The 144,179-nt window shown below is 46.1% G+C and overlaps 1 protein-coding gene across 1 annotated transcript; it reads left to right on the top strand.

Annotated features, from left to right (window-relative positions):
- Positions 1-35,903: 35,903 nt before the first annotated feature.
- On the top strand, positions 35,904-106,570 carry MICALL2 (MICAL like 2). The gene is made up of 18 exons (XM_075318102.1): positions 35,904-36,041; positions 41,172-41,325; positions 63,362-63,410; positions 65,295-65,436; positions 74,467-74,621; positions 74,807-74,928; positions 75,033-76,064; positions 77,440-77,714; positions 77,901-77,994; positions 79,243-79,403; positions 84,393-84,569; positions 88,751-88,806; positions 90,752-90,875; positions 93,575-93,665; positions 94,250-94,323; positions 96,148-96,262; positions 101,437-101,486; positions 105,718-106,570. Exons 2-18 carry the CDS (start codon positions 41,183-41,185, stop codon positions 105,816-105,818), a joined length of 2,961 nt encoding a protein of 986 aa, XP_075174217.1. The 5' UTR covers positions 35,904-36,041; positions 41,172-41,182; the 3' UTR covers positions 105,819-106,570.
- Positions 106,571-144,179: the final 37,609 nt, after the last annotated feature.

Raw genomic sequence — 144,179 nt, 5'->3', positions numbered from 1 at the left:
TTTGACCTCAAAAGAAACAAACTCCCACCTTGCGATGAAACGCAGGAGGCCTAGACCAAGAAGAGGCTCCCCCTAACTGTATGGGTTCATCCAAAACCACGGGAGAACTCTCACCCCCAGTGAGACCTATAGAAAAAGAGGCCAACACAGGTTTAACACTGAGGCATCTATCAATCCGGCTAGCTAAAGCCATAGCGGCCTCTAAAGAGTCAGGCGCTTCGTACATAGACATGGCTATTGTTAAGCTTTCAGACAGGCCCTGATAAAAATGGCTTCTGGTCATTCCATCTAGTGTCTGTGGCTCATTTGAACAAAATTCCTCTGTTGACCAACCTCCAGCCGAAGCTTACGTAGCTTGGACTCAGCAAGGAAGACTCGGTCCGCGTCATCATAAATAAGATCCAGGGCCACAAAAAAAAATCATCTACTGACTGAAAGGACTGTGAATCGGTTGGAAGGAGGAAGGCCCAGGACTGGGGATCTCCTTGAAGGAGTGAGACAACAATCCCCACCAGCTGTTCCTCACTCCCGGAAGAGTAAGGGTGAAGCTTGAAATACAGTTTATAAGCTTCTCTTTAAACCACAAATGTATCCCTCCCTCCAGAAAACCCATCCAGGAGGGCCACCTTGGCTTCTAGTTAAGTCCAGCTGTGAGTCAAGACCAGCAGAACCGCAATCTGCTGTAGCTGCTGCACAACCTGTGACCACAACTCTGTCTCCCGGCGAGCGGCACAACAAAGAAGGAACACCAAGGTGGCAATACAATGGAAGGGAGAGGGGTTATCTCCTGACACTCACCTGAGGCTGATCCTTGCACTCCCCAGCATCCCTAGATGGGTCCATTACATTGTGTGCCATCACATTCCTAGGTCCTCGCTGGCCCTGAACTCGTCCTGACTAGTGAATGCCAGTGAGATGCTAGTCTCACCCCTACAATAAGACATCACAAGGAAGGTAAGAGAAACAGGTGGGGAAAGACAAAAGAAATTACCATCCACAGCTTCTATGGCAGGAACTTCGCAGCTGCAATAGAAGAGACACCTCAGCTTCTCCAGAGACAGGCTCCTTCAAAAGTGGACAGCATTTGTCCCAAATGCGTCTTTAAGCAGTCTGTGATAGCAGTGCTACCCAGTACCAATGCACACACCCAATCCTTCATGTACTGTGTCGGGGTGCAAGAAACAAGTGTTAGAAGGTCCTGGACTGAATCAAGTAATGTTTTTTCTTTTTGCCTTTTTGGGATTCATTTGAGGTAAGATGGACTAAGGGACATGGGAATAAAGTGGAGTAAGGAGCACAGGCCAAGAATTTGTACTAGATTTTTAGATTTCCATTTAGACTACTATATAAAATGAATAAAGGAGTGTTCCACATTTTTCTGCTTTGTCCCTGGTGGGCGGAATAACATGATCCACCCTTACACTAAATGTCCATCCTTATATTCTGTACTGACCTATTTCTTTGTATACTTTTAGATCAATCAATGCATTGTTTTTCTGATATAAAACTCAGAATCCTCAATATTGGCATGAATTTAGTGTACCCCTCCTGTAGAAACATGTTCTTGCTGCCCCCATTTCTCCAACAATTAAAACTGCTGTTGGGGCACATATCCATCTAATAAGTCTTGGAACTTCCCTGTTTTTTATCCACTTTTTTCGTTTTGATGGTTTCTGTTCATCAGCATTCTGCCAGTACTATAGGTGCTGATATATCCTTTCCTTAACCTTCCAGCATTTTGCCTGCAATTGTGTAATGGCTTGAATGACGTTAACTGAAAGTCCACTTCTCTTGTATGTCTGTAGACATTTGATAGACATGGGAGCAGAGGGACAAAATCCACCCCGATTGCTGTAATCCATCTCAGCGCCTCTGCTTCTACCTATTAATTACACTTGACAACAGGCAATGGACAAAATGTTAGAAAGAAGGGAGATACTTGTTGGTCAGCTCTCAAGTGATTTTTCATGTGTAAGACAACGTTATTTTTAAATTTGGTCCCAATTAAGTGTTGACTTTCTGCCTGGTTGCAGCCACCACTAGTGGGTGCTAGATAGTTTACTGCATTCTCATCATACATTGAATGCAATAATAAATGTATGCAGTACATATCTAAACTCCCCCTGGTGATGACCACAGGCCTACAGAAGATTTCACATGAAATCTGGGATAATGGAACATGGGGTGGGTTTCCTTAAAGAGAATTTGTCAGCAGATTGTTGCTACCTCATCTGAGAGCAGCATGATGTAGACAAAGAGATCCTGAATCCAACGATGCATCACTTAATTACTGGCTACAGCCGTTCTGACACTATCAGAATTTTTAGATTAAAGGTACCGTCACACTAAGCGACGCTCCAGAGATCCCACCAGCGATCTGACCTGTCAGGGATCGCTGGAGCGTCGCTACATGGTCGCTGGTGAGCTGTGAAACAGGCAGATCTCCACAGCGATCAGAGACCAGCCACCAGTGACCCGTGTAACGACGCTGTGCTTCGTAACCATGGTACACATCAGGTTACTAAGCAAAGCGCTTTGCTTATAGTTACCCGATGTGCACCTTGGCTACGTGTGCAGGGAGCAGGGAGCCGGCTTCTAGAAGCTGCGGACACTGGTAACCAAGGTACATATTGGGTAACCAAGCAAAGCACTTTGCTTGGTTAACCGATGTGTACCTTGGTTACCAGCGTCCGCAGAAGCCGGCTCCCTGCTCCCTGTACATTCAGATCGTTGCTCTCTCGCTGTCAAACACAGCGATGTGTGCTTCACAGCGGAAGAGCAACGACCAAAAAATGGTCCAGGACATTCAGCAACGACCGGTGACCTCACAGCAGGGGCCAGGTCGTTGCTGGATGTCACACACAGCGACATCGCTAGCAAGATCGCTGTTGCGTCACAAAAACCATGACTCAGCAGCGATGTCGCTTAGTGAGACGTGGCCTTTAGCCATGTAGCAGAGCTGAGAAAGATGTCCCTGTCCACTCCAGGCTCCTTATAGAGATTGTACATTGATAGTGAGGTGCCAATCACAGGAGAGGGCGTGCCGGACTGCCGTGCACATGACATTGTAGTCCGGATAATAAGTTCTGCTGCTTAAACAAACCCAGCAAATAAACAACAGATAGGACCTTAACAAGACAGGCATCCCTATTCTCTGTGTTAACCTTTGCAGCATGCTGTTTTCAACTTACATAGCAAAAACCTGCTGATAAATTCCCTTAAATGCTACAAATAAAGGTCAAAACAAGAAAGGACTTATTTGTATTTTTAACAAAAAGAAAACTACTATATTTCCTGTTCAGTTTGCACCTGTTTATATTGGAAAAGTAGGATGTGCCATCAGTATTTTTCTTAGATTACAGGGTCATGCCTTCTGATTGAGCACTCCTGCTCTTCAGCCTTAGACTAATTTAATTCTTCATTTGCAGGTTCCTGTCCGCCCATAAATTGTAGTTTTTGTTTAACCCAAAGAGAGGTTTTTGCTTGATAGGGACCCAATGAAAAGAGGTTGCCTTGCCGTAGGCTGTTGGGCTGACATAAAACTGGCCATTTTTGTGTGCTAAGTATCTCAATTTTTACATGCTTTGACATAGCAGTAAAGCATGTCTATATTCCCATATTCATTGTTCCACATATCTTAGCACTACAGAGTACAACTGTCTCCTTTTTATTACTATGTTTCATGTTCACTTTGCACCTGTTCCCATTAGTAAGGTAGTGCCATCAGTCTTTTTTCTTAGGTTACAGGGTCATGCCTTCTGATTGAGCACTCCTGCTCTTCAGCCTTAGGCTATTTTAATTCTTCATTTGCAGGTTCCCGTCTGCCCATAAATTGGAGGGTTTTTTAACCCAAAAAGAGGCATTAGTTTGATAAGGTCCCAATGAAAAGAGGTTGCCTTGCTGGTGGCTGTTGGGCTCACATAAAACTGGCCATTTTTGTGTGCCAAGTATCTCAGTTTTTACATGTTTTTCATAGCAATAATGCATGTCTATACTCCCATACTCATTGTTCCACATATCTTAGCACTATAGAGTGCAACTGTTACTATGTTTCATGTTCAGTTTGCACCTGTTCACATTAGAAAGATAGGATGTGCCATCAGTCTTTTGTATTTTTGCTATAGGTTCTTTTGTTTATCTAATCCTGCTTGGAAATGCGTCTTTCAAATGTTTTCCTAATAGTATGGGAATATCTGTGCAGGGAGGTCTCCAAGGGGCACCAGGTTAGCCCTTTACTTTGCCAGACCGGCAGTGGCACCCATTTACGTTCCTAAACCTTTATTTTGGTTCTGATGGATTTAACCACATCATTCCCTGAAAAAAACTAAAAAACCCTATATTTTAAAAAACAATCACTGATGCACGCAGCTTTTAAGTTAGCAAAGCTCACCAAGAAGATAGGTTTTCTAACATTTCAATATATACCTCCAACTAATCCCCTTCACTGCGGTATTCATGGGGTACAATCTCTGGCTTTGCAAAGTTGCGTTTCACTTGGAAGATTTTAATGAAATCCCCTTGCTTTTCCTTGCTTCCTTGCTCCCGAGAGATATCTCCCCTCTCTAGGAATACAGTTTCTTTATTTTTTTTTTCCCTCATACTCAATTATTTTTAGCAAATATAATCCAACCCAATTTTTTTTTTCGCGGCACACATCTTTAAATCATGCCCTTTTTTACCAAAGGCTAATGCTTCAGCTAATGAAACCTGAAGATTATAACACAGAACTGTTGGAACTCTCAGCAACAATTAAGAATTTAATTAAAATACAATAAGATAGTTATTGCAGGGTAATTAAGATGGAATAATTGATAAATGTCCTATTAGCATTTAATAATTACAAATAGAACTGATAACATAAAAGTTATGAAGGAAAAATGACTCTTATATTCTACAGAAAATCATTTAAAAACTAAGCTACAATAATAGATTCCCAAGAAGGTTTATAAATGCCCTTCAATGACTTGTCTGTGAGTGTATGTACTAAATAAGTGCCATGTGCTGCTAAGCTCCAGAATCACCGCAAGGACAGTTCATTATTCCACATGGACGCTGTTAACCTTGCCACTATGTCACCCCATCGGAATGTTTTGATCCTCAAAGTTTTGGTTTATTGTTTTAAGAAATCTTCAAGGGGGTAAATATGTCATGTGATTGCCAAAGACCACGTGGTGCATGAATGTATGGCGCAATGCGTAATCTACATTTAGCACTGCAGTTACATCTTTGGAGACAATAAATGTAACCCATACCTGCCAACTATTACGTAAGAGGCTCTTAGAAAAAAGGAGAGATCGACTGGACATTAAATAGGTTGCCATAAGACTAACTGGACCTTGAAAAGTTGGTAAGAGAACGACTAGTTCTTGGAAAGTTGGCAAAAGACTAACTGGAACTTGAAGAGATGGCAGGAGACCAACTGGACCTTGAAGAGTTGTTAATAGACCAACTGGACATTAAAGGGTTGGCAAGAGACAGACTGGACCTTGAAGAGTTGGCAAGATACTGTCTGGACCTTGAAGAGTTGGCAAGAGACTGACTGGACCTTGAAGAGTTGGGAAGAGACCAACAGGACCTTGAAGAATTTAAAAGAGACCGACTGGACCTTGAAGAGTAGGCAAGAGACAGACTAGTCCTTGAAAAGCTGGCAAAAGACCAACTGGAAATTGAAGAGTTGACAGGAGACCAACTGGATCTTGAAGTGTTGTTAGTAGACTGAATGGACCTTAAAGGGTTGGCAAGAGAGCTAGTGGACCTTGAAGAGTTAGCGAGAGACCGACAGGACCTTGAGAGTTGGGAAGAGACCGACAGGACATTGAATTTAAAAGAGACCGACTGGGCCTTGAAGAGATTGCAAAACACTGACTGAACAATGAAGAGTTGGCAAAAGACCAACTGAACCCTAAAGAATTGGCAAGAGTCTGACTGGACCCTGAAGATTTGGCAAGAGACCGAGTGGATCTTGAAGAGAAGGCAAGAGAACAACGGGATCTTGAACAGGTTGACAAGAGAGTGACTGGACCTTGAAAAGATGGCAAGACACCGAATGGACCATGAAGAGTTGGCAAGAGACCGACTGGACCCTGAAGAGTTGGCAAGCAACCGCGTGGATCCTGAAGAATAGGTAAGAGACCAACGGGACCTTGAATAGGTTGGCAAGAGAGCAACTGGACCTTGAAGAGTTGGCAAGAGACCAACTGGACCATGAAGATTTGCAAAGCGACTGACTGGACCTTGAGTGGTTGGAAAAACTCATGGAAGCACAAGTAACCTCCCGCAATAATTCTGAAACATTTCCTGTGTGTGGCACCAGGATGCTTAGTCACCAAAGAGCTATAGGTTCCAAATGCTCATTTACGGGGTGAAAAAATGTGCATGGCCTGTAAAACGAGGCTTGGTTATGGAAAAAAAATGTTTTTGCCACTTTACAGTACTGTACTGTGACTGGGATAGTCTAAAAATGCATCTACACTGCATGATTATCGTGAACTAGGAAGACACGTTTCACAATAATCGTGCAGTCTAAACAGGCTACAAATCACCTAATTAAGGAGAAAAATGCTTGTTCATCATAATTTTTTTGAATAAGGGATCATTGTTCTTGGCAGCATATCTCCCGATGTAAACAGGATGATGTGCTGCCGAGAACAATGGCAGGTTATGCACATTGAGCAATCTATTACTGACAGTTAAGTGCGTGTCTGAAGAGCTGTCAGCCTATGTAAGGATATTAAAAGATTTCCAACCGGCAATTGTTAAGCCCGTTTTTCCTTAATCTTGGCAGCCATATTCAACTTTGAGAAATGGTCACATTATATGCGAAGACACTATAGAACCCACACAATTATCAGAAAACAAGAAATCTCTGAAATAAGAGACTGGAGGGTACCCTCTGACTAATTTTTCAGTAGTCACAGTATTTATTGACCCTGATTTCTCTGGGGTTAAGGACCTATGCATTATCAGCAGTTAGAAATTAAAATAGGACATGTGGTGATGCCATAAGGTCCCAGCAGGTATCTGTAGATATGAGTCACCAGCCTGTAAGTGTGCATTCTATATACTCATATTAAGGAGGAGAGGAGAATGCAGTTGGAAGTAGGCAGCCTGGAAATGGCTATGTGCTATGCAAGACGGAGCAGGAACAAGCCAAGAGGAATTCGAGCCAGTTGCATGCTGAGGCAGATAGCGTCACCAACGAGACGGAAGAAGAGGTAGTCACAGTGCCACTACGTTACTGCCTTTTCAAGGCTCCTCTTCCATTACGTTCATCTCTCAGCCATCTGCTATACCTAACACTAATGTGCTGAGCTAACTTTTGAGACCTCCTGGTCTAAGCTGTGGTAAAGGTCAACTTGTTGGGCTGTTACTGAGGAGTAGGCTCTATGAGTCATTAAAGATTGTGAGAAGTCAGTTTGGTGATACCAGGGAGTAGAGGGACATTGGCCATAGAGCAAAGTAGGCAGGTTGGGTGGTCCTTTGCTTCCAAGGGGAGAGTATAGTGGAAGTTAAGGAGGCACTGTGTGTAGACAGTAGTCCGGGTGGCACTGGTGACTGTGATTCAAAGAAGATTGTTTACCCTGAGGTTTGTAGTGTGGCCTAATTGGTTCAGTCATGTTTTGTGATGAAATAGTACTGAACGATAAGAAGGGTTGGCTGAAGGAGGGCTCTACAATTGAAGCTAGGTGTGTGTAGGGTGTCCTGCCTCCTTGGTAAAAGAATGTGTTGTTGTATGTTATGCTCCAAATTCTTATAACTCAGTTTTGTTGAGGAATAAAGGAGAAAAAGTTTTGATGAGCTCACCCTTCTTACAGGTCTACGCACGAGTCTTGCCGTATCGCAAAGTCCATCAAGGAGTATGGTATATAAGAAAGGTCCAGTGCTGGTAACTTCAGAAAATTTAATGAGGTGCTTCAACACAGCCAAAAAACAACACAAACGAGTCACATAGCATACAAAAAAATAATGTCAAATGGGTTTCGGTGGTTAGACCTTATTCATTGACTCAATTGTGCTGAGTTACATTGGCCAAAATGAGTGAGTAACCGAGAAAGTTAACCGGGGCCAGGCCAGTGTTAGAGCCCTTTGGTGTGAAAGGCTGTTCAGAAGTTAGCAGTAACCAGTATAGACTGAGAGATAACTGTTGTTCAAGTTGGTACAAGACAAATTGGATCAGCACTTCCATAAAAATATCAGTCTTTATTCTTCACAATTTTAAAACCTCCAGGATAAACTTGAAAACAAGACATTCTTCGCTGACGCATTTCAGGCATCAGCTGCCCTTAAGGGTGCTTTACACGAGACGACGGATCATGCGATGCATCGTCGGGGTCATGGTTTTCGTGACACACATCCGGCATCATACACGACGTCGTCTCATGTGAAACCTCTGAGCGACGCAGAATCGCTCACAAATCGTGAGTCATGTACTCGTCGCTCAGTTTCATAATATCGTTTACCGGTTCTTCATCGTTCCCGTGGCAGCACACGTCGCTCCGTGTGACACCACGGGAGCAATGAACTCTGCTTACCTGCGTCCCACGGCTCCCGCCGGCAATGCGGAAGGAAGGAGGTGGGCGGGATGTTTATATCCCGCTCATCTCCGCCCCTCCGCTTCTATTGGCCGGCGGCTGTGTGACGTCGCTGTGACGCCGAATGTCCCTCCCCATTCAGGAAGTAGACGTTCGCCGCCCACAGCGAGGTCGCACAGCAGGTAAGTACGTGTGACGGGGGTTTCATGACTTTGTGCGACACGGGCAGCGATTTGCCCGTGACGCACAAACGACGGGGGCGGGTACGATCGATTGTGAAATCGCACAATCGGTCATCCCGTGTAAAGCAGGCTTTAGTCATAGAGGGTCACTTTATGACTAAGGGCAGCTGAAGAATGTCATGCTATTAAGTTTATCCTGGATGTTTTAAAATCGTGAAGAATATAGACTGATATTTTTATGGACTCCATGTCACAAACCGGGGATTCTGAAACTCCCTAAACTGAAGAATTACATGTTGACATTTTATAGGCCGTCCTATCATACTATAAGATGTTCCCCCTTGAAGACCCAAGTATTATTGTGATGTATAATGTGTACGAATGTGACATATGTTATTGGTGACGGATTGTATTTTGTCAACAGTTGGTAGAGATAGTTTATGTTTAGGACTAGAATAGAGTGGGAGGGGCTAAAGCGATGGGACAGAGACAGTTTCCTTCCAGGTTAGATAGGGCCCAGCATGCAGTAAGAGCAGACCTATGGTCTTTCTAGTGAGCAAAGCCACATGACTTGGGTGTTCCTGAAGTGAGAGGAGACTAACACAGTAGATAGCGTATTGAAGGACAGAGTGACCATCTGGAGATGGGTCTGGAACAGGACGCCAAGCAGAACGGCCCCGAGTTTATAACTCAGAGAGGTAACGGGCCAGGATGGAACAGAAAGTGAGACGAAGAGAACGCCTTGGGAGGGAGTTCGCAAAGCATCAGAAGTAGAGAAGCTAAGTCTGGCTTTATTGGCAAACTAACTCCTTTGAGAAGAGAAAAGACGCAGAACCGCAAGTTGAGAATAGAACTCTTAATAACTGGACTGTAATACTGAGTTGGGTTGTGGTGAACGTGGAAGCCATGACAGGTAGACTTGGAGAAGTACAGAGACTGTGTATAAAAATAATCAGTGCTGTAAAGGAAAGTTTGTGAAGCTATATACCCACTATAAACTGTATATTATGCCTACCAAGTTATCAATCAATAAAGAGTTTATTTTTGAGTGGTGGTCTCTCTTATTGACCTGTCCAACGTCTGATATTGGTCAGTCAAAGTTACCGACATCATGCGGCCGGCAAGGGGAAAGCGCCCACATAGGAACAAGTGCACACACCCAGTCAGGACCTCCACCTTCATGTAATGTGCTGGGCACTGGTGAACACAGACAAAAAAGGGCCCCTGGGCATGAACAATATATGGGCCCTTTGCCGCCCAATTCCACCTGCTTTGGAGACAGAAGTGAGCCCCCTTACCTCTTAGGCCTCTGTACAGCTGCACAGGTTGTATAAATGATATGTCCACCCCTGGTACTGGGGCATCGGAGACGAGTACCTTTCTCACGGCTACCGTCCCGCACCACGTTCCAATACAGCCATATCAGATCTCTTGCTTTGCACCAAGCAGGGGAAACATCCTAAAACATATGTCTGCAAATAGAGATACTGGTTTGGCTTTTATCCTAAGTCATGTGATTATGCTCGTTATATTGACTTTTAGGATTGCTACATCCAATCAATGACGCTAGAGTTCAAGTCTTCTTCTTCTCTGAAGAAGTAATTTGCAAGGTCTGCATAATGCACAGAACACAAGGGTCCGGGGACAGAACAGTTTATTGTAGTTTTCATACCACTTTTGGAAAAGGGCTCAGCCTACTACCCAACAAGGCTGGCTTCAGAGACGAGTACCTCATCCACGCCATGGGTACCTCGCCCATGCCTACCACCCCGTACCACATTACAATACAGCCAAAGATTTCTTGCTTTGCACCAAGGAGGCAAACCACCTTAAAACATATTTCTGCAAATTAGAGATTCTGATTTGGCTTTAATCCTAAGTCATCTGATGATGATCGTTATATTGACTTTTAGGATTGCTACATCCAATCGGTGGTGCTAGAGTTCAAGTCTTCTTCCTCTTTGAATAAGTCATTTGCAAGGTCTGCGTAATGCACAGAACACAAGGGTCCGGGGACAGAACAGTTTATTGTAGTTTTCATACCACTTTTGGAAAAGGGACCAGCTTATTACCCAGCAAGACTTATATGCAAGGAAGACCAGTGAATACAACCACTTTATACTTCCTATAGTCTGTATGTGAGGACGTCAAATCTTCCTATACACTATACAGTAGAAGTCATGACAATCATTGTGATCAAAAGTCACCTGGTGGAAGTAACGACACTAATTTCTTTAGTTTCACATGTATATTATGGGCTCGGCCCACAAAGGCGCTGGCTTCCAGGAATCCAATACACTGTTCCGTCTCATTAGTTATGCTGAGTGTGGATAGGGACCTGTTAATCAGTTTCTTGTAAGTTATACGGTAACTGTACCCCTGCGGTGAAATGTATACCGCCAACCGGGATGTATCATGATTCACATATACACTAATGAAAGGAGTGGGGGACATTGTCTCCAACAACGAAAAAAGATATGCTGTTGAAAGCACTAACCTCTCTTTTTTTTTTGCTCTGTAGGGTTCATAAATACATTTATACACTGTTGAGATCGCAGCTATAGCGGGTGCAGGGGTAGAGGCGCCATCCATGTCCTGGTGTCATAGCGGTACTAGTAAGAATCCAGGGGAAATATGGTTAGGAAAGAAGCAGGTATAGTGTTATTTATTTTACTCACTTATATAGTGCTGCGACAGTGGCATCCATTATGGAATAAGACAGTGTCTTTTGTATAGCGATTGTCACAATAGTCTCCTTGTTTTTGGAGACTAGTGGCAGCATGAAGATTGGAGCCCCTTATCTCTATCTGGGACTCTGCATTTAAATGTTGATTCATTTCCTTTGGTACAAAAGTAGTTAATGTCAGTTTTTCTTGTTTGCTGTAGTTGAGGTCATCTGCACCTGCTCTGTAGACACCCCCCCTTGTGTTTAGCTTTGCTGATTATACAAAGCTATTTTTATGAAAGCCGCCTTGGTGGAAGGAGCTGTTGTGGATTCTCCTAAAGTTGTATCCTCTCCATCCCTGTTTGTTTCTCCTACCCTCTTGTCTCTTTAGAACAGTGGAGGGTCTAGTGTACTTCACCTGCCTCTCATTAGTCAGGGCATGTATAGGGTTTTCGTAGGGACTCAGAGTGCTGCTCTGCAACAGTTACGGAGACTGTATAGGGACTTGCTAGGAGAGTAGGGACAGCTACATGTGAGGTTAGGAGGTGCCCACCTACCCTTTCACTTGTCCCAGGGCCCACCGTTGTTATTGTGTCCCTGGTGTTCCACCTTGTCTGTGGTGTTTTAGGTGTGCTTTTCGTTGTGCGTCAGACCTCGGTTGGTCTGAACAAGCTCGCCATGCGTGTTGTGGGACAGTGATTTGAGCACAATGGGTCTATGTTCAAGTTTCTAAGAAGATACATTTTCTGCATGCACTGACCTTCGAGATAACACAGTCTATATTTTCTCTTGAGAAGGAATGCAATGCTCATTATTTTTTATTTCTATATAGATAAGAGATGCACACACATACAACCTTCCATGGCAGTATGCCCACACTAATCAAATCTTTGTAATCATAACCTTTGTTATGCAGGCTTCACACGGTACAATCTATCGTGCGATTGCATGAGCGATCGTACTCGCCCCCGTCGTTTGTGCATCACGGGCAATTAGTTGCCCGTGGCGCACAAAGTCGTTAACCCCCTGTTACACGTACTTACCTCCCGGGCGACGTCGCTGTGGGCGGCGAACATCCTCTTCCTGAAGGGGGAGGGACGTTCGGCGTAACAGCAACTTCACACAGCGGCCGCCCAATAGAAGCGGAGGGGCGGAGATGAGCGGGACGTAAACATCCCTCCCAACTCCTTTCTTCCGCATTGTCGGCGGGACGCAGGTAAGCTGTGTTCATCGTTCCCAGGCTGTCACACGGAGCGATGTGTGCTGCCGCAGGAACGACGAACAACCTGACGGGCGATTTTTTAAAAGTGAGCGACGTGTCAGCGATGAACGAGAAGGTGAGTATTTCTGCTTGTTCAACGCTGTCACACGCTACGATATATCAGACGATGCCGGATGTGCATCACTACCGACGTGACCCCGATGACATATCGCCCGATATATCGTTTCGTGTGACGCCCGCATTAATCAAAGGTAGGAAATGTGACCTATTAAAATACTAGTTGAAATTAATATTTAATTAAATGGAAGAATGAAATACAACCAATCAGTAGTGAAATTCCAGGGGCCGAATACTTTCGCAAGGCACTATATATAAATCTTAAAGGTGCATCTACACATGCCAATTATCAGGAATTTTCCCAACTGATTGTGCAGTCAAAAAAGACTGGCAATCACTCGATAGGTGGTCGTACAGTGCTCGTGGTCAGTCTGTAAAGTGAACGGACTCTAACTTCCCCAGGACTATAAGCCCATGTTGATGATATCACTTGTCTGCTGTTTCCTAACATCGTCTCAGCTTCCTTTTACTCACTTGTCACAATACAATTGTGTCACTGCTATACAGGATATTAGCAATGTATGTCCTGTGGAGGCCGGTGACCCCTGGGATACTGTATTCAGTTCTCCTTATAGTTTATAGATAAATGTTCCTTACTAGTGATGAGCGGGCACTACCATGCTCAGGTGCTCAGTACTTGTAACTAGTGATGAGCGGGTGTGCCGCCCCCACGTCAGCAGCCGGGCTGCTCGGATCCGGATCTGCGGTTGCTCGAGGGGCGTCCGGATCCGGGGGTCGTGCCAGGATATTAGCAATTTATGTCCTGTGGAGGCCGGTGACCCCTGGGATACTGTATTCAGTTCTCCTTATAGTTTATAGATAAATGTTCCTTACTAGTGATGAGCGGGCACTACCATGCTCAGGTGCTCGGTACTCGTAACTAGTGATGAGCGGGCACTGCCATGCTCAGGTGCTCGGTACTCGTAACTAGTGATGAGCGGGCACTACCATGCTCAGGTGCTCGGTACTCGTAACTAGTGATGAGCGGGCACTACCATGCTCAGGTGCTCGGTACTCGTAACTAGTGATGAGCGGGCACTACCATGCTCAGGTGCTCGGTACTCGTAACTAGTGATGAGCGGGCACTACCATGCTCAGGTGCTCAGTACTTGTAACTAGTGATGAGCGGCTGTGCCGCCCCCACGTCAGCAGCCGGGCTGCTCGGATCCAGATCAGCGGTTGCTCGAGGGGCGTCCGGACCCGGGGGTCGTGCAGCCACTCAAATAAAGGGGGGATTTACAGGGGATAGTGTCTAAAGTTCGTGACGCCACCCGTAGTGTGTGGTAAGGTAAAGTACCACCACTGCAGCTGGAAGTACCCGGTGGCGATGGAGTGGGCAGCCAGGTGTTTAACCCCTCCACGGGTAAGGGGAATGCCCCGGAACTCGGTGATGGTGACGGGAGTGTGCCGTTGGGGAGATAAGGGTCACTTGCGTACTCACTCAGTCCATAAAGCTGACACCGGCAACTTAGTAAACCAAAGTTCTGGACACCGCTGCCGCTGAGGGGAGCACGTTTGGGTCCCGTTCCTGCTGGTGTTGCCTAATGATCTGTGACTTTTCCCTTGGTACCTTGTTCTCTTCTTAGTTGGCCCCTATAACTTGAAACTAGTCGGGTCTCGATCCCCAGTGTGGCTAACTGAGGGAGCTTGCTCTCAGGGTTCACGAATGGGATTTCTTGGACCGTTTTAGTGGAAAGTCATATCCCCCTCGTTGCGCTAGTACCCTGATTTTGGAGCGGGTGGAGAGCGGATCTTGAAGGCTCCGTTCTCGTCAGGTGAATTGTCAGGTTGCCTGAAGCTACTCCCTGACCTAGGCTCCACGTACCCCGTCGTGCTCGGGTCCCAGTCCGGTGATGGTACAAGGCCGCTGGCTGTCCTCCACGACAATACCGTGCCCCTTGTCACGATCCCCTGCGATCGGGGGTCCAGCTCCTACTAGGCCCAAACCACCGTCTGCTACCTAGTAACTTCCAAGGAGCCCAGCTTCTGACCTCCTCTATCCTTCACTTCCAACACTACACTGGCCTACTCCTGACACTCCTGACCTCCCCTTACCAACCCCCCAAGTGGACGACCCTATTCCACTCAGGCCGTCCAGTGGTGTGTCTGGTGGGTGTGGTGCAGAGTGTTCCTAGGATTTTGATTAGCTGGTTTTCGCAACACCATTGGTTGGGGACCCTTAATCAAAGAGGAGGTGGATATTGCACAGAGTCGGCAGATTGCACAATACCCTGTGACGACCTGATGAGCATGGTAGTGTCCATATGACGCCCTGGCCTGAGTGCTCAGTACTCTTAACTAGTGATGAGTGGGCACTACCATGCTCGGGTGCTCGGTACTCATAACTAGTGATGAGCGGGCACTACCATGCTCGCGTACTTGGTGCTCATAATGAGCAGTTAATACTTGGACAGGGGGCGACTCAAGTACCCAAGTACTATATAATGCAAGTCAATGAGGGACTCAAGCATTTTTCCCGGAAAGTCTTCAATTGACTTCCTTCCATTATACTCGGTACTGAAATCTCAACCATCCGAGCATCCGACTCGTTACGAGTACCGAGCCCCCGAGCATGGTAGTGCTCGATCATCACTATTCCTTACTTTAAAGGGGGTTGTCTCTTAAAATGTATTGTTAATATGACGCCCTGGACTAGCCAGGTAGTCACAGTTAGCCCCATGCACTACACCATCCCCAAATAAGGTGACAGCAGCCAACCCATTCAAACCCTGGCCAACTCCCTCTGGGATTGATGTCCACACCATGGGGACGGAGCCTGGCGGTTGGCCACACCCCCCAGGAGTTTACATGCCCAGAGGCAGGAAAAGCAGTGCAGTTCGACAGAGATTGAGTTAGGGAGTGGAGGTGTCAAGTTTAAGAGCAGACCTGGTTCCAGGTCTGCTACTGTCTAACACCCGTGCCCTGGGTAGGCGCCTGGACACTTTGGCTAGAAGGCAGACGGTGGTGGCCGTCTATAGGAGCCGGGAAGACAGTCCTGGTGGAACCGTAGGTAGCCGGGACAGGGTAGTGGCCCGCCGGTACCGAACCGGGCAACCAGCTGGAAACTGGAGCACAAGAGGGGGTACTCAGACCCTGAAACGCGGTCCCGAATCTACCGGACCCCGTTAATTAACTGATTGAGGTCTGGACTTTAGGTCCTTTCCCACCCAAAGTCCCGATAGAAGGAAACAGCCCACCGATTCCGGATAACAGCCACCGCCAAGGGCAAAGAGATCCACCGGGCCAGCACCTGCGGGCAACGGGCTCTCCCGACGTACACGCCAGGGAGCGGGACTCCTGTCGCTGAAGCACTTACACTTCTGGAAGCACTACAAGACCCGTGGCTTGGAGCAGGCAGCTCAGCCCAGGCTCTCTACAGCTACTGGGGCTTCCAGGGTCTGCGGAGAGTGCAGGAAACACCTGCAGCCCATTCCACATTCCATCCAAGGGACTGGAAGGAACCCGACGAGAAAGCACACACAGTGGGAACACCGGCGGTGACCTCAGAATTATCCGGGATCGGCTGGAGCCCATCACAGCAGAAACCGGTACCCCCGGACAATCAAAGCATAGTGAGTAAAGATCTGGAACCGCAACTACCGTGTCAGTCCTTCTTTGCCGGCGCCCCGCGCTTCGGCGCCAACTGCCACTACTACCTCCATGATCCTCCCTGGGGCCTAGCTTCACCTGCGGGAAGCTGAACTATCCTAGCTGCGTCACTATCTGCCCCAGAGGACCGCGACCGCAGCGGCGGCTAACCCCTGGCCATACACCGCAGGTGGCGTCACGAGACAACTACTACTCCCAACATCCCCAATCCTCATCATCCTCATCTCATCCTCCATCCCTTCATGGACACCTCGGGGTCACGAAACCGGGCAGGGCCACCCGTGACATCCCCTGACCCTCACCGGCCCGGTGACGAGTATTCCCAAGATCCCGTGGGGTGCTCCACATGCAGGTCCAACCACTGGCAGCATGATCAGAGTCTGGCGGCACTATAGGGAGAGCTATGACTAGTCAGCTCTGCCTCCGGCCTCCACTCTGGGTGATTGACAGGTCACTCCTATGTCTGTACATTGAAAAAGAGACCTGTCAATCCACTGTAGCTTAGACAGCATGAATCTCTGACAGGTTACCTTTAATAGAACATTTAAAGCATCCCTGAACCTGAGATTCTCGGAAGGGTTAGTAGAGGTCTGTGCCTTTCTTCTCGGAGCAAGCATTAGCGTGGTATTGTCTTCACACATGACTGAATGAATTCCTTTTGTCAGATGCTTGAGATTCAGATGCATGAATGCAATTGTTCTCAAACAATTAGTGATTACTCAGATATTGTCAGCAGGGGGAGAAATGACAAGAAAGGGGGTGTATTTAGCCCTGGCGGTGAGATATTAACTGCAACTGATTATCACCAGGATTTTCCCACATAACCTAAAGCCAGTGCTATACATCAGGCTGATTCTATACATACCTTTAGTTGTCATCTAGTATATATAGGTTTTGAAACACAAGCAAGTAAAGTTTGTAAAATCAGCAGCTTTTGATTGGCAGCAACTGTGGATCAGCTGATAGCTCGGGTGGGTTTTCATACATTCATTTGATTCCCGCCCCCCTGCCTGTTCCTCCCCATATACAGTCAGGGCCAGAAATATTTGGACAGTGACACAAGTTTTGTTATTTTAGCTGTTTACAAAAACATGTTCAGAAATACAATTATATATATAATATGGGCTGAAAGTGCACACTCCCAGCTGCAATATGAGAGTTTTCACATCCAAATCGGAGAAAGGGTTTAGGAATCATAGCTCTGTAATGCATAGCCTCCTCTTTTTCAAGGGACCAAAAGTAATTGGATAAGGGACTCTAAGGGCTGCAATTAACTCTGAAGGCATCTCCCTCGTTAACCTGTAATCAATGAAGTAGTTAAAAGGTCTGGGGTTGATTACAGGTGTGTGGTTTTGCATTTGGAAGCTGTTGCTGGGACCAGACAACATGCGGTCTAAGGAACTCTCAATTGAGGTGAAGCAGAACATCCTGAGGCTGAAAAAAAAGAAAAAATCCATCAGAGAGATAGCAGACATGCTTGGAGTAGCAAAATCAACAGTCGGGTACATTCTGAGAAAAAAGGAATTGACTGGTGAGCTTGGGAACTCAAAAAGGCCTGGGCGTCCGCGGTGACAACAGTGGTGGATGAACGCCGCATACTTTCTTTGGTAACGAAGAACCCGTTCACAACATCAACTGAAGTCCAGAACACTCTCAGGGAAGTAGGTGTATCTGTCTCTAAGTCAACAGTAAAGAGAAGACTCCATGAAAGTAAATATAAAGGGTTCACATCTAGATGCAAACCATTCATCAATTCCAAAAATAGACAGGCCAGAGTTAAATTTGCTGAAAAACACCTCATGAAGCCAGCTCAGTTCTGGAAAAGTATTCTATGGACAGATGAGACCAAGATCAACCTGTACCAGAATGATGGGAAGAAAAAAGTTTGGAGAAGAAAGGGAACGGCACATGATCCAAGGCACACCACATCCTCTGTAAAACATGGTGGAGGCAACGTGATGGCATGGGCATGCATGGCTTTCAATGGCACTGGGTCACTTGTGTTTATTGATGACATAACAGCAGACAAGAGTAGCCGGATGAATTCTGAAGTGTACCGGGATATACTTTCAGCCCAGATTCAGCCAAATGCCGCAAAGTTGATCGGACGGCGCTTCATAGTACAGATGGACAATGACCCCAAGCATACAGCCAAAGCTACCCAGGAGTTCATGAGTGCAAAAAAGTGGAACATTCTGCAATGGCCAAGTCAATCACCAGATCTTAACCCAATTGAGCATGCATTTCACTTGCTCAAATCCAGACTTAAGACGGAAAGACCCACAAGCAAGCAAGACCTGAAGGCTGCGGCTGTAAAGGCCTGGCAAAGCATTAAGAAGGAGGAAACCCAGCGTTTGGTGATGTCCATGGGTTCCAGACTTAAGGCAGTGATTGCCTCCAAAGGATTCGCAACAAAATATTGAAAATAAAAATATTTTGTTTGGGTTTGGTTTATTTGTCCAATTACTTTTGACCTCCTAAAATGTGGAGTGTTTGTAAAGAAATGTGTACAATTCCTACAATTTCTATCAGATATTTTTGTTCAAACCTTCAAATTAAACGTTACAATCTGCACTTGAATTCTGTTGTAGAGGTTTCATTTCAAATCCAATGTGGTGGCATGCAGAGCCCAACTCGCGAAAATTGTGTCACTGTCCAAATATTTCTGGACCTAACTGTATGTTATTTATGCTAATTCTATTGTAGAATCATTTTACTAAGTGACTAGAAGGACCTGTGCTGATGTCATACCCATGTGACCAGAAGGGGCAGGGTCTCAGCCAACATAGCTGATACCAGGAAGCAACATTGTTACTTCTTCTTAATCCTCCTCTCACCTGGAATTTCAGACTCTTCTTTATAAACTGCTCCAGGTCTCTCATATTTGAAGTCGCTTTTTCCCAACAGCAATTTTAAGATCTCTCCCCAGGGGTCCATGGGATTTGGATCCAGACTCATTGCTGTGCCACTTCAGATCTCTCCAGTGCTTTGTTTCCATCCATTTCTGGAGGCTTCTTGAAGTTTGTTTGGAGTCATTCTCCTGCTGGAGGACCCATGACCTAGGACTATACCCAGCTTTCTGACACTGGGCACTACATGGCCCCCCAAAATCCTTTGATAATCGCACAGTCAATGCACACAGTGCCAGAGGCAGCAAAACAACCCCAAAACATCTCTGATCCTCCACCATATTTGACAGTAGGTGTTTTGTTCTTTTCTTTGTAGGTTTCAGTCTGTTGTGAGTAAACAGGTGTGCTTTACTAAAAAGTTCTATCTTGCTCTCATCTGTCCACAAGACGCTTTCCCAAAAGGATTTTGGCTTACGTACATTTTGGCAAACTGCGTTTTAGCTTTCTTATATCTCGGTGTCAGCAGTGGATTCCTCCTGGGTCTCCTCCATAGTTATTTATTTCATTCAATAATGGACAGACAGTTTGCTCTGTCACTGATGCCCCTTGAGCCTGCAGGCCAGCTTACATTTCTTTGGAACTTGATTGGGGCTTATCCGCCAACCGAAATATCCTGCGTTGCAACCTTTCATCAATTTTTCTCTTCCGTCCACTTTCAGGGAGATTAGCTATAGTGCTATGGGTGGTAAACTTCTTGACTATGTTGTGCACCTTGGATGCCATGGACAAAGGAACATCAAGATCTCTGGAGATGGATTTGTAATCTTTAGATTGTTGATAGTTTCTAACAATTTTGGTTCTCAAGTCCTCAGACAGTTCCCTCTCTTCTTTCTGTTCGCCATGTTTAGTGTGGCACACACAGACACACAATGCAAAGATTGAGTCAACTTCTCCCCTTTTTATCTGGTTTTAGTTGTGATTTCCATATTGCCCACACCTGTTATTTGCCACAGGTGAGTTTGAATGAACACCACATGCTTGGAACAAAGTTGTTTACCCACAATTTTAGAAAGGTGTCAACAATTTTAGAGGTTTTGTATCTGACCACAGACCTATGGTTGCCTTCTTAATGCCCATGTGGTTAGTTTACCTTTCGTCATGATTGTTTTAAATGTTACCAGGATTCTATTATCTTATTATCAGATGGAAACCATTACTGGCTGATAAGTATATTACAATGTTACATCCAGGTAACATGCAGAACACGTCCCAAACAGGAGAATTCTTGTGCATCAGACTAGAGATCCCCCATGGAATATCCCTCTAATGTAAATAACTGACTAGAAGACTTTGTTAAGGGCTTCTTCCATGACGCTCGCCCCCCTGGGATAAAGAGACTAGAAGAATACTTCCCACAATGAAATGTATTCCTGTTTAGCAGCCGCTTGTATTTTATAAAATCCCACTTTACCATGTTATTAGAAGGAGCTCTAAGAAGGGTCTTATTCCCATAGGTGATAAATCCTTTAAAGTTACGATCTATGATAATTCAATTTTAATAAAATTGAGTTACTGTCTCTTTCCTCCTAGTAGGTAATGGACATAGCACTAATGTCGGCTTTGTGTGGCTCGCATTATTTGGGTTGCATTATTACATTTGGCAGCTGAGGGATTTGTAGTTTAGATGATCGAACATGGAAGGATTAAGTGGAAATTAGGTCTTTGTATGTCTGCTCATATCATGGAGATTCATCTGACTGATAGCTGGATGTGATATGCAGTATAAGGACAAAAGAATTAGGACACACGTCTTAATCAATGAATTCAGGTTTTTCAATCAGTCTCGTTGCTCCCGGTGAATAACATCCAGCCCCTCGCCATGCTGTCAGTCTTTCTTAATATTACTGACAGAATAGCTGGTGGTGAAGATCTCACTGATACCAGCGCAGTCCTGTAATAGGAGTCATCAGTGTAACAAGACCGTTCATGAAATTTCTTCCGTTCTAATTTTTCCCCCATCTCCTGTGAGTGATAGAATTGAGAAGTGGAAGGAACCTCAACAACTCCACCACGAAGTGGAGACCCCATAACGTTATAGAGCGGGGGGCCGAGTGTTGAGGAACTGAAGGAAGGCACAGACGCCGGGCCGTACGGGCTCTGTGTTCCTTCGCCAAGGAGCCCCCGTGTCTGTATATGACTTCAGGCAGGGGATGAGCCACTTAATGACCATGGAAAAGACACTGTAAAATGAATGAACATGGAAAAGACATTCTAAAATGAATGACCAGGGAAAAGACACTCTAAATTAAAATGACCATGGAAAAAGCACTCTATAAAATGACCATGGAAAAAACACTCTATAAAATGACCAGGGAACAGACACTCTAAAATTAATGACCATGGGAAAGACACTCTAAAATGAATGACCAGGGAAAAGGCACTCTAAAATAATTGCCAGGGGAAAAGACACTCTATAAAATGACCATGGAAAATACACTCTAAAATGAATGACCAGGGAAAACGCACTCTAAAATAATTGCCAGGGGAAAAGACACTCTATAAAATGACAATGGAAAAGACACTCTAAAATGAATGACCAGGGAAAAGACACTCTAAATTAAAATGACCAAGGAAAAGACACTCTAAAATTAAAATGACCATGGAAAAGACACTCTAAAATGAATGACCAGGGAAAAGACACTCTAAATTAAAATGATCATGGAAAAGACACTCTATAAAATGACCTTGGAAAAAACACTCTATAAAATGACCATGGAACAGACACTCTAAAATTAATGACCATGGAAAAGACACTCTAAAATGAATGACCAGGGAAAAGGTACTGAAAAATTAATTACCAGGGAAAAGACACTCTATAACATGACCATGGAAAATACACTCTAAAATTAATAACAATGGAAAAGGCACTCTAAAATTATTTACGAGGGAAAAGACACTCTATAAAATGACCATGGAAAAGACACTCTAAAATGAATGACCAGGGAAAAGGTACTCCAAATTTAATATGACCATGGAAAAGACACTCTAAAATTAATTACCATGGAAAAGACACTCCATAAAATGACCATGGAAAAGACACTCTAAAATGAATGACCATGGAAAAGACACTCTATAAAATGACCATGGAAAAGACACTCTAAAATGAATGACCATGGAAAAGACACTCTAAAATGAATGACCATGGAAAAGACACTCTAAAATGAATGACCATGGAAAAGACACTCTATAAAATGACCATGGAAAAGACACTCTAAAATAAATGACCAGGGAAAAGACACTCTAAAATAAATGACCAGGGAAAATACACTCTAAAATGAATGACCAGGGAAAAGACACTCTAAAAGCAAAATGACTAGGGAAAAAGACACTCTAAAATTGACCACGGAAAAAAACATCTAAAATTGACAGTTACTGGTTTCTTCAGGCCGGTGTCCATCACCCCGCTGAGGGTCCTCATTGTAGACGAAGTATTACAACACATGACACCTGAGTTATTTTGGCAAACCAAACTTGTACAGTTTATCTTCACACCGCTGTGAGAGACAAGGCCTCACTTCTGACGGTTCTGCTGTTTCTGTTAATGTGGGGTACTCTCTCTCGACCTCTCCCTGCTATCTTGGATATCGTCCTCAAGCTGCCGGGCCTCTGTCTTCATTCCCCCTCTTCCTTACACCATCGTCCACTTCTGGGCCCCGATGGCTGTCTAGTCATAAGATTTTCCTGAGCCTGCTGGGGTGAGCCATAGGATCCGGACCTTTAGAAGTTACCTCAGGGTTCCCTGACTGGCCCTTACATTGTAGTCATGTCTTCTCTTACTCAAACCCCATCCAAAACTGCCACCCCAATAGGGCCGCATCGCTAACCAGCCCACTTGCCACCTGTCACTCCCCCATTTGGCTCAACCCTAACATATCTAACATCTAACCTACTGCTGCTCCTGCCTGACCCCTAGATGGCACTTGCCGCTACACGGTCCCGGCTCTGCTACATCAGGGCCTACAGTTCGTTTGCAGCAATACATGTTATCATATACATTTTAATACTCAACAATATCTACAATATACGAAGAATAAAAAACATCTTTTACAGTTAGGAAAATGGCATAAACAGTATGGGGACGCAACCACCTCCTACAGAGCAGAGGACAGAAAAGTCATCAATGCTCCGCTGACTCCATAACTGCAGAGTCCAGACCTACAGGTGCATTATGTAGCTGGTTGGTGCGGGTCATGTGATCAGACACTTATGACCTTCCTTAATGGAGCAGACACACATTACAGTTGAAAGAAGTGGGTGATGTCTACCATAATGAATGATTTTAGGCTGGTTTCACAACGTATCTGATGAGCGTCCCACCAGTCTCCAATACGAGGGGCTGCTGATAAGTCTTTGGCTTTGTGATCTCTTCTATGGTAACGAATGTTACATCAAATGAAAGCCTTATGTTTCTAATATATGTTTTCAAAATGTTGTGTTTGTTGCTTATGGCAACAGTGTTCTACGCATGCGTCAAAACAAAATGACGGCGTCTAATGCGATATTCACAGCAACTGAGAGCTGAGGAGGGATAAAATTCTTGTTTCTGCAAGGAAAGTCCGTGAAGGATATTCATGGTGATATGTCGCAGATATTGGGGGATCAATGCCCTTCATGTTCCACAGTTAAGAACTGGGTTGCCAAATTTAATGGGGCCACTTCAGCCCCAATGATGAGGAACATCCTGGACGACCGAGAGTGGTTGTTGTTCTTGAGATCATCGATGCTGTGCACAACCTCATACTGGAGAATCCATGAATTTCAGCTAAAGCAATAGCAGACATCATGGGGAATTCCCGTGAACATGTTTGTGTCATTCTCCATGAACATTTGGACATGAGGAAGCGATCTGCAAAGTGGGACCCCAAATGTTTGACAACAAATCAGAGAAGCCTGCGAGTGAAAACCTCCCGGTCCATTTGTCAGCGTTTCTAGACTGATAAGAACTTCCTGGATCGACTGGTCACTAAGCATGAGACCTGGATTTCTTTGTAGGAACCTGAAAACAAGAAGCACCAAAAGAGTGGAGGCACAGTGGTTCTCCTCATCCAAAGAAGTTCAAAGTGCAAAAATCAGCCACTAAGGTGATGGCGTCTGTGTTCTGGGATAAGGACGGTGTTCTGCTAGTCGACTACCTTCAAAAGGGTTCCAACATCAATGCAAAGTATTAGATTAAACTTTTGGACCAATTGAAGGCAGCTCTGAAGGCCAAAAGGCGCGGGAAGCTGTCCAAAGGAATCTTGTTCCTGTAAGACAAGCCTCCGCTCACACTGCACAAGCGACCACGGCAAAACTGGAAGATCTGGGCTTCCAGCTGGTTGACCACCACCTTATTCACAGATTTAGCTCCTTCTGACTATCATCTGTTTCCAAACCTGAAGAAACACCTCAAGAGTGTCAAATTTCACACCATTTCTGATGCCATGGCTGCTACGGATGCCTGGTATGAGGTACAACTGAAATCCTTCTTTTTGCTAGGCTTACAGAACTTGGAATACCGATGTAAGAAGTGTGTTGACATCAGTGGAGAGTATGTGGAATAAATGTAAAGTTTCATCATTCTATCTTGTTTCTTTCTGGGTAAAGCCAAAGACTTATCAGCAGTCCCTCGTATTAGACCACTGGATGGTATGATGGTATTGGGTTGAGGTGCTGACCATACATTTCTGTAGCTACTATAAACATATTAATCAGATATTTGTAACTATAATCCTAGGTGAAGACCCCCTTTAAGTCATGGAGACCCCTTTAAATCATGGTGCCTACAAGAATAGTTACAGTATTCTGTATGTTACTAGAACAATGGGTATTAAAGCTGACAATGTACATGAAACCCTTTTACAGGGAAAATCCCATCTGAGTATCATGGCAGCTTTCTAAGGTCATCAGAGCCCAGGTGACATCCTATGAGGAAATACTCATATGCTTATTTTCCATTTTAACAATGCCGTCCTTTCCTCGCAGACACATGTTGCTGCTCGTACAGCTAACGACACGTGATTTCACAATCTTGTAGTTACCAGGCTTTCCCAGAAATCAGCAGTTGTGTATGATTTACATGTAAATGTCATGTACAAATGCCATAGGGTTCCTTACTCTACATTTCTTCTTCTGTATAGTTTGTCCTCAACATACACATTGCTATATACAGTAATATACTCTAGATGGCACACAAAGAAGATATCACATTGCAGCACAAGCAAGGGCAGCTCAATAACTTAGAATATCAACAAAAAGTTAATTTATTTCAGTAATTCAATACAAAAAGTGAAACGCATATATTATATAGAGTCATTACACACAGAGGGATCTATTCCTATATATTATATAGAGTCATTACACACAGAGGGATCTATTCCTATATATTATATAGAGTCATTACACACAGAGGGATCTATTCCTATATATTATATAGAGTCATTACACACAGAGGGATCTATTCCTATATATTATATAGAGTCATTACACACAGAGGGATCTATTCCTTTATATTATATAGCGTCATTACACACAGAGGGATCTATTCCTATATATTATATAGAGTCATTACACACAGAGGGATCTAGTCCTATATATTATATACCGTCATTACACACAGAGGGATCTAGTCCTATATATTATATAGAGTCATTACACACAAGGGATCTATTCCTATATAATATATACAGTCATTACACACAGAGGGATCTAGTCCTATATATTATATAGAGTCATTACACACAGAGGGATCTATTCCTATATATTATATAGTCATTACACACAGAGGGATCTATTCTTATATATTATATAGAGTCATTAAACACAGAGGGATCTATTCCTTTATATTATATAGCGTCATTACACACAGAGGGATCTATTCCTATATATTATATAGAGTCATTACACACAGAGAGATCTATTCCTATATAATATATACAGTCATTACACACAGAGGGATCTAGTCCTATATATTATATACCGTCATTACACACAGAGGGATCTAGTCCTATATATTATATAGAGTCATTACACACAAGGGATCTATTCCTATATAATATATACAGTCATTACACACAGAGGGATCTAGTCCTATATATTATATAGAGTCATTACACACAGAGGGATCTATTCCTATATATTATATAGAGTCATTACACACAGAGGGATCTATTCCTATATATTATATAGAGTCATTACACACAGAGGGATCTATTTCAAGTGTTTATTCCTGTTAGTGTTGATGATAATGGCTTACAGACAATGAAAACCTAAAAGTCATTATCTCAGAAAATTAGAATATTATATAAGACCAACTGAAAAAATGATTTTAAACTTAGAAATGTTGGCGCCTACTGACAAGTCTGTACAGTAAATGCCTCAATACTTGGTCGGGGTTCTTTTGCATGAATTACTGCATCAATGCGGCGTGGCATGGAGGCAATCAGCCTGTGGCACTGCTGAGGTGTTATGGAAGCCCAGGTTGCTTTGATAGCAGCCCTCAGCTCGTCTGCATTGTTGGGTCTGGTGTCTCTCATAGATTCTCTATGGGGTTTAGGTCAGGTGAGTTTGCTGGCCAATCAAGCACAGTGCTACTATGGTTATTACACCAGGTATTGGTACTTTTGGCAGTGTGAACAGGGGCCAAGTCCTGCAGGAAAATGAAATTTCCATCTCCAAAAAGCTTGTTGGCAGAGGGAAGCATGAAGTCCTCTAAAATGTCCTGGTAGACGGCTGCGCTGACTTTAGTCTTGATTAAACACAGTGAAGCTACACCAGCAGATGACATGGCTCCCCAAACCATCACTGATTGTGGAGACTTCACACTAGACCTCAGCAGCTTGGATTGTGGCCTTGAAGCGACCGGTGGTAGGGCCGCGGGTGTGTGTGTATGCTCTATTCCAACAAAATCCCCATACTCAGATTTTACCGGTAGTAACATTTCTTTACTATGAAACATATTTATAACACAATCAACCGAACTATCTGCACACATGTGTATAGTGGAGTCCCCGGATCTTCACTCCTTCCGGGTACGCAGCAAGAGAAAAAAAAAAAAGAAAAGAGAAAAACAACAAAGAAATGGCAGCAACTTTCCCTAACTTTCCCTACAATCACGTACCAGTCTATCCCAGAAGAAGATGCCGCTCCCACGTCGCAGGCCTGGAGTCTCACGATGATGGGTCCCGGTGCAGCGCTGAAGGGATGCAGCTCCTCGGTCTTTTCTTTTGATCTTCTCCCGCTGGTAACGGATTATAGTCAATCTTTTAGTCCCGGGGCACACCGAGCAGAAGAAGGGAGGTCACGGCCCCTGTACTTGCACTCAGGGTGCGATGCTCTGCAGTCAAGTTGTCACAGCCCCTGGATTTGCACTCCGGGCGCGATGCTCTGCAGTCCGGGTAGATCCTCGGCGAAAACAAAGTCCTGCAGCCCGGGGATGGCAGGAACCACTTCCACAGGGTGATTCCTCCAAGAATCCGGTGGCAAAAAAGCCCTGTGTTCAGAGAGACCACACGCAGCTCTCTCCTGGCTGAGCTCCGGGGCTGAATAATTTTCCCGCACTTTCTCTTCCTGGTTAGAACACACAAGCTCCTGTAGGGGATTTCCCACCTCTGTGTTTGTGATTGCACAGTCTGACACTGCCCCCTTTGGTGCAAGGGCTGAAGCAATATTCAAATCCATTTCTACATTAATGATGCAGTCTGAATTGTTGATCCCATTACATACCCCCCCACTTAAAGGTTGGCAGTCCCTGTCAACTACCGTCGGTTCCCAGGCAGCGATGACTGCAGATGTCACAGGGGTTGGTTGAGAAGTAGGCCATACATACTGGTCCCTGTAAGACCGCCCGGGCGGGATCCCAGCAGTGGTGCGGTCAGTGCGTCTCAAGGGTCGGTTGTCCCCCTCCCCGTCACTGTCTTTACGCCCCACTTCAGTCAGCACTCCGGGGGAAGAACTGGGTTGTGTAGGTGAGTCACCGGTCTCAGAGTCGACGTGATCACTATGCTGGGAAACGTCCGTGACGTCAGTCGTGTTGGCAGCGTCACCCCCTCCGGGTACTGTGGTAGGGGAGTCAGGCTGGGATCGGCAGGGACGCAACATATTCCGGTGCACAGTGCGAATGTTGTGACTGTCTTCTCCCTGCACTCGGTATACATGCCCGTTGGGGTAGGGGCGTTCGATTACCCGGTAGACTTCAGTCTCCCACTTGGCTCGAAGTTTCCCTTGTGGCTTCTTGATACGGAGCAGGACTAGCTGTCCCAACTTCAAGGGTTGCTCTTGTATCTGACCCCGGATTTGTTGGCTCACCAGCCGGTGTACAGTCTCCATCTTCTGTCGGTGAGCATTTAGCCAGGAGGGGTAGTTATGGCAGACATCATCTCCAGGGCGTAATAGGTTCAGGTCATGGACCCCTTTTCCGGGGCGGCCAAAGAGAAGGGTGTGTGGGGTGTAACCAGTCACGGAGTGGACCTGGTTGTTGTAGGCCCATACTAGATCGGGAAGGAATTGGGGCCATTGGTCTTTCTTATCATCGGCCAAGGTGCGGATCAGCTGGAGTAGAGTCCGGTTGAAGCGTTCACATGCACCGTTCCCTTGTGGGTGGTAGGGAGTGGTCCTCGACTTCTGGATCCCATACATCTGATGCAGCTCTTCGATGACTCGGCCTTCGAAACAAGCCCCCTGGTCGGAGTGCAACCTCTCCGGACACCCATAGACGTGGATGAACTGTCGACAGATGGCCCGTGCAGCCGATTCAGCCGTCTGATCTTTGGTAGCAACAGCGACAGCGAATTTTGTGAAGTGATCCACCATGACTAGGCAGTACTGATAGCCACTGCTCGCCGTCCCAATCAGCAGATAGTCCACCATCAACAGCTCAAGGGGCCTGGATGTTTTAATTGTCTGGACAGGTGCACGCTGCTCAGAGGACTTGTGTAGTTCACAGGTCCGACAGGTCTGGCAGACGTCTTCAACCAGCTTGCGGAGCCCCGGACAATAGATGGACTGTTGAATCCACCTAAAGGTCTTGTCTATTCCGAAGTGTCCATTCCTTTTGTGGGCTTGGGCCACCATCTCACGGGCCAATTGATCAGGCACCACAACTTGTGTGCATTCCTCCAGCTTGTGCGACAAGAGAACCTTCCGGTATAGCACTCCTTCTCTCAGAATCAGCCGGTCCCACTGACTGAGCAGGGTCAAGGTCCCAGTAGACAGTCATGCCCGTATATCAGCGGGAGGCTTCTGCTGCCGCTTCACCCATTGTTTGAGTAGAGCCCATTCAGAGTTCTGATCCTGGAGCCTGCACCACTCCTGGGGTGGCAAGGCGACCCCCACTGGAGTTCCAGCTTCGCCCACAACGAACTGGCGGTAATCCATCATCTGTTGGGCGAGCTTTGCGAAGTCAGGCGTCTCATCCCCTTCTAATTCTTCATCCCGGTCTCGGTTGAGTAAGGGGTATGACACTCTAGACAGGCTGTCCGCATTTTGATTCTCAGCTCCAGCCCTATATTTGATCTTGTAATTGAACTTGGAGAGCTGAGCCATCCAACACTGCTCCATGACTCCGAGCTTCGCATTTTCTAAGTGGGCCAATGGGTTGTTATCGGTCAGGACTAGTACTTCAGCCCCCGTGAGGTATCCTGCAAATTTCTCCGCCATAGCCCACGTTAGGGCCAACAGCTCCAGCCGGAACGAGCTATAATTGGTGGGGTTCTTCTCGCCCTCATGTAGGGACCGACTGGCATAGGCTATGACCCGTTCCTTGCCTTCTTGGACCTGTGAAAGTACTGCCCCTAGACCCTGTAGACTGGCATCGGTGTGTAGTTGGAAGGGCAAGTTGTAGTCCGCATATGCCAGGATGGGGGGAGACGTTAAGGCACCCTTTAGGGCCTGGAAGGACTCTTCCTGGCTGGGTCCCCAGCTGATGGGTCGTCCTCTGGGGCTGTTGGTGGTCCCTCGAAGCAGGTCATGCAAGGGTGCAGCAAGCCGGGCGAAGTTTTTGACGAACCGGCGGTAGTAGCCGGCCAACCCCAGGAAAGCCCTGACCTCCTTGACGTTTGTGGGCTGCGGCCAATCCCGTACGGCGGCTATCTTCTCTGAAGATGGCTGGACACCTTCGGCTGAGATCCGGTGGCCCAGGTAATTGATCTCGGGCTGCAGAAGACGGCACTTGCTGGGTTTCAACTTCAGGCCATGTTCTCTCAACCTACTGAACACACGGCCCAGCTGCTGCAGGTGTTCTTCAAATGTGGCCGAATAGACTACAATGTCGTCCAGGTAGATGAGGGTGAAGTCGAAGTTGAAGTCTCCCAAGCAGCGCTCCATCAGCCGCTGGAAAGTCCCCGGCGCATTGTTCAGACCAAAGGGCATCCGGTCGAACTCGTACAGACCCATGGGTAGGATGAAAGCAGTCTTCTCTCTATCTTTCTCGTGCATAGGTACCTGCCAATATCCGCTGGCCAGATCCAACGAAGAGAAGTATTTGGCTTTCTTCAGGGCTGTCAGGGATTCTTCGATCCTTGGCAAAGGGTATGAGTCCCGGATGGTGCAAGCATTCAAACGGCGGTAGTCCACACAGAACCTCAGGGACCCGTCCTTCTTCTTGACTAACACCACCGGTGCAGCCCAGGGGCTCTGCCTTTCTCGTACCACTCCAGCGTGTAGCATGGAATTCAGGAGATTTTTCACTTCTTGGTATTGCTGGGGAGGTATTTGGCGGTACCTTTCACGGATAGGAGCAGTGTCACCTGTGGGGATTTCGTGCTTGATACTGGTGGTGCACCCAAAGTCGGTGTCATGCCGTGTGCTCAACACCCCTGAAGAAAAACCCGTCCGGCGTGCATAGAGTGGGGTCATCAATGCTCTGACGCACGCCCAGAGCCTACGTTGGGGGTTTGATCGCGGCGGGTCCCCCATGGAGCAGTGTAATGGACACCCAGCAGGGAGCCACACTGGACTCTTATAGTAGTGTTTAAGTTTGTAACGTTTAAGTAATGCGCCTCCCATAATGGGATGAGATGTTGTAACATGTTATGTTTGTTTCCACAGTCCGGGAGTACTGAATTTAACTAAGGGGGAGTGTGGCGCCCCAGGACCTGGTCGCCACAACAGCATTGCCCTCCCAAAGGGTTAATGCTGAGCCTGGAGGTAAATCAAACGCCAGAATTATGTTTTGTTGGTCGTGTCAACATCGCAATAAAATGCAATAACAGGTGATCAAAACATCACATCTACCCAAAAATAGTATAATTAAAAACGTCAGCTCCAGAAACAAAAAATAAGCCATCACTGAGCCCCAGATCCAGAAAAATGAGAACCCTTTTCTTTTTTTTTTTTTTTTTTTTTTTACAAATTTCTGATTTTTTTTACCACTTAGATAAAAATACAACTATTCATTTTCGGTTTCCACGAACTCATAATGTCCTGGGAAATCATAATGTCAGGTCAGTTTTACCATATAGTGATCATGGTAAATAAAAAAAACTCAAAAAACAATTGTGGAATTGCATTTTTATGCAATTTCACCTCATTTGGAATTTTTTCCTCTTTTCCAGTACAATATGGGGCAGAATGAATGGTGTCATTCAAAAGTACAACTCGTCCTGCAACAACCAAGTCTTCATATGGCTATATTGACGGAAAAAAATAAAAAAGTTATGGCTCTTGAAAGAAGGAGAGGAAAAAACGAAAACGGAAAATCACCCGGGGTAAAGGGGTTAAAGGCAAAAGTAATAATGTGAATCCCCAAAATTGCCATTTTTCGGTTGCTGCACCTCCCTTAGGTCGCTTTCACTCTGCGATCCTCTCCCCGTTCAGTGGTCCCGACGGGGCTTCTGTGTGATCCTCCCACAAAGCGGGATTTGGACTATGCGTTTCTGTCGTGCACCATTTTCACCGTGGGCTTTGTCATGCACCATTTTCACCGTGGGCTTTGTCATGCACCATTTTCACCGTGGGCTCTGTCCTGCACCATTTTCACCCTGGGCTCTGTCCTGCACCATTTTCACCCTGGGCTCTGTCCTGCACCATTTTCACCGTGGGCTCTGTCCTGCACCATTTTCACCCTGGGCTCTGTCCTGCACCATTTTCACCGTGTGCGCCGTCGTGCACCATTTTCACCATTGGCTCTGTCCTGCACCATTTTCACCGTGGGCTCTGTCCTGCACCATTTTCACCGTGTGCGCCGTCGTGCACCATTTTCACCGTTGGCTCTGTCCTGCACCATTTTCACCGTGGGCTCTGTCCTGCACCATTTTCACCGTGTGCGCCGTCGTGCACCATTTTCACCGTTGGCTCTGTCCTGCACCATTTTCACCGTGGGCTCTGTCCTGCACCATTTTCACCGTGTGCGCCGTCGTGCACCATTTTCACCGTTGGCTCTGTCCTGCACCATTTTCACCGTGGGCTCTGTCCTGCACCATTTTCACCGTGGGCTCTGTCCTGCACCATTTTCACCGTGTGCGCCGTCGTGCACCATTTTCACCGTTGGCTCTGTCCTGCACCATTTTCACCGTGGGCTCTGTCGTGCACCATTTTCACCGTGGGCTCTGTCCTGCACCATTTTCACTGTGGGCTCTGTCCTGCACCATTTTCACTGTGGGCTCTGTCCTGCACCATTTTCACTGTGGGCTCTGTCCTGCACCATTTTCACTGTGGGCTCTGTCCTGCACCATTTTCACCGTGCGCTCTGTCGTGCACCATTTTCACCGTGGGCTCTGTCCTGCACCATTTTCACCGTGGGCTCTGTCCCGCACCATTTTCACCGTGGGCTCTGTCCTGCACCATTTTCACCGTGTGCTCTGTCCTGCACCATTTTCACCGTGGGCTCTGTCCTGCACCATTTTCACCGTGTGCTCTGTCCTGCACCATTTTCACCGTGGGCTCTGTCCCGCACCATTTTCACCGTGTGCTCTGTCCTGCACCATTTTCACCGTGGGCTCTGTCCTGCACCATTTTCACCGTGTGCTCTGTCCTGCACCATTTTCACCGTGGGCTCTGTCCTGCACCATTTTCACCGTGGGCTCTGTCCTGCACCATTTTCACCGTGGGCTCTGTCCTGCACCATTTTCACCGTGTGCGCCGTCGTGCACCATTTTCACCGTTGGCTCTGTCCTGCACCATTTTCACCGTGGGCTCTGTCCTGCACCATTTTCACCGTGGGCTCTGTCCTGCACCATTTTCACCGTGTGCTCTGTCCTGCACCATTTTCACCGTGGGCTCTGTCGTGCACCATTTTCACCGTGTGCTCTGTCCTGCACCATTTTCACCGTGGGCTCTGTCCCGCACCATTTTCACCGTGGGCTCTGTCCTGCACCATTTTCACCGTGGGCTCTGTCCTGCACCATTTTCACCGTGGGCTCTGTCCTGCACCATTTTCACCGTGGGCTCTGTCCTGCACCATTTTCACCGTGTGCGCCGTCGTGCACCATTTTCACCGTTGGCTCTGTCCTGCACCATTTTCACCGTGGGCTCTGTCGTGCACCATTTTCACTGTGGGCTCTGTCGTGCACCATTTTCACTGTGGGCTCTGTCGTGCACCATTTTCACTGTGGGCTCTGTCGTGCACCATTTTCACTGTGGGCTCTGTCCTGCACCATTTTCACCGTGTGCTCTGCCGTGCACCATTTTCACCGTTGGCTCTGTCCTGCACCATTTTCACTGTAGGCTCTGTCCTGCACCATTTTCACCGTGTGCGCCGTCGTGCACCATTTTCACCATTGGCTCTGTCCTGCACCATTTTCACCGTGGGCTCTGTCCTGCACCATTTTCACCGTGTGCGCCGTCGTGCACCATTTTCACCGTTGGCTCTGTCCTGCACCATTTTCACCGTGGGCTCTGTCCTGCACCATTTTCACCGTGTGCGCCGTCGTGCACCATTTTCACCGTTGGCTCTGTCCTGCACCATTTTCACCGTGGGCTCTGTCCTGCACCATTTTCACCGTGTGCGCCGTCGTGCACCATTTTCACCGTTGGCTCTGTCCTGCACCATTTTCACCGTGGGCTCTGTCCTGCACCATTTTCACCGTGGGCTCTGTCCTGCACCATTTTCACCGTGTGCGCCGTCGTGCACCATTTTCACCGTTGGCTCTGTCCTGCACCATTTTCACCGTGGGCTCTGTCGTGCACCATTTTCACCGTGGGCTCTGTCCTGCACCATTTTCACTGTGGGCTCTGTCCTGCACCATTTTCACTGTGGGCTCTGTCCTGCACCATTTTCACTGTGGGCTCTGTCCTGCACCATTTTCACTGTGGGCTCTGTCCTGCACCATTTTCACCGTGCGCTCTGTCGTGCACCATTTTCACCGTGGGCTCTGTCCTGCACCATTTTCACCGTGGGCTCTGTCCCGCACCATTTTCACCGTGGGCTCTGTCCTGCACCATTTTCACCGTGTGCTCTGTCCTGCACCATTTTCACCGTGGGCTCTGTCCTGCACCATTTTCACCGTGTGCTCTGTCCTGCACCATTTTCACCGTGGGCTCTGTCCCGCACCATTTTCACCGTGGGCTCTGTCCTGCACCATTTTCACCGTGGGCTCTGTCGTGCACCATTTTCACTGTGGGCTCTGTCGTGCACCATTTTCACCGTTGGCTCTGCCGTGCACCATTTTCACTGTGGGCTCTGTCCTGCACCATTTTCACCGTGTGCTCTGCCGTGCACCATTTTCACCGTGTGCTCTGTCGTGCACCATTTTCACCGTTGGCTCTGTCGTGCACCATTTTCACCGTTGGCTCTGTCCTGCACCATTTTCACTGTGGGCTCTGCCGTGCACCATTTTCACTGTGGGCTCTGTCCTGCACCATTTTCACCGTGGGCTCTGCCGTGCACCATTTTCACCGTGTGCTCTGTCGTGCACCATTTTCACTGTGGGCTCTGTCCTGCACCATTTTCACCGTGGGCTCTGTCCTGCACCATTTTCACCGTGGGCTCTGTCCTGCACCATTTTCACCGTAGGCTCTGTCGTGCACCATTTTCACCGTGTGCTCTGCCGTGCACCATTTTCACCGTTGGCTCTGTCCTGCACCATTTTCACCGTGGGCTCTGTCGTGCACCATTTTCACTGTGGGCTCTGTCATGCACCATTTTCACCGTGTGCGCCGTCGTGCACCATTTTCACCGTTGGCTCTGTCCTGCACCATTTTCACCGTGTGCTCTGCCGTGCACCATTTTCACCGTTGGCTCTGTCCTGCACCATTTTCACTGTGGGCTCTGTCATGCACCATTTTCACTGTGGGCTCTGTCATGCACCATTTTCACCGTGTGCTCTGCCGTGCACCATTTTCAGGAGTATACGCTTACTGGAGACGGGCACCCAGACGTTGATAGGCCAATAAACAATAAAAAAGTTAGAAAATGCTATATTTTTTTTTAATGTTGCCTATTACGTAATATATTGTTTTGCTGCACACGTGTCAGGCTATTTGACGGCTGTGACGTCACTCATAGAGCTATGAAGATACAGAGTTTCCGGCCACAGCTTGCCCCTAGCGACAGTCGCTAAGGAGCTGCGGTCAGTGTTGTGCTGAGTGACGTAATTCCCCGCCCACATAAACTAGGCACGCCCATCAGTTAAACCACGCCCACACCTCATTCCGCTTCTGTTCTGCGCTAACCAAAGCTATTCCACTCCCTCTCCCGAGACAAACCACGCCCAGTCCCGAGTCTAACCCCGCCCATTCCCTCCGGACTGTGCACTGGTCGGCGAGTCAGAGGCTCACACGCTGCGCTCCGGGCTGGAGGTGACAGCTGCACCGGGGAGCTGTGTGTACTGCGAGCTCATGGAGGGCGCCATATACATGTACTGAGGAGAGCCGGACCGAGGGGAGCTCCATAGGGTGAGCCGACACTCCTGCCTGTAACTGCTCCATGTCTGCTGTGTGCTGCCTCTGCTAGAGAGATAAGCAGGAGTGTGTGTGTATATATGTGTATATATATATATATATATATATATATATATATTTATATTATATTCATAAATTACATATAATATATATTTATATATATATACACTAGATATTATATAATCATTATATATATATATATATATATATATATATATATATAATATATTAGTATGTGTATATATATATATGTAATTTATAAATATATTTATATATATATAAATATATTTATGGAGATATATATTTAGTGCACTCTCTATGTAATGTAATATAACTTGCAATATATGGTGTAGATTTGCAAATCAGCACCAACTTATGTTTATTTTATTATTATTTTTTTTTTTTATTAATTACTTTTATTTTATTTTGCAAATGTGTATACCGCCAGAGCCTGGCGTGCTAAGGGTTAATGTCGTCAATATACTCTACAGTTCCCACAACGCTGCCGCAGATGGGATTTATAACTTGTGGCGCCTATTACAGAGCAAAGTTCTCCGTCTCCTGCACGGTGGCAGTGTGGCGAGGTGGAGACGTGCGTCTCTGTACTTATACACGAAGGTTTTAACTGTTGTTTTTACTTATTATTTTAGAAATCAATCGTAACAGTGGAAATAAACATTCAAATTTGATGGTAAAATCTGCCTGATCTGTATTCGGTGAGGACAGATCGGTCCATTCCGGAGATGAGTTGGTGCTTGTGAAGTTCTATGGAGAAATGTAACTGTCATTTCAGGAGAACTTGCAGCAGAATGTCTGTCTGCCTTTAGTATCTCCATTACACATGGATTCTTAGTAGATGGCAGTTGGTGCTTGTAAAGTTCTATGGAAAATTGTAACTGTCATTTCAGGAGAACTTGCAGCAAAATGTCTGTATCTGCCTTTAGTTTCTCCATTAGCCATAAAATCTTATAAGCACCAACTGCCATTGCCTAAGATTCCATGGATAATGGAGAAACTAAAGGCAGACACACACATTCTGCTGCAAGTTCCCCTGAAATGACAGTTACAATTTTCCATAGAACTTTATAAGCACCAACTGCCATGGCCTAAGATTCCATGGCTAATGGAGATACTAAAGGCAGACATAGATGTTCTGCTGCAAGTTCTCCTGAAATGACAGTTACATTTCTCCAACTGTCATCTCCTAATTCAGTAATGGGAAATTCTGCAGTCACTGAAGACATTTTACCTATGAAGTCAGAATTTTGAGAACGAATGATCAATCCAGAAGGAGAAAGAAATGGATTTTTGCAATGAGATATAATACAAAATGTCTTATTTTCACATGCACTATTGATTTTTTTGAAAAAAAAAATAAATTTTAGCACCACTGCAACAGGTTTTTTTTCAATACTGGAGTGGCGCTCCCTGGTCATGTACTCGCCTCTCAGTGTCGCTCCAGTCCTGCCGCACCATCTTGTGACTGTAAAATTTGATTGGTCAAAAGTTATGTCACAAGCTCAAATTCATTAAGCTCCCAATACAAGTCTATGAGAGCCAGGATGAGGTATTGATTTATGACCTCCAACATGCTCCATGAAACCCGAGAGCTGCCGGCAGGTCACATCTCACAAAAGAATGATGACTGGAGCGATGTTGGAAAAAGGTGAGTCACGTGACTTAGATGTAAAGCGCCACTCCAACTGTACAATAAAAAAGACCCTGGAGTGGTGCTTTAAATGCAAGTCCTCTGCCCTGGTATTATACTCACCTTTCGGCGTCTTCACCTTTTACCAACATCACTCCGGTCTGGCGGCGCCATCTTTTGCCCTTAACATTTGATTGGCCGTAAGTCACAAGCTCCCAATACAAATCTATGAGAGCCATAACGAGGCCCTCATAGAGTTGTGACCTCTGGCGTGGTCCATGAAACACTGGAGCTCCCAGCAGGTCACAAACAGGAGAACAACTAGAAAAAGGTGAAGCTGCCGGAGGGAGAGGACTTGGATGTAAAGTGCCACTCCAGCAGTGCAATAGAAAAGACGCTGGAGTGGCGCTTTAAGTCGACGGTCATGGGATACATAATGAAGGGAGAGCTTAGGATTTTGGATTAAGACTATAAAGATTGCTGATCTATTGGAGAACTGGAATTTTGGGCAGTTGGCGCTGCTTAGGGACCCAGACCTAAAAGGAGCAACCAAAGTCTAAAATAATAGATCAAACTATAAAAGCAACTTTTTAGGGTTGAGCGCAGTTTTTACATATGGAGCTGCTCACTGTCCAACATTGGACATTATTCATTTATTCACAGGACAGGTGATAAATGTCTGATCGCTGGGTGCCCCTCCGATCACTAGTACGGGCAGTGCATGCACCATAAAATAAAGCTTTGGAATCCCACACATTTCCATATTCTGCACACTTGGGCAATGCCGTGACCAAGAATGCAAGGTTACATAGAGAACAAGGAGAGATCCTAGTAGTAGGACTTCCATTACAGATGGTTGTCTATTGGTGGTTCCTCATCTGAAGGTGGGCTCACCAGAGATCCTATTCCAGAGGTCTTCCATCCCAGTTGGTTGTCGAGTGGTGGTTCCTCATCTGAAGGTGAGCTCACCATAGATTTTATTCCAGAGGTCTTCCATGCCAGTCGGTTGTCCATTGGTGGTTCCTCATCAGAAGGTGGACTCACCAGAGATACTATACCAGACGTCTTCCATACCAGTTGGTTGTCTATTGGTAGTTCCTCATCTGAAGGTGGGTTCACTAGAGGTCTTCCTTACCAGTCGGTTGTCCATTAGTGGTTCCTCATCAGAAAGTGGACTCACCAGTGGTCCTATACCAGAGGCCTTCAATACCAGTTGGTTGTCCATTGGTGGTTCCTCATCAGAAAGTGGACTCACCAGTGGTCCTATACCAGAGGCCTTCAGTACCAGTTGGTTGTCCATTGGTGGTTCCTCATCTGAAGGTGGGCTCACCAGAGGTCCTATACCAGAGGTCTTCCATAACAGTTGGTTCTCCATTGGTGGTTCCATATCAGAAAGTGGGCTCACTATAGGTCCTATACCAGAGGTCTTTCATACCAGCTAGTTGTCCATTGATGGTTCCTCATCTGAAGGTGGGGCTCACTAGGGGTCCTATACCAGAGGTTTTCCATACCAGTCAGTTGTCCATTGGTGGTTCCTCACCAGAGGTCCTATGATGGCTTCATCCCATCTTGCTCTAGTTTTTGGCTATTTTAAACATTTTTCGGGGCCCCTCGCATTATATAATGAACATAGTAAAAAGACCCACGTGGATTAGACCTGATGACTTTCTACAAGTGGTGTCCCAATAACCATATTCATTATTATAGGCCTGTCCAGTATTTTCGGTGGAATGAGACGCGGATGTGAACATATCCCTACATGAAAACTGCCTGGAAATCTTATGTAGCATTCTATAGAATTGTAGGTGTAACCCTCGGCTTATATTGTCCACTTTGTCTAATTTCCGTGACTGCGGGTGACATGTCTGTGATGATACCTGCGCTTCCTGCAGTAGTGGTGAGATCCTTGTCAGCCATTGTGTAGGTGTCATCCTAATCTGGGCGCCTGTGATCTTCTAAGAATTGTCCTAATCTCCCAAATTTGCTGCTGGTTCACAATTTTTGTCATCTCCGTTCTGTCTAGACTCGTAGGATTGGGATCTTCTGTAATCTGAGCAGACACCCGCTCTTCTCTGAAGTCGTGTTCCTTTTCTCATGTAACGTCTTCCAACTTGATCAGAAGATTGATCGGACGTACGTGAGGAGGAGAGCTAGTTCAGGATATCCTGTTTTTGATGCCTGTCTAGCTGACTTACGGGGTCTGATCCCAATGTGATCGTTTGTGGGGCTACGTCATCAGATATTGTCAGGATCTACCGGTAAAGCTATAGCGCCTATGACCTTCTTAAAGGGATTGTCCAGTTCCACAATATTTTTGTTCTAAAACACTTAGATTGGTGATAAATTGTAAAAGGAGTAATAATCATCTTACTGATCTGTTCCTGTTCTTGCTTTTCCCAAGTTCCCTACCAATCTTTGTACTTCCTGCTCTAGTTGGACAGTCATGTGACCTTTATAGCCAATCACTAGCTTCCAATGGTCACTGATTGGCTGCAGTGGTCTCATGTCCCGGTTTCTGCTTCCTGCACCATCTGGACTAACCCGTGACTGCTGCAGTCAATCACTGGCCACAGGGGCCACATGCCCATCTAGATGTTAAAGGAAGTACAGTTAGTGACTGGGGAGATGCACTTACAGCTCCTCAGCCTCACGCTGTGTTCTCTGTCTAGCTCCACCCTTTTCTGGTTGATTGACAGGTTGTGGGTTCCTATAGAAATTAAGAAATAATAGTGTGAGGAGCTGGAAGTGCATCATCACGCCCCAATACACTACTTCAAAACACGATTTCTCGCTGCTATAGCATCGCTTTGGGGCATTAAAGGGATCAACTCGCTTATCTTTTAAAAGGAATCTCTCTGCAGGTTTTTGCTATGTAAGCTGAAGCTAGCATGCTGCAAGGGTTAACACATAGAATTCATGGATGCCTGTCTTGTCAAGTTCTGATTTGTTGTTTTATTTGCTATTAGTTTAAACAGCAGGACCTTTATCATTGCAGGACTAAAATGTCATGCGCACAGCAGTCCGGCACACCCCTCCTCTGATTGGCATCAATGTACAATCTCTATACAGAGCCTGGTGTGGGCAGAGACAACTCTCCCAGCTCTGCTACATGGCTAAATCTAAAAATTCTGATTGTGTCAGAACGGCTGCAGCCAGTAATCTAAGTGATACATCGTTGGATTCAGGATCTCTTTGCCTACATCATGCTGTTGAGAATCTCACTCTTGATGTAGCTTCAGTAGGGGGTAGAGCAGTGCATGGGGTCCTCGTCCTGCAGAGGATCGTGTTTGGCTATGTCTGACAGTCCTATAGAGAATGAATGGAGCATTGGTGCACGTGCCTCGCTGGACTAGAGATTTGGTGAGGGTCTCGGTAGTCAACTACCCTCCCCCCACCATGTTGTCTTACTGGATTACCCCTTTAAATGTTTCTCTTTTTATCATATTGTAATATTAACCTTCTTTTCTGTTCCGCAGTCGCCTCCAGGATGGCCGCCATCAAGGCTCTGCAGCAATGGTGCAAGATAAAGTGCGAAGGATACCGCGATGTTAACATTACCAACATGACCACGTCGTTCAGGGACGGGCTGGCGTTCTGTGCCATCCTCCACAAGCACCGCCCCGATCTCATGTGAGTATCTTCCCAGAAGTCTGTACATTGCTCCCATTTCTGTATAAAACATGTCTACAATCCTCGTGTTGCTGTATCAGCGCTGGTTACATGTAACGGCCTGGAACCAGACTGTGTGGGTCAGCGCATGGCCCACCCCGCAAAGCCGTGGATGATGTCATACCACCAAGCCAGCCAATCACAGGCTGCTCACCTATGATGTCACCACAGCGGGCAGGATGGCTCATATGATGTCATTTTTGGTCACTATAAGTTTTAGTCACCCAGGTTTTTTACCTAAATAGCCATATGACGGCTTGTACTTTGCAGGATGAGTTGTAGTTTTGAATTACACCATTCATTCGAAGTGGGGTGAAAGAGTGGGTAACCCCCCCCCACCCCTTAATCAATTCAGCCTTTGTGTTTTTGGGTTTTGTTTTTTTTACAACTTTCATTTTTCTGTAAAAATAATCCAGCAATATGATTATCCAGGTCTTGCTCTTAAGGTGATACCAAGCTTATAAGAATATTATTATTATTATTATTATTATTATTATTTCTTATTTTATTTTTTATAATAATTATAGTTGTAATCATTATTTTAATTACTAATACTATTTTTATTTATTATTATTATTGTTATTATTATTATTATTGTTAACAATATTAATAGTTATAAATTATAATTAACAAAATAGTATTATTATAATTGTAATCATTATTTTATTACTATTTTATTATTGCTTTTATTTATTATTATAATTTGTATTAGTGTTGTTATTATTATTATTATTAATAATAGCACCAATAAAATGAAATATTGTTTGTATTACTAGTAATACTATTAACACTAATAATAATAATAATACATAAAAAAGTAAGTAATAATAAAAAAATAGTAACAGTAATAAAAATAAGACTTATTATTATTGTTTATAATTAATTTATAACTTAATAATAATAATAATAATAATAAGTTATAAATTATAATTATAAACAATAATAATAAGTCTTATTTTTATTACTGTTATTACTATTTTTTTATTATTACTTACTTTTTTATGTTATTATTATTATTATTATTATTATTAGTGTTTATAGTATTACTAGTAATACAAACAATATTTTATTTTATTGGTGCTATTATTAATAATAATAATAATAATAAAAGCACCAATAAAAAAATAAAATAAATAATTAAAAAAATATATTATATTATTTCCATTACTATTACTTTAATTATGTCTTAATAATAACACTAATAATAGTATTAATAGTAATAATACTAAAAATATATATATTTTTTATTACTACTAATATTAATATTTTAATGTTGTTAATAATAATAGTAATAGTAAGTCATATTATTTTTATTACTATTTCTATTATTACTATTACTTTTATTATTAGAGCTAAAATAGTATTAATAGCAATAATATAAAAAAATTATTGGTGCTATTATTATTTACTGTTAATAACAATAATTTTATTATTGTATATATATTTGTGTGTGTATCTATCTATCTTTGTATGTATATATCACAAGCGGCACTTGGCGGGCATGGCGCGGGCTCAATTCTTCATCCCCTGATGTAGGTTGTGCTATGTTCTATACCAGGAAAGGGTTAAAAAGGATCTCTCCAGGTTTCCCAGCATAAACTGCATACATGCTTAATTGGATCAGAAAAACATGGCTGCTGTGCTTCAGGAATCTGAGGTGGTAAAGATACTGATGACGCTTCTTGACATGAGCCCCGATGCAGCTATGTGGAAATAATGCCGCCCGGTGACATAACCCGCACCTGTCTGACATCGTCACTGTTTGCCCTGAAGAAAGGGCGTTAATCGGCCTCAGAAGTGAAGTGAATGCGGCATTCATCAGTTTTTAAGGAAAATGAACAGTTTGTGTGGGCAGTGCTGGAAAATGTGAAAACAGGCTGCCATTGAGCTGGAGGATAAAGGTCCACCCTGTTATATGCTCCATCAGCATCTGTGGCCAAAATCCTGAGGTCACTGATGACCTAAACACATGAGCTGGAAGGCAGGGTGATAGCGGTAGTTTTATATTGTCACTTGGTCGGTATTTATTCCACTATTTACCAATTATGCAAATAGCCCCTTCACAGAGGACGGGAACTCTGGTGCCCCCCCGTTGGAGGTCGCGATTCGACTGATCCAGACTGATCAGTTTAGGGCAGGGGGAGAGAGAGCTGAAACCTCTTCCTATACCTGTGATGGCGGTCGCAAATTTGGCAGTTGTTCTTTGTTTGTTGTATACAAATTTGGAAATCCCTCTAAACGCCTTTAAAGGGATATTCCCTTCTCCAAAATCCTGTCCCAATATGTAGTAGGTATCATAATAATAATATTTGCAAATACCTCCAATTAGAAATGTAGCATAGTTCTCCTGATTAGCTATGTCTCTTACCTCATGTGCAGGGCATTGCAGCTTAGCTATCCATAGTTATGACCACGAGCAGTTAACTGTCGCTATATGAGTGGTCTTAACCATACTGAAGCTGCAATGTGTGAAACTGCCCCTGCCCACACCAGGCTTTTCAGTGCACATTTCCATAGACAGAAGCTGCTAATCACAGAGGGGGTGGAATTGAACTAGAGCTCACACTCTGCTGAGACCCATTAATGACAAAGCTAAAGCTGGTGTCACACTAAACGACAGCGACAACGACGTCGCTGTTACGTCACCATTTTCGGTGACGTAACAGCGACCTTGTAAGTCGCTGTTATGATCGCTGCTTAGCTGTCAAACACAGCAGAAGCAGCGATCATAAGGTCGCTGTGCTACATGTTCAGAGAGCAGGGAGCCGCACTTAGCGCTGGCTCCTTGCTCTCCTGCAGCACACATCGGGTTAATTAACCCGATGTGTGCTGCAGCTACATGTCACAGTTCAGAGAGCAGGGAGCCGCGCTTAGCGCTGGCTCCTTGCTCTCCTGCAGCACACATCGGGTTAATTAACCCGATGTGTGCTGCAGCTACATGTCACAGTGCAGAGAGCAGGGAGCCGCGCACACTGCTTAGCGCTGGCTCCTTGCTCTCCTTGCTACAGTATACATCGGGTTAATTACCCGATGCGTACTGCAGCCACATGTCACAGTGCAGGAGCCGGCACTGGCAGCAAGAGCGGAGGCTGGTAACCAGCGTAAACATCGGGTAACCAGGGAAAGGTCTTCCCTTGGTTACCCGATGTTTACGCTGGTTACAGCTTACCGCAGCTGCCAGTGCCGGCTCCTGATCGCTTCATTTCGTCGCTCTCTCGCTGTCACACACAGCGATGTGTGTGTCACAGCGGGAGAGTGACGACCAAAAAATGAAGCTGGACATTCAGCAACGACCGGCGACCTCACAGCAGGGGCCAGGTCGTTGCTGGATGTCACACACAGCGACAGCGACGGGACGTCGCTGCAACGTCACAGAAAATGGTGACGTAGCAGCGACGTCGTTGTCGTCGTCGTTATGTGTGACACCAGCTTAAGAGGCTTGTACTAACATTGCAGGTAAACAAAAACAGACTGTGAGATAACAGACACTGAATGTTCTGTTTTAAAGGGTGCTTTAGGGGTACTTCTCACACAGCGAGATCGCTGCTGAGTCATGGTTTTTGTGACGCAGCAGTGACCTCATTAGCGATCTCGCTGTGTGTGATACTGAGCAGTGATCTGGCCCCTGCTGTGAGATCGCTGCTCGTTACACACAGTGCTGGTTCATTTTTTTGACGTTGCTCTCCCGCTGTGAAGCACACATCGCTGTGTGTGACAGCGAGAGAGCAACGATCTGAATGTGCAGGGAGTCGGCGTCTGGCACCCTGCGGTAAGCTGTAACTAAGGTAAATATCGGGTAACCAAGGGAAGCCCTTTCTTGGTTACCCGATATTTACCTTAGTTACTAGCGTCCGCCGCTCTCGGGCTGCCAGTGCCGGCTCCCTGCACATGTAGCTGGAGTACACATCGGGTAAATAAGCACAGCGGTTTGCTTATTAACCCGATGTGTACTGTGGCTAGGAGTGCAGGGAGCAGGGAGCCAGCGCTAAGCGGTGTGCGCTGGTAACAGAGGTAAATATCGGGTAACCAAGCCCTTGGTTACCCGATATCTACCTTAGTTACCAAGTGCAGCATCGCTTCCACGCGTCGCTGCTGGCTGGGGGCTGGTCACTGGTCGCTGGTGAGATCTGCCTGATTGACAGCTATCCAGCGACCATGTAGCAACGCTCCAGCGATCCTGACCAGGTCATATCGCTGGTGGGATCGCTGGAGCGTCGCTAAAGTGTGACTGTACCTTTACACGCTGCAACATCGCTAGCGATCTCATTAGCGATGTGACACGCCAGATCGCAGATGCGATCTGCCGAGATCGCACATGTGACTGGCGCTATAAAAACGACCTATGTGCGATCTCAGCAGATCGCATCTGCGATCTGGAGTGTCAAATCCCTAACAAGATCGCTAGCGATGTCACCGCGTGTAACGCACCTTTAAGTCTTGCAGCATGATGTCATCTTCAGATTACAATGCAGAAACCTGCTGAGAGTCCCTTTCAAGGAGCACTTGAAAAAATTCCCAAATTTTTTTTTTTGCGTAATGGCTGCCCTTTTTAGGAACCAACATTTTGTGCCACCCAGGTTTGTTTTTGGACTTATAACAGATTTTCTGGGGACCTACTATCTTTTGTCTAAGTTAACATTTGAATGGAACCTGTCAGCGCAGAATGACTGTTCAAACCAACCACAGGCACTCGGTGCATCAGGGCGGGGCCAAACAGCCAAGTGCGCTTTCCCATCTACTTGTGTTCCCTCATTCTCCACCCTCTCCTCTTTTTTTGATTGACAGCTATGGTTTCATGGAGGCAGAGATGGAGGGGAAACAAGTAGATGGGAAGGTGTACTTAAATATTTGGCGCCTGTGCTTGGTCATTCTGTGCTGAAAGTCCCTTTAAGTATCTCATTATATGTTTCTTTTTTTAAAGCAAGGATTAGGATCAGAAGTCATGATCAAGCAAGTGCCCATTTAAAGGGGTTGTCCTGGGTTGGGACAAAAGTCTGCCATTGCTCTGACTGCAGAACTGTGATAATGTGTGGTGTGCACACACTGTCAGGATTCCCTAATATTGCTGGTGTGACAGGGCGATCATGTAACCTCATATATTCGAATCCATACTTGTGGGCACATGCACACTAGACGCAATTCAGCTTCTTTCCATATAATTGATTGAGAGAAGCCGGACACATCTATTCTGGACGTGACTGCGTGCACCAGTAGTGTCGGGGAATCCTGACAGTGTGTGCACCTAACGCAGTCTACAGTCACATAGTGAGACTACAAACTTTTGTCCCAAGTCTGGACAAATCCTTTAATTCCTATGGGACTGACCAAGACGGTAAAGTGAGATTCAGCTATCTCTGTCATACCAGGGTCACTTAATGGCACAGTGCATTATTATATAGATCATATATGGGATACTTACTTTGAAACTCCATGTCAGAATGGCTGTATAATCTTTTATGAAAGTTTAACTCATTCTTTTCCTACCCAACTTGATTGTCAACTTGATGACATCAATGTCATTGGACATTGATCCTCAATGTCCCTCCTCCCTGCTGTGCTCTGACACTGCTCAGTACAAGCTGCAGCTGTCAGTCGAATACACATGGGACAAAACTGGAATCATAAAATGCTCATCTTAACAAGAGGATTGTGCAGCCATTCTGACATTGCTTTCCAAAGTAAGTACACCCGCCTCATCAAGTCTAAGAGATGGATTTAATAATGCGTGCAGATTGTATCGGCCGTTATTTTCGTTTGATTAGAGACTATGCTTGAGACTTTCTTGGCGGATATTTAACCAGACAAGCCGCCTTAAGAACTATTCCTTCCGGTTTTTCTTTATTCAGAGGCAGACTTGTTGATCCTCTATACACCTTTGTCTGAATAAAGCTTGTGTAGATAGTGATATACAGTGTTTGCTTTTTAGGTGTTGTGCATGTTGCTTGGGGCCATAGTGCACTGATGGCTGCTGATTGCCTCACCTGTCACAATGCACGAGTGCAATAAATCCCTCTGCACAGTGCGATTGTCTAGTGATGTATTACAACTGTCAGCGGGAAATTCTCGTGAATCATTTCCAACCTTTCCATGGTTGCTGCTAAGAATCAAACTATATGGGCAAGTCCCTTTTAGATTGCTGCTACTTAAAGGGAATTTGTCACTAATGCAGGATCTGTCTAGATCACAACTGTGTGATGTCTAGTGATGAGTGAGCACTACCATGCTCGGGTGCTCAGTACTCGTAACTAGTGATGAGTGAGCATTACGATGCTCGGGTGCTCAGTGTGACGACATGGACACCCAATGCCTCTCATGGGTTAAAGTTTCTTAACATTCAGCCAGACATATTGTTCTTATGTGTGCTAGCTCATGTTTGATTATCTATTGTTTCTCCAGACCCTTCCAGTAATCATTGTATTGTAGTTGTGTATTGCTAATGTAATTACCTTAGTAGCCATTGTCTAGTCGGTAACTTGCAGACTACATGTATACCCTCAGTCTTTCTGTGGACATCATTTGGATGAACATTGTCCATGCAGCTTGAGATTTATCCAATGGGAGAGGCGATCTTGTCCAACCAATCGATGAGGACGCAGTGTGCCCAGAGGGAGGGCTGTGGTTATAAGAGAGGACTTCTTTAAGCCACCAGGTTGATGAAGGTTGATGGATGCTGATCGATCCAGTCTAAGCTCCTAGGAGCTGGCTAGAGTATCAGGATACCTTGTGGCTTCAATCTAGGGACTCCGGTCCCGATTGGAGACCATATCCACAGTCTAGGGATTTCGACTCCGGCTGCCAGGATTATATCATCATACCAGGACTACCTAAGGAAGAAACCCAGGTTGGGACAATTTGGTCACCTGGTAGACTTTGCAGACCTCACACAGCTTCCTAAATCTGGCGTTATTCCTTTCTCGGTGGGTGCCCGCCGAAAGCGGGGGGCAGCTGGATTGGAGTAAGTGGCCCTGGAGGCTCTGAGGCAAGGACATTCTAATCCCTGGTGAGCCAGCGGTAGGGTGAGAAACTGTTGCCTGTTACATTTGTGTGTTTTGCTGGTTATGTGTTATGTGCCGTTAATTGTTTGGGGATCCAATAAAGTCTAATTATTGTGATTCCCTCACCCTGTGTTGTCTGAGTAGTGTTCCACCCATGGTTAAGGAGGTCGGGCGTTCAGTTTGGATGAGCCCTGAGCCACGCTGTCTTTCAAAAGGTGGCCGGTTCAGTGGACAAGAGCACCCACTGAGCCCCGTGTCCCCACACTCAGTACTCATAACTAGTGATGAGCGGGCACTACCATGCTCGGGTGCTCAGTACTCGTAACTAGTGATGAGCGAGCACTACCATGCTCGGGTGCTCAGTACTCGTAACTAGTGAGCGAGCACTACCATGCTCGGGTGCTCAGTACTCATAACTAGTGATGAGCGAGCACTACCATGCTTGGGTGCTCAGTACTCGAAACTAGTGATGAGTGAGCACTAACATGCTTGGGTGCTCAGTACTTGTACCTAGTAATGAGCGGGCACTACCATGCTCAGGTGCTCAGTACTCGTAACTAGTGATGAGCGAGCACTACCATGCTCGGGTGCTCAGTACTCGTAACTAGTGATGAGCGGGCACTACCATGCTCGGAGGCTCAGAACTCGTAACTAGTGATGAGCGGGCACTACCATGCTCGGGTGCTCAGTGCTTGTAACTAGTGATGAGCGGGCACTACCATGCTCGGGTGCTCAGTACTTGTAACTAGTGATGAGTGAGCACTACCATGCGACGAGGAGCGGGGGGTACCCAACAATTTATGGTGCACCTCCGCTGGTAGGTAGGTGGAAGGGAGGGATAGAAAGTTCGTCCCTAATCCCCCTAGAATCTATTGAAAAACTATCTGACTAAGAAGTACAACTACTAAAGTTGCCCCTACCTTGAGAATAGTAAACAACTAACACTATCCTCACTAATCGTGTCTATCACCTCTTTGCACCCACCATATGTGACCAGTCTATATAATGACTATGTAAAAATAATTTGGTTTTTATGATCATAGATTTTAATACTGAATACTAATAAAGACTACTTTTAGTTTTTCTTTTGGTTTTCTGCACTATTACTCCTACTTTACATTATTTTGGTTTACAAGATGAGAGAGCGCTACCATGCTCGGGTGCTCAGTACTTGTAACTAGTGATGAGCGGGCACTACCATGCTCGGGTGCTCAGTACTCGTAACTAGTGATGAGCGGGCACTACCATGCTCGGGTGCTCAGTACTCGTAACTAGTGATGAGCGGGCACTACCATGCTCGGGTGCTCAGTACTGGTAACTAGTGATGAGCGGGCACTACCATGCTCGGGTGCTCAGTACTCGTAACTAGTGATGAGCGGGCACTACCATGCTCAGGTGCTCTGTACTTGTAACTAGTGATGAGCGGGCACTACCATGCTCGGGTGCTCAGTACTCGTAACTAGTGATGAGCGGGCACTACCATGCTCAGGTGCTCTGTACTTGTAACTAGTGATGAGCGGGCACTACCATGCTCAGGTGCTCAGTACTCGTAACTATTGATGAGCGGGCACTACCATGCTCGGGTGCTCAGTACTAGTAACTATTGATGAGTGAGCACTACCATGCTTGGGTCCTCGGTACTCATAACTAGTGATGAGCACCAAGGTAAAGGGGCTTTTCCCATTGAATATGTTCAATTGTTGGATGTCCAACCTCCAGGACTCGCTCTGATCTGCAGAAGGAAGGGACAGCGCCCCCCTGCCATTTTGGCTGTGCCAGGTACTGCAGCTCATTGTGTAAGGGTCACGCTGCTCTTTCATTCAGCTGATCCGTGGTGGTCCCAGTGATCGGACCTTGATTAACCAAATTTGAGCAGGCCTTGGTATGGACCAAGAAGACCACACGCATGCACATTATGCAGCGAAGCCCCCATTTCTCCGTTTGCAGACTATATTACAAAGAACAGTAGAGCAATAAAAAGGATGGAATTAAATTCAAGTAGAAACATGTCTGGGCCCCGTCCAAACAAGGTTAAGAACCGCTGGGTCAGAAAATTGAACATAGAGAGGCCCGGAGCCGGTGACGAGCGGAGAGGATGTGCGCTCTCATCCTTGTAACGTCTGCTGTGCCGGAAACCTAGGAAGCCGGATAAAACAATCCTAATGCCTTCTATTTTGGGTGCAGGGGTCTCCGAGTCACTGGGCCTTTCCTCCCGCTTGGTATTTTTTCCTGTGTTGTTCACTGGGGCTGACTTGTTCTTTTACGTCTGGCTGATATCGCACAGCTGTGCTCATAGATAAAAGGATCTGTTCAGGAGATCTTCCGAAGTGGTGGAAACAACAGACCCGAGGCTAATTTGGAGGAGACAAGTTTTTCCAAGACAGAAAAGTCCCTGTGCAAGGACAAAATATGGGCCCTGTACAACCCATAATGCAAAATTCCACCTGCTTTGGAGGTACCGTGTTTCTCCAAAAATAAGACCCTGCCTTATATATTTGTTTTTGTCCTGAAAAATGCGCTTGGGCCTATTTTAATATTATTCTTAACAGAGTTCTGGGTAAGTTTACACCCCCAAAAAAGCAGACACCCCCCCCCCCCCTTCCCGGGAGAATCCTACTTACCAGACCCCGGACGTCTTTGTGGCTCCGAGTTCTTCCTGTAATTTTCGGTGAACGCTACCAACGGGTATGCTCCACACGGTCCTCCCCTGCTTCTGGCCGACACTCACATTCGCACACACTCACCAGATCTGATGATACCGATTTGCGTCTGGCCAGCAGGAGAACCTGGGACTTAGTGTAGTGGAGAATGAGGATCTGCGGTGGACTGCATACAGCATCTGAGGTGGAACTCATCTCTTCATTCCACTGTAGGTCCTCGCAATCCATTGCACTGCATCCCAGGTTCCACTGCTGGCCAGACGCAGTGTGTGTGTGTGTGTGTGTGTGTGCGATCTGATATGCGTGCATGTGGGGGTGCGATCTGGTGTGTGATCTGATATGCGTGTGTGTATGTGCAATCTAATGTGTGTGTGTGTGTGTGTGTGTGATCTGATATGTGTGTGTGTATGTGCGATCTGGTGTGTATGTGCGATCTGGTGTGTGTGTGTGTTATCTGATATGCGTGTGTGTATGTGCAATCTAATGTGTGTGTGTGTGTGTGTGTGTGTGATCTGATGTGTGTGTGATCTGATGTGTGTGTGATCTGATGTGTGTGTGATCTGATGTGTGTGTGTGTGTGTGTGTGTGTGATCTGATGTGTGTGTGTATGTGCAATCTAATGTGTGTGCGCGATCGGAAGTGTGCGCGATCGGAAGTGTGCGCGATCGGAAGTGTGCGCGATCGGAAGTGTGCGCGATCGGAAGTGTGCGCGATCGGAAGTGTGCGCGATCGGAAGTGTGCGCGATCGGAAGTGTGCGCGATCGGAAGTGTGCGCGATCGGAAGTGTGCGCGATCGGAAGTGTGCGCGATCGGAAGTGTGCGCGATCGGATGTTTGTGCGTGTGCGTTCCACTGCAGGTCCTCCCGCTCGGCGTCTGGCATGATTGCAGGGTCTTCTGTCTGTCTTCTCTTTTGGGGGTGTCTGCTTTCTATTATGAAGTGTCCTGTGTATTCTTTAACTTTATAAACTGCATGGACACTTCATTATTGAACCGCAACAAGGACTTATTTTTAAGCTAGGGCTTATTTTTGAGGGATGGCCGAAATGGCCTCCCAACCCTCAGAGGCTGCACCAATATGTCCGCCCCTGTGTTTAATAGTATATAGACCCATCAGTTTTGGGAGTTCAAGAGCAGATCTCTTGATAGTCACCCACCAAGAGATCCATATAAGAAATGAAAGCTGTCTTGTGATTGGTTGCTATGGGCAACAAAGATTGTTTTTGTTTTTTATCATAAATCTGCCCAAATCGTCTTTTAAGTCTAGGATTCCTGGTCATGATAAACACGTAGAGGCCATGAAAACACTCTTGTCGGGTGATTAGAAGCTTCTAGATACTTTTGATCTACGTGCCGAGAGCTTTTTTTGGCACTTACAATAAGTGGACGCTGTAAGACGCAATGTGAAAGGCGCCTTCTTTTAAGGGGATGTCCAGGATTAGAAAAACATGGCTGCTTTCTTCAAACATAGCGCGTCACTTGTGGATAGGTTGTGTGAGGTATTGCATCTCCGCTCCATTCATTTCAGTAGAGCTGAGCTGTAATACATTATATTACGGTCGTCTGGTAAGCCACTGTTTCTGGAAGAAAGCGGCTATAATCCCGTACAACCTCAGGTTGAGGACTTGAGCTACAAACCTAAATAATATGAGAGAGACTGGTTGCTAGGGATATGTTTCCTGACAACACTATTTAAATACAGTGGTTGTTAGGCAAAATATCCTTAGCAACCAAGCAGTTAAGCTCAGAGCTGGATTGAAAAGGAACTTGGCAGATGTTAGTGTTATCAGCTGAGATCGGAGTCAGGGCTGGGGACGTGATGCTAACCAGATGTTGTACACACGCAGCGGCTGAGTCATTTGTCCTCCTTCACTCTTTTCTTAAATAGTTTGTGGTAACGAGGGGGTCATCGGCCTGGGACGGTCAGCGTGTCACAGCGCCAAGAAGGTGGAATATGTGGTTAGTGACACATACCGCATGTGTACAGCGCCTGCCGCAGTGATGTGGCACAGATGATTCAGCTGTTTTGGTTTTTTCTTCCTAAGAGGCCAGTGCTTTCCTGTGAGAGATTTTTAATGTTTCTCCATAAAAATCCTATTTTTGTGATTTAGATATTTTTCTTTCTCCATTCTGGACCATTTTAGCAAAATATTGTATGATGAAATGGGTGGCAAATGTACTATATATTTTTATTCAATTTCTCACCATTTTCAAAATCTCTGCAATCAGTGAGCCGAAATTCTGTCCATCCCTCCATCCATCTATCCTTCCATCCATCTATACTTCCTTCCTTTCTTCTATCCATCCTTCCTTTCTTCCTTCCTTCCTTTTCTCTTCCATCCATCTATCATCTATCCTTCCTTCTTCCATCCATCTATCATTTATCCTTCCTTCTTCCATCCATCTATCCTTCCATCCATCTATACTTCCTTCCTTTCTTCTATCCATCCTTCCTTCCTTCCTTCCTTCCTTCCTTCCTTCCTTCCTTCCTTTTCTCTTCCATCCATCTATCATCTATCCTTCCTTCTTCCATCCATCTATCATTTATCCTTCCTTCTTCCATCCATCTATCATTTATCCTTCCTTCTTCCATCCATCTATCATTTATCCTTCCTTCTTCCATCCATCTATCATCTATCCTTCCTTCTTCCATCCATCTATCCTTCCTTCTTCATCCATCTATCCTTCCTTCTTCATCCATCTATCCTTCCTTCTTCCATCCATCATTTATCCTTCCTTCTTCCATCCATCTATCATCTATCCTTCCTTCTTCCATCCATCTATCCTTCCTTCTTCCATCCATCTATCATTTATCCTTCCTTCTTCCATCCATCTATCCTTCCTTCTTCATCCATCTATCCTTCCTTCTTCCATCCATCTATCATCTATCCTTCCTTCTTCCATCCATCTATCATCTATCCTTCCTTCTTCCATCCATCTATCATCTATCCTTCCTTCTTCCATCCATCATTTATCCTTCCTTCTTCCATCCATCATTTATCCTTCCTTCTTCCATCCATCATTTATCCTTCCTTCTTCCATACATCATCTATCCTTCCTTCTTCCATCCATCATTTATCCTTCCTTCTTCCATCCATCATTTATCCTTCCTTCTTCCATCCATCATTTATCCTTCCTTCTTCCATACATCATTTATCCTTCCTTCTTCCATCCATCATTTATCCTTCCTTCTTCCATCCATCATTTATCCTTCCTTCTTCCATCCATCATTTATCCTTCCTTCTTCCATCCATCATTTATCCTTCCTTCTTCCATCCATCATTTATCCTTCCTTCTTCCATCCATCATTTATCCTTCCTTCTTCCATCCATCATTTATCCTTCCTTCTTCCATCCATCATTTATCCTTCCTTCTTCCATCCATCTATCATTTATCCTTCCTTCTTCCATCCATCTATCATTTATCCTTCCTTCTTCCATCCATCTATCCTTCCATCCATCTATACTTCCTTCCTTCCTTCCTTCCTTTTCTCTTCCATCTATCATTTATCCTTCCTTCTTCCATCCATCTATCATTTATCCTTCCTTCTTCCATCCATCTATCATTTATCCTTCCTTCTTCCTTCCATCCATCATTTATCCTTCCTTCTTCCATCCATCATTTATCCTTCCTTCTTCCATCCATCATTTATCCTTCCTTCTTCCATCCATCATTTATCCTTCCTTTTTCCATCCATCATTTATCCTTCCTTCTTCCATCCATCATTTATCCTTCCTTCTTCCATCCATCTATTCTTCCTTCTTCCATCCATCTATTCTTCCTTCTTCCATCCATCTATCCTTCCTTCTTCCATCCATCATCTATCTTTCCTTCCTTTGCTTCCTTTCCTTCTATCTAGCTATCCTATCCTTCCTTCTATCCCTCTATCCTTCCATCCCTCTATCCTTCCTTCCATCCCTCTATCCTTCCTTCCATCCCTCTATCCTTCCTTCCATCCCTCTATCCTTCCTTCCATCCCTCTATCCTTCCTTCCATCCCTCTATCCTTCCTTCCATCCCTCTATCCTTCCTTCCATCCCTCTATCCTTCCTTCCATCCCTCTATCCTTCCTTCCATCCCTCTGGCCTTCCTTCCATCCCTCTGGCCTTCCTTCCATCCCTCTGGCCTTCCTTCCATCCCTCTGGCCTTCCTTCCTTCCATCCCTCTGGCCTTCCTTCCTTCCATCCCTCTGGCCTTCCTTCCTTCCATCCCTCTGGCCTTCCTTCCTTCCATCCCTCTATCCTTCCTTCCATCCCTCTATCCTTCCTTCCATCCCTCTATCCTTCCTTCCATCCCTCTATCCTTCCTTCCATCCCTCTATCCTTCCTTCCATCCCTCTATCCTTCCTTCCATCCCTCTATCCTTCCTTCCATCCCTCTGGCCTTCCTTCCATCCCTCTGGCCTTCCTTCCATCCCTCTGGCCTTCCTTCCATCCCTCTGGCCTTCCTTCCTTCCATCCCTCTGGCCTTCCTTCCTTCCATCCCTCTGGCCTTCCTTCCTTCCATCCCTCTGGCCTTCCTTCCTTCCATCCCTCTGGCCTTCCTTCCTTCCATCCCTCTGGCCTTCCTTCCTTCCATCCCTCTGGCCTTCCTTCCTTCCATCCCTCTGGCCTTCCTTCCTTCCATCCCTCTGGCCTTCCTTCCTTCCATCCCTCTGGCCTTCCTTCCTTCCATCCCTCTGGCCTTCCTTCCTTCCATCCCTCTGGCCTTCCTTCCTTCCATCCCTCTATCCTTCCTTCCATCCCTCTATCCTTCCTTCCATCCCTCTGGCCTTCCTTCCATCCCTCTGGCCTTCCTTCCATCCAGTTAAAGTAAATGAAAGGGTTTGTCTCGTCGGGGATAGCCGCCTTCAAATTACAGCTGCTAAAGGAAATCAGTTGATCAGTTCCAGTCCCGCAACTAGCAAAAAGTTTTTTTTTGTTTTTTTTCCCCTGTGGCCAGTTAGTCAGTACAAAATCTCGTATTAAATGGCAGCAATTTTAGATTCCTCCAAAATGAAAGGTATTCTTACTAAGTGGCTACCTGTTCTGGCTCATTGATGGGCGTCCCCAGTAATGACTTGTAACAGTCTTTCTGCCATGTTTGAAGTCATACCCCAGTGTAGAGTCAGTGCTATCTGTGCAAGTCAGGACATCAATCAATGCAGCGTGGGCATCTTAATCACAAGGGGACCATGACTGGTTTCTTTCCTCTATGGTAAGATTGGCATCTGGAGTTTATAGAAGAGGTTTTTGAGCCTGGGAATGTTTGTCACTTGCTTTTAGATTCCCCCTGAGGAAGCCATCAGCTGCGAAACGTGCAACTGCAGAGTTCTAACCTCCACTTCCAATGTGCATAAGATGTTTTTAGTGATACGCTCTATGACTACATTGTGTGGAGAGGTATGACATTTGTGATTGGGAACATACATAGCGTATACATACCATTTCAAATGAGAAAATGAGTACAATTACCGGTACTGTGGTACTTTTTTATGTATTTTTTTGTCTGTGAAGTTTCCTGTTTTTTTTAGTGTTCTTTTTATTGTGCTCCTGTACTATCATCCTATTGTTTGTCTGCTGGGCATTGTTTGCGCGTCCTGTTTCATTAGCCATGAGATCTTATCTATGTGCTGTGGTCCCCTCATCTCACAGCTGGGTCCTGTCACTCCGGCATGTGGTACTGTCACTGTACAATGTTTCACAGGAAGCATCTGTATGGATGATAAAGGGTTGCGCCACATAGATTACTTCAGGATATGACCGAGTCCACAGCAGGTTGCCTGCTTTACAGGGATGGGGACATCTGATGTGACCTGGCGGTGACTTCTGTGGTTAATCATTCATCTTGTCATCACCATTGTTGTAGTTGTATATCTTTATATTACTGATTTAATTGACCAGGAAAATAATCCTGGGAATTGCAGTGGGTCTAAAGTGTAGGAAGGAGACCAGAAATCTAGTTTGCTATATGGTGGAGGAGCTGGTCGTAGGTGGTGGCGCTATGAGGAGCTGGTCGTAGATGGTGGCGCTATGAGGAGCTGGTCGTAGATTGTGTTGTTGGTTGTAGATGGTGGTGCTGGGGGAGCTGGTTGTAGATGGTGGTGCTGGGGGAGCTGGTTGTAGATGGTGGTGCTGGGGGAGCTGGTTGTAGATGGTGGTGCTGAGGGAGCTGGTTGTAGATGGTGGTGCTGGGGGGAGCTGGTTGTAGATGGTGGTGCTGGGGGAGCTGGTTGTAGATGGTGGTGCTTGGGGGAGCTGGTTGTAGATGGTGGTGCTTGGGGGAGCTGGTTGTAGATGGTGGTGCTTGGGGGAGCTGGTTGTAGATGGTGGTGCTTGGGGGAGCTGGTTGTAGATGGTGGTGCTTGGGGGAGCTGGTTGTAGATGGTGGTGCTTGGGGGAGCTGGTTGTAGATGGTGGTGCTTGGGGGAGCTGGTTGTAGATGGTGGTGCTTGGGGGAGCTGGTTGTAGATGGTGGTGCTTGGGGGAGCTGGTTGTAGATGGTGGTGCTGGGGGGAGCTGGTTGTAGATGGTGGTGCTTGGGGAGCTGGTTGTAGATGGTGGTGCTGGGGGGAGCTGGTTGTAGATGGTGGTGCTGGGGGGAGCTGGTTGTAGATGGTGGTGCTGGGGGAGCTGGTTGTAGATGGTGGTGCTGGGGGAGCTGGTTGTAGATGGTGGTGCTGGGGGGAGCTGGTTGTAGATGGTGGTGCTGGGGGGAGCTGGTTGTAGATGGTGGTGCTGGGGGGAGCTGGTTGTAGATGGTGGTGCTGGGGGGAGCTGGTTGTAGATGGTGGTGCTGGGGGGAGCTGGTTGTAGATGGTGGTGCTGGGGGGAGCTGGTTGTAGATGGTGGTGCTGGAGGGAGCTGGTTGTAGATGGTGGTGCTGGAGGGAGCTGGTTGTAGATGGTGGTGCTGGAGGGAGCTGGTTGTAGATGGTGGTGCTGGAGGGAGCTGGTTGTAGATGGTGGTGCTGGAGGGAGCTGGTTGTAGATGGTGGTGCTGGAGGGAGCTGGTTGTAGATGGTGGTGCTGGAGGGAGCTGGGCGTAGATGGTGGTGCTGGTCGTAGATGGTGGAGCTGGTCGTAGATGGTGGAGCTGGTCGTAGATGGTGGTGCTGGCGGGAGCTGGTCGTAGATGGTGGTGCTGGGGGGAGCTGGTTATAAGGGGTGGTGGGGGGAGCTGGTCGTAGGGGGTGGTGGGGGGAGCTCGTCGTAGATGGTGGTGCTGGGGGGGAGCTGGTCAGAGGGTGGTGGTGGGGGCAGCTTGTCATAGGGGGTGGTGGGGGGGAGCTGGTTGTAATTGTTCTGGCATCAGCTTTTGTGCCACTCAGCTGTAGATTGTTCTTACATGGGTTTTAATAATATCAATCAATGGTATTTAAGGGGGTTTTAAATATTTAATACATTTTGACCCAACCTCCTGAGCATCTAATGTTCATGTTGATGTACTGACTGTCGCCCACCAGCAAAATGAAAAGAAAGGTCAGGCTTGTTACGTTTCAACATATACAATCCTTTCATCTCAAGAGATATTAGTGTGATGCGCTGGACTATCAGGTTGTTACAGGGTATTGTGCAATCTGCTCTTCTGTGCAATATCCGCCTCCTCCTTGGTTATGGGTTCCCAACTACAAGGTGTTGACGACAACAGCTAGTAAAATCCTAGGTACACTCTGCACCACACCCACCAGACACACCAGTGGATGGCCTGAGTGGAATAGGGTCGCCCATTTGGGGGGTTGGTTTAGCGGAGGTCAGGAGTGTCTGGAGCAGGAAGAAGTAGTTTGGAAGTGAAGCTGAGAGGAGGTCAGGAGCCGGGCTCCTTGGAAGCAACTAGGTAGCAGATGGTGGTCTGGGCCTAGTAGGAGCTGGAACCCCGGTCGCAGGAGATCGTGACAAGGGGCACGGGACTGTCGAGAAGGACAGCCGGCGGCCTTGTACCATCACCGGGCTGGGGCCAGGGCACGACTGGGTACGTAGACCCTAGGTCAGGGAGTAGCTTCAGGCAACCTGACAATTTACTCGACGAGAACAGAGCCTTCAAGATCCGGTCTCCACCCGCTCCAGAATCTGGGTACTAGCGCAACGAGGGGGATAGCAGTTTCCACTAAAACGGTCCAGAAAATCCCAAGTGTGAACCCAGAGAGCAAGCTCCCACAGTTAGCCAGACTGGGGAGCGGGACCCGACTAGTTCTATACTACCGGGACCAACAAGCAAGTGAACTTAGTGCCAGGAGGAAGGTCACAAATCGCCAGGCAACACCATCGGGGACGGGACCCAAACTAGCTCCACTCACTGGCAGCGGTGTCCAGAACTTTGGTTTACCCAGTTGTCGGTGTCAGCTTTATGGACTGAGTGAGTACGAAAGTGACCCCTTCGCACCCAACGGCACTCCCCAAACACCATCACTGAGTCCCGGGGCATTCCCCCTACCCGTGGAGGGTCCCAACACCTGGCTGCCCCACTCCATCGCCCCCGGGTACTCCCAACCGCAGCGGTGGTACTGCACCTTACCATACACCACGGGTGGCGTCACGAACTCTAAACACAATTCCCTGTAAATACCCCCCTTCATTTGAGTGGTCGCACGACCCCCGGGGCCGGACGCCCCTCGAGCCACCGCGGATAAGGATTCGAGCAGCCCAGCTGCTGACACAGAGGCGGCACACCTCATTAGCAGCTGTGAGAAGAGTCTGGCAGAGGTTCTCACTATTAAGAGCGCATGCATGCTCCGCTAAGAAGAAGGTGCATGTATATAGAGGATCTCTGAGAAATAGCTTTAAGCTATCAGTGTATGGTAAGCTCAACGTCTTTGTTTCTCGCTTTCTTTTTTTCTCTCTCGTTTTTTTTTCTGTCGCTTTCTATTTTGCTCGCTCGCTTTCTATTTTGCTCGCTCGCTTTCTATTTTGCTCGCTCGCTTTCTATTTTGCTCGCTCGCTTTCTATTTTGCTCGCTCGCTTTCTATTTTGCTCGCTCGCTTTCTATTTTGCTCGCTCGCTTTCTATTTTGCTCGCTCGCTTTCTATTTTGCTCGCTTGCTTTCTATTTTGCTCGCTCGCTTTCTATTTTGCTCGCTCGCTTTCTATTTTGCTCGCTCGCTTTCTATTTTGCTCGCTCGCTTTCTATTTTGCTCGCTTTCTATTTTGCTCGCTTTCTATTTTGCTCGCTTTCTATTTTGCTCGCTTTCTATTTTGCTCGCTTTCTATTTTGCTCGCTTTCTATTTTGCTCGCTTTCTATTTTGCTCGCTTTCTATTTTGCTCGCTTTCTATTTTGCTCGCTTTCTATTTTGCTCGCTCGCTTTCTATTTTGCTCGCTCGCTTTCTATTTTGCTCGCTCGCTTTCTATTTTGCTTGCTTGCTTTCTATTTTGCTCGCTTGCTTTCCATTTTGCACGCTCGCTTTCTTTTTTTGCGCGCTTTCTTTTTTGCGCGCTTTTTTGCGCGCTCGCTTTCTTTCTCGCTTGTTTTTTCTTTCATTCTCTCTCGCTTTCTTTTTTGCTCGCTTTCTTTCTTTTTCTCTCTCTTGCTTTCCTTTTCTTTCTCTCGCTTTTTCTTTCTCTCGCTTTTTCTTTCTCTCGCTTTTTCTTTCTCTCTCGCTTTTTCTTTCTCTCTCGCTTTCTTTCTCTTTCTCTCTCGCTTTCTTTCTCTTTCTCTCTCGCTTTCTTTCTCTCTTTCTCTCTCGCTTTCTTTCTCTCTTTCTCTCTCGCTTTCTTTCTCTCTTTCTCTCTCGCTTTCTTTCTCTCTTTCTCTCTCGCTTTCTTTCTCTCTTTCTCTCTCGCTTTCTCTCTTTCTCTCTCGCTTTCTTTCTCTCTCTCTCGCTTTCTTTCTCTCTTTCTCTCTCGCTTTCTTTCTCTCTCTCTCTCGCTTTCTTTCTCTCTTTCTCTCGCTTTCTTTCTCTCTTTCTCTCGCTTTCTTTCTCTCTTTCTCTCTCGCTTTCTTTCTCTTTCTCTCTCGCTTTCTTTCTCTCTTTCTTGCTCCCTTTCTTTCTCTTTCTCTCTCGCTTTCTTTCTCGCTCGCTTTCTTTCTCTCTTTCTCTCTCGCTTTCTCTGTCGCTTTCTTTTTTTTCTTTCTCTCTCGCTTTCTCTGTCGCTTTCTTTCTTTTTTTCTCTTTCTCTCTCGCTTTCTCTGTCGCTTTCTTTCTTTCTCTCGCTTTTTCTCTTTCTCTGTCGCTTTCTTTCTCTTTCTCTCTCTCTCTCGCTTTCTTTTTTTCTCTTTCCCTTTAATAATCATCTCATGATAAACCCTAGAGAAGCAGACGATGCAGCTGCCATGAAGCTCTGGTAACAAGAAGTTTAAATCGGATTGTCCCATCCACGTTGATATTGCTTACCCTTCTGTCATGGTTAGGAAAACCTTCCACAATTATAAGGGGATCATTTTGATTTGAGGGTCTTCTGTCCATGAAGTTGTTCCTGTGACCTGTATCACCTGATGTTGATGCATAGTGTAGATCATCCTTCACGCTGCTAATGGCAGTATTATTTCACTGGCCCGTTCTTATCTCCGGAAAGTTTTGTTTTTACATGTTACATAAACAAACATGATCGGGCAAATCTGACCAGGCAAGAATGTGACACTGAAATTCTGCAGAAGTCTGCCTTCACTTTTGCTTTGTGTATATATAATTATTTTTTTTCATGTGCCGATGTGTTCAGGATTGTTTGATGCAACTGTGGTTTTAACTAACAAACTTCTATGACCTTGAGGGTTGTGTGATCGGCCTTGTTCACATTACAACCTTTTTTGCTTCTCCCATTTTCGCTAATGGTGGTCAGATCTGTGGGGTCATCCGCTAACTTGTCCTGATCTGCAATTTTATACAAGGAAAATTGAGCTTTGAAGTCAATAAGAGACCATATAACACATACATACTCTGCAAATAGAGCTGCTCTTTAGAGGGGCTTTGTCAAATAAAGTGGGGTCCCGAGCAAACCTATTGGATGTGGTCTACCATGCAGGTTCGGCTTGGTTCATCTGAGAAGTGGACACTATTTACATCCAACCTGTCGGATCCATATTTTAGAGTGAGCCTATAAGCACAAGATGACTGTTCAAACCAAGCACAGTTGGTCGGAGCACCCTTGGCATGGTGCATCTTCCCACCTACTTGTTTTCCTTCTATGTCCACTAGTCTGAGCTCCTGTGAAGCCAAACCTGACAATCAAGGAAGATTAGGGAAGAGATCAAAAACAGTGTTGGGACACGAGGGTCAGGGGGTGCTTTCGTCCGCTGGCCTGGCTGTCTTTAGAAAGACCCCTCAGGCCAGGGCTCATCCCACTGAACAACCACACTCTTTTCCTGTGGGCAGAACACTATTTAGTCAAAATAGAGTGAGGGTACCACAATCTGATGACTTTATTGGGTCACCAACTACATTCCCAGCAAGGACACCACACCATGCAAGGGACAATCTTACCCTTCCACTGGCTTGTCAGGGATTAAAACCTCCTCAACTTCGGGGCATCCAGGGCCAACCACCTTGGCCAGCAGCTCCCTGCTTTTGATTGGCACCCACTGAGAGGAGGTTGTGGCAAACTTAGAAAAATGATCGAGCACAGTGAGGTATGTGGCTAAGTGACCACTTGGGTTCTCCTAATTAATTTATTGACTCAGTGATGGGCAGTAGAACAGTTCTGTAATTCTCCAGCTGGAACCATGGTCCCTAGGCTGAAGTCCTGTAGAATCAAACTAGTAGGCCTCTTTTTCTTTTTTTTATATCCCTCAGGACATTGTGCCCCATAGGATTGGGGGAGATGATCATGGCTGTTTCCTCATTGTTCACTAGGTCAATTAGACTGTATAATTGTCCTCCAAATGATGCAGACTAGTACACCGCAATCCTTTATCAGCAGGCATTCCTCAAATCGTGATTCAAAAATGGGCTCCAGACAGTCTCGCAGAAAACAATAGCTCTTGTTTCGTGACTTACTGGACTAAGGAACAGTAGGTCGGGCATAATTAAGAATTGAACTATTCTTAATTATGCCCGACCAACTGTTCCTTAATCCAGTAAGTCACGAAACAAGAGCCATTGTTTTCTGTGAGACTGTCTGGAGGCCATTTTTGAATGACGATTTGAGGAATGCCTGCTGATTACGGATTGACAAAATAGTTTGTCCATGCCAAGTGTCCACCGAGGGACTGAGCTTGGTTTGAACAGTCATACTTTCTTAATAAATTTCTTATAATTCCCCTGACATCAGATATTTGGAAACATCGACCATGTTCTATAGATCTTTGAGCACCTCTCTCAAAACTCAAGGGGGGGGGTTGTAAAATTTGCCTGTAAGATAGTGAGAAATCCTATGTAAAGTTGTTTGTAAGTGGGTGAAGTAAATTTTTTATCCAATTTTATTTTTTTTTTCCATAGAAATTTCAACTCTCTTAGCAAGGAGAACATCTATGAGAACAATAACTTGGTAAGTTTATATTATTTTTTGCTTGGTTATTTATATTGGCGCATTGGCAGCTATTAGTAACACAGAACCCTCTAAATCTCCCTATAGTAATGTTTGTGGGATTTGTGTCTCACAGTTGTGCAATATTACATGTTATGCCAGGTCCTGACAATGGGGATGTTTCATGTGATATTCCAAGCTTAACTGTTAGTATATTGCGCCCACAAATATGTTGGTATGTATGGATAGATGTTGAGTAACTATTGTTTTGTTATTTTTTTTCTTTTAAATCCATAGTACACATTAAAATAAGAAACTTTGCAATGTATCTTATTAAAGAAATTTGCTTCTTTCTTCTCCTGGACTGATCTTTCAGTGTAAAACATACCAATTCCTGGGTGAAATCTGTCTTCAGTGACTACAGACTTTCCAATTACTGAGGAGGTGACAGTTGGTGCTCATAATGTTCTATGGAGAACTTGCAGCATAATGTCTGTTGGCCTCTAGCTCCTCCCTTCTCCATAGAATTTTAAAAGCACCAACTGTCACCTCCTATTTCATTATTGGGAAAATCTGTCCTCGCTGCAGACAAATTATAGCCAGGAATTTGGAATTTTGAAAATGAAATATACCTAAGTGTATTGGAAGTCATTGGGGTACTTGGTCGTTGTTCTTGAAGATCTTCCTGAAAAATGCTTGTGTTCCCATTAATTTCCATTATATTGGGGTACTCGAGTCGTGCCCGTTCAACTGCAACTTACCAAGCATGGTGGTGCCCGCTCATCACTAATAAGGATGTGATTGCCCCTCTCTATTAACACCTTATTCTTAATAGGAAACCCATTTTCACATATTCTAAGCCAGATGAGACTATTAAAATGCCCGACAAAAAAAAAATAAATAAAATATAAAAATTGGAAGGTTCTAATCTAATAGGAGGATTTGGTTGTTTTCCAAACCTGTTCTAGTTTTTCACTTTAAAATTACTAATTTCATTTTACATTGCCTAAGATTAGAAAAACATGGCTTCTTTTTTCCAAAAACAGCGCCACTTCAGTCCACAGGTTGTCGTCATATTGCAACTTAGCCCCATTCACTTTAACACCTTAATGACTAGTCGCCATGTACTTCTGGGTCCCGGCTGTGTGGTGCGGCTGGGTTCCCGGTTGAGTGGTGCGGCTGGGTTCCCGGCTGCGTGGTGCGCCCGGGGTTCCCGGCTGCGTGGTGCGCCCGGGGTTCCCGGCTGCGTGGTGCGCCCGGGGTTCCCGGCTGCGTGGTGCGCCCGGGGTTCCCGGCTGCGTGGTGCGCCCGGGGTTCCCGGCTGCGTGGTGCGCCCGGGGTTCCCGGCTGCGTGGTGCGCCCGGGGTTCCCGGCTGCGTGGTGCGCCCGGGGTTCCCGGCTGCGTGGTGCGCCCGGGGTTCCCGGCTGTGTTGTACAGCTGCAATACGATTCATGACCATGGACTGCTGTGGCGCTCTTTCTGGTGGTGTTTTTCAAATTTTGGGCCTCCCCTTACAATGTAAACCGTAAAAATACTTATATCTCTATGAGTAAGACAGAGTTTCTGCTGCTTCTCTTATGACCAGTTTTGGGTGGAAATCCTCTATAATGAGTAATTTCATATTTAATGAGGTTGTGATTGTTACTAGTACACAGATACCTTCCCTTTTGAGACTCTGCCGGCCATATTTAATGATATGTACAGAGAAGGCGTCGTAATGACTGTCTTATGCAGAGTCCTCTATTAGATAAGATGGTACTGCGCTGGTGATGGCGGCAATCTTGGATGATGTCTTTACACAGCGGCTGTTGGAGGTCCACACTCCGGCTGCCTCTGTATTGAGGCCTAGTAATGCTTATTGTTGTAATGTCTCCCATGGGTCCCTTCTTATCCCCATATTGCAGGCTTTCCGTGTGGCTGAGGAACAGCTTGGTATTCCTGCGCTCCTGGATGCAGAAGATATGGTCGTACTAAAGGTCCCCGACCGACTGAGCATCCTGACTTATGTATCCCAGTACTATAACTACTTCAATGGACGCTCGCCCAGTAAGTAACCGCTTTTTTATCCTTCCATGTGTCGGTGATGAAGCTTTTGGGGGTGCAGAGGTATTCGGCACTTTTTGGCTCTCGTGCCCAAGGTGGACACAGTATATGAGGTATGCCTTGATGTGGCTACTGGGCACCTATGAAGAGGGCCCTTTTTGTATGCGAAATATCTCAATTTTTTCCTAGATTTCCTTTGGCAGTGATGCATGTCTATATCGTCACATTCATGGTTTTCAGGCTTTGACGCTGGATCGGTCTCGCGGCCCCTTTGACGCTGGATCGGTCTCGTGGCCCCTTTGACGCTGGATCGGTCTCGCGGCCCCTTTGACGCTGGATCGGTCTCGCGGCCCCTTTGACGCTGGATCGGTCTCGCGGCCCCTTTGGCGCTGGATCGGTCTCGCGGCCCCTTTGGCGCTGGATCGGTCTCGCGGCCCCTTTGGCGCTGGATCGGTCTCGCGGCCCCTTTGGCGCTGGATCGGTCTCGCGGCCCCTTTGGCGCTGGATCGGTCTCGCGGCCCCTTTGGCGCTGGATCGGTCTCGCGGCCCCTTTGGCGCTGGATCGGTCCCGCGGCCCCTTTGGCGCTGGATCGGTCTCGCGGCCCCTTTGGCGCTAGGCATACATTTATTACCTGTCTACATCTATTCTTTCATGAATTGTCTATCTTTAGGATAGATTGCAGTTTTACTGGTGGGCTCTAACCTTCGGGACCCCCATGATCTTCAGAGCGGTAGCCACTGCCCTTCACCACCTAAGATGGCGACATCCGTTTGCCTTTGGCCGGATTAGCTGCCGCAGCTCTGGTCTTTCCATCCGATTTCCCTATTGTGTTTTGGTACAAATACTCTACAAAAAGTTGCCTTCGACTTTCCCAAGTCGCGTCCCCCAGGACATAAAATAAGGGGCAACCAATACAACAAAAGTGCTTTGGTGCTTGAAAATTAGAACTAAGCCGAAAAGCCGACCCTTTGTGATTTCTGCATTATTTAATTTACTGTTTTTTTTATTGATATGCAATAGTTGTTTACAAATATAAGACTCCATTGTGCTGTCTTCTCGTAGTGGGGCATGAGGCGTAGAGCGGTGGTTTTGTGTTGCGTTCGAGGCTGTTTTCGGAGGAGGAGGTCGCGCCGCTCCCCCTCCTCTGTGGGAAAGCCCTCTGTAGTGGAAAGGGAATGAAAAGGATCAGTCTCCCGGGAGGATTGTTCAAAATGTTTTCAATTGTGCTCCTCATATGAGGGTGAAACGTCTTCCAACTCGCAAGCAATAAGGAATGTGCTCTCTCAATATGACCTCTGCCCCGGCTTCTTGCTTTTATACATGGAGCGTTAAATACTTCAAGTAGTTACACGATATGGAAACATCAAAAACATTGAAATAGAAAGAAAACATTTAAAATGTAATTTTCCCCTAATATTAAAAAGAAAAAGTTTGACTTAATGGGAATCTTTCAGCAGGATTTCATCTCCTAAACTTTTTATATGAGCATTTAACTCTTTCAAAGACAAATCCAGCAATACCTCTACATGGCCAGGCCGTTCCTTTATTACTTAGAAATCTGTGTTCCAATTGATAGCAAATGAGGCTGAAGAGCTACGTGTACATCTGAAGCCTCCGTCACTCCAGCTCTATTCCCCTTCTGCTTGACTTTTGGTTCCTGTACCTGAAGTCACACAGCACAGAGGCTGTCAGTCAAGCAGGAGGAGGAGGAGCTAGGCGGAGAATAGAGCTAGAGGAGTGACGGAGGCTTCAGATCTACACATAGCTCTTCAGTCATTATTATATGTCCATTCAAACACTGATAACAGTGGCCAATAAATGCTCGAAACACCCTATAAAGATATAATTGTGAACATGCCGGCTTTTACCCAACATTTCTAGAAGTGAATTATACTAATCTTATTTTTTTTGGAGAGGGTTCTGGGGGAGGTTGGGAGGGTTGTGGTTAAGGGAGGATGGTTGTGGGGAAGAAAGGGTGAATGGTGAAGAGGGTTGTGGGGGAAAGGAGGGGGAGTTGTAGTGAGGGTTGTGGGGGGTGCGGAGAAGGGGTGGGGGAGGGGGAGTGGTGTAAAGGATTGTGAGGGAGGTAAGAAGGGAGAGGGGGTGGTGGGGCGGGTTGTGGGGGAGGGAGAAAGGGAGAGGTGTGGTGGAGGGGGGAGAGCAGGAGTGGTGGAGAGGGTTGTGGGAGAAGGGTTGGTGGAGGGGGAGTGGTGGAGAGGGTTGTGGGGGAGGGGGAGTGGTGGAGAGGGTTGTGGGGGAGGGGGAGTGGTGGAGAGGGTTGCGGGGGAGAGGGAGTGGTGGAGAGGGTTGTGGGGGAGGGAGGAAGGGAGAGTGGGTGGTGGAGAGGATTGTGGGGGGAGTGGTGGAGGGGTGGGAAAGAGGGGTGTGGTGGGGAGGGTTGTTGAGGAGGGGTGGTGTGAGGGTTGTAGGGGAGAGGCGGAAGGGAGAAGGGGGTGGTGGAGAGGGTTGAGGGGTAGGGGTGGAAGCAAGGTTGGTGGTGGAGAGGGTTGTAGGGGAGGCGGAGTGGTGGAAGGGAGGGTGGTGGAGGAGAGGGTTTTGGGGGAAGGAGTTGTGTAGGGGATTGTAGGGGAGGGATGGAAGGGAGGGTGGTGGAGGAGAGGGTTGTAGGGGAGGGGGAGTGGTGGAGAGGGTTTTGGGGGAAGGAGTTGTGTAGGGGATTGTAGGGGAGGGATGGAAGGGAGGGGGTGGTGGAGAGGGTTGTGAGGGAGGCGGGTAAGGGAGAGGAAGAAGAGAGGGTTATGGGAAAGGAAGGTGTAGTGGAGAGTGTTGTGAGGGAGGAAACGGAGGGGTGGTGAAGGTTGTGGGTTGTCGGCCCATCCAGCAGTTAACAGCGAGATTGGCCAACTTTAATCTAATATGTATGAGGGTCTTAAGTCCCTTTTGTCAGCTGTAATCTGCCAGGAAACGGGTTATTTTTCAAGCAGCGCCACCACAGGTGGATTGAAGTATTACACAGGACCTTTTTCAAATACATTTTGTGACTGTGTAATGCACGAATGTGTCGAAAAGACTCACATTGTAAGTGATATCTGCTCTGCCTATAAAATGGGGGTCCCAAATGAAGGACCCCTTCATCAACTCTGAGTTTCCTAATATTTTTCTATAGGTTTTCTCTACAATCCCTTTTTGAGTTTAAACGTTTCCTAGCTATCCTTACTAACCCCATCCAATGCTTTTCTTAAAGTTGCTGGTGAATTAGAGGACATCCTTGAATGGCTTTTTGATAAATTGCTGCAGTTATGTTGTAGGTTACGGGTCTTTAACTCAAGAAGGTAAACAGCAGAGAAATTCGGAGCATTCAGTAACTCCGCAGACAGAAAATGAAACCAGTTTTACCGTCCACCCAGTGTGATTTTATTATTTTTGGAAAAGTCCCGACGATTACAACAATTTCACTCCCAGTTATGGGAAATCACCGGCTCTGAAAGTGTTCATGTAACTAAGCAGAGGTCTTCTCCAATGGACGCCGATAAGTGGCCACCACCTGCTTTATGCCCACATACATTAGAAAGCTGTTGGCTGGAGGCTCCTTCCTTCCCTACGCACTCTGTTCAGCTGCTGTTTTCAGTAGGGATAGAGAAAAAAGTAACTTCCACACTCTACCGGTGGCGACTTTCCATCCAGAGAAACAAAGAACTGAGCGTGCGGATCCTTCTTTCCCCGACGTCTGCCATCGGGGGAGATTGGGGACACCATGATGGATGTTGGATGGTAGGGGGTTCATCCGATGTTATGAGAAACTTTTTGATGTGTAATAGTCTTTTTTTTTTTTTTTTAATCATTATTATTATTTATTGTTATAGCGCCATTAATGCCATGGCGCTTTACAAGTGAAAAAGGGTATACATAAAAACTAGTACAACAATCATTAACACTACAAAACAGACTGGTACAGGAGGAGAGAGGACCCTGCCCGCGAGGGCTCACCGTCTACAGGGGATGGGTGATGGTACAAGAGGTGAGGACAGAGCTGGTTGCACAGTGGTGTACTGGACTGAGGGTTATTGTAGGTTGTAGGCTTATCGGAAGAGGTAGGTCTTCAGGTTCCTCTTAAAGCTTTTCACAGTAGGAAAGAGTCTGATATGCTGGGGTAGAGCGTTCCAGAGTATGGGGGAGGCACGAGAGAAATCTTGTATGCGATTGTGATAAGGAGTATGAGAAGGCGATCGTGTGAGGATTTGAGGTTGCGTGCAGGTAGGTACCGGGAGACTAGGTCACAGATGTAAGGAGGAGACAGGTTGTGGATGGCTTTGTAGGTCATGGTTAATGTTTTGAACTGTAGTCGTTGGGCGATGGGAAGCCAGTGAAGGGATTGGCAGAGTGGCGAGGCTGGGGAATAGCGAGGGGAGAGGTGGATTAAATGGGCTGCAGAGTTCAGGATAGATTGGAGGGATGCAAGAGTGTTGAAAGAAAGGCCAGAGAGCAGGAGGTTGCAGTAGTCGAGGCGGGAGATGATGAGGGCATGTACTAATGATTTTGCTGATTCTTGGTTAAGGAAGGCACGGATCCGGGAGATATTTTTTAGTTGTAGTCTGCATGAAGTGAAGAGGGCTTGGATATGCGGCTTGAAGGATAGAGCAGAGTCGAGGGTTACTCCAAGGCAACGAGCTAGTGAGACTGGGGAGAGTGAGCAGCCATCAACTTTGATGGATAGGCTTGGTGGAGGAGATGAGTGAGGAGGAAAGACAATGAATTCTGTTTTGTCCATGTTACGCTTTAAGAATCGCGCAGAGAAGAAGGATGAAATAGCAGACAGACATTGTGGGATTCTGGTTAGTAGAGAGGTAAAGTCAGGTCTAGAGAGGTAGATCTGTGTGTCATAGGCATAGAGATGATACTGAAAGCCATGGGACTCTATGAGCTGTCCCAGGCCAATCATTGGGGGTCCATATTCTGAATCAGTCTCTCAAATAGAGGGACAAAATGACTCTGCTTATCTTTGAGCAGAGCGATGTACCGGCTCTATAGTTTGTGTCCGAACACCACACTGTGAAATGGGCTGAACGCTTCTGTTCCTTAGTTTTTGTGTGCATGGTTCTGAGACACCAGAGTCTTCAGGAGCACAGCACTCCTCTGCCTCATAGGGGTGGTGCTCTTATAAAATATGGTTGCACCGCTGGACCAAACACGGAGGTGTCGCGGGCGGAGGAGGGGACGCTGCGCTCACCCACTGCTCGGGTCCGGCTACTGCTGCTTCTGCAGCTCGGTGGTGGCTCGAGCGGTGGGCCGGATCCCGGGGACTCGAGCGGCGTTCCTCGCCCGTGAGTGAAAGGGGGGGTTGGTGTGTGGTTTGGGTAGATATTGTCCGTGACGCCACCCACGGTTGTGGTGAGGTTGTGACACCACCGCTGCTCTGGACAGGGATCCCGGGAGCGATGACAGGGAGCAGCTTGGATGTTGGTTCTCCCCTCCGTGGGTAGGGGGTTGGTTGTCCCGGGGCCCCGGTGAGGGTTTTAGGAATGGCAGGCGGGTTACGGGGCCTGGTGAGGTGCAGGGTCGCGGGGGCAGCGCTGTGCCGCATGGCAGGGTGGTACTCACTCAGCCAGTAATTCACACGGAGTCTCCCGTCAAATAAACGGCTGCATGGACGGGTCCCACAGGCGGCTGCGGTGGTTCTCCTCCCGGCAGGTTGATGGTGACTGCCTTTCCCTGCACCTGTGTTGTGTTTACGGTTCCAATGGCTTCCCACCGGTAACCCACTCCCCAGCTTGGATGGATGCTGAGGGGAGCCCCTTTTGCCCGCAAGCTCTAGCCCTGGGAACTGTAGCCTTGGCGGTGACTGTGTTTCCCTCTATGGTGTGAGCTGTTGCCTTCAATCGGGTCTTGGCTGCTGGGAAACCCCGGAGGTTCCCTTAGCTAACGGATTTGACCGTTTTTACGGCTACTCCTAGCCTGGTCGGGGTTCGTAGGCCCTGCCGAATGGTGCTGGCTTCTCTTCACTCCCCGATACGGTACCGGCGGGCCACCGCCCGTCCCCGGTCCTTACGGTTCACTCCAATCGGCCTCTCCTGCAGACGGTCACCACCGTCTGCCAACCTTGCTGAGTGCCCGGGCCACACACCTGGACACGGTCAGTCTCCTCTACTACCACTTCACTCTCTCTAACTCTTCTGAAACTATTCCCGCCTCCAGGACTGTGAACTCCTCGGTGGGCGGGACCAACTGCCTGGCCCACCCCCTGGTGTGGACATCAGCCCCTGGAGGAAGGCAACAAGGATTTGTGTTTGGCTTAGGTGTGCCTAGCCGGGGTGTAGGGTGTGTTGGTGTAGTACCTGTGACGACCTGGCTTGTCCAGGGCGCCACAGAGGTCTACCATGTTGCAGGCAAAAGTGGCTTGCAGCATAAGTGAAGAGCAAGATCCAGCAATCCGTCCGACTTCAGAGTGCCTTGTGTAGGTAACCAGCCACTCTGACACTGTAGGGTGGCCTGTATCCGAAGAAACGACCTGTAAACCTGAAAATTAAAATGCATTCTGTTCTTGAGTATAGAGAGGATTTTTTTTTTTTTTTTGAGAGGTAAATTAAAAAGTTGCTTGGTTTGCAGTTTTAACCATTTAAGAACCTAAGTCCATCTATTGAGGTGTCGCCACCCCAGGAAAATGACAATTACGGAATGTGCACACATCTTTTTCGGACTGGTCACTTAAAAAACCACCTGAAGAAGCACCCAGACAACCCTCAAAAACATGATTGAAAATGTTTTGATTTCTCTTTTAACTGTTTGTAAACCTCAAATATTTAAAACAGTTAAAGGGGTGGTTCACTACTCTGCTGTAGTGACCACATCCCTGTAAACTGATAGGGAAGGCTTTTTTCTAAATACCTTGTGTTGGCAATTCAGCCTCTGAGCGGTGCTATTGTGATCCGCACTTCCCAGTCGCTTGACCTCTGGGATCCGGTGATGTCACGTCATCTTCCAGTTGACCTGCCATCACTGCGGCCTGCTCCAGTTTTCCTGAGTGGCTGGGCTGTGGGTGAAGTTTCACAGCTTATCACAGCCCAGCGTCACAGTTCAGCATCTCGCGCTCTCTCCTTCACTGTAGAGCACCACAAGCAGGAGAGATGCTGGGCTGTGGCGAGCGATTAAAATCTGCCCACAGCCCAGTCACTCAGGAAGACTGGGGCCGACTACGGTGATGTGAGGTCAACTAGAAGTTGATGTGACATCACCGGATCCTTGAGGTTACGGAGCCCGGGGGTGGAGTCACGTCATGGGGAAGAGCGGACCGTGATAGCGCCGTTCAGAGGCTGAATTGGCAACACAAGGTATTTAGAAAAAGCTTTCCCTATCAGTTTTACAGAGATGTAGTCACTACTGAAGAGTAGTGAACCACCCCTTTAATAGAAGTGAGCGCACTATTTTATTCTTCAGGCGTTTTTTGCAATGAAGATGTTCTATACTTTACAATGAAATAGAGGACTGTGGAAAAAGAAGCGCAATAGGGTCTTGACCCAATAGGAAAAGGGGTTAAATAACGTGGTTAAACTCACCTATGGAAGTTGTGACAGTCACAACTCCCTATATAAGCATGCAACTCCAGGTCCCCGAAATGGCTGATAGCAGAGAGTAATAGAGATGTTTTTTTCCAAAACCGCGCCATTGACCAAAGGACGATGGCAAAATAAGATTAATGTTGCTTTATTTTCATGCTCAGGTCAACGCGTTTCAGGAGACTCGGCTCCCTTCATCAGGACAAACAGGCAAAAGAACATCAAATCAAACCGATGTTCTTTTGCCTGTTTGTCCTGATGAAGGGAGCCGAGTCTCCTGAAACGCGTTGACCTGAGCATGAAAATAAAGCAACATTAATCTTATTTTTCCATCGTCCTTTTGGTCATTGGCGCGGTTTTGGAAAAAACCATCTCTATTACTCTCTGCTATCTATACTTTACAATAGAAGTCAACGGGAAGGGTCAAAAGAAACTCGATCGTCCTTTAGTGTTTTGCCAGCGTTTTAGGTAGGAAAACTGCTATCTATCATCATTCAACAATCAAGAAACAAACAAAAAAGTCCAAAAAAAAGCTGCAAAAACCCCTAAAAACTACCCCCACGCCTCCGTGACAAAACGCTGGCTTTTCCTTAAGTGGCTTCCTCTACAGAAACTGGATGGGTCCGCCCGCCTCAAAAAGATGTCGTCGTATTCATTTACTCTAAAACTAATTTGGAGAGTCCCAAAACGTTTTCGAGCATTGCAGGACTTTTCCACTTTGCAATGTGTTTGGCTCCTATGTTTGCACCTGATTTCTTTCTAAACCGAGCTCGGGATTAAGGCGTGTACATCAAATATTTCCTCAGTAAATACACAAGCTGTATAAATAGAAGTTGGCTGCCGTTCTGCCCTGAATCCGCCATGGAGGAGGCTTCAACGTGCTCTTCTTTAGGCTTTTCAGCAGAAGGAAAAGTTTCTTCTAAATGTGTTCCTTCTTGTTGCTTGTTTGCCGGGTAATGAAGAAAACAACATGGCTATTGTTGAGCTACAGTCTGTTGGAAAGTCTCCTTGTGTGGTGTGATTTCATTATCCTCGTTAATGGATCGCTGGTTAGCACTGCATACATGAATACGCTCGCTCTGATTTCCGGCTGAATAATAAAATTCATTTGTAGGGAACATTAAAGGAGCCTGAAAAGTTGCCAAAACCACCAGGGTTCCTAAACACTCTAAGACGTAGGATCTGAGCTCCAGTTATGCAATGATCAAGGCTCCTCGGATTTGCAATGATTAATTTCAGTTTATCGAAATGCGTTTACTTGCAATTTTTTATCTTTTCGATGTGTAGTTGCGACCGAATTCCGGACAATTTATTTTCCTCCAGTTATAGATAGTGTTACAGGTTGCTAAAGATTTCAGAATATTTTCACTTTCCTATTTGGTGGACCTATTAATAAGTCAAAATCTGTTAAACCAACCTTATGAACACTTGCCCAGCCAAAAAAAACCCAGGAAACCGTTTTTAGGCTTTGGAAATACTGTAGGATTATCTGTCATTAACGTTCTTGACCTTCTCTTCCAGTTGGAGGCATGGCAGGTATCAAACGTCCCCCGCCAGACACTATTGAGGAACCCGCTGGAAAGAAAGTAACCAACCATGTTCCTCAGCCCACACCCGTTACCCATCCGGCACATAAGGGCAGCCCAGCTGTTGTTGAGAACGCCCCGGTTAGAGCGGTAAGATGATACATGATGCATTTCAATTTCCTCAACCCAGATCCTTCTGAACTGCATATAGTCCTAGTTTCGAAATCGCACAATAACAAGATATTTAATGGATCCTCTTGTGACTTTCTCGATATTTACTATTGGTTCTGGTCAAGCTTCGGTATTGACTATCCCTTTTTTTTCCTTTTCTTTAGGGCATTAGAGAAATTAATCCTAACAGCGCAGTTAGCAACAACTGTGCCATCTGTGGCAAACATGTCCACTTGGTTCAAAGACACATGGCTGACGGGAAGCTCTATCACAGGAATTGCTTCCGGTAGGTCGTCTTGACATTTATTGTCCATGACAGACGATTGTGTATAATCTAAAACCTCTATGTAATATTTTTCCATTAAAACATATTTTCTTCCCTATTTTCAGGTGTAAACGGTGTTCAAGAACATTACAGCAGGGCGATTATAAAGTAGGAGACCATCCGGGTACATTAGTCTGCACCAATCTCAACTGTAGCAATCCCTCGCCTACACCTAATAATGTTTCATTCACTGGACCAAATACGCCCGTTGTAGCTTCTTCAGGAGTTAATCAGAGCCGCCAGGTTTCAACTAGTCCTCCAAGCAGCTCCCCTCCCATCAGATCATGGCAAAGTACCACAAGTCCATCGGTCCCAGAGCCAACTAACAGAACTGCTGCTGGTTTTGCCAACAAAAATACTACTGATGTCTCTAGTAAAGCGGGGAAGGAGTTTGGATATAAGGCCACTCCTGCTCAACAATCCACAGTCGTTAAGGATGTTTCTTCTCCAAACACAACCAAGCATGAATCCACAAACAGGACGGCGTTCGGATTTTATGGTAGCCCAGATTTGAGAACAAATGTCTCTAGTCCATCAGGCCAAAATAAGGACAAGTTGGCTTCAAATATGTCTAACAGCCCAACAACTGGGTATTTACAGGCAAGCAAAGGGAATAAAGACATTAGTCTCTCCTCAACATCTCAGAAAGACGCCAAAAAAGATTTAGGACAGCCTGGTCAACAGTCTAAAATCACTGGTGCCTCAGGAAATGTCATAACTGTGTCTTCTCTGTCTAATGGAAAGTGGTCTTCCTCAGATGCTAAAGATGACAAAAAGGAACCAAATGCCTCCTCTAAGCCTTGGCTTTCATCAACCGCCAAAAATAAGGAAGCCCGTGAGAAGTTTTTTCAGTCAAGTCCTGTTGTACCAGAGCCAAAAACCAACCAGCCTACGACTGGCCCAGAATCTCCAAAAATATTGGTGTCCAATGGGCCTGGTGTGTCGGTGGTTGTTAACATAACACCCCGTATACCGGAGGTCAGTGCTGACAAGGATAAAGCTAGGAACTTTCTCGTGAAAAATATTCCTGGTACAACACCCACCAAGCCTTCTCAACCAACAGACACTTCCAGCAGTATATCAACTCCTCCAAATAGGTATGAGTTCCCTTGTGTAAGGTCTTTGGGTCTATTTGTTTGAGACAACATGGTAATTCTACTTTTGTAGGAGAGTTTTGGCTGTATATAATTTTATGAAAGAGAAGTACATTGAAGTATCCAAACCTAGATCTTCTTTAAAGTTGGTTAAACCAGCCAAACAAGTATCTGTCACCCAGTCATAAATGCCCATTTATTGCTCTTATTTTATTCCCACTGCTCCCTGAGTATTCTAGGGATTCAAGTTTTTTTTATTTTTAAAAACCCATCATATGATTCCAGAGATTAGGGCTTTTTCATTTAGTTCTAATTTTTATCGTATTTACCTCGGGGGCATGGCAAATGGGATCCTCGGGGGTGTGTCTTTATGCTCCTCTGCCTAATTAACCAATGAGCCACACTTCCTTGTAAAGACCATATCTCTGGAACAGTATAGCAGATTTAAAAAAAAAAAGGAAAAAGCAGACTACTCGGGGGAAGCAATGGAAATAAAATAAAGGGAAAAACTGGACACTTTTGACCTAGTCTTCTTTAAATGGATTCTCTGCTTTGGAAATTCCCTACTTTTTAGAAGGGTCCAGTGACAATAGGCTGATCAGAAAGTGTCTTCTGGCTGGAAATCCCAGCAATTAGCTATGAACTATAAGGGCTGAGTTTCCCGCCAGCTCCACCGAAGTGAAAATTAAGTATTAACAGTGCCCAATTTAATTGAGTTGTCTGTATCATGCAGGACAGGACTTGTCCTCCAGACAGGGAGACGCTCTTTATAACTGCTCTCTACTCCGGCCAAGAAAAGACGATTCTGAAAACAAGATCTAGAAATAGGTTTTCAAAACTGGACAATCAATTGTATATGGCAAACTGTAAAGGCCGATGGATCAAAGCCAGACACATGCGAAGACACTTGGGGTTAGGGGTCAGTAGTAGAATTGAGGGAAAAGATTCAAAGAACTCTGGTCCAGTCAACAAGTCGTGTCAGAAATTCATGGCCACCAGACCAGAGGCTTGCAAGCCTCTACTTCTCTGATATCTCTTCTTGTTAGTAAGCACGGTGTGACATCGTGCCTCATTCCACAACAATGTCGTTGCGGAAGGCCTACAAAACGGAAGAGGTACCATGATAGCCAACAGGTAGGAGGTTGGAAGGTTTCTGGTCCAGTAACCATGGCGTTCCGTTGTGACTGACGAACCGAGATCCTGCGAGTCTTTTTGAGCACTTTTGGTAAGACATGATTTTGAGAAAAAATGGTCTAAGCTTTTCAACCCAAAGGGGTGACACTTGCCCGTGTGGCCACATGCAGTCAATGATGACCCCATATTTAGAAGATGCCTTTGTGGTCACCTGTAGTTCCTCTTTAACCCAATTATTTTTTAGGTTGCCGGATCCTAAGCCAAATGTATCGGCGGTTTCTACTTCAAAAACCGAGCCTGAGAAACCTGTTGCGAAAGAAAGAAAAACGAAAGTGAAAACACCCATGATAAGTCCCGAGCCCCCCAAAAGTGCCCCATTACCCAGCATCGGCAAAACGTCTGAAACTCCTGTTCCAGCCCCTCGTACACAACCTGCGCAGCCTAGTGTGCCAAGTCCTGCCACCAGAGTCCCAAGTCCTGCCACCAGAGTCCCGAAGGTGGAGGAGTCGTCTTCAAAAAGTAGGTGTCCTTCCATCACGGGTCTTTACTTGGATCTCCTTGTGGGAGAGCTTTGTTGAGAACATGTTGGCGGCGTCTGCACATTCCTTCTCATTGCTTTCCGTCCTCCCTTCTGTATCTGATTGCTTTGAAATTCCTGCCAAAGAGGTCCGACTTTTTTTGACGTTCTCCTGTTTAACATTTCAGCACAACATTCTGGCATTACAGTGGCAAAATCTGAAGCTCCTGAGGACTGGAGGTCAATGCTAAAGTCTGTGGACAAAAAACCCTCAGTCAAGCGGTAAGTTTCAATTGGATAGTCAAAGGGGGGGCTGTCCAAGATTAGGCAGAGGAGGTAACTTTTTTTTTTGGCCAAAATTGGTCCCTCTCTGTCTTTGGGCTATGGGTGGAGGCTGTCTTAAAAGCCAGCATCGACAGACAACTGTTCCAGGGTATTTGCCCCTCATCAGTGCACAAGACAGTTTTGCTGGCTGACGTAGACATCCTCAATACAGATTTTGAGGGACTGGCCCTTCCTTAAGGAGACCCGATGTGTATGGAAATGCTCCAAGGAAGGAATATACAACTCATCTCTGTCCTCCAATAGGTCTCCTTAAAGGGATTTTCTTCTTCATAGATGGGGATTGGATGATAGTGCTTGCAAAAACATTTACTGTTTATTAAAATGTTGACCTGTTTGGTATACAGCTCGTTGCCTAGGTGACCGACCACCACTGCTGAACATGCACCATGCTTAGAAACCCTTTTCTATTACTTTTAAGCCAGACCGGATCGCTAGAGTGCATTAATCGCCCTAATGGAAGCCAGCTTTGGTGGTCGGTTACCTAGGCAACGAGCTGTAAACAAAAGAATAGATGCTAATTTTAATAAACAGTAAATTGCTCATCTATGAAGATGGGAATAACCCTTTGGGGAGACCTGCTGTGTCTGGAAATGGTCCATGGGGAAAAATATGCGAATTGGCTGTCTTCTCCAGTCGGTGGGCACTGGCGAATGTTTTCTTGGGGGGGGGGGAGGGGGGCTGATCTTTAATGGAGCATTGCCAAGACGCCTTACACAGCTGGTCTCCGTAAGGAGGGACATTCCCCCCCATAAAAGCAACTTTGAAATCCCCGAATTTTTGGAAGAATGACTTCCCGTCTCACTCTGCTATATGGACGTCTTGAGATCTTTAAGACGTCTCCCGAAATAGAATGATTTACATGAATTATTGTGTCACTGATTAACTCCAGGCTCCTTCCAGGGAAGTGTCGGCTTTAGGATTTTTACACGGCTTAAGACAGATGTGTGTTTACAGCGTGTGCCTGGGAAAATCCTGGGACCCGGGGACCGCCGACCCCCACTGGATGCAGATCTGCTCCCTGCGTGCGAGAAAACACTCCATTAATAAGCCCCACTCATTCCTCTCCGGCTTCCTGACCGCAGAGATCACACACGGATCTTCCCCTCATGTATACAGTGTATATAGGCTGCTGCTAACAGATCGCGTCTACATGCAGACGTGTAATGTCTCTTATGTTCTTCCCAGTACTGTGAACGAGCCGAAGCCAACCGCAAAGGAACCGGAGAGTACTACAACTCCCAAGAAAACCACAACTATCACCATCATCACTCCAAACCCTGCTGACAAAGAGAACAAGCCAGTTCTGCCGCCTGCACCCATTACAACTCCAAGCCCAATAGTCACAGGTAAAAAAAATAAATAAATAATACATTACTAGTGATGAGTGGGCACTACCATGCTCGGGTGCTCAGTACTGGTAACTAGTGATGAGTGAGCACTACCATGCTCGGGTGCTCAGTACTGGTAACTAGTGATGAGCGGGCACTACCATGCTCGGGTGCTCAGTACTGGTAACTAGTGATGAGCGGGCACTACCATGCTCGGGTGCTCAGTACTGGTAACTAGTGATGAGGGGGCACTACCATGCTCAGGTGCTCTGTACTCGTAACTAGTGATGAGCGGGCACTACCATGCTCGGGTGCTCAGTACTGGTAACTAGTGATGAGCGGGCACTACCATACTCGGGTGCTCAGTACTGGTAACTAGTGATGAGTGGGCACTACCATGCTCAGGTGCTCAGTACTGGTAACTAGTGATGAGCGGGCACTACCATGCTCAGGTGCTCAGTACTGGTAACTAGTGATGAGGGGGCACTACCATGCTCAGGTGCTCTGTACTCGTAACTAGTGATGAGCGGGCACTACCATGCTCGGGTGCTCAGTACTGGTAACTAGTGATGAGCGGGCACTACCATGCTCGGGTGCTCAGTACTGGTAACTAGTGATGAGCGGGCACTACCATGCTCGGGTGCTCAGTACTGGTAACTAGTGATGAGGGGGCACTACCATGCTCAGGTGCTCTGTACTCGTAACTAGTGATGAGCGGGCACTACCATGCTCGGGTGCTCAGTACTCGTAACTAGTGATGAGCGGGCACTACCATGCTCAGGTGCTCAGTACTCGTAACTAGTGATGAGCGAGCACTACCATGCTCGGGTGCTGTGTACTAGTAACTAGTGATGAGCGGGCACTACCATGCTCGGGTGCTGTGTACTAGTAACTAGTGATGAGCGAGCACTACCATGCTCAGGTGCTCTGTACTCGTAACTAGTGATGAGTGGGCACTACCATGCTCGGGTGCTGTGTACTAGTAACTAGTGATGAGCGGGCACTACCATGCTCGGGTGCTCAGTACTTGTAACTAGTGATGAGTGGGCACTACCATGCTCGGGTGCTCTGTACTTGTAGCTAGTGATGAGCAGGCACTACCATGCTCGGGTGCTCAGTACTCGTAACTAGTGATGAGCGAGCACTACCATGCTCGGGTGCTCTGTACTTGTAGCTAGTGATGAGCAGGCACTACCATGCTCGGGTGCTCAGTACTCGTAACTAGTGATGAGCGGGCACTACCATGCTAAGGTGCTCAGTACTCGTAACTAGTGATGAGCGGGCACTACCATGCTCAGGTGCTCAGTACTCGTAACTAGTGATGAGCGAGCACTACCATGCTCAGGTGCTCAGTACTCGGAACTAGTGATGAGCGGGCACTACCATGCTCGGGTGCTCAGTACTCGTAACTAGTGATGAGTGGGCACTACCATGCTCAGGTGCTCTGTACTCGTAACTAGTGATGAGTGAGCACTACCATGCTCAGGTGCTCAGTACTCGTAACTAGTGATGAGCGGGCACTACCATGCTTGGGTGCTCAGTACTGGTAACTAGTGATGAGTGAGCACTACCATGCTCGGGTGCTCAGTACTGATAACTAGTGATGAGCGGGCACTACCATGCTCGGGTGCTCAGTACTCGTAACTAGTGATGAGCGGGCACTACCATGCACCCAAGCCTGGTAGTGCTCACTCATCACTAGTTACGAGTACTGAGCACCCGAGCCTGGTAGTGCCCGCTCATCACTATACATGACGACTACAGGGAGAGAAGTGGCACGCTACATAGGCACCGCTTATCTCTTCCTATGGATGCAGTCTGTCACAGATCATCCTCCAGTTCCATAGAAGGTTTATTATTTAGGGTTAAATGTTGATTAGATCAAGAACAAGAACGAATTGTAAATCCATTGCAGCATAATGCAAGCGGGAGGTGATATACTGCGACCTGCAAGGTACTGCGAAAAGCAAGTTGGATCCCGTTGAACTTTCTTTTTATAGTCGTGGCAACTTGTGATTCCCAATGAGACCCCATTCAGTTGCCTTAGTGCACATACTTCTCATTGTGTGTCGTGGCCAGTGTCTCCATGTAGCCACAACCTATATCTGCAGATCTGCAAGAACAGGGAACTTGTGTAGATAGATCCAGGACGCCATTGACCATTGAGCCGTAGAGTCCGGTTACAAAGAGCGGAAAACCTAGCACTCTGATGGCTTTTACCATTACCATACCAATGATATGGAAAATTACTTGACTGTAAATCCCATAGACTTCAATGGAGAGAATTGTGCAAATATGTGACCACCTTTCCATTTTAAAGGGGTTGCCCAGGATTGGAAAATAGGGTCACACTTCTCCATGTGTCATACCTGAGCTGCATTACCACTCATAACCTGCAGAGAAGGGGGGCGCTGGCAGTGGATGAAAGCAGCCAATCCGTTTTATATCCTTCTTAGGTCCTATGTATTTATTGCCCCGTTGGACTCTCATGCTGTGGTTGGAGGTATATTGGGACAGTTGCCCGGTGTACACCCCCATGGAAGGCTCTGACGTCCGCCGCTGTATACACCTGCAGACACTTATGTCTCCCATACGCTACCATTTTTCTGACTGTTTTTCCTTTTCTGTCCTTTCCCCTTCTTCTCATACCTAGCTGAGAATGACAATGGAGATCAGATAACTTTCCCCAATGAGCTGCGTCCGTGGTGAGCCGGCGGCGGCCCAGACCTTCACACGTAGCGCTCCCGTCAGCGCGGCGATATGTAATCTGTGCATGTCTCATGTGTCGTGCTGTGACCCTCGCATGTGTTTGCAGTTCAACCGTGTCCGACATTTTCAAGATCTGTTCCAGGAGGCCCCATAGATTGAGAATCCCGCATGTAGCATTGGTGACTGATCACTATCACATGTTACGTCTTCTGAAGATTAAAGGGCGGCCTCCATGGAGAAAACTCCTTTTAAAGTTGGTCGACCAGTTGAGGGCTCCTGGCCCAGACAAACATTCGATTCATCCAGGCAAGCCGGCATTTTCTCTACAGCGCCCACTGCAGGGGAGATGTAGTATTGCATGATGAATGGCCGTCAAATGTCTGCCTAAATAAGAGCTGCTCCTACTGATGAGCTCTTTTATGGCTCATAGATGGCAGGATCTGAGCAGATCATATTTATGGACATGGGGTTATTCTCCCAAATCACCCCCTTTAAACCCACTCCTCCTGATTCATAAATTCAATGCCAGGACTATGCCAAGTAAGTAGGTAGCAGGATACATGGCTGGCAACTTCCTTGGACAATATTGTCGCAAACTTAGAAGTGACAGTCACTTGACTTTTGCATCCGTTATCAAGGTCTAAGTCAGAAACAGCTGAGACCTTGCTGCGGAGTGCAGCCATTGCTACTCCTGTGATGTTGTTTTCCGGCGGTCAGTCTCCCACATACCTCTTACATGTGACTGCATGCTTCTTTTCTTATCCCGAAACATGTTTTCGCCTCATTTTTGTGTGAGGGTGGCTTTTGAAAGATGTAACAGCATGCCTGTGCATGAGGGTGAACATTGGGGGGGGGTAACTTGCTTGCAGAACAACGAAACATATCATTTTTATATGGTTGGATCAGAGTTATGTCCTTTTTTAATACGTTTTTCATCATGTGGAGTGTTGTTTTTATACTTATATATTATTTAACTGCATGTATATTATTTGCATCACTGCAGAGAGGTTCTCTGGGGCTTGGAGGAACAAGAGAAGGGTGCGATTCGTGGGTTATTAAAAAAACAAAACAAGATCCTTTCTAATATAATTACCATTAGAATTCCTTTGTGCCCCACCAACATTTTTCTCCTATTTGATTATGGCGCTGGACCGTGTGAGAGAACAGAATCCATTTTGTTCCTATAACTTATTGACTTATAGCTAATGATGTCAGGGCTCATCTAACACTGATGAGTGGGTAAGTTTCACATTTCCATTCACGCCCCACCTGCTCTTATTGGTGCATAGTTCAGGGGAGTTATTTCTTTGTTTGAGGTACTATATAAACTGGTCACATGATGTTATAAAGCAGAAACTCTCAGTACACCACAAACAGTGTGTGCTGTATTGATTTCCCTAGTGCTCGTAAAACAAATCTTATTAATTTGGAGTCCCAGAGTGTAATTCGCTCACAACTGTCATGTGTACTATTTGGTGGACCCACTGTACGATATTTGGGTCCGTCAAGTATCCATTGGTTAGTATTCATCCAATGGTCCATTGGTTGGTATCCATTGGGTGATAGATTCGGCACAACGGCTTCTGTTTAGAAATGGAAACCAATAAGCAGAGGTGAAAAGAGCCTAAAGGCCCCCATACACCTTACACTGAAGTCAACCAAACCCTCCATTATTGGTGAGATCTGCCAGTAGACTCATAGGTATGGGGGTCTCCCGAATCTTCTCTGACAGATGGTGTTGGGGTAGTAAAGGATCCGGCATGTTGACCATTGACCTTCCATTGACCGATACTTTTGTCTTCTACGAGACAATGCTGGTGGAGAACATAGGAGCGTGGCCTGAGCCAAAGTGAGTTGGGGTAGACAGCTGTGCCGTACGACTTTTTGGCCAACTGCTGCCGAATATGTATAAGGGCTTTAATGGTAGTCATTTTACACAATGGTGGGGGGGTTGGTTTTCAGACGACAGCTATTGATCATGTATGACCAGCTTTAATCTCAGCTATTCTTGCTGCCTCTGATGATCGATGGACTCCATTGACTTTAATGAGGTACATTGATGACGTTCCATTGTAGCGGAGTCCAAGTGACTTCTCTTCCCCTGTGATGACGTCATGGGCACATTATAGGACACTGTTATATGGACGATTTCTTGTTTGTTAGAAATGATCTTGTTTTTTTTTTTTTTTCGTTTTTTTTTATTCCCCGGGTTCCTTCTTTGTATATTTTATTGTGATACATTTGTAGTTTTTCCATAAAGTTCAATATTGTAAGTGATTTATCTCATTATCTGCCTAGAATCGGCTAAAGTACCACCTGCCAAAAAGAAGCTTTTAGTTGCCAAAATGGATCTGATCAATGATTGGCCCAAACCTGAGCAGAAGTGGCAAGATGGCCCCGCGAGCCAAGACCCGGTCGTGCCAAGCTGGCGTTCACACTGGACATCCGACAAGACTCCTACAAATGACCCATCTGGTAAGGACAAAGTGGACCGAGGTTGGGGAGGGGGTGTTTTTAGGAAAAAAATAGAATATTCTAGCACTGTGGGGGGCTAATCATGTGTGATCCAGCTCTCCTAGGCTCCAGAATGGTAGACCTATTTTTCCCATTCTAGCAGGAGTGTTTATTGGCATTTTGCGGTTTTAGATTTAATGGTGCCTGTTCTTTTACTAACATATAATGTACAATTATACGCACCATACAACATACCAACTTAATGACATTTGCATAAAGACCACTGCTATACAGTGCCACTACACCATATACTGGCAAAATACTGCACATAGTGCTCAATTTATACCAATGCACAGTGACCAAATAGAAGGTCCATACACTTATCCATCTAATAAATATGTATTTTCTATATAATGCTGATATACAATGTGTATTGTGGCCTCTGGTTAATATAATGCTGCTATACAAGATGTGTGGTGGTCTCCTGTCAAAATTAAGTTCCTGTACTACATCCATGATGCTCTCCGGGCGAAATAATGTTGGTATATAAGATCTGGTGTTCTGGTATAAATAATGCCGCTATACAAATCCATGGTGGTCCCTGGTATAAATAATGCCGCTATACAAATCCATGGTGGTGGTCCCTGGTATAAATAATGCCGCTATACAAATCCATGGTGGTGGTCCCTGGTATAAATAATGCCGCTATACAAATCCATGGTGGTGGTCCCTGGTATAAATAATGCCGCTATACAAATCCATGGTGGTCCCTGGTATAAATAATGCCGCTATACAAATCAATGGTGGTCCCTGGTATAAATAATGCCGCTATACAAATCCATGGTGGTCCCTGGTATAAATAATGCCGCTATACAAATCCATGGTGGTCCCTGGAATAAATAATGCCGCTATACAAATCCATGGTGGTCCCTGGTATAAATAATGCCGCTATACAAATCCATGGTGGTCCCTGGTATAAATAATGCCGCTATACAAATCCATGGTGGTCCCTGGTATAAATAATGCCGCTATACAAATCCATGGTGGTCCCTGGTATAAATAATGCCGCTATACAAATCCATGGGGGTTCCTGGTATAAATAACGCCACTATGCAAATCCATGGTTGACCCTGGTATAAATAATGCCGCTATACAAATCCATGGTGGTCCCTGGTATATATAATGCCGCTATACAAATCCATGGTGGTCCCTGGTATAAATAATGCCTCTATACAAATCCATGGTGGACCCTGGTATATATAATGCTGCTATACAAATCCATGGTGGACCCTGGTATAAATAATGCCGCTATACAAATTACAAATCCATGGTGGACCCTGTTATAAATAACGGCGCTATAGAAATCCATGGTGGTCTCTGGTATAAATAATACTGCTATACCAGATTATCAGGGATCTGTTCTAAATAGTGCTGCTCTATAAGAACCATGGTGGTTTTTGATCCGTGGTGGTCTCTAGCTTCTGTGCCAGTCTATCGGGGGTGCCGCTATTTGCCGCGGTGGCTAAAGTGCCGCACTCCTATGTCTGCGTTTGTCACATAAATGTTAATGTTATTTTTAACTTCCGTATGAAAGGGAATTCCTGTAACCATTGGGGCGGCCGATCCCATGATCTCAGTGACGAGCTGCACAAGTCTGGCCTCGCCCGTCTGAGTCACGTTAACGACACGGGTGGTAGGAAGTCATTACTCCCGTCAGGTGCGCTCCTGTGACGCCCCCTCCCCCGCAGCTAAATTTAGAGGCAGATCTTAATTTATCCGACTATATTAAAGGGATTAAAGATAGACTCTGCTAATAATCTAATAGACTTAATGGATATGTGCAGCCATATAAAAAGTGCGCTCCAACTCCTGCGCGGATCAGCATTACGTCCTATCCATTACATTGTGTTTCCGTCCGGCCTCATACAGAGGTAGCAGAGCTGAAATTGTTCACGAACTCACAAACTGTGATGACAGACACCGATAAGGAGATATGGTGAACTGTAATACAGTGCTCACGTAAACATGCCAAACTGTGCACTAAAAATGTGCAAAAACATGCTGCATTAATTCTGCACCAAAAACACAGCAAAAACAATCAGCAGTGAAGATTTCTGTGGCATATTTTGGTGCTGAAAAACACCACGGTAAAAAAAATCCAGTGTTTTCTTCACCGGTGATCATCTAATCTCTGGGACTGGAGGAGGACGCAGTGTTAGTGCTTCCTATACTGTATACATAGCGGTCATTCAGCACTGTGTATATACCAATCAGGAAGGCAGAGATGGTTAAAAAAACACTTCTGCCTTCTATTTACATCTGTCATCTCTAATAGTCAACACCCCTTCATCCGCATGAGCTGCTGACGTCATTGCAGTTCCATTATTGGGTTTGCCGCTGATGGTTAAATGGCAATTCTTTACACTGCTCGTACCACTATAGGCCACAAAAAGTGCCAGTCTGTACAGCGTGCCAAACAATGGTGCCCATCTAATCTCAGGGACTGGAGTAGGACGCAGTGTTAGGGATGTTTGTATTGTATACACAGGTCTCATTCATCACTGTGTATACAACAATCAGGAAGGCAGAGATGGTTATAAAAACACTTCCGCCTTCTTTTTACGTCTGTCATCTTGCATAATCGACACAACTGAATCCTCGTGATCTCCATGCGGCTACTGACTGTTTTACAATGACATTGCATCCCCAACACAACCTCAATAAAAAGTATACGGAGGCGTCTTCAGTCTTGAAAGAGTATGATGTGATTATTAGGGGTTTTAGCCATCAGATATCTCCCCCACAATGATCAAAACTTCTATGAAATGGCTAAGGGTACTTTCACACTTGCGTTGTTTTCCTTCCGTTACAATCCGCCCTTTCGGAAAACAGCGGAATCCGTTAACGGATTCCGCTGTTTCCCATAGAATTGTATGGATGACGGATTGTGCCAAAAGGACCTGCGTTGCTTCCGCTGGGCGACGCTCCGTTGCTTCCGCCGGGCGGGAGGAACGCAGCATGTAACGTTGTTTTGAGCAGCGGAATCCTCAGGATTTCACTGCGCATGCTTTTTTTTTTTTTTTTTTTTTTTTAAAAAAAATCACAAACTTTATTTTGTCTCGCGGTGGCCGAACGTTCAGCTGAGCCACCGGCCGCCGGCTATTGAGAGCGATCAGCTGATCGTTCACAATAGTCTGCTGCCGGTAAAACTGTAAAGAAGAAAAAAAAAAATAAAAAAAAAAAAAAAAGCTTTCCGTTGTTTTGTACCATCCGTAGCATCCGTTGTGCCACTATATGCAACACATCCGTTGCATCCGTAACACAACGCAATGCTACGGAAGCCGTCCAACGCAAGTGTGAAACTAGCCTAAGACTTAAGCGGGCTTTACACGCTGCGACATCGCTAATACGGAGTCGTTGGGGTCACAGAATTGGTGACGCACATCCGGCCGCATTAGCGATGCCGTTGCGTGTGACACCGATAAGCGATTTTGCATCGTTGCAAAAACGTGCAAAATCGCTAATCGGCGACACGGGGGTCCATTCTCAAATCTCGTTACTGCAGCAGTAACGAGGTTGTTCCTCGTTCCTGCGGCAGCACACATCGCTGCGTGTGACGCCGCAGGAACGAGGAAGCTCTCCTTACCTGCCTCCCGGCCGCTATGCGGAAGGAAGGAGGTGGGCGGGATGTTACGTCCCGCTCAGCTCCGCCCCTCCGCTGCTATTGGGCGGCGGTTCAGTGACGTCGCTGTGACGCCACTCAGACCGCCCCCTTAGAAAGGAGGCGGTTCGCCCGTCACAGCGACGTCGCCGGACAGGTATGTATGTGTGACGGCTGTTGTGCGACACGGGCAGCGATTTTGCCCGTGTCGCGCAACAGATGGGGGCGGGTACCCACACTAGCGATATCGGGACCGATATCGCAGTGTGTAAAGTAGCCTTTAGACTTTAAAGGGAACCCAAGAGGGCGTTTATGGTGCCCGAATCCAGTGGCGTTTCGGAAAAAACACACTTATAAAAGACCACCGGGGGGCTGTAAGCGTTTTCAATTGACTTGTCCTACCTTCCCATGACTGACAGGTCTTCCATTATTTGTTTGCATAGATAGAGACCTGTCCGTCAAGCTTCACCGCTACAGATCATATCCAGTAGTATGAAGTATACATGTACGCCTACTTACTGACGGTTTTCTTTTCTTCCAGGTAACAAAAACAATCTAAGTTTTGCAGAGAACAACAATGTGGTCTCTCCCAACAAGGTTTGTCAGATTCAGTGACCATTATTATTATGGGAAGACTGTAGTGATCTTTAGTGGTGCAGCCTAACCGGGGTCAGATTAAGGATTATATGTTAACTGTATTTAAAAAAAAAAGTCTGACACAATTTGTTTTGTATAAAAGTATTAACTCAGTATGCTCTAATGTGGGCAGAGATCATTGAGAAGGAAGGGTGAGGAGGTGAGCTGTGACCTCACCTACTGTAAATGGTGAATCCACCGTTATATACTGTATGTAGCGGTTTTATCAGTCTTGTACAGGAGTAGGTGAGCTGTGACACTCTATTGTGAATGATGGATCATTTTAACTACTGTATATAGAGGTGTGATCAGTGATTACACAGGAGGAGGAGGTGAGCTATGACATCACCTATTGTAAATGTTAAATCCACCATTATATATTGTATATAGAGGTGTTACTAGTCGTTGTACAGGAGGAGGATGAGGAGGTGAGCTGTGACATCACCTATTGTGAATTCACCATTATATACTGCATATAGAGGTGTTACCAGTCATTGTACAGGAGGGGGAGGTGAGCTGTGACATCACCTATTGTGAATGATGGATTCTATGCTATCTACTGTATATAGAGTTGTTACCAGTAATTGTACAGGAGAAGGAGAAGATTAGCTGTTACATCACCTATTCTGAATAGTGGATCCTGTGTGATCTACTGTATATAGAGGTGTTACCAGTAATTGTACAGGAGGAGGAGGTGGTGAGCTGTGCCATCACTTATTGTTAATGATGGATTCTATGCTATCTACTGTATATAGAGTTGTTACCAGTAATTGTACAGGAGAAGGAGAAGATTAGCTGTTACATCACCTATTCTGAATAGTGGATCCTGTGTGATCTACTGTATATAGAGGTGTTGCCAGTAATTGTACAGGAGGAGGTGAGCTGTGGCATCACCTATTGTGAATGGTGGATCCTGTGTTATCTACTATGTATGTGTTATCAGTCATTGTATAGTAGGAGGAGGTGAGCTGTGATATCTATTGTGAATAGTGGATCTAGTGATCTACTGTATATAGAGGTGTTACCAGTAATTGTACAGGAGGAGGAGGTGGTGAGCTGTGCCATCACTTATTGTTAATGGTGGATCCTGTGTTATCTACTATGTATGTGTTATCAGTCATTGTATAATAGGAGGAGGTGAGCTGTGATATCATCTATTGTGAATAGTGGATCTTGTGATCTACTGTATATAGAGGTGTTACCAATACTTTACAGGAGGAGGAGGTGAGCTGTGACATCACCTATTGTGAATGGTGGATCCTGTTTTCTACTGTATATAGAGGTGTTATCAGTCATTGTGATGTCTGTGATGCTAATGAGACTGTTGAAATGTCTTCTGTACAGATCAGGAAATACAAGGCTAGTATAGGGCCTAGTGACCAGTGTGAAAATTTTAATATCTATCTATCTATATCATTTCAATTTTCTATTTGTATATTCAAATTTTCACATTGGCCACTAGGCCCAATACTAGACTCACACTTCCTGATCCGTACATATATAACATAAAAACCTGTTTGTACCAATAGGTCAATTACTGATTTTTCTGACATTTCCTTTAAAGCCAGTGACTCTTGGGCATAGAATTACAAGAGCTGTGGCCGTCTCGTTTTGTTTTGCGTAGACGAGGGGTCCTTAGTGCTAGTGCCATAGTAGTGGTGACAGATTTTGAAAGCTTCCTCCTTTGAAAAATTGCTATAGATTTTCACTGAATCCCTTAAAGGGATAGTCGACCAATCCCAGCCTATCACTTATTCACAGGTTAGGTGATCAGTTGATGATCGCTGGGACCCCCACTGATCATAGGGGGTCTGAGACTCGTTGGTATAGCATTTGTAGTACCACTCTATTAACAATCTTTGGTCTCTTGGTTTATGAACTGAATAGTATCTCTGATCCATTACAGACCCATTCTGAATACATTCCAGAAAAGGAGATCCAGAACCAGCTCCAGATCATTGAGAAGGAGCTGGACTACCTGGAGCAGCAGGGCGTGGAGCTGGAGAAGCAGCTGCGGAGCTGTGATGGAGGTGAGAGCGTTTCCATTTTCCTTAGTCACAAGGAAGGGACTGGGACATACAGCGAATATTTCATCATAGTCTCATTAAGTGGGTCATTGCTAGAAGTGGCCTAAAAGACTCCCCAGCAGTGGTGTAGCTAGGGATTCAGCTCAGGGGGGCGAAACATCTGAGCGGCCCCCCAACCAGGTAACCGTGATACCTACAGTGGTGCAGACTAATCGTGGGTATTGTGGAACCTCAGCAGATGACCCTGATATTACCACTATATGGTAATTATCTAGTGGTAGATATCTATCCTGCATGTGTGCGTGCATGCTGGAGCGGCTGCATGTGTGCGTGCATGCTAGAGCGGCTGCGTGTGTGCGTGCATGCTAGAGCGGCTGCGTGTGTGTGCGCGTGCATGCTGGAGCGGCTGCGTGTGTGCGTGCATGCTGGAGCGGCTGCATGTGTGCGTGCATGCTGGAGCGGCTGCGTGTGTGCGTGCATGCTGGAGCGGCTGCGTGTGTGCGTGCATGCTGGAGCGGCTGCATGTGTGCGTGCATGCTGGAGCGGCTGCGTGTGTGCGTGCATGCTGGAGCGGCTGCGTGTGTGCGTGCATGCTAGAGCGGCTGCGTGTGTGCGTGCATGCTGGAGCGGCTGCATGTGTGCGTGCATGCTGGAGCGGCTGCATGTGTGTGCGCGTGCATGCTGGAGCGGCTGCGTGTGTGTGCGCGTGCGTGCTGGAGCGGCTGTGTGCGTGTGTGTGTGTGTGTGTGTGTGCGTGTGTGCTGGAGCAGCCGCGTGTGTGCGTGCTGGACCACTTTACCATTTATTTCATATCTGGCTTCCGACAAAGCTGAGCGCAGCACTCAGCAGCCTCATAGGGAATGTATGGAGCAGCAGTGGAACATGGAGATAAGTGCCCCGTTTTGCTGATTAGTGTGGGTTAAACCCCTAGCAGGGCATAAGTATTCTCTAGTGATGAGCAAGCACTACCATGCTCAGGTGCTCGGTACTCGTAACTAGTGATGAGCGGGCACTACCATGCTCAGGTGCTCAGTACTGGTAACTAGTGATGAGCGGGCACTACCATGCTCAGGTGCTCAGTACTGGTAACTAGTGATGAGCGGGCACTACCATGCTCAGGTTCTCAGTACTCGTAACTAGTGATGAGCGAGCACTACCATGCTCAGGTGCTCAGTACTCGTAACTAGTGATGAGGGAGCACTACCATGCTCAGGTGCTCAGTACTCGTAACTAGTGATGAGTGGGCACTACCATGCTCAGGTGCTCAGTACTCGTAACTAGTTATGAGCGGACACTACCATGCTCGAGTGCTCAGTACTGGTAACTAGTGATGAGCGGGCACTGCCATGCTCAGGTGCTCAGTACTCGTAACTAGTGATGAGCGGGCACTACCATGCTCGGGTGCTCAGTACTCGTAACTAGTGATGAGCGGGCACTACCATGCTCAGGTGCTCAGTACTCGTAACTAGTTATGAGCGGACACTACCATGCTTGAGTGCTCAGTACTGGTAACTAGTGATGAGCGGGCACTGCCATGCTCAGGTGCTCAGTACTGGTAACTAGTGATGAGCGGGCACTACCATGCTCAGGTGCTCAGTGCTCGTAACTAGTGATGAGCGGGCACTACCATGCTCAGGTGCTCAGTACTGGTAACTAGTGATGAGTGGGCACTACCATGCTCAGGTGCTCAGTACTGGTAACTAGTGATGAGCGGGCACTACCATGCTCAGGTTCTCAGTACTCGTAACTAGTGATGAGCGAGCACTACCATGCTCAGGTGCTCAGTACTCGTAACTAGTGATGAGGGAGCACTACCATGCTCAGGTGCTCAGTACTTGTAACTAGTGATGAGCGGGCACTACCATGCTCGGGTGCTCAGTACTGGTAACTAGTGATGAGCGGGCACTACCATGCTCGGGTGCTCAGTACTGGTGACTAGTGATGAGCGGGCACTACCATGCTCAGGTGCTCAGTACTCGTAACTAATGATGAGCGGGCACTACCATGCTCAGGTGCTCTGTACTGGTAACTAATGATGAGCGGGCACTACCATGCTCGGGTGCTCTGTACTGGTAACTAGTGATGAGCGGGCACTACCATGCTCAGGTGCTCTGTACTGGTAACTAGTGATGAGCGGGCACTACCATGCTCAGGTGCTCTGTACTGGTAACTAATGATGAGCGGGAACTACCATGCTCGGGTGCTCTGTACTGGTAACTAGTGATGAGCGGGCACTACCATGCTCGGGTGCTCTGTACTGGTAACTAATGATGAGCGGGCACTACCATGCTCGGGTGCTCAGTACTGGTAACTAGTGATGAGCGGGCACTACCATGCTCAGGTGCTCTGTACTGGTAACTAATGATGAGCGGGCACTACCATGCTCAGGTGCTCTGTACTGGTAACTAATGATGAGCGGGCACTACCATGCTCGGGTGCTCTGTACTGGTAACTAGTGATGAGTGGGCACTACCATGCTCGGGTGCTCTGTACTGGTAACTAATGATGAGCGGGCACTACCATGCTCGGGTGCTCAGTACTCGTAACTAGTGATGAGTGGGCACTACCATGCTCAGGTGCTCTGTACTCGTAACTAGTGATGAGCGAGCACTACCATGCTCAGGTGGATAAATGAGAACATCATTCTTTGAAGGGCTCATCTGATGAAATGTAAGCCTTACACTGCCCCCCTTGTCATGCAGATGAATCGGAGGACTCGCTTATGGTGGACTGGTTCAAGCTGATCCACGAGAAGCAGCTTCTGCTGAGACAGGAGTCCGAGCTGAATTACATGTGAGTACCGGGCGGATGTGGACACGCCGTAGTGCTGTGCACTGTAGGATGTGTCGTATGGAGGAGCGGGCTTCGGACCTGGTTGTAGTGCCCCTGTAGGCGGTAATACTAGGTGTACACATACTGTGCTGCAGCCGGGCTCCACACAGGGGAGGCCTATTACAGCAACACCCCTGATGGTGACAGCACGGCTTTTTGCACTGCACAGCACCATGTTGGCCCATAGGGGGCATGATATGGATTTTGGGTATCTCATACGGTGGGGTGCGATCTCCCCAGGCATTTGGTTGTGGATAGTGAGGGGGTAGGGGACCCTATACCACATTAATCAGGGCCAGTATCACCATTGCATGATATATAGTCACATTTCTGCACAGTCCTATGTAATAAATATGGAGAGGGTGACCTGCACCATTGCATTGTGCCCTGCGCTGGCGATGAGTGGGCGGGGGAGGGTGGTGTGTGCGTTGGCAGAGGCCAGGCTTGGTAAACAAGCACTGATTGAATGATAGCAGCTTGGCCGCCTTTGAACGTTTACACGTAAGTACACCGGCTCCTAATGGGTTTTGTCAATGTGTTCCCAGATCCAAACAGCAGGCTCTGGAGAGCGAACAGCAGGACGTGGCCACCGAGCTCCGCAACCTCATGAGCAAGCCAGGTGAGAAAAGAAAGTGCAAGTCACCCTTAAGATTGCCCCAAGGTGCGTGAGTCACGAGGGTAAGCGATTGTCTGACGGCTGGAGATGAGCAGGAAATCCCCGGGGCCTAACACCGGCCTGATCTGTACCGGAGACACACCATAGAAAGGAATGGAGAGCGAAGGAGCGGCCACGGGGACACGGGGGCGGCCGCGGGGACACAACGGCTGAAGGAATAGGGGCCGGTGTCCCACACCTACTGCCTATCCTCCGCAGCTGTTTGAGCTACACAGAAGGATCAGCGATCTGTACTATACAGTCTATGATTCTATTGGTCTCTGTTATCAGCCACTGGGCCCCTGTGCAAGAAACATATTTGTATCCACCCATACTTCTAATCTATCAAATTCACAAGCCACTCTTTTAAGGGGACAGGCGTCTTTATCGGGTGTATGGATCGGGCTCAGGAGCTGAGCATGCTGTATACACAGCGGGAGCCGGCCTCCTGCAGCAGTGATCAGAGCAAGCATATGGTATATGGGCCCCTGTTTGGCCATCTTACAATGTAGACCACTTTATTGTTTAACGCCTTAATTACGTAGGACGTATTCGTACATAATTTTCGGGTGTATGGAGCAGGCTCAGGAGCTGAGCATGATGTATATGTAGCAGGAACCGACCTCCTGCAGCAGTGACCAGAGCAAAAATATGGTATGTGGGCCTCTGTTTGGCCATCTTAGAGGAGGGACCGCTTTATTTTTTTAACTCCTTCCTTGCATAGAACTTACTATTATATCATGTTCAGGTGTATGGCGCGGGGTCAGGAGCTGAGCATGCTCTGATCACTGCTGCAGGAGACAGGTAACTGCTGTGTATAGAGCAAAAATATGGTATATGGACCGATGTTTGGTCCTCTTACAAAAGAGACCACTTTTTTCTTTAACCCTTTTCTTACATAGAGGACGTACTATTATGTCATTTTCAGGTGTATGAAGTGGGCTCAGGAGCTGAGCATGCTCTATACACAGCAGGAACCGGCCTCCTGCAGCAGTGATCAGAGCAAAAATATGGTATACGGGCCCCTGTTTGGCCATCTTGGAGGAGAGATTGTTTATTTAACCCCTTCCTTACATAGGATGTACTATTTATATCATGTTCGGGTGTATGGAGTGGGCTCAGGAGCTGAGCATGCTCTATACACAGCAGGAACTGGCCTCCTTCAGCAGTGATCAGAGCAAAAATATATAGGCCCCTATTTGGTTATATTAGACAGGAGACAGCTTTATTCTTTAACCCCTTCCTTACATAGAACGTACTATTATGTAATTTTCAGGTGTATGGAACGGACTCAGGAGCTGAGCATGCTCTATACAGAGCAGGAATCTGCCTCCTGCAGCAGTGATCAGAGCAAAACTATGGTATATGGACCCATATTTGGCCATCTTGGAGGAGAGACTGCTTTTATTCTTTAACCCCTTCCTTACATAGGATGTACTATTATTTCATGTTCGGGTGTATGGAGTGGGCTCAGGAGCTGAGCATGCTCTATACAGAGCAGAAACCTGCCTACAGCAGCAGTGATCAGAGCAAACTCTGATAGCTGCTGTTTAACCATTTAGATTCCACTGTTAATCACAAACTGCATGTGAATCGGAGCCCATCGGTTCCTGCTACGGTCTTGCAGGTTGCTGATGAAGGTTTTTGATGCTGCCATCATGATCCTTCTGTGAAGGCCGGACTGTGACTGAACTTCATAGGGGAGTGTCGTTTTCACCACATTTCGGGCAGCCCGGTGACTCAGTGGTTAGCACGTTTTGATCATTTTTTTACTTTCCTTATTCTCAGACAATCTGAAATCTGAAAGGGAAAAGGCCAAAGAGAAGGAACTTCTGGATAAGTACCTGATTATAGTCAACGGCCGGAGTGAGATTATTGAATGCCTGGATGAAGACCGGATACGGTAAGACGATATGCTGTGTATCGTCACTTATAGAGGAGATTATTCAGGATTAGAGACAGCGCCACTCTTGGGTAAAGGTTGTGCTGGGTATTGCTACTCGGCTTCATTGAAGTGAGTGGGTCAGAGCTGCAATACCACATACAACCTGTGGATAGGTGTGGTGCTATTTCTGCAAGGAGTCCCCCATTATCTATAGAGCAGTGGCTGACCTACAGAAACCTCTCCATTAACCCCATTCACTTCAATGAGTGAAATTGGGGAACATACAGCGTAAGTCCGGGTTGAGAGAGGCGTATTTCACGGTCCGTATACAGACCACAATTCCTGGACTGACCGCGGCAGCCTTGTAGATGCCTAGTAGACTGCCTGGTAGACCCTCTGTCAGTCTGGGTATAGCGGTCTGTATATGGACCATGCAATGTACCCCCCAGTACATAATTTGGGTGGGGCTGTGTGACCATCCTATGTGTATGGAGGCCTAAATCCTCCTTCAGTACAAGATTTTGGAGGAACAAAAGGATCAGACATGTTGAATTTCACTGCCCAATCCATTTGTTGCTGACTATCCCATTTATTCCAGAACACATGCATGCTCGGCTAAACTGAGAGTTCATGTGTATGTAGAGAATCATTGGGAGATCAGACGACTGAAGCGTTTCCAACAGCTATTCAAAGTGTAAGGGCACCCAAAGACCAGCAGAGACGTTCTCTGTTCCACCCGGGAACACCCAAAATAGCATTAAAATCTCACCTTGTGTCAGCGACATCAATGTGAATAAGGACCGAGAAGGACAGGGCCCAACTGCCGTTATCGGTCTATGGGAAGCTATATAGATGACGTGCCTAGCTCAGAGGTAAGGATCATGTCCCATTTGTACAGAGTACAAAAAAAAACAACAAAAAACGAACCCCCCCCCAAAAAAAAGCCTAAGTTGGTACATGGCTCAGTGGTTAGCACTGCAGTTCTTGTGGGGACTCAGTGGTTAGCACTGCAGTCTTGTGGGGGCTCAGTGGTTAGCAATGCAGTCTTGTGGGGACTCAGTGGTTAGCAATGCAGTCTTGTGGGGACTCAGTGGTTAGCAATGCAGTCTTGTGGTGACTCAGTGGTTAGCACTGCAGTCTTGTGGGGACTCAGTGGTTAGCAATGCAGTCTTGTGGGGGCTCAGTGGTTAGCAATGCAGTCTTGTGGGGACTCAGTGGTTAGCACTGCAGTCTTGTGGGGACTCAGTGGTTAGCACTGCAGTCTTGTGGGGACTCAGTGGTTAGCACTGCAGTCTTTTGGTGACTCAGTGGTTAGCACTGCAGTCTTGTGGGGACTCAGTGGTTAGCACTGCAGTCTTGTGGGGACTCAGTGGTTAGCAATGCAGTCTTGTGGGGACTCAGTGGTTAGCAATGCAGTCTTGTGGGGACTCAGTGGTTAGCACTGCAGTCTTGTGGGGACTCAGTGGTTAGCACTGCAGTTCTTGTGGGGACTCAGTGGTTAGCAATGCAGTCTTGTGGGGGCTCAGTGGTTAGCAATGCAGTCTTGTGGGGACTCAGTGGTTAGCAATTCAGTCTTGTGGTGACTCAGTGGTTAGCACTGCAGTCTTGTGGTGACTCAGTGGTTAGCACTGCAGTCTTGTGGGGACTCAGTGGTTAGCACTGCAGTCTTGTGGGGACTCAGTGGTTAGCACTGCAGTTCTTGTGGGGACTCAGTGGTTAGCAAGCAGTCTTGTGGGGACTCAGTGGTTAGCAATGCAGTCTTGTGGGGACTCAGTGGTTAGCAATTCAGTCTTGTGGGGACTCAGTGGTTAGCACTGCAGTCTTGTGGGGGCTCGGTGGTTAGCACTGCAGTCTTGTGGGGGCTCGGTGGTTAGCACTGCAGTCTTGTGGGGGCTCATTGGTTAGCACTGCAGTCTTGTGGGGGCTCAGTGGTTAGCACTGCAGTCTTGCAGCGCTGGGGTCCTGGGTTCAAATCCCACCAAGGACACCATCTGCAAGGAGTTTGTATGTTCTCCCCGTGTTTGCGTAGGTTTCCTCCAACACTCTAAAAACATACAGATAAGGAATTTAGATTGTGAGCCCCAATGGGGACAGTGTTGCCAATGTATGTAAAGCGCTGCGGAATATGTTAGCGCTATATAAAAAAAAAAAAGATTTAATGGGAGCAAATTCACAAACCATACATTGTTGGTAAATATGGTTGGGGGAGTTAAGGGGGTATCCCCATCTTCAAGCTCCTATTCCAATATGTATTAGGTGTAATAATAATAATATTAGCAAATACCTTCAATTAGAAATGTAGTATAGTTCTCCTGATTAGCTATGTTGCTTACCTCATGTGCAGGGCATTGCAGGACCTTAGGTATTCATGGTTATGACCACTCCTATAGTGACAGTTAAGTATCTATGGTTATGACAACAAGAAAATAAGTAACTGTCACTTTCTGCATGTTCCTAATCATACCGACGTTCCTGCAATGCCCTGCACATGAGGTAAGTGACATGGCTAATCAGGAGAACTATACTACATTTGTAATTGGAAGTATTTGCTAATAATAATATTACACCTACTACATATTGGGCTATGATTTTGGAGATGGCAATACCCCTATAAACCTTCCAAATGGAAATTTAAGGGGGACAAACAAACACTATGCCCTTCTGGATAGTGTTCTATTTGTTTACTATACACCAAAAGAATGGCCTATTTTATTCTTGAACCCCCTTCATGATGCTTGACATACATGTATGTCGCATATGAGGTGTATGTGTATGGCGCGGGATCAGCAGCCGAGCCCGCTCTAGACAAGAAAGGTGTCAACTGTGTTATACAGCCAGCATCTGTGTCTAACAGCAGCGACCAGAACTAGCTCCAATCACTTCTGCTCTGCCGATTGCTTCATCAGTCCGTGCCACGATATTGAGGGGCAAGTAGGTTGCCAATGTTGCTACCATCTTTATAGGAGATTGTACTTTATTTTATATACTTCAATACTCTGATACTGAAGCAAAATTGAAGAAAAATATTTTTTAAAAAATATGCAAAAAATTAAATAATTAAATATATATATATTTAATATATTTAATATATATATATATATATATATATATATATATATATATATATATATATATATATATATATAATATATTTTTTATGGCTATATAATTATATATTTTGTATAGTTTATTATGTCATCAACTGGGAAAAGAGTGATTCTGATGTTTATATTTTATTATTATTATTATTATTATTATTATTATTATATATATATATATATATATATATAATATATATATAATATATATATATGTACACACACAATATATATATATATATATATATATATATATATATATATATAATATATATTAGTGCGTGTTTGTGTATATATAAATATATATATTATAATAAAATATAAACATCAGAATCACTCTCTTCCCAGTTGATGACATAATAATAAACTATAAAATATATAATTATATAACTATAAAATAAATAATTAGTAATGCTTGGTCTGTAAAAGTGCGATCTGTAAAAATATAAAATCATATAGCGAAAATTTTCTATATTTTAGTTAGGCCACTCCCTCCAAAAATTTCAATAAAAATAGATGAAAACGCCTCATGTCCCCCAAATAGGTCCATGATTTTGGCACACAAAAGAAGCGAGCCTTCATACAGCGCTACTGAAAAAGAAAAATACAAAATAAAAAAATAAGAGTTAAGGCTCTCCGAAAAAGAAAAAAAAAGACGAAATAATTAAGTCGTGGGGTTGGGAAAGGGTTAATTCCCCCCCCTTTCCCCCCCCTCCCCCGTTTCGTTTCCTGCTCTATAACGCTCAATCTGTTCCTGATTTCGGGCCATTAAAGCAGCTGTAAATGTATCCTCCTTCCTCATGGTTGTTATAGGCTGGCGTCATTATAAACCAGTACAAGAGAACGTGACCCGTAAAACCAGTAACACCAGATGCCTAAAAATAGTGAGGCCTCGGTTATATATACATTAATAGTTATCCCAGCCCTACAGCTATTATATAGCACTTATGCTGACTTTTCTTCATTAAAGTCTACTCCAGAGATCTCTGTGAAATTTGCAAATTTAGAAAATTAAAGTATAAATGATAAAAAGTCAAAAATAGAAAAAAAAAAATCTAAAGTTTAATAATAGAGAAAGGAAACCACAGAGAAAAGCAAAGAGATAGTCAATGATTAGAAAAAAAGAAAATGTTTCCAAAATCAGCGCCACTCTTGTCAATAGGCTGCGTGTGGTCTTGCAGCTCAGCCTCAATTACTATGTGACTGCAGCATAAAGAGGGACAAGGGGCTCCTATATTGCCCCTTACTCTAGGGGACCCTAGGCTAGCCGTAACCTTTGGATTACCCCTGATTGTGGAGATGCCAGAGCCCTGCGCCTTACTAGTCTTCTGACCAGAACTAAACTGCCCCCCCCCCCCCCCGCACCTCCTTAGCAGGAGTGTGATGGCAACACAGGTAAAGACGGGCAGGTACAAACCAAAGCTCAGAGACACTGCAAGCTCACAATAACAAACAATAAGAAACAAAGGAGAAAAGCAAGAGCAAGAAGGCAGCAACGAAAGGACAACAAGGTTGGCATCACAACCGCTTACAACAGTCCCACTGAGAACACCTCCCCAGACCAGTATAGAGAAGCTATAGCTGGCATTAAATGAAGTGTCCAGCCAGAATATATAGGAGGGGAGTGAATGTGACAGTCTCCTTTTATCACATGCTGTGGGGAGGCAAACAAGCAGCTAAAGATGGATTAACTCTTGCTAGCCTATCAACTACAGGTCTGTGAGTCAACGCCAGAGTCTGCTTGAGCTGATCAGACAGCAGAGAAGTTAGCAGCGTGCCATAATCTGTAGTCTAAACCGACTCTCATGGCGGCTTCAGGATCTATGATGTTTGTAACGCCTCCTTGTGACACTATGGACATTAGTTGCGCTGTTTCTTGGTAATCCTCTGAGGATCACTGATCCGATTGGATGAATAGTTGTTAGATTTGGGGTGAAAATATGCCTTCTTTCATACCACAGAGCCATTCATTGGGATATACAGTAGGTCCTGCTAAACATGGCGTCCAGTAACCCTTTAATGGCTAGTTAGTATCTGTCTGGAAGTATTTTGTATTCTTGCCATTATTCTTACTTACAATATCGTCTACTACAGGGAGAAGGAGGAGGATGAAATGATGGAGAATATGATCCGAAAACATTCTGGTAAGTTTACTACACACCTATGGCTGATTATATTTATTGAGCTTTCCTATAAAAAGCAAACTATAAAGGGTTAATAGACACCAGCACTCAATTTTAATAATAATGTGGTAATTTTATATGTATACAGTGTGTGTGTGTGCGTGTGTGTGTGTGTGTGTGTATATGTACGTATATATGTATGTATATATGTGTGTGTGTATATATATATAATATATATATATAATATAATTATTTATATATATATTATTTATATATATATTATTTATATATATATTATTTATATATATGTCTGTCTGTCTGTCTGTCAGACACAGACAGACAGACAGACACAGACAGACAGTCTGTCTGTCTGTGTCTGTCTGTCTGTCTGTCTTGCTCCAAAATTGTGTCATCGTGACAGTGTCGTTAGAGTGACAACTGTCGGATTGGCTGCAGGGCTCGGCCTGGCCCCACCCCGCCCCCCCTCTCCCACGGATTGGCCGCTTGCCCCGTCCTGGCCCCTCCCCCCGCATGGATTAGCCGCTCGCCCCGGCCCTCCGCACGCATCGCCCGCTCCAGCGTACACCGGCTCCCAGTACGCATACGCTGCGGTCAATAATGAAGTGTCATGCAGCGGTGAAAGAGTTAAAGACACTGCAAGACACTTCATTATAGGCAGCGGGCACCCCCAGAAGAGAGAAGAAAGAAGACCCCGCAGTCATACTCACCAGACGCCGACCGGGAGCAGGTGAGCGCATCAAGGTCCTGCAGCGGCGGAACACACACACACGCACACACATAAGAACAGAGACACACACATCAGATCACACTCACTCACTCTCACACACACCTCACACACACATCAGATCGCATCCACACACTCACAACATCCAGTGATATCGCTTACTTCTCGGCGGCGATACTGTGCGTGCAGTGACCTTCCAGGACCTGCCGGAGGATCACATGGCCGGAAGCATGTGGTATCTCCGGATGTTGTGAGTGTGTGAGCGGGTATGTGCGATATCGTCAGTGTGTGTGTGCGTGTATGCAATCGGATGTGTGTGTGTGCGTGTATGCAATCGGATGTGTGTGTGTGCGTGTATGCAATCGGATGTGTGTGTGTGCGTGTATGCGATCGGATGTGTGTGTATGCGTGTATGCAATCGGATGTGTGTGTATGCGATCGGATGTGTGTGTGCGTGTATGCGATCGGATGTGTGTGTGTGCGTGTATGCGATCGGATGTGTGTGTGTGCGTGTATGCGATCGGATGTGTGTGCGTGTGGGCGATCGGATGTGTGTGTGTGCGTGTATGCGATCGGATGTGTGTGCGTGTGGGCGATCGGATGTGTGTGTGTGCGTGTATGCGATCGGATGTGTGTGTGTGTGTGTATGCGATCGGATGTGTGTGTGTGTGTGTGTGTGTGTATGCGATCGGATGTGTGTGTGTGTGTGTGTGTGTGTGTGTATGCGATCGGATGTGTGTGTGTGCGTGTGGGCGATCGGATGTGTGTGTGTGTGCGTGTATGCGATCGTGTGTGTGTGTGTGTGTGTGTGCGTGTGTGTGCGATCGGGTGTGTGCGTGTGTTCTGATGTGTGAGTGTATGCGATCGGATCTGTGAGTGTCAGCAGAAGGCAGAGGAGCACGGCGTGCAGCACAGCTGCTGGGACCGCCCACCGGAGGGCACAGGGAGAAGTGGGGTGTGAGTGTATGCAATCAGATGTGTGCATGTATACTGTCTGATGGGGAGTGCGCAGCATGGGGGATGGAGCACGATGGGGGGTGCGCAGCATGGGGGATGGAGCACGATGGGGGGTGCGCAGCATGGGGGATGGAGCACGATGGGGGGTGCGCAGCATGGGGGATGGAGCACGATGTGGAGTGAGCAGCATGGGGAATGGAGCACGGTGGGGAGTGCGCAGCATGGGGGATGGAGCACGATGGGAGTGCGCAGCATGGGGGATGGAACACGATGGGGGGTGCGCAGCATGCGGGGTGCGCAGCATGGGGGATGGAGCACGATGGGGGGTGCGCAGCATGGGGGATGGAGCACGATGGGGGTGCGCAGCATGGGGGATGGAGCACGATGGGGGGTGCGCAGCATGGGGGATGGAGCACGATGGGGGGGTGCGCAGCATGGGGGATAGAGCACGATTGGGAGTACGCAGCATGGGGGATGGAGCACGATGGGGAGTGCGCAGCATGGGGGATGGAGCACGATGGAGAGTGTGCAGCATGGGGGATGGACCACGATGGGGAGTCCGCAGCATGGGGGATGGAGCACGATGGGGAGTGCGCAGTATGAGGGATGGAGCACGATGGGGAGTGCGCAGCATGGGTGATGGAGCACGATGGGGAGTGCGCAGCATGGGGGATGGAGTACGATGGGGAGTGCGCAGCATGGGGGATGGAGCCCGATGGGGAGTGCGCAGCATGGGGATGGAGCCCGATGGGGAGTGCGCAGCATGGGGGATGGAGCACGATGGGGAGTGCGCAGCATGGGGGATGGAGCACGATGGGGAGTGCGCAGCATGGGGGATGGAGCACGATGGGGGGGTGCGCAGCATGGGGGATGGAGCACGATGGGGGGTGCGTAGCATAGGGGATGGAGCACGATGGGGGGTGCACACCTCCCCCCAAAACACACACAGTGCCACACGCGCACCGCACAACACACCACACACACACTGGGAACCACAAACACCACCCTACACAGACACCCACACACAGACAATGCCGTACACACACAACACCCAACACACAAACACCGCGGCATACACAAATATACGCACATACCGCACAACACACACATTGCACAAAACATACCTCCCCCCAAAACACACACACTCCACACCCACACAAACCGTGCAACACACACAGCACCACACACACAGAATGCTACAGACACACAGCGCTCCACAAACAACGCAACACACACATCGCAACACACAAACACCGCTCTCACACCCCCCCCCCACACACACACACACACACACACACACACACTTTCCTTTCTTTTCCTTTTCTTTTCCCTTTTTCCCTTTCTCCTATTCCCTGTTGATAGCACAGGAAACTGCCCCTTATATTGATCTGAACTCATTGGCAGAGCTGACCTGAGCCTAAGGGACCGTCTCTCTAAACGACGTACCAGCGATTCCGACCACGATATGACCTGGTCAGGATTGCTGGAGCGTCGCTACATGGTCGCTGGTGAGCTGTCAATCAGGCAGATCTCACCAGCGACCAATGACCAGCCCCCAGCCAGCAGCGACGCGTGGAAACGATGCTGCGCTTGGTAACCAAGGTACATATCGGGTAACTAAGCAAAATGCTTTGCTTGGTTACCTGATATTTACACTGGTTACCAGCGCACATCGCTTAGCGCTGGCTCCCTGCACTCGTAGCCACAGTACACATCGGGTTACTAATCAAAGTGCTTCGCTTAGTTACCCGATGTGTACTCTGGCTACGTGTGCAGGGAGCCGGCACTGGCAGCCTGAGAGCGGCGGCGTATGCTAGTAACCAAGGTAAATATTGGGTAACCAAGCAAAGTGCTTTGCTTAGTTACCTGATGTGTACCTTGGTTACCAGCGTCCGCAGCTGTCAGAAGCCGGCTCCTGCTCCCTGCACATTCAGATCGTTGCTCTCTTGCTGTCACACACAGCGATGTGTGTAACGAGCAGCGATCTCACAGCAGGGGCCAGATCGCTGCTCAGTGTTACACACAGCGAGATCGCTAGTGAGGTCACTGCTGCGTCACAAAACCTGTGACTCAGCAGCGATCTCGCTAGCGATCTCACTATGTGAGAAGTACCCCTAAGACCCAGTAATTGTGATATACCGGCAGAGACTATGCTATTATATGATCCCCATCATGATCGGGGTTAAAGCCCAGAAACAAGCACAGTAAACTTAGGGTGCTTGGTCGTTATCATGTTAAAGGGGTCCATTGTTTTTGGGGAGTTTTCAGAAAAATCGCCTCTTGACTGTAGGCTAGCGGCTATTGCTGTTCTGTTGCATTCAAGTAAATGAAGCTGAGTGGCTCCATCAGGAAAACATGGCTGCTTTAATTAGCACCACCCGTAGACAAACGTTCTGAGTGATATTGTAGCTAAGGACCATTCCCTGCAGTGGCGCTGAGCTGCAATACCAGACACGACCTGACAAAAAGTGTGGCGCTGTTTTAGGAAGAAAAAAAAAAAGCTGTGATTTTGTATTTCACTTTCCATTAAACCTAAACTTGTTGTTTCAGATCCCCAGCCGAAGCAGCCGAGTCCGGAGCCAAACATGAAGAGGAGATCCCGGTTCAGCTTCTCCGGCTGGTTAAAGCCGAAAGATAAGAACAAAACTTAAGAGCGACTTGCAGTAATCCGCCATATCCCGCACCTTGTATCACACTACTCCGCACGCTGAGCTCGTCCCCCGGTGGTAGGAGCGCCGCAGGCCGATCTAATGCAACCAATACAACCATTAACCCCGTCTTCTCCATAGTTGGATGATCTACATTGCTGCAAGAATGAAAGACCTGACCTGGTTGGAAATTCAGTGATAACGGCCAATTAATGCCAGAATTTCTCTTCATTGCTTCCTGATATCGACTGCCAGCTACACCCTTTATTTATACAGCCGGGGCCATGACGGATGGACATTTCTGCAATCCGCACCCGCCACCGGTAAACCTTGCAACGTCTATACAGTGGGGTCAATAATCCCTACTGCAGATACCAACTGACGACTTGAGACTGATATTGTAGAATCCTCCCGTGTTCCCTGACTTATCATATATGTGTGAGGAACCAAATCCTGCTGAGTAAGATCCAAAGTGCCTATTGTACAGGAGGGGGGGCCATGGGGAAAGTTTACATAAAGGACTACTAAAATGCTTGGCCGGCCCTGTGGGGATTTGCGTTTTTGTTTTTTCTTTTGTTTGTTTTTGTTTTGTCTGCAGTTTGACTTTTTGACATTTTTGACTTTTTGAAATTTTTGAAATTTTTGAAAGGGAAAAAGATAAAACTCCATTGTTTGCATTTCTATTTAATAAGCCATGTTCCTATTTTGTAAGTAAAGTTTGGAGATGTCCTGAATAAACATATTGTTTATTATAGGAGGGGTCATTGTAAGTTTTGTGTGATTTTTTTTTATACTCTTATACTGCGACTTTTATAAACTGGCATGTAAGGGGGGTTATCAACGTCTACGGAAAGCGAGGCCATATTGGTGGAGGTCTAGCCTCTAGGTGTAGCTCTATATCACAGTAATAGTCCTTTAAATTCTACTATACATTAGCAAAATTGTGCAGTGTCCAAAAAATACTGTCATACATTACCTAAGGAATACTGCCATACAGTGCCCAATGAACGCTGCCAAATATCCAAAGAATAATGACATACAATACCCAAAGAATAGCAGGAAGGGAAAAATGGGCCCAGCACCAATATCAGATTGATAAAATGAAAAAATATTTACTTCAACATGGTTTTAAAATGCCATAACATACAAAAATTGGCATGAAACATGACGCGTTTCGGCATTGACATATTAAAAACAAAGAGTCCTTAATCACTTATGTCTGAAGGACCGCGTGCGTGCACCCGACAAGTCCTGGAATACACTGATCAGGTGAGCTGAAAACCTCCTCCTATAGTCACCACTGGTAGACTACATCCCAACAATGTCCAAACAATAAAGCCGTATACTACATAAAGGAATACTGCCATGCAGTGCTCAAACAATAAAGCAATATACTACCTAAAGAATACTGCAACACAGTACAGAAACATATGACCACATATACCACGTTTTTTGTTTATACATCTCAGGATAGCACCTATCTATCATAGAAACCACTTATATCCTTACAAAGAATATTACGATGCTCATATTCCTTAAAAAATTCATTTTTATTTATAGAAAAAAATATTAAAAATACAGATATGGACAATAGGGTACAGCAAGGAAAGACGATCTACCACTGCGACTCCCATACATTGGGGAGAAGGAGAGTGGGGGCCAGTAGCATCCCTAAAATAACGAACGGATCCTATTGGCCAGGGAGCATAAATATACATACAATTCTCTAAAATAGAGTATATACGGTCTCTGTACGTGTGGGGTTAGATCAATGTTTAACATCCAGCCTAAGAGGCCAACCCAAGGCTGTCAATATCAACCTCTGGTGGTATGCACAGATAGCTCTTAATGAACGTTTCCGTCCCCAAATCATACTATCTCCACGTGGCTGGCACTACTCATATGTGATGGAAAGCATTAAATGATACACACCACCAGGAGTCTAGTATGTTAAGTTACACCTGGTCTCTATCTCTCTCTCAGTGATATACCAGGAAGGTGAAAGAGTCCCTATCCACTGGCTCTAAATCTGCCAGACTATATTTCCTTGCCTGCATATAGCTATACCATCAGTAGATTTAACCAGATGAAGGTGCTAAGGCAAGTCCATGTCCTTCTAGATGAAACATCAGGGAAATAAGACAATCGCCAGACTCTGACTCATACAATCTGAATCAGAGCACACCTATATACACCAGCCAACACCCAAATGGTATATCACATAGACAGTCTTGTATCATACCCATCCCCGCCTATACACACAGTGCGGTCAAGTGTGTTTTACTCAATCCACAATTTTCAATCAAACGCACATGTATAGTGCGGATACCAGCCACATCCCCCACATACAATAACCACAACAGCATATAATATATCAGTAATAGTTCGTACAGACCTTACAGCAGTGATTGCGGCTCCCACCCTCCGCGCCTCAACGCGTTTCACCACCTGGCTTCATCAGGAGACCTGATGAAGCCAGGTGGTGAAACGCGTTGAGGCGCGGAGGGTGGGAGCCGCAATCACTGCTGTAAGGTCTGTACGAACTATTACTGATATATTATATGCTGTTGTGGTTATTGTATGTGGGGGATGTGGCTGGTATCCGCACTATACATGTGCGTTTGATTGAAAATTGTGGATTGAGTAAAACACACTTGACCGCACTGTGTGTATAGGCGGGGATGGGTATGATACAAGACTGTCTATGTGATATACCATTTGGGTGTTGGCTGGTGTATATAGGTGTGCTCTGATTCAGATTGTATGAGTCAGAGTCTGGCGATTGTCTTATTTCCCTGATGTTTCATCTAGAAGGACATGGACTTGCCTTAGCACCTTCATCTGGTTAAATCTACTGATGGTATAGCTATATGCAGGCAAGGAAATATAGTCTGGCAGATTTAGAGCCAGTGGATAGGGACTCTTTCACCTTCCTGGTATATCACTGAGAGAGAGATAGAGACCAGGTGTAACTTAACATACTAGACTCCTGGTGGTGTGTATCATTTAATGCTTTCCATCACATATGAGTAGTGCCAGCCACGTGGAGATAGTATGATTTGGGGACGGAAACGTTCATTAAGAGCTATCTGTGCATACCACCAGAGGTTGATATTGACAGCCTTGGGTTGGCCTCTTAGGCTGGATGTTAAACATTGATCTAACCCCACACGTACAGAGACCGTATATACTCTATTTTAGAGAATTGTATGTATATTTATGCTCCCTGGCCAATAGGATCCGTTCGTTATTTTAGGGATGCTACTGGCCCCCACTCTCCTTCTCCCCAATGTATGGGAGTCGCAGTGGTAGATCGTCTTTCCTTGCTGTACCCTATTGTCCATATCTGTATTTTTAATATTTTTTTCTATAAATAAAAATGAATTTTTTAAGGAATATGAGCATCGTAATATTCTTTGTAAGGATATAAGTGGTTTCTACAGTACAGAAACATTAGTAACTAAAGAATACTGCCATATGGTACCCAAATACAGCAATATACTACCTAAAGAATACTGCGACAGTGCAGAAACATTAAAGCTGTATACTACCTAAAGAATACTGCCATATGGTACCCAAACAATACAGCAATATACTACTGAAAGAATACTGCATCATAGTGCAGAAACATTAACGCTGTATAGTAACTAAAGAATACTGCCATATGGTACCCAAATAATACAGCAATATACTACCTAAAAAATACTGCGACACAGTGCAGAAACATTAAAGCTGTATACTACCTAAAGAATACTGCCATATGGTACCCAAACAATACAGCAATATACTGCCGAAAGAATACTGCATCATAGTGCAGAAACATTAACGCTGTATAGTAACTAAAGAATACTGCCATATGGTACCCAAATAATACCGCAATATACTTCCTAAAGAATACTGCGACACAGTACAGAAACATTACTAACTAAAGAATACTGCCATATGGTGCCCAAACAATACAGCAATATACTACCTAAAGAATACTGTGACACTACACAGTGCAGAAACATTAAAGCTGTATACTACCTAAAGAATACAAGAATACTGCCATATGGTACCGAAACAATACAGCGATATACTGCATCACAGTGCAGAAACATTAACGCAGTATAGTAACTAAAGAATACTGCCATATGGTACCCAAACAATACAGCAATATACTACCTAAAGAATACTGTGACACAGTGTAGAAACATTAAAGCTGTATACCACCTAAGGAATGCTGCCATATAGTGCCCAATGAATGCCGCCATGTGTTATCCAAAGAATGATGTTATACAGTACCCAAAGAATATAGCCACCACTGATAGACTACATCCCAACAATGTCCAAATAATAAAGCCGTATACTACTACTACATAAAGGAATACTGCCATGTGGTGCTCAAACAATAAAGTAAAATACTACCTAAAGAATACTGCGACACAGTGCAGAAACATTAACACTGTATACTACTTAAACCATGCTGCCATATGGTGCCCAAAAATACAGCAATGTACTACCTAAAGAATACTGTGACACAGTGCAGAAACATTAAAGCTGTATACTATCTAAAGAATACTGCCATTTGGCACCCAAACAATACAGCAATATACTACCGAAAGAATACTGCATCATAGTGCAGAAACATTAACGCTGTATAGTAACTAAAGAATACTGCCATCAGTTACCCAAACAAAACAGCAATATACTCCCTAAAGGATACTGTGACAAATTGCAGAAACATTAAAGCTGTATACTACCTAAAAAATGCTGCCATATGGTGCCAAAATAATACAGCAGTACACCACCTAAAGAGTACTGTTGTTATTTGACGAAACCTATACAGAAATATACTACTTAAAGAATAACACCATAGTGTCCAACAAATACATTGATATATTGGTAGAGAATAGTGACTTATGTTTTCTAAAGAATGGTGTCGAACATTTCCCAAAGAATACAGCCATGCATCACCTAAAGACTACTGCTATATGGTGACCAAATAATCAGCTCTATACTAACTAAAGAATACTGCCAGACGGTGCTCCAAGAAATATAGCCATATAGTGTCTAAAGAATACCGCCACATGGTGCCCAAATAGTACAGCCGTATCCTAACTAAAGAATACTGCCATGGTTTGTGCTGCGATCATAGAACGGAACACTATAACTGATGAGTTCCCTGTAAAAACAACTGTTTATTACGGACCGGTAGTCAGCACATGTACCGCAATACAGTGTGTGCACAATTATTAGCCAGTGAGTTTTTGGACCTGTTCATCACTTTTATGCAGATTTTCCAACTCCGCGCTGTATAAACTTGAATGCTTATTTGATGAAACAGATCAGATGATATGTCTTTGTACGAGGAGACCCAACCACCACTGCAGAAGACACCAAAGCTGAAACGTCAATACTGGGCCAAAAAATGACTAGCTAAGCAGTTAAGACTTTGATGCTGTGATGGAACGTTGTGTTACATAAAAATCGTGGTTTTCTTGAAAGATTCAGACTTTTTTCTGTACCCCGTTTAGAAGAAAGTGGGTTCTAAACACTAGCAGTAGGTTTGAGGGATGATTTTTGAGTCAATTTTTAACCTGAAAAGTTCCAACTATCTCCTATTAAAGAATACCAGCCCATAGCAGTCCACACCTCCACATTAGTGGTGTTTGGAGTTGAAGTGGAGGTCCGTGAGCATTATTGATCCAATCACCCCCCATCCATGTGATCGAGCAAGAGTCACTCACCTCATTAGTCCATAAAAGCTTTGATAAATTGGTCTTCAGATATTGGCCCAGTCTTGATGTTTCTACTTCTGTGTCTTGCTCAGTTGTAGTTGGGTTTAGGCCTTCCTTATCTTGGCTGTGTCATTGAACACTAACCACCTTAATGGACTCAAAATCAACTCCCAAACCTACTGTCAGTCTTGACGGTTTCCCTTGTGTCTTGCTCATTGGTGGTCGGGTCTCAACCTACCTTACCTCGGTCAAGTGTCTCAGCACTGAACACCTTGATTGGCTCCAAATCGACCGTCAAACCTACTGCCAATCTTGAGGTTTCTCCTCCTGTGTCTTGTTCATTGGTGATCGGTCTCAACCAACCTTACCTAGGTCATGTGTCTGAGCACTAAACCCCTTGATGAACTCCAATCGAATGTCACACCTACAGCCAATCTTGATGTTTACCCTTCTGTGTCTTCTTCATTGGTGGTCAGGGCTCAGCCTTCCTCACCTCGGCTGTGTCTCTAAGCAATGAACACCTTATACTTTTGGGTACTCTAGGGAGGTTGCAGTTCTCGAATATGACAGCAATGAGGGATAATGAGTTTCTGCCAAAAAGGCCTACTGCCAATCTTGATGTTTCCCCTCCTGTGTCTTGTTCAGTGGTGGTCGGTCTCAACCTTCCTTACCAAGGTCATGTCTCTGAGCACTAAACACCTTGATGGACTCAAAATCAACTCCTAAACCTACTGTCAGTATTAATGTTTTCCCTTCTGTGTCTTGCTCACTGGTCGTCGGGTCTCAACCTTCCTTACCTTGGTCAAGTCTCTCAGCAGTGAAGACCTTGATTGGCTCCAAATCGACCGTCAAACCTACTGCCAATCTTGACGTTTCCCCTCCTGTATTCTTCAGTGGTGGTCAAGTCTCAGCCTTCCTCACCTCGGCTGTGTCTCTGAGCACTGAACACCTTATACTTCTGGGTACTCTATTTATTTTCACTTACAGATTAGTAATGGGGGTGTATCATAGACACCTAGCATTTAGAGTTGAGTGGATCGGTCATAATCCGGGTTCAGCGGATCCGGATGGGGTTGCCGTCGAGAGAGAGAGAGAGAGAGAGAGAAAAAAAAATATCGGATCCGGATCGTGCACCCCAAATCCCGGGTACTGGTCGGACTTGGATCGGGCGCTCAAACAGTGCGGATCCGGATTTTGCGGTTCCGGGTCCGCTCAACACTACTAGCATTACTAATCTAGGGCTTAATGGCAGCTGTGGGCTGTTATTAACCTCTTATTACCCTAATTGCCAACACACAAGGGTAATCGAGAAGAACCAGGTAAAGTGCTGGGATTGTCACATCTAATGGATGTGACAATTGTGGTTGGCTGCAGGCCAATAAGCATTCGTCCCCCCAGCTGTCAGGCTTTATCATGGCTGGGTATCAAAATTGGGGGGCACAGCATGTTGTTTTTTTAAATTGATATAAATAATAATTAAAAAAAAAAAAAAAAAAAAGCTCCAACATGTCACCTTTTTTTGATACACAGCCAAGATAAGAGCAGGGCTGGGGGCTGGAGCCTTTAGCCGTATGCTTTATCTATGCTGGATATCATGCGGTAATATGGGGGGGGGACCCTACACCAATTTTATATTTACTGTCAATATAGACCCACAGACAGGGTCTGTGGTTGGTTGCAGGCAGACTTTTACAGTATATATCGAAAAGCTAGGAAAAGTCTCTTGTATTGTACCAATTCTCTATGAGGAGGTTCCTCTTTCGGGGTAGGGTTACCCAACACAAAATATCCCTCCTCCTGCCAGAAGAAAACTCTCGTTTTAGAGCCCGCAATTGATGGCTAATCTGTAAGTCAATGCATCATAACCATTTATTTGTTTGCATTCATTGATTCCAGTCACTGGCAAAATTTAAAGTTTCCCTAAAACTTACCAATTGCCAAAAAATATCTTTTTTTTTTTACCAGGTATAAATGCCGCTGTTCTCCTGAATCCGGTGATGTTTTTTCTTTTGTCACTGTGCCTCCCCATTCCTGAGATACGGCCATTCTTTTTAAAATTTAGTCAACAGGGTGTGGTCCTCAAAAAGATGCCCATATAGGGATGGATGACCACACCCACTTGGAAAAAGACTAGTTTAATAAACAGGCAAGTAGGGTCTGTACCTCCGGATTGGAGAGGCGCAGGAACAAAAGAAAAACAACACCGGATTCAGGAGAACAGCAGCATTTACGCCTGGTAAAATAAAACTGCATATTTATGATGTGATCGGTGCCCTTTAATAATTTATCCTATTGCTCTATGTTATCAACCAAGTTATGTTAAAGGGGTTTTTCAGTTTCAGAAAGCCGTAGTTTGTAAAAAAAATAAAAATGTATTCATCCTCCCCAGGTCTGACACTGAGTCTTTTCTGCTCTGCCCAGTGTCTGTTATTGAAGACAAAATGACAGTGTGCACCACTTGCAATGGAGCGCTGCTCTGTTCCACAATGGATTTGATGCAAACGTACAGTAAATTAGACTTGGTTTTATTAACATAAAAAATTATTAGAGCTGGACAACGCGTTTCGGCGAGTGCCTTCTTCAGGTACATGTAAATCATTACCTACAACGCGTTTCGGCGAGTGCCTTCAGGTACATGTGCTTAATTACCTACAACGCATTTCGGCGAGTGCCTTCATGTACATGTGCATCATTACCTACAATGCGTTTTGGCGAGTACCTTCAGGTGCATGTGTATCATTGCCTGCAATGCGTTTCGGAGAGTGCCTTCAGGTACATGTGCATCATTACCTAGAACGTGTTTCGGTCAGTGCCTTCAGGTACATCTGCATCATTACGTGTTTCGATGAGTGCCTTCAGGTACATGTGCATCATTACCTACAACATGTTTCGGCAACTGCCTTCATGTATGTGCATCATTACCTGCAAAGCGTTTTGGCGACTGCCTTCAGGTACAGGTGATCACTACCTGCAGTGCATTTCGGCGAGTGCCTTCAGGTACATGTGCATCCTTACCTACAACGTGTTTCGGCGAGTGCCTTCAATTTCATGTGCATCATTACCTACAACGCGTTTTGGTGAGTGCCTTCAGATACATGTGAATGCCTACAACACGTTTCGGCAAGTGCCTTCTTCAGGTACATGTACATCATAACCTACAATGCGTTTCAGTGACTGCCTTCAGGTATAATGTGAATGATTACCTACAACGCGTTTCGGCGACTGCCTTCAGGTACATGTGCATCATTACCTACAAAGCGTTTCGGCGAGTGCCTTCAGCTACTTGTCAATCATTACCTACAACACGTTTCGGCGAGTGCCTTCTTCAGTTACATGTGGATCATTACAGTGTCTGTTATTGTATGCAGCGCTTGCGTCATGTTGATAGCGCTGCAGTCAATCATTGAGCTCAGTGGTTCGTGCTTAGTGGTTGGCTGCAGCACTGTCAACATGATGTCAGCACTGCAGACAATAACAGTCACCAGAAGCAGTAGCAGAGACTGATCGCTGGACCTGGGAAGGGTGAATAAAGCACAATCAGTCATACAACGTCTTGAGAATGATTCAATATCAGACTGCAAGTAATCTAATGATCCCCCAGGGTAAATAGGGGGGTAAATGTGGAGTCCAGAAGCGAGATTTGGAATGGAGCCCCTGATCCAGGACGACACGAGTCCTGTCCTGAGTGGGATTTCATTGTACTATGGCGGCATTTTAGCCTCTGACTTCCAATGTTCTAGTACAATCTGGGCCCTTATAGGTTAATAGTTGATGTTGCACTTGTATGGGACCATTATTAGTCACATTTTCTACAAATAATGCATGAAATAAATAAAATAGCATGCATATAAAAGGCAGAAAAGAATTCTGGTAGTATGCAAATGTGGAGTGACAGGCCATGCTGAGGGTTGTAATTTTGCCACTAATTACACTATAATCCTTTAATGACTCTGCAATGTATCAGCTCTCATTATCTTGCATTATTATGACAAAATGCTGCCTCCTGGTGGCCGCTGTAGAGTATGGCAGCAGATAGATCGTATTCCACCAGGTGCGCAGTAAATAAATGCTGGAGACTCCGCACAAAAAATGCCATAGTTAAAGCTAATTAATAAGAGACAAGGTAATTAAATGATCACACCCACTCAGTGATACACCTGTGCGCAGTCAAAAATAACCGGAAACGTGACATGCTCTTATTGACGCGGCATAACACTTTTAGGAAATCCTCGTATTGGAAAAATATTGACAGTTTTTATTGTATTTCTCCGCAGGGCACGTGCACACGTTGAATATTTGGTGATTTTTTTTTTTTTATTTTTTTTACTTTAGTATTTGTAGCCAAAATTAGGAGTGGAACAATCAGAGGAAAAGTATAATAGAAACACGGGCACCACTTCTGGATTTCTTACCCACTGCTGGTTTTGTCAAATGATGAGGTTAAAAACTCCCCAAATAATCGTGTGCACATGGCCTTAGACAGACTTGTACTGGCTAAACTGAGTATTAAGGTGGAAAATGTCAACATCAGTATTCTAATCAAGAGCTGTATTCACGCGGATCACCTGGTTGTAGCCGTGTTTTGGTGAAATTATCTTTCCACATCCAAATTATGACCCCAACAGTGTTCACTTCAGAAGTTTAGAAATTCTCCTGTAACCAATGCCAGTGGTATGTTTTGCAACAATAAGGTCTTGAGCCAGCTCACTGGTTTTACCCATCATGAGATGTTTCTTGTGTGACACCTTTGTTGAACCAGCTGATATTATTTTTCACTAAGTAGCAGGATTGCTTTCTAATTACTGATAGATTTCAGCTGATGTCATGACTTTCTATGGCTTTTTGTGTATTTTTCTCTTCATGTGTTACATTATTATTTATTTTAGCCCCATTTATTCCATGGCGCTTTACATGTGAAGAGGGTATACATAAAAATCAAGTACAATAATCATAAACTATACAGAAACAGACTGGTACAGGAGGATAGACTACCCTGCCCGCAAGGGCTCACAGACTACAGGAAGAGAAAGGACCCTGCTCGCGAGGGCTCACAGTCTACAGGAAGAGAGAGGACCCTGCCCGTGAGGGCTCACAGTCTACAGGAGGAGAGAAGACCCTGCCCGCGAGGGCTCACAGTCTACAGGTTTATATATACTTATTCCCTGTTTCATTTCCTCATATACATATTTGAGGTTGTTGATCTTGGGTCAGCAGATCCGTACCTCTGCTACTTAGACCGTGAATGTCAGAAGTGCAAAACCAAATTGCAACAATAAGGTCTTGAGACAGCTCATTGGTTTTACCCATCGTGAGATGTTTCTTGTGTGACACCTTTGTTGAACCAGCTATTATTTTTTTACTAAGTAGCAGGATTGCTTTCTAATTACTGATGTCAGCTGAAGTCATGACTTTCTATGGCGTTTTGTGTATTTTTCTTTCTTCATGTGTTACATTATTATTTATTTTAGCCCCATTTATTCCATGGCGCTTTACATGTGAAGAGGGTATACATAAAAAACAAGTACAATAATCATAAACAATACAGAAACAGACTGGTACAGGAGGAGAGAGGACCCTGCCCGCAAGGGCTCACAGTCTACAGGAGGAGAGAAGACCCTGCCCGCGAGAGCTCACAGTCTACAGGTTTATATATACTTATTCCCTGTTTCATTTCCTCATATATATATTTGAGGTTGTGGATCTTGGGTCAGCAGATCCGTACCTCTGCTACTTAGACCATGAATGTCAGAAGTGCAAAACCAAATTGCAACAATAAGGTCTTGAGACAGCTCATTGGTTTTACCCATCGTGAGATGTTTTTTGTGTGACACCTTTGTTGAACCAGCTATTATTTTTTTACTAAGTAGCAGGATTGCTTTCTAATTACTGATATGTCAGCTAAAGTCATGACTTTCTATGGCGTTTTGTGTATTTTTCTTTTTTCATGTGTTATATTATTCTTTATTTTAGCAGCATTTATTCCATGGCACTTTACATGTGAATGGGCATACATAAAAAACAAGTACAATAATCATAAACTATACAAAAACAGACTGGTACAGGAGGAGAGAGGAACCTGCCAGTGAGGGATCACAGTCTACAGGAGGAGAGAAGACCCTGCCAGCGAGGGATCACAGTCTACAGGAGTAGAGAGGACCCTGCCCGTGAGAGCTCAGATTCTACAGGAAGAGAGAGGACCTTGCCCGCGAGGGCTCAGAGTCTACAGGAAGAGAGAGGACCCTGCCCGCGAGGGCTCAGAGTCTACAGGAAGAGAGAGGACCCTGCCCACGAGGGCTCACAGTCTATAGGAGAGAGGATCCTGCCTGGGAGGGCTCACAGTCTACAGGAGTAGAGAGGACCCTGCCCACGAGGGCTTAGAGTCTACAGGAAGAGAGAGGACCCTGCCCGCGAGGGCTCACAGTCTACAGGAAGAGAGAGGACTCTGCCCGCGAGGGCTCAGAGTCTACAGGAAGACAGAGGACTCTGCCCACGAGAGCTCACAGTCTACAGGTTTATATATATATATATATATATATATATATTTATTTATTCCCTATGTCATTTCCTCATAGACATATTTGAGGTTGTTGATCTTGGGTCAACAGATCCGTACCTCTGCTACTTAGACTGTGAATGTCAGAAGTGCAAAACCAAATTGCAACAATAAGGTCTTGAGACAGCTCATTGGTTTTAACCATCATGAGATGTTTCTTGTGTGACACCTTTGTTGAATCAGTTGATATTTTTCACTAAGTTGCAGGATTGCTTTCGAATTACTGATAGATTTCAGCTGAAGTCATGACTTTCTATAGCATTTTGTGTATTTTTCTTTCTTCATGTGTTATATTATTATTTATTTTAGCACCATTTATTCCATGGCACTTTACCTGTGAAGAGGGTATACATAAAAAACAAGTACAATAGTCATAAACTGTACAGGAGGAGAGAGGGTCCTGCCTGCAACGGCTCACCATCTACAGGTTTATATATACTTATTCCCTGTCTTGAGACAACTCATTGGTTTTACTCATCGTGAGAAATCAAAACACAATTCTGACATGGTACATACAATGTTTTTGATCACTTATTGCAATTTCTTTTGCTGCGGCTGTGAACACCCCAAAAAAACCTGCAAATCTGGTGTTTTGGTTTATTTTTCTTTTTTTTCATGGGTTAATTTATGGGTTGATTTGATAGATTTTATATTGTTTTGATAGATTGGACTTTTTACATACAGTGTGTCCACCCATATCCTGTCCACCGCCATTACCTTGAGAACGGCGGCAGCTATGGGCATAGAAGTGGTGTCTAGGTATAGTAAAGTAGCAATGCACTAAGCAATGAGACTACCTATAGCGCCACCTGGTGGAAAACAACGGAGTTAGCATTTTTATCTCGAAAACGGAACGAGATAGAGAAAAAAAGGGAATTACAAAGTTGTAGGGCATCATCAATTCAATACGAATCGACACCTTGCATACAAGGTGCCACAGTCCCTGGACACCACCCTTCCCTTGTCTGGGTGAGTCCGGGTCCACCTCACCATTGGGATTTGCGCCATCCCCCGCACTCACTGCCTCATCCCCGGCGGTGAGCGTAACACTGGAATTTAAGGGATTAACAGCAGCAATTGGAGCTGAGCTGCTGGTAACACAGTCGTCATCTGCTGGCTACTTGTATGCCCAATGTCAGTAAGGGGTTAAGGTTAATTGAATGGCTTTTGATGGAGTTTTAGTTCCATCTCTTGTAATATAAACCATAAGTCCTCAGTGTGTTGCGACATCAGCGTAAGTATGGGGTGCCGATCACAATGTCATCTGGTTCATATTCTTTACTTTGCATTTCTATACTAAACCCCGCTCATCTGTAAGCGATATAAAAATTGAGCAATGGTGGCGTCTGTACAAATACTTGAACATATGCCATCTTCCTGAGAACAGTATGTAGGCATCATGATGTACAAAAAATATCATGGAGACCTAGAGGCACAAACAGAACAATAAAATGCCTCACCTTGTAGCGTAGTGTTCAAATACACCCATCATAACACAAAGAATCAGAGCTGTAGCTGGGACATGTTCCCTTCCTCCATATCATGTTTGCATCAAGAGAACTGCTGTCTGGATCAAGTTACAACAGCAGTAGAGAATCTCGGGCTGTTGTAACTTTCTTCGGTACTTACAGAAGATGAAGGGATAACTGCTCAGATTTTTCAGAGGAGAGAGCGTCCATGTGAAAAAATGCAGCATGCGCTATTCCCTTCCGTATGTTGTATTATAATCACCTGTTCAAGTCTACAAGTGACCCAAAACAATCACATCCGTATTGCATTTAATTTTTATGGATCCGTCGATAAATGACAAAGGAAATTGTTTAGTAGTTAAGTGAAAAAAATTAAACTGGATGTGGAGAGATTGATTGTTTTGGTCCAGGATCGGCGAGTCCTATGGGATGTTCATCATCATCCCTGCTAAACCAATAGGCACAATAAATTTGTCAGGACTAGAAATGAGCGAAGCCGAAGTTTGGTGATCGTACCGAACACAGACTTACCTAAAGAACAAAGTTCGGAGTTCAGGTACTTTACGTATGCTGACTACTCACGTGAGCATCGCTGGGTTTGGGTACTCTCGGTGCTGAGCTCAGTGTGAGACACTTTGAGTGTTTGATTGGCTCGTACCGAGGGTAACAACAGCATGATCGGATGTAGTGTGCACCAAAAAAAAATGGAAAAACCGGTGCATGCACCCTCCCCCGGAAGTTATCTGTTTATGGCTGCATGTGGGCGAAGACTCTAACTGTCCAGTTAGGCTGCTTTCACACTACGTTTTTTTAACATGCGTCATAAAAACGGATCCTGTTTTTACAAAGAAAAACGCATGCAAACGCAAGTGTTATTTTGCAGGATCCTGTCACTTGAAGTTTATGGGCGGGCATTGGAGTCATGTGATCGGAAGTGAGGGGAACTGAACGTGACAGACTGGCAGCCGGCATCTGACAGCTGCGGAGGCTCGTAACCAAGGTAAATATTGGGTAACTTGCTTGGATACCCGATATTTACCTTGGTTATGAGCGTCTGCAGCTGCTAGGAGCCGGGCTCCCTGCACACGTAACCAAGGTAAACATCGGGTATCCAAGCAAGCTACCCGATGTTTACCTTGGTTACGAGCATCTGCAGCTGCTAGGAGCCGGGCTCCCTGCACACGTAACCAAGGTAAACATCAGGTATCCAAGCAAGTTACCCGATGTTTACCTTGGTTACGAGCCTCCGCAGCTCTCAGGCGGGGGAGAGAGAGAGAGGAGAGGGAGGGGGTGAGAGAGACTGATCACACCAGGCTGGTTTCTGGGCATGCTCAGTAGAGCAAGCAGGATCCTGTCTATCAGTATGCCAGCGTTCCATGCGTTTGCGTGCAGTATAGTCAGGATCCAGCAATTTGCAGTATTTGGAGGAGGCTCAAAAATGCTAGAAGTAGCGTTTTTGAAAAAAGTTAAAAAACTGCAAGTCGCTGGATCCTCACTATAACGCACGCAAATGCATGTGAACGCATGTTGATGCGAGTCCATTGCAAATGCATTGAAATGAAAACGCATTTGCACTGGATCCGTTTTTGCGTTAAAAAAACATTCAGGACGCATGTTAAAAAAACGTAGTGTGAAAGTAGCTTAAGTGACTTCCATTGGGGTTCAGGTCAAGTCCTGGTCCCAAACCGAACTTTATCCCAAGTGTGTCTGAACCCGCAGAACCAAACTACCGTGGGTCCGCTCATCTCTAGTTAGGACCCCTTCCCTTATGCAACCTCAATTCCGACCAGATGAACTCAAGCTCTATGTTCTTAAACTGTGACACCCTATGTGTCCCATGTGCATAAATGTTTTATTTCCAGATGTCCCTTTTAATTTTTTGACATGTTCCTATCAAACGATGTTTGAAATATTATTTTATATTTCAAATTTGCCAAATTTTGGCAAAACTGCCATGATCAATTTCACCAACAGAAACAGCAAGACAACTCCAAAAAGGAGGCCATATATATGTAAGCAGTAGCTTAGTTTCTTAAGTTATGAACTACCAAGTGTAAGTTTATATGGTTTTCTTAGCCTTTTCCTGACTATAAAATCTTCATATTATTTGTATAACATTTTTGTAGTTTGCGCTCTTACTTCAAAGACGCTATACATTACCATAGTATTGCAGTATTTAGTACTGATCTCCTCTTATGTGCTGTTTGTGTGCCGCCCCCGTGCCAGCAGCCAGCGCTGCTCGGATCCGGGGTCTACGGTACGGCTCGAGGGGTTGCCCGGACCCGGGGGTCGCGCGGACACTCCGAATAAAAAGGGGTGACGTATTTATACGGGATTATTTATGGAATGTTCGTGATGCCACCCACGGTGTGTGGTGAAATGGGACACCACCGCTGCTGTTGTGGGGAACACCCGTGGGAGATGTAATGGCAGCTGGATGTTAACCCCTCCGTGGGTAGGGGTGGTTGCCCCAGGGCCCAATGTCTCTTAACAGGGGCTTGCACGCCCAGATGGACTGGGGGAGAGTTGGTTACTCACGCTGAAAGAAATCACAGGAGTCTTTTGGTAAACCAAGGTGCTGGTGGCCGGCCGCTGCGGCCGGTTGTACTCTGGTCCCCCACCCGGGCTGGTGGTCGCCGTCTTTTCCTCTGCACTAGTGTTGTTGTGTGTTCAGACTTCCCGGTATGGAACACGGGAGTCCGTTCCCGGCTTTTGTGTGCCTGAGGAGCCGTGCCCATCTGACACTGACCCGTGGGATCTACAGACCCTGGCGGTGGCCCTATCCCTCTCGGGTGGTTGTCTACTTTTCGAGACTTAGGTTGGGACAGGACCTATAATCCTGCCCTTAATCGGTTAATTAGCTAGGCCGCTGTCTTCGATCCTGGCTTCAGGGTCCAAGTACCCCCTGTGTGCACGGTTTCCGGTCGGGTCTCCAGTGTCGGTACCGGCGGGCTCCAACCCTTCTCCGGTCCTCCTCGGATCTGCCGAGCCGTCTTCCCGTCTCCTGCTGATGGAGACCACCGTCTGCCACCTAGCCAAGGTACCAGGGCTCCAACCCTGGCACCGTTCAACTTGACCTTCCTCTGCTGGAGCTACACCTAGCCCCAGCCCACACTCCTCTCAACTTGAACTCAAAGCTAATCTGCTGTGTTTTCCGCCCCGGGCTGTCTAGACCCCTAGGTGGGCATTCCCTAACCGCCTGGTCCCTCCCACTGGTGTGCCTGTCTTGCCCTACAGGGGGGTGACTAGGGTTTCAGGTTGGCTGTGTGTTACCTCTGGGTGAGGGAAGGTGTTGTGCGGGGTCCTAAGTGTGACTATCTGGTTTTGCCAGGGCATCACATTTGCAGCTGCTGATCAATGGAGGACCATGATGGTGGTGATGGGGCACTTCAGTAGGCCACTGGCTTCCACCACAAACCACTGACTTCCACCAATTGTTTCACTGCTCTAATAGGTAATGGCTATATAATATAGTGGTAGTGGTGTTGACATGAGCGCTGTAGTCAATCAACGGAAACCGATCGTCTGCAGCCTTTATTATTTCGTCAGAGGGGACGTCTTCGATCAGCATTGGCTGCTCATAAGACTCAGCCACAACGTCATTGGAACGGCGCAGGTGAGGAAAGTGGGCTTAATGTTTGATTTTATTTGGGATACTCGCACATTTAACCAAAGTGTCACGATTCCTATGTGCAGAACATTCTGTATTGGAGCCGGTATATGTTGCTTATGGTGCAGAGCGTTTTGCAGGATAAATGCTCGGCTGGTTGTTTCACAGCACTGGGTTCCACGTTGATCCTGGGAGGTGCTCTTACAGATGCTTCTTGTTACCGGTGATTGCTCTGCTTCATTAGGGAGTGTGTTAGCTCAGGACGCCGCCAGTCACACTTCCTGGTTTCAGTTGTGCTGTTGGCTCCCGTGGTGCTCAGTGTTCAGATCTTGGCCTCTTGACTCCGGACTGTTGTTTACCCATCTTTACCTGTTCCCCCCTGTTTCTGTTGTGACTTCTTGGCTTCTGACCTCGGACTTCTTCCTGACCATGTCTCCGCCTTCTCCCTGTATTTTGTACGTACTCTCCTGGAACCCTGACCTTCGGCTTGTATTTTGACCTTGTCTCTGTCTGTCCCCCTGTGTACTGTCATGCCCTCCTGGTTTATGATCTCGGCTTGTCTCACTACCTCTCTATTTATTACATGCAAGTAATATCTAGCGCCGCCTAGTGACAGTCATCACAAAGAGGTTGTCTAAGAAGTGAACCCCTTCAAACTTAGTCTCTGAAGATGATTGGGGACATTAGATGGTACAATCATTACCAGTAATGGGGGCCTTGTTACAGATTATGCAATGGGGTCCTCAGGTTACTTCTCTACCCATTGCTCGTTCCATCAGAAGTTGTCGGAATCTGCCAATAGTAACCTATATGAACCTCTTGAATTTACACCTTCCGACAAAAATCCTCATAAATGGGTAAATCCTACATGTGATAAAATGTTATTGAGTCTCCATTATTATTTTCAGATTCCTATAACCAGGGTTCCCATCCAGGGAATGATCTCTGTGTAGCCTGAGGCTCCCACCCATGAAAACCCTCTGATATAATGTACATTAAGAGATAAATAGTTAATCATTTAGGGGCCTAACCAATAATTTCAGAATGAAGAAACAGAATTTATGGCATTCAATATAAAGCATGTTTTATTAATTATTCCTAACATTTTGATGACCCCCTCCAATCTCGCTGGTTGAGTAAGCGTCCCCATTTTGGCTTATTATGGAACATCTCCTGTCCCCGTGGACAAATTAGCATGAAAAATACCTATTTCTGTGGCTTTACCAAGCAATAACCTCTCAAGGAGAATAGTCAACAAAACATTCCTTTAATATAATGCCTCTCTCAAGGAAATATTCTCCGTTTATAAGGAGAGTGGATTTTCATGTGACTTTTTATGACTGTTTATTCGCAGACATATGAGGCATTAGACGCAGAAAACTATTTCCTCATGTTAATAGTTACTGGAATAAATGACTGATAAAACAGGCTCACGTGAAGAAAATACCTACTACAGAGCATTTCCCCATAAAGAAATATGAAAAAAAGTAATCCCCAGTGATGTAAAAAAATAAACTAGGCCCAAGGTAAAGGGCCCCATATGTAAGAGTGTGGAGAAGATGTCCAACACTCTCTGAAGAATATTTTATGTCATGTTCTGTACCTGCTAGGTGTTTAATATGTTTTGATCCCCCTGTGAGCTGCAGTATTTTGTGTTCAGAGGTGACAGGGTTAATATCTAGCCAGTCATGGAAAGAGAGGAGCTTTTATGTGTCTGCCTTTTGGTCTTACAGATGTGGATGGCTGAGGACGGCCACTGTTAGAGGGGGAGAGTGTAAGGGTGTGGAGAAGATCTCCAGCACTCTCTTTGAAGACTGTATTTTGTCATGTTATGTACCTGCTTTGTTGCCTGTGTTTAATATATTTTGATCTCCCTGTGGGCTGCGATATATTTTGTTCAGAACTGACTGGGTTAATATCGAGCCAGCCAGGGAAAGTGAAGAGTTACTGGGCATGTTCAGGAAACTAGTTCCTGTTAGCAGACAGTTATGGGACATTTTTGAAAGGGAAAGGACTCTCAGCAGAACAGTAGTATTGGGGGTGTGCAGTGAAGTTAGATTGTCAAAAGGTAGTTAGCTTCACTTTGGAACAGTAACAGTGGCAACTGAGTTTAACAGAACAGACAAGTTGGGGCATCTGCCAGGAAGAGACTTAGAAGAGTAAATCCAGTGTTGGCCAGCCTTGGGGGACCCTGTAGAAGAAAAGGATCATCCTGTCTGAGGACATATTAGAGAGGGTAACTGTCTCGGGGTATGTAATGATAGGATAGAGGCCCCTAGGCTGGCCCTCAGACTTGAGACCCTGTGCTTTCCCTTATCTCGGAGATAGGCTTGATGGTAGCCAGGTCCGAGCCCCCAGCGTAACCCTAACTCCTGTCTGAGCCCTGATCTTACTCCTCTTATCCCACACCCTCAAGGCGGGACCGGAAAACACAAAGACAACACCCCACAAAACGAAACAAACAAGGAAAAACAGACACTCATACACACAGCACTCAAAACACACAGGAGAGACAATATGTGTACTGGGGCAACAAAAAAGGGGAGGAAGTAACACCCAACAGAGGAACATCCACACCACTCAGAAGAACAGCATGAATCACTATGAACAGGGAAATCACTAAGACCGGGATTGCTGGAGCTAAAGCTGAAGCTATCATCGGCACATACAGGCAGGAATCCATGCTTTAAATAGGGAAGAGACAGCTGTACTTGGCAATCAGAAACCTGAGCTCTTCGATCCTTCTCTCAAGTCTGCAGGAATAACTCCTGCAGAGCTGAAGACCAGTGAACCTGAACCAGCCGACACCCGGCTCTGGCTGAACAATCCAGAAGGCTCAAGTTGCTTGTCAGGCTCTGTGGTGCGAACAGAGTCTGATGACGCCATGCAAGCAGATGTGTGCAGAGCCAAACATCTCATGACAGTATTGGTTCTAACACCGGCCCTTATAAAGACCACAGCAAGTAGTTTGGGTATAGTTGCCACAGCGAAACACATGTGGCCCTGCACCAGGAAGATGGAGGTTCCCAGTACACCTTGCTCTACCAGTGTAACGTTCTAACTAATTAATGTGTTGTTGCCTGTAACCATGACATATGTGCCTCTGACATGTCTGCCAGATGAAGATTGTGTGACGCCCTGGCATATCTGGTCGTCACAGGGTATTGTGCAATCTGCCCTTCTGCACAGTATCCACTCCTCCTTGGTTACGGATCCTGGTCCTTTGGTGTTGCTAACAGCTTAGCCAGTCAAAATCCTAGAAACACTTTACACCGAACCCACCAGACACACCATTGGGGGGCCTGAAAGGAATAGGGCCGCCCACATGGGGGGTTGGTAGGGAGAAGTGTGAAAGTGACTGAGAAGTGAAACAGGAGTGTGACTCGCCTGCCCCAGGTCTTTGGGTGACTCGGTGTCGGGCGGACTAGTTCAGGGTAGTCAGCGGTGGCAAGGCCCGACTCCGTGACCCTGGTGGAGTCAATTAAAGTGGCGGTATGAAGGGCGTGATAATCAATAATAAAGTTTGTGGAAATATATATTCGTGACGCCACCTGTGGATTGCTGCTGGATGGGGCCTCCGGGGCTGATGGAATGGCAGGTATGGTGGTTCTGCTCCCCACAGGTGGAGTGGTACCCCGGGGCAACCGTTGGTGCTTGTTAGAGTCTATGGTGGTTTTGTGAATGATGCGGTGCAGCGTGGAATAAAGGAAGTGACACCAGTTCAAGGTCTTTTACTCACTGTTGCCAGGGCTGCAGCAGACTGGTTGCCATTGGAGTGCTGGAATCCGCCATCCGGTGCCTCCATCGATCCCAGGTAATTCTTAGGGTTAATACCGGTGCACCACTTTTAGGTCTCTTTCCTTGGCTGGCTTCACAGCCTTGACTTTGATAGATGAACTTGTCTTGGCCTCTACCATAGAATCTGGTCAAGGGGGCTTGCCTGACTGGAATCTTGCCCTCTTCCCAGGGGATCTACGGCAGGTTGTGGCCCTGGGTGCTTGCAACCACCCGGGGCCTTCGGTGTCACTTTATGAGGAAATGTCTTTCTTCCCTCTGGCTGGGGACCGTCCCCGAATGCAGCCAGATCCCTCCACCCGATCTTCCTGTGGAGCAGGCCACGAGCAAATATGCCCTTCCGTGGCCTGGGATCCTCTCTTCTCTGTCTGTGGTGTCACCAGGGCCTAGCTGGGTCCCAGGATCTCCACCAGGAACCTTCTCTCTTCACTGTCTTAGCCCACTCTCCCTTCCGACTACCACTCTCCTCCTTTGCCTCACGCAGACTGACCGCCTTGAACTTCCTGTTTCTACTCTCACTTTCTAGTTGGCTCCTCCTACTTTTCTTGTTGCTAGGCCCCCACCCCATGGGAGGAGAGATGGGTCTTATGGCCCCCCAGACTACAGCACGGGGGTAGCTGCCACTATCTCTGGTCCCTGTATGTGCCTAGCAATGAGTGTTTGTGCAGATTTGCCTGTGAACCGGTATGTACCCTTGTCCTTACCTAGGATGGGACATCACACCTCTGGCTGAGGTGCAATGTCTCTGTGGTGACGGAAACCTCAGGGGTGCCACAAGTGAAAGGAGGAGGAGGTGAAAAGTGACTCTCTGTGAGAGAGAGGTCACTGGTCCGGAGCAGGGCTCCTGGAGTTACTAGGTGGCAGACGTTGGTCTGGGCCTGGTAGGAGCTGGAACCCCGGTCGCAGGGGATCGTGTCAAGGGGCACGGACTGCCAAGGAGGGCAGCCGGCGGCCTTAAGCCATCACTGGGCAGGGGCCAGGGCACGACTGGGTACGTGGACCCTTGGCCGGGAAGTAGCTTTACGTGTCCCGGTTATTTACCCGACTGGGGTGAAGACTTCAAGATTCATCTCCAACCCGCTCCAAAATCGGGGTACTAGCGCACCGATGGGATAGGACTTTCCCAAATACAGTACAAAGAAATCCTACGCGTGAACCCTGAGAGCAAGCTCACTCCGTTAGCCATACAAGTGAGCGGGACGCGAAAAGTTTCAAGCTTTAGGGTCCAATTAGTAAGAAGGTGCCACGGAAAAGGCCACAGGCTAACAGCAACACTAAGGGCATGGATCCCAGCGTGCTCCCTCCAGGCTGCAGTGGTGCTCAGAATTCTGGTTTACAAACTGTTGGTATCATTATTCCTGGACTAAATGAGTGAGTACGCTGAAAAGCCCCTTTTCCTCTACCCAACGGCACCCCAAACGCCACCACCCAACGGGCCCCGGAGCACAAACCCCCTACCCAAGGAGGGGTTAAACATCCTGTTGCTACACCATCTCCACCGGGCTCCCCCAACAGCTGCGGTGGTCTCTTACATTACCACACACCGTGGGTGGCGTCACGAACTTTCGATCCCCCTGTAAATACCCCCCTTTTTCTGAGTAGCCGTGCGACCCCCGGGTCCGGAGACCCCTCGAGCCACCGCGGATCCGGATCTGAGCAGCCCGGCTGTTGGCACAGGGGTGGCACAATTGCAAGTATTCAACCTGCTACCTTTTGTTTATAGTGTTGATGACCTGTAAAGAAGAGACTGTTTTACTAATATCGCCTGGCTTGTTCCTCTAAAAAAAAATGAGGGGTCCCAACTTGTCCCAAGATTTGGTTGTAAGAGGGATGGCAGTGACAGCAAATTCACCAAGCACACATCTAAGACCCACAATTTCATGGGCGAAGCCAATGAGTACCTCGCCCCCCGACCACGTTATCCGTACACCAGAATCAGCAAGGTTTCCACACACTAAGCCTCAGCCTGCCTTGGTGATAAAGTGTGTACTGCAGGCATGTAATGTCTCCTAAGACCCTGCCACTTCCCTCCTTAGCAACTGCCCACCATTGTGAAGTAATAGACCTCTCCATTTCCGCCTGCCCACTCTTTATTTTTTTTGACAGGCCACACTTTGCTCCTGTTCCACAAACATTGCCTCTGGACACCACAACTAAAGGGGGCTTTACACGCTGCGACATCGCTAACTATATATATCGTCGGGGTCACGGTGTTTGCGACGCACATCCGGCGTCGTTGCGACATCGCAGCGTGTAACACCTCTCAGCGACCTAAAACGATCGCAAAAAAGGTAAAAATCGTTGGTATTGGAGAGGTCGCTCCAACACCAAAAATCGCTGACAGGTGAGTAGCAAGGTTGTTCGTCGTTCCTGCGGCAGCACACATCGCTACGTGTGACACCGCAGGAATGAGGAAACTCCCCGTCCCTGCATCCCGCCGGCAATGAGGAACTAAGGAGGTGGGCGGGATGTTTGGCCCGCTCATCTCCACCCCTCCTCTGCTATTGGGCGGCCATTTAGTGACGTCTCTATGACGCCGAACGAACCGCCCCCTTAGAAAGGAGGTGGTTCGCCGGTCACAGCGACGCCGCTGACCAGGTATATGTGTGTGACGCTGCCAAAGCGATAATGTTTGCTATCACCAAATGTTGCACAAGCGACGGGGGCGGGTACTTTACACGCTGCGACATCGCTAGCTATTGCTAGCAATGTCGAGCGCGATAGCACCCGCCCCTGTCGTTCGTGCGACATTTGGTGATTGCTGCCGTAGCAAACATTATCGCTACGGCAGCGTCACACGCACATACCTGGTCAGCGACGTCGCTGTGACCGCCGAACAATCCCTCCCTCAAGGGGGAGGGGCGTTCGGCATCATAGCGACGTCACTACGCCGTCACTAAGCGACCGGCCAATAGAAGCGGAGGGGCGGAGATGAGCGGCCGGAACATCCTGCCCACCTCCTTCCTTCCTCATTGCCGGTGGACGCAGGTAAGGAGATGTTCGTCGTTTCTGCGGTGTCACACATAGCGATGTGTGCTGCCACAGGAATGACGAACAACATCATACCGGTGGCAGCAATGATGTTAAGGAAAGGAACGACGTGTCAACGATCACCGTTTTGGAATGATTTTGCGATCGTTGATTGTTGCTCATTGGTGTCACACGCTGCGATGTCTCTACCGGCGCCGGATGTGCGTCACTAACGACGTGACCCTGATGATATATCGGTAGCGATGTCGCAACGTGTAAAGCACTCTTAAGAGTCATGGTAATAACAAATATAGGGGGAGCGCTGCATTCTCTGTGGTTTCTGCAACAATGGGGAGATTTGTGAACTTTTCCATTAGTCTGGGAGTTATGCTTCTTCCACGACATATTAAGAAATTTGGCAACGGTGGCAGGAGACATAAGGGTGGTATTATTACTTTGTGATCGACACTTAGGGGGCATTAATATTTTTTAAAGGGGACAGTCAGAGGGTATTTTGTTCCATTTTCAAAATTTCCTTTTAGCAAATTGATGCAAATTTTTGCCATCTCATCAATATAAAGCTGAGTCACCTTGGAAATCTTGTATTGTGCTATAATAGAGAGCTGTAGTTACAACACTATGGGCTTCAGAGCTGCAATCTCACATCATCCTTGCTAGTTTGTGCACAGAGCTTGTTCCATTCATTAACATTTTGGGGAGATCCATCTTTGGACATCCATCTTTGTGACAAGCAGTAATTGCTGGGCCACCAAGAAGGCCTGGTGCTACGACTATCATATAGAAAATTGTGGCTAAACTATGGAGGGTGCAGGAATACACTCACATCCATGGCCTAGGTAGGCTTTTTATTTTTTGTGTGACTCACTTATTTTACAAACCTATTATTGTTTTCTATCCGTGTGTGTAGTTATGTCTCACTGATGTGTCATAACATTACTAAGCGGCAACTGTATTGCGTTCCAAAAATCAGATATAACTGTGAAACTGCATTTTCAGTTTTTGTCCAGCAGGTGGCAGCATTATCCTCATCTATCGCGTACGGATGTCATTTTAATCGCGCATCCCCTTGTGCAGCCGCATCTTAAGTTATTGCTATTACATAAAGTCCCAGATAATTGATCATAAGTGTAACAAAAAATATTAATAATCTAAATACTAATCGTTCATTATACGAAAAGACGATTATGTGATTCATGTAAATTTCCTCTATTGGTCAGAATGAGTATAAGACGCGTAAAACTTTTTTATTTTATTTTTTTTCGTTTAAGATAACTATAACTTCAAACCCAATGGACCATTTTCAAAGAAGAATCAAGAATCAACTAGGAGATTATATATATATATATATATATATATATAGATATATATATATATATATATGTATATATATATATATATATAGATATATATATACATCTATATATATATATATATATATAGATATATATATATATATATATCTATATATATATATATATATATAGATATAAAAAATATATATGTATATATATATATATATATATATATATATATAAACCATACACACTATATAGTATATAAACATGTATATATATATATATATATATATATATATATATATATGTATATATATATAAAAATATATATGTATGTATATATATATTCAAAAAAACCCACACACTATATAGTATATAAATATGTACATATATATATATATATATATATATATATATATATATATATATATATATATATATATGCTATATACACACACTATGTATATAGTACAATCAACTAGGAGATTTTGTATATAAATGTATATATGTGTGTATATATATATATATATATATATATATATATACAGTTAGGTCCAGAAATATTTGGACAGTGACACAATTTTCGCGAGTTGGGCTCTGCATGCCACCACATTGGATTTGAAATGAAACCTCTACAACAGAATTCAAGTGCAGATTGTAACGTTTAATTTGAAGGTTTGAACAAAAATATCTGATAGAAATTGTAGGAATTGTACACATTTCTTTACAAACACTCCACATTTTAGGAGGTCAAAAGTAATTGGACAAATAAACCAAACCCAAACAAAATATTTTTATTTTCAATATTTTCTTGCGAATCCTTTGGAGGCAATCACTGCCTTAAGTCTGGAACCCATGGACATCACCAAACGCTGGATTTCCTCCTTCTTAATGCTTTGCCAGGCCTTTACAGCCGCAGCCTTCAGGTTTTGCTTGTTTGTGGGTCTTTCCGTCTTAAGTCTGGATTTGAGCAAGTGAAATGCATGCTCAATTGGGTTAAGATCTGGTGATTGACTTGGCCATTGCAGAAGGTTCCACTTTTTTGCACTCATGAACTCCTGGGTAGCTTTGGCTGTATGCTTGGGGTCATTGTCCATCTGTACTATGAAGCGCCGTCCGATCAACTTTGCGGCATTTGGCTGAATCTGGGCTGAAAGTATATCCCGGTACACTTCAGAATTCATCCGGCTACTCTTGTCTGCTGTTATGTCATCAATAAACACAAGTGACCCAGTGCCATTGAAAGCCATGCATGCCCATGCCATCACGTTGCCTCCACCATGTTTTACAGAGGATGTGGTGTGCCTTGGATCATGTGCCGTTCCCTTTCTTCTCCAAACTTTTTTCTTCCCATCATTCTGGTACAGGTTGATCTTTGTCTCATCTGTCCATAGAATACTTTTCCAGACCTGAGCTGGCTTCATGAGGTGTTTTTCAGCAAATTTAACTCTGGCCTGTCTATTTTTGGAATTGATGAATGGTTTGCATCTAGATGTGAACCCTTTGTATTTACTTTCATGGAGTCTTCTCTTTACTGTTGACTTAGAGACAGATACACCTACTTCACTGAGAGTGTTCTGGACTTCAGTTGATGTTGTGAACGGGTTCTTCTTCACCAAAGAAAGTATGCGGCGATCATCCACCACTGTTGTCATCCGTGGACGCCCAGGCCTTTTTGAGTTCCCAAGCTCACCAGTCAATTCCTTTTTTCTCAGAATGTACCCGACTTGATTTTGCTTCTCCAAGCATGTCTGCTATCTCTCTGATGGATTTTTTCTTTTTTTTTCAGCCTCAGGATGTTCTGCTTCACCTCAATTGAGAGTTCCTTAGACCGCATGTTGTCTGGTCATAGCAACAGCTTCCAAATGCAAAACCACACACCTGTAATCAACCCCAGACCTTTTAACTACTTCATTGATTACAGGTTAACGAGGGAGACGCCTTCAGAGATAATTGCAGCCCTTAGAGTCCCTTGTCCAATTACTTTTGGTCCCTTGAAAAAGAGGAGGCTATGCATTACAGAGCTATGATTCCTAAACCCTTTCTCCGATTTGGATGTGAAAACTCTCATATTGCAGCTGGGAGTGTGCACTTTCAGCCCATATTATATATATAATTGTATTTCTGAACATGTTTTTGTAAACAGCTAAAATAACAAAACTTGTGTCACTGTCCAAATATTTCTGGACCTAACTGTATATGTATGTATATAGTACAATCAACTAGGGGATTTTACATATATAAACACACTATATAGTATAAATACATGTATATAGTTTATAGTATATAGTTATATATATATATATATATGTATATATATGTACAGGGTGGTCCAAAAGTAGGTGGACAGTATGTGTAATAGGGTTATCAAACATGGTGTAAAGTGAAACTGACTCAGTTGCCCTTAGCAACCAATCAGATTCAACTTTTAATTCTTCACAGGCTCTTTGGAAAATGAAAGGTGGAATCTGATTGGTCATGCTCTGGCACGTTCTTCACCTGCCCCAGCTATGCCTATTTTATCGGAGCTGGTCGGAAATGGCATTGAAATGGAAAAAGTTGCTCATTTTTTGCACAGACTCATGTTGTGTCAAATTGTTGTGATTTTTCAAAGCTTTTTATGCCAGTTTTCTGACATCAAAGCTTTGATGAATCAGAGAAAAAAGTGTCGAAGAAAAATAACCCAATCACAAATGATCACTTCTATGGACTACAGCGATAAGTTGTTAATTTCCCTGCAGTGCCACCACTGACAAAATTAAGCATTGCACCTTGTCTGTGTAATGCTTGCTCTGTCCTATAGAGATGAGTCTTGAATAGTTGATCTCATAGTAAATCTGAACATGGGTGTGAAGATTTCAGGTCATCAGTTGTATTAATCACTCGGCACCCTGCGACATGGCTAGCCGATTGTAGCGATGCCGAGCGCGATAGTACCCGCCCCCGTCGCCGATGCGATCTCTTGTGATAGCTGCCGTAGCGAACATTATCGCTACGGCAGCTTCACACGCACTTACCTGCCCTGCGACATCGCTCTCGCCGGCGACCCGCCTCCTTCCTAAGAGGGCGGGTCGTGCGGCGTCACAGCGACGTCACACGGCAGGTGGCCAATAGAAGCGGAGGGGCAGAGATGAGCGGGACGTAAACATCCCGCCCACCTTCTTCCTTCCTCATTGCAGGCGGGACGCAGGTAAGGAGATGTTCCTCGCTCCTGCGGCTTCATACACAGTGATGTGTGCTGCCGCAGGAACGAGGAACAACACCGTACCTGTCGCTGCAGCGAAATTATGGAAATGACCGACACTACACAGATCACCGATTTTCGACGCTTTTGCGATCGTTTATTGGTGCATCTAGGCTTTACCTGTTGTGACGTCGTTACTGGCGCCGGATGTGGGTCACTTTCGATTTGACCCCGACGATATCGCAGTAGCGATGTTGCAACATTCAAAGTACACCTTAGACAAGTTAAAGATTCAACGATTTTTATTTCTTCTGTACACTTTCTGAAGTCACCATAGACCAGACGATGGATTTTACGACCATAGTGTGTATCCAGTCCCAGCCAGGAACAGCAGTCCTTAGGATAGGTCATGATCAATCAAGATGACGGATATCACATCCCTAGCACATGTATCTAGTTCCAGTCGGCAGCAACAGTCCTTAGGATAGTTTCTCAATCCAGATGATGGATATCACAACCATAGCTGGTGTATCCAGCTCCAATATCTATAGTCCATTCATGGGCACCAGGATCTGACAGATCCTCGCCCCTCCGTGTCACAGCACCAACTACCTCCAAATGTGTCTCCTCGCTTTTCTACTTCTTTTGGAATCAGCACCCTAATGAAGAGAGGTGATCACATCCCACGCCCCTTAAACATTTGTTTCATGTAACTTAAAGTATGAAGGAGGGCAGTCTCCGGCCAGTCTGCAGGATTATGTATCAGGGAGGCCCCCTGAAGGGGGAACAATGATGCACAACTACCAACCAAGTGCAGGACAATGAATCCTACTGCAAGGCCTGATTACATTAGAGTCCATGGAGGCCAACTAATATACACACATTTACAACCCCTTCCCCTTCAAATTGTGTACCTTCAACTGACCAGCATGCAATCTCTAATAAAACACAATAGTTAAGCAGGTTTTACACGCTACGATATCGTTAATGAATTATCATCGGGGTCACGGTGTTTGTGATGCACTTCCGGCTTCATTAACGATATTGTAGTGTGTGATACTTATGTGTGACCTTAAACGATCGCAAAAGCGGCCAAAATCATTGGCCGAGGAGAGGTCGTCCTGAAACAAAAAATCGTTTTCTGTTTATTAACGATGTTGTCCCTCGTTCCAGCCGCATCACACATCGCTGTGTGTGACACCGCAGGAGTGATGAACATCTCTTTACCTGCCTCCACCGGCTATGCGGTAGGAAAGAGGGGGGTGGGATTTTACGTCCCGCTCATCTCCGCCCCTCCGCTTCTATTGGACGCCTGACCGTGTGACGTCGCTGTGACGCCGCACGAACCGGCCCCTTAGAAAGGACGTGGTTCACCGGCCAGAGCGACAACGCAGAGCAGGTAAGTGCATGTGACGCTGCCGTAGCGATAATGTTCACTACGGCAGCGATCACACAATATCGCACGCACGACGGGGACGGGTGCTATCGCGCTCGACATCGCTAGCCGATGCTAGCGATGTCGCAGCATGTAATGCCCACTTAAGACTGAATTTACCAACACTCTATGCTGTAAAAATTCTGAATCCCTTAGAGCTGTTGTAACGCCTGCCTGGATCCACAGACTCAGACGGGCTGTAATGGACAGGCTAGAGGAAAGCCACTCGCCAAGCAGGACCCCCAGAACCCTGAAACCCTTTAACCCCTATACAGGGATTTGGAATTACACAGGGCCCTGGAGATCACTACCTGTGGAAGGCTGCAGTCTGAGAGAGTAGTCATCAGGCAGGGTCAAACCAGGAATTGCAGAACGGACAGAATCGGCAGGAAAGGATGTAATCAGAAACAAGCAGAGGTCAAAACCGGATAGGACAGCGAGGTACAAAAACAGCAGGCAGGAGGGTAGTCAGGAAACAAGCGGTAATCGGCACACAAAATCACAGGACGAAACAGGAGCCAGAATTCTCAGAACTATCTCTGGCAGTGGTCAGCAGACAGGAGGGGAATTAAAAAAGGGTGTGGTGTCTTCCCATAGGCTGTAGCTGAATGATTGTACCTCAGCTGGGAGACACCCATCACCTACAGTCAGCCAGTGGCACTGCAGATCTCCAGGAAACCCAGACCAGTGGATGATCGGAGCCTGCACCCACCGGCACCGCTGGCATCGACTCCTCTTCCATCACCAGCACCATCCATGGCAGGAACACGGCGTCGCCTGGCGATCGGAGCAGAAGTCGATGGAGCGGACTCCGGTCGTGACGTAACAGCTGTGGACTGCACTCTACATTCATTAGCCCAGTAGTCTTTAGCCCCTCACAATGGCTTTTCTAGGTGATAACTGCCCCAAATCCATAGCAATTTACAGTTTGATGCAAAAAAACCCCCCATCCTCACGTAGCAGAAAAAAAAGAACCAAACCCACACAAGCGTGTAACTAAAGTGGGTGCAGAGGTTACAGTTACCTTCAGTCCCTGGAGCCTAGATGGGCCCAAAAGGTCCCATTGGCCCATATAAAAAGATCAATGTTAATAAAGACCTGTTGGATATTTTTCATTGGGAACCACAAGCGCCAGGTAACACCAGCATGCTCATTTTTACGGGTAAAGGTCTTTCACTCTTGGCAATACACCATCAAACCATGATATAGACGAATTAATTTGCGACTTTGGCACATATTTGCAACCAAGTCCGCGTGAGATATCATTTGATACATCTGGACATGCGCTGAAAATACAACTTTCTATAGAAGAATTAGGAGTAAATGGTGAGAACGGCACAATTTACAGCAGACGGATTTGATTCCACATAGATTTCCTCGGTGCTGAATGACTGAGCACAAACACTTGTGAATGATAATTAATTAAGGCAATAACATTTGGAATAATAAGCTTCTTCATTGATTATAATAGATCAACTTAAATTCCCTTTCTTGATTCCTCTTCAGTAGACAGTAACTACTCTTCTGGCTAATTGCTTGTTTTCTATTTCCATTTTTTTTTTCTCGAGCAGTACACAATATCCAGTATTATATAATCATACTAGAGCCTGCTTTGCATTTTCAGCCTTTAATACTGGAAGCGTAATGTGAAGCTCATGGGCCCCATAGCAAAATCTGTATCAGGGGCCCCAACCTCTCATGTGTGATTTATAATACTGCTCTTTACCCATTCGGCAAAAGCCCCGGGCAAACAACTACCATGTTGCCCCGAAAATAAAACCTTCCTCGAAAGAATTTTTCTGCTTTTTTGGAGTATGCTTAAAAAATAAGCCCTACTCCAAAAATAAGCTCTAGTTGCGTATCATCATTCTAATAGTATTCTGAAATAGGGCTTGAGCCCGCTCTTTCAGGATCTGTAACTTTTATTGGTGTACATTGCTGTAAGCCCCATAAGTTTATAGTCACATGTCGGCTAATTAATGGAATGAATATTCACCCCTCTTCCCTCCCATAATTCTTCTCACCTCTCTGCCAGTGTCAGTGATTGGAACTTGTGTTAATGAAAAATGAATATTCACTCTTCCCCCAACTATAATCCCACCTATCCCTCTGCCAGCATAAGTTACTGGAACTTGTGTTATTGAAATAATGAATATTCACCCTCTTCCCCCGCACATAATCCTTCCCACTTCTCTGCCAGTATCAGTGATGGGAACTTGTGTTAATGAAAAATGAATATTCACTCTTCCCCCCGCCCATAATCCCGCCCACCCCTCTGCTGCAGTCAGTTACTGGAACTTGTGTTAATTAAATAATGAATATTCACCCCCTTCCCCCGCACATGCCTCACATGTCTGCCAGCATCAGTGATTCACTCAGATTGTTGTATTACTGACTGAGGATCGCAGCACAATGCTCACACTTTCCAGTGGCTCTCCTGACCTGTGTGCGACATCTGCATGGAAATACATGCTCGAGTCAGGAGAGCAGCCGCCAGTGTGAGCAGTGCACTGTGATCCACCGGGCAGTAATAAGACAGTCTTAGTGACTCACTGACACTGCGCACAGGGGTGGGTGGAGGAAGGGGATGAAAATTCATTTTTCATTAACACAAATTCAAATCAATGATGCCGGCAAAGCGGTGGATGGGGGAGGGGGTGAGTATTCATTATTTCATTAACACAAATTCAAATCAATGACACTGAGCACAGGGTTGGATGGGGAAAGGGGTGAACATTCATTATTTCATTAAAACAAGTTCCAATCACTGATACCGGCAGAGGGGTAGGTGAAATTAAGGGCAGGGGAAGGGGTGAATATTCTAAAGCAGGGTCAGTACAATACTCCTATAACAACCATTATGTCCTCCCTATAGGATGCCACTGGACCAATAAGTGAGATGACCACAGTGCTGCCTAGCGATACCAAACTAAATGCCCTCTTAGTGCCCTCGCTACCGGTACCAAACTAAGTGCCCTCCCTACAGGTACCAAACTAAGTGCACTCTTAGTAATAGCAGCTACCATAGGATAGGACAGCCAATAAGAAGTAGTCTCAATGCCAGTATGCCTCTAAACAGCCAAAGGGCCTCTATAAGCATGCCAGCGCTATTGTCAGCCTTTTATACCATTATGTCTGCCAGAATATTGGGTCTAGGGCCACATGGAAGCCACAGGTGGGCTGCATGAAATCCTTTGGCTGCCAGTTGGACACTACTGCTTTAAGAGGCTTTCTTAACGTCTTCTGCAAGATTTCACTGCTTCTTCGCTTCCCAGATTCCTTCTTGCCAGAGAGTGGTGCGCTTCTGCTTGATTGACAGTTCCTGTCAGGGACATCGTCACGCTCTCCGACTGTGCCAGCCAAGAAAGCTTTGCATTTGCAGCATTGGCACTAAGGCTGGTCAGACCCAGCAGTGGTCACCATCTTACCAGCAGCGCTTACAAACTATTGGAAAGAGCTTGTAAACACTGTGCTCCTTGCCTAGGAGACCTGCCACCTCTGATTGACTGCACAGGTGGCCGGTAACCTAGGCAAAGAGCAATAAGCAATAGAGTTAAAATTCTTGAGAACAGAAAGGATTTTTAAAAGCAAGTAAATTGCAAAGTTGATTGTTTTCAGGAGCACTTTGCAATTTAAGCCATTTGTGATGATAAGAATAACCTTTTAAAGATTAAAGTCAAGAGATGCATCCAGATCAGCTGAGCTTGACTAAACCATAATGTGCAATGAGGACATGATCAGAATTACTATTGGTGAAACTTGTATTTTTCCGTCGTCATTCAACTTCCAAAATGTATTCAATTTGGCAATGGAGTCTTCAGCTTTTGAGCCATGCTTTCACTGGCACTGTATTCAAAAAGGTACAAAAGTGGTACCGGTAATTGGGAGACCTGAGATCCATTTTCTTGGGGTCGAAGAGACATTAAGCAAGGAATATTTCTTTGCGAAATGGGAAATAAAAAGTACAAATAATGAATTGAGCTATAATATGTTTGTCAATATTATACAATATAGGGAACCCCAAAATGTGATTTTATGGATCATCCATTGACTCCAAAGACCTGACATAAATACCCCTTGGATGCTGTTCCTACTGTACCCCCTAAATAATAAATTTGGGGTATCCCTTTAAATGTACCATTTGTATTTTTCCATAAATTTCATTTGCAACTAGAAATGTAGTATTGCATCAAAAAAAGAGAATTTTGTTTACTTACCGTAAATTCTTTTTCTTATAGTTCCGTATTGGGAGACCCAGACATTGGGGTGTATAGCTTCTGCCTCCGGAGGACACACAAAGTACTACACTTAATATCGTAGCTCCTCCCTCTGAGCTTATACACCCCCTGGTGAGCCAGTCCTAGCCAGTTTAGTGCAAAAGCTGAAGAAGAATAGCCACCCACAAGTAAAAACAGAGCCAGAACCGGAACAACCGGAGTCTCTGTCTACGACAACAGCCGGTGATAACACGCGGAACAAGAAACTGCCAAGAGGCAAAAGGGAGGGAGCTGGGTCTCCCAATACGGAACTATAAGAAAAAGAATTTACGGTAAGTAAACAAAATTCTCTTTTTCTTTGTCGTTCCTATGGGAGACCTAGACATTGGGACGTCTCAAAGCAGTCCATGGGTGGGAATAAACAGAAAAACTGAGAAGTAGGCGGAGCCTAACTTCACAAGTGGGCGACAGCCGCCTGAAGGATGTGTCGCGGGCGGGGAGGAGGGTGTCAGCACACTACGCTCACCCCTTCTGCTCGGGTCCGGCGGCTGCCGCTGCTCAGTGGTGGCTCGAGCTGTGGGCCGGATCCTGGAGGTTCTCGAGCGGCGCTCCTCGCCCGTGAGTGAAAGGGGAGATTTGGGTGTTGGGATAATGTCCGTGACGCCACCCACGGTTGTGGTGATTTGTAGCACCACCGCTGCTCAATACGGGGATCCCGGGAGTGGTGATGTGGAGCAGCTAGGTGTTGTGTTGCCCCTCCGTGGGTAGGGGGTTGGTGATCCCGGGGCCTGGTTATGATGTGAATGATGCAGGGCCTGGTGGGCGCAGGGACGCGGGGGCAGCGCTGTGCCTTGCAGCACCGTGGTACTCACTCAGCCTGAGACGGTGACACAGTTCTCGGTAAACAAACGGCTGGTTGGTCGGTCCCACGGACGGCTGCACTTGCTCTCCCAGTAGGTAGCGGTGATGTCCCTTTTCCTTGCACCTAATGTTGTGTGTTGGTCGCGATGGGTTCCCACCGGTAACCCGCTCCCCGGCTTCAAGCTGGACCGGAGGAGCTCTACTCTTTGCCCGCAGGCGCTGGCCCTCAGAAACTGGTGCCCTGGCGGTGGCGGTGTCTCTGTTGTAAAGGTTGGGCTGTTGCCTTCAATCGGGACTTAGTTGTTGGGGGATCTACGTCCCCTTCACTGATGGATTTGGCAAATTATGGCGACTCCTAGCCTTGCCGGGGTCCGAGAGGCCCCTGCTCTGGTGCTGACTGTCCTTTGGTACGCTGCTCCAGACCGCCGGGTCACTACCCGTCCGCGGTCCTTCCAGGAACTTCCAAACGGTCACCCCTCCAGACAATCACCACCATTGCTGACCTTGCTGACTCTGTTCTGCACACAGCTGGACTCACTTCAAGCTTTCTTTCTGTAACTGTTCTCACTTTCCTTCAGCTTCTCTTACTCCTCCTTTACCACTTCCACTTCACTTCACTACTTTCACTTCCTTAGCTCATCTTAGCTGTTTACTCCTTTCCTTCCCTAGCTTATCTGCTGGTTTTTCCCGCCTCCAGAGCTGTGAACTCCTCGGTGGGCGGAGCCAACCGCCTGGCCCACCCCCTGGTGTGAACATCAGCCTCTGGAGGAAGGCAACAAGGATTTTAGTTTAGCTTTGGTGTTCCTAACTGGGATGTAGGGTGTGATGGTGCAATGACCTGTGACCCCTGGCTTGCCCAGGGCGTCACAGATGCGTCTGCCCAAGCTCGCATCTGCCGAAGCATGAGCATGCACTTGGTAGTGCTTTGAAAAGGTATGCAGGCTAGTCCAAGTGGCAGCCTGACAGACTTCCTGAGCCGTAGCCTGGTGCCTGAAAGCCCAAGAGGCACCGACAGCTCTGGTCGAGTGTGCCTTGATCCCCGGCGGGGGAGGCACCTGAGAACACAGGTAGGCCTCCGAAATGGTGGACCTGATCCAACGGGCTAAGGTCGGCCTAGAAGCAGAGAGGCCCTTACGCCGACCTGTGGTTAGCACAAAAAGAGAGGTGCACCGCCTAATAGCAGCGGTGCGAGACACATAGATCCGGAGCGCCCGCACCAGATCCAGAGTATGCAACGCGTTTTCAAAGCGATGAACAGGAGCCGGACAAAAGGAAGGAAGGGTAATGTCCTGGTTAAGGTGGAAAGGAGAAACCACCTTAGGGAGAAAGTCCGGAGTCGGACGGAGAACCACCTTGTCTTGATGAAAAACCAAAAAAGGTGACTCCGAAGAGAGCGCAGCTAAATCAGAGACTCTCCTGAGGGAAGTTATGGCTACTAGAAAGACCACTTTCTGTGAAAGACGAAACAAAGAAACCTCCCTGAGAGGTTCAAAGGGTGGTTTCTGCAAAGCCGTGAGAACCAAATTGAGGTCCCAGGGATCCAAGGGCCGCCGGTAAGGCGGAATGATGTGAGACGCCCCTTGCATGAAGGTGCGGACCTGAGCCAGCCGGGCGATACGCCGCTGGAACAACACTGACAGAGCCGAGACTTGTCCCTTGAGAGAGTTGAGGGACAATCCCAGCTGCAGACCGGACTGTAGAAAAGACAGAAGGGTCGGCAAGGAAAAAGGCCAAGGAGAATGGCCAGAAGAGCGACACCAGGACAGGAAAATCTTCCAAGTCCTGTGATAGATCTTGGCAGAGGAAGACTTACGGGCCCGAGTCATAGTGGAGATGACTTCAGGAGGGATACCAGAAGCCGTCAAGATCCAGGACTCAAGAGCCACGCCGTCAATCTGAGAGCCGCAGAATTCTGGTGGAAAAACGGACCTTGTGAGAGAAGGCCACGGCACCTCTACGGACAGATGGAGCAGGTCTGGGTACCAAGTTCGCCTGGGCCAGTCCGGAGCAGTGAGAATCACTTGACGGCACTCCATTCTGATCTTGCGCAGAACTCTGGGCAAGAGAGCTAGAGGGGGAAACACGTAGGACAGACGAAACTGGGACCAGTGTTGAACCAGAGCGTCCGCGGCGAAGGCCTGAGGATCGTGGGAGCGAGCCACGTAAACTGGAACCTTGTTGTTGTGACAGGATGCCATTAGGTCCACGTCCGGAGTGCCCCATTTGCGGCAGATTGACTGAAACACTGCCGGATGCAGGGACCACTCGCCACTGTCCACGGTTTGACGGCTGAGATAATCTGCTTCCCAGTTTTCCATGCCTGGGATGTGGACTGCGGATATGGTGGACTTGGAGTCCTCCGTCCATTGAAGGATGCGTTGTACCTCCAACATTGCCAGGCGGCTGCGTGTCCCGCCTTGGTGATTGATGTAGGCAACTGCTGTCGCGTTGTCTGACTGGACTCGGATGTGCTTGCCCGCCAACAGGTGGTGAAAGGCTAGGAGAGCTAGAAGCACAGCTCTGGTTTCCAGCACATTGATCGAGAGGGCTGACTCGGACGGAGTCCAAGTGCCCTGCGCTCGGTGGTGGAGACATACCGCTCCCCAGCCAGACAGACTGGCATCCGTGGAGAGAATCACCCAGGACGGGGTCAGGAAGGAGCGCCCCTGAGACAGAGAGAGGGGCCGAAGCCACCACTGAAGAGAGCTCCTGGTCTGTGGCGACAGAGCCACTAACCTGTGCAAGGAGGAAGGCCGCTTGTCCCAACAGCGGAGAATGTCCAGCTGCAGTGACCGCAGATGAAACTGGGCAAAGGGAACAGCCTCTATTGACGCCACCATCTGACCCAGCACCTGCATCAGGTGCCTGATGGAATAACGGCGGGGCCTGAGCAGAGCGCGGACCGCCAGTTGGAGGGACTGCTGTTTGACTAAGGGCAACTTCACATGTGCCGGCAGAGTCTCGAACTGCATCCCTAGGTACGTGAGACTCTGGGTCGGAGTCAGAGAGGATTTGGGAAGATTGACAATCCACCCGAATTGGGCTAGACTGGCAAGAGTGAGCGAGACACTCCGCTGACAGTCTGCGCTGGATGAAGCCTTGATTAGAAGGTCGTCCAGGTAAGGAATCACTACCAACCCCTGTAGGTGCAGAACCGCAACCACTGCTGCCATGACCTTGGTGAATACTCGAGGGGCCGTGGCTAACCCGAAGGGAAGAGCCACGAATTGGAAA

Source organism: Anomaloglossus baeobatrachus, chromosome 7, assembly GCF_048569485.1.
Source record: "Anomaloglossus baeobatrachus isolate aAnoBae1 chromosome 7, aAnoBae1.hap1, whole genome shotgun sequence".
Lineage (NCBI taxonomy): Eukaryota > Metazoa > Chordata > Amphibia > Anura > Aromobatidae > Anomaloglossus > Anomaloglossus baeobatrachus.
This window is presented reverse-complemented; position numbering and strand designations above follow the sequence as displayed.

Excerpts from the sequence above, each read along its gene's own strand:
- MICALL2 (XM_075318102.1), top strand. The coding sequence starts at position 41,183 with ATGGCCGCCATCAAGGCTCTGCAGCAATGGTGCAAGATAAAGTGCGAA. Across the intron at positions 65,437-74,466 it reads CTTCAATGGACGCTCGCCCA|TTGGAGGCATGGCAGGTATC; the intron begins GTAAGTAACCGC and ends CTTCTCTTCCAG. Across the intron at positions 94,324-96,147 it reads CAACCTCATGAGCAAGCCAG|ACAATCTGAAATCTGAAAGG; the intron begins GTGAGAAAAGAA and ends CCTTATTCTCAG.